We start from the raw sequence: 144,179 nt of genomic DNA on the forward strand, positions 1-144,179 counted from the left end.
TATAAAATAAATAAGTCATGGGGATCTAATGTACAGCACGGTGACTATAGTTAATAACACTGTATTGTACATTTGAAAGTTGTTAAGACAGTAGATCTTAAAAGTTCTCATCACAAGAAAATAAATTTTGTAACTATGCAGGTTGATGATGAATGCTAACTAGACTTACTATGGTGATCATAACTGAAACATACAAATATTGAATCATGATCTGGACACCTGAAACTAATACCATGCTATATATCAATTATACCTCAATTTTTAAAAAGGGGAAAAAAGAAATGGCAAAGGTAGTCCTTCAGGCTGAAATGAAAGGACACTAGAGAGTAACTCAAATCCACACAAAGAAATAAAGAGCACCAGTAAATGTAATATTCACCTATAAATATTAGCAATATGACTGTATTTTTGTAACTCCATTTTTGCCATCTGATTGAAAAGACAACTGCAGGAATTAAGAAGCATGACTCTATGTGGATGGGTACAACATGTGTAAGGATGTAATTATGACATGCATTTTACAGATGAAGAACTGAGGCACGGGGAGGTAGTGTGCCTTGCCAAGGTCACGACACAGTCGAGAGGCAGAGGCAAGAAGTGAACATGTGCCTGCCCGATTGCAGATCTCATGACTTAAAACCCCTTGACATGCTGTGGAAGGAAGAGCCCTGGGCCTCTCCTCCTAGCTGCCAGATGGGACTCTCTGGAGGAAGCTCAAAACGTCCCACCAAAGAAGATCCTGGAGACTAGCTCCTCCTTTGTAGATTTCTATTGTATTCCTCACCACATCCCCTGCACGGGGCTGGGTGCACAGCCCACACTCAATAATTCTAGTTGAATTGAGTGCCCCCAAAGTCACCTACATAGTTCAGGGACCTAAGGAAAAGCCAGCTTTAGTGAGGAAATGTCCAGGTTAGACATCATTAAGTGCCTCCCACTGTGCCAGGTTCCACGCTAAGTGTTTATATCCAGTCAAGTTATCTAGTTGCACCCATAGAAGAACCCTGTGAATTAGATTCTCTAACTATCTTATTTTATAGGATGAGGAAACTGAGGCACCAAGCATTTCAGGAACTAATGCAGTCCCACAGCTGGTAAGTGGCAGAGCTGGAATGTGACTTCAGACAGTCTGGCTCCAGAGCCCATGCCCTTTCCGCTCAACCATGTCAGGAGTGTCAAAGATTTTTCCAACTATAGATATTAGTTCCCATCTAAGTAGCTGACATTCAGAGCTACTAGTGTGACTTCAGAAGTACCAGAAAGGTGCTTTCTCTCAATAGCCCTTCATTAACCCTCTCACTTGCTGGCTGATAATTGAAATTTCACATTTAGAGATTTATTCCTTTGGCTTAAATTCCTACCCCCCTGAAACAAAGATCTAGGAAAAAGTATATAAGCCATGATAATATTCTTTCCAGAGAGATGTCTTTATTGTGTGCATGGAGATGAGTCAAGATTAGCTGCAGTCATATTTGGAGAAGGGACAGCATGAAGGCCTGAGGGCTTCATGGAAGAAGAAGTAACAAGGTAGAGAGCATCAAGAGACAAATGCCACCGTTTTGAAGAGGACCAGCCTTGGTCAAGTGACAGTCATTGCTCTGGAAACATCCTCACAGACAGCACTGAGTTCCCAAGAAGGAGAGTCTTCCATGTGGGAGCCCTGGAGCACGATTCTTCAGAGGAAGTGGTCCTGAAAACCCTGGAGTTGTCTGTTTACCCCGGAATTCCCTCCGTTAGCTCTGAAATATTACTCAGCACAAATTCCTCTGATTGTCAATACTGTTATTGCCATCTGGGAAACAACTCCTGTCAGGAAAGTGAGAGGAAGGGGGCTGAGGAACAAGATGGTAGCGGGGGCGGCCTCTTGGTGTGCTTTCCACCCCACAGAAGGGAGCAGTGATGGGGGAAGTGCTCTTGTCTGGACTGGGCTCTGCCCTTGGAGGCTGTGTGACCTTGAGCAAGTCATTCTGGCTGGTGCCGCCCTCTCTATCAGCCGTCACTCGCCTGCTCTATGCTGATGGCTCCTGTGCCTGTATCCTTATACTGAACTTCCCCGCTGAGCTAGAGCTGTCATCCTAGGAGGGCCAACGGGCCGTCCAGAGAACACTTAGAAGAAGAAACATCACTTAGTTTTACACATCAGTTTATAAGACAAAGAATGTTCCCCACAGCCTGACTTTAGAACCTGTGCTCTATGCTAAACTGTGTTTTAATTCCAGTGCCACCACTTCAGAGCTGTGACCTCAATTAATGTGTCTGAGCCTCAGTTTCCTGGTCTATAAAATGGGGACGTCATCATACCTGCCTGTCACACATTAAGCCTTGGGCCTGGATCATATTAAATGTTCGACATGTGCTTTTAAAAGTGAAGAAATGAGTTGGATTTGATTCCCAAATTCATGTTTTGTATCAAGAGAAGATTGAGTCCTTTCTCGGTTTTGAGACATTTAAATCAAATGAAAGCCAATTTAAGTTTTAGAAACACTCAGTAAAGCCTTCAGCTGTCTTGTTGAGACTATAAGCTGCCGTAGGGGCCTGGCCCTAAACTTGCAAAGGCACTGGTGGGCTGCCTGGTACCTCCTAAACGCTCTCTACGTGCAGCCCAGCTGGGGCAGAGGGATGGGTGCCGTCCCACCGGAGATTCTGTGGCCTATTTGGTGGGATTTCTGGGGCACTGGGCAGCAACTCCTTCCACCCCATTTTCCCAGTCATTCCCTTCCAATGCCTGAAACACCCACAGTGTCCTCTAAGGAGGCTCAGTTCAGAAATATCTACTCTAGCAGCTCTCATCCCAGCCCCATGACCTCTATCCATGGAGACTTTTAGCCTCCTTGAGACTCCTGTTACTATGCAAGTATGCCTGTACGCTCCGGGCTCTTACCAACTAACCCCCAGCAGTTAACTCCTTTGCAGAGCCTGACAGAGTCGGGTGCCCAGTGAGGCCATAGACTGGAGGGCTGAGTTGCAGCAGGAAGCCAAGTGGTGCCGAAGGAGGTGGAGGGCTGGGGGCCCTGGAGCCTCTGACCGGACCTCACTGCACAAAGCCCTGTGTCCCTCCCAACCTCCAGTCTACCTAAAATTCTGGACAGAAATTAAATCCAGCATCTGAGCAGCCCAAGACTGGACCATCAAGTCATACCAATTTGGACTAATGGGTGCAGAGGAGGCTGGTCTACATTATGGACCATTTTTCAAAGAGATACAGTTTTATGACTGCCCAGCCGGTACAGTAGCGTGGAACTAATAGCTAACCAAGGGCTGCCAAGTCCCGGGCCTGCCAGATTCGCATTAATGACAAGATAAGAACCATTTATAATTAGCACGTTTGCTCTGTAAATGCGCCCCGCTCCACTCCTAGCCAACAGTTTTTTCCCAGGGTTGTGATGAGCGTGTACCCACAACACTCACTCCATTTTTACCAGAATCTCAAAGAAAACCCAAGTTTTATGAAGCCCAGCCTCCAGCAGATGCTCTCAAATGCTGAGGTCGGGCCATCCAAAGCAGTGACTGAAGTCAGGCTGTTGATAAGAATATGTACTCTCTCCAAACGTTCACTGAACGCGCTTTTTGGGTGGGCATCAAGTGGGGAGTGGGACGTTGTCAGAAGCCAGAGATACAACTTTTTGGCTATATCTAACCAAACGGTTAGTCAAAGGCATCCGTAGCAAGCTGGAAGGAGAGATGGCGAGGGGCCCCCACCACTGTGCCCTAATACTGCTGGGAATAGACACCCACTTCTGTTTCCTCCCAAGAAAAGTAACTGGACAACAAGGATCCTGTGTGCATCCTCCGGCCATGGTACACACTCACACGCACACTCCAGACACAAGTCCTTTGTTGGGCTCTGAAGCAGGAAATGGGAAATTCAGATAGAAGAGTCTGAGAAGCCATTTCATTTCATTTTCAGGGGGCTTCTCACCCTCCTGCAAAGGAGGCAGCCCCGAGTGACACAGACCAGAACCCCTCTCACGAAGTCTAATTTCTCCTCCTCCTCGATAGAAAGCAGAGAACTCCCAGGGCTCAGGGCAGGAGAGGCTTCGCCTGATGGGGGAAGTCGCTGTAGGCGCTGACATTTCGTCATCCAGGGTTTGCCCCATGGGCGGGTTGGACGTGTGTTTCGGTGAAGTGACCACGTAAAAGAGGTGAAGGTATGCAAAAAAAAAAAAGAGTCACAGGAAAAGCTCCAGAAACCCACTTGAGCTGGGTCTGAAGGGGCAGACGAAGAGAGAGAGGCTCACTTTTCTCCTTTAGGTTTCTCTGTCCTCCAGGCCAGTGGGCAAATCGGGAGTTCGTGAGAATGTCCACACGGGCGGTATGTGCCCCAAAGCCCTGGGCCAGGCGATAATGGGGGGACTAGGGGTGCCCGGGGCTGTTTCCTCAGAGAACTGGAGATGGGGAAGGATAAAGAGGCTTTGCGTCATCAAAGGGCAAGAGGAGTCCAGATGGAGCGGAAGCTTAAAGGCAAAACTGAGCACAGTGGGGCGGCGGGGGCGCTGGAGACCCGGAGGAGGCTGAGTTTGAACAGAGGGCCCCAGGCCAGAAGCGTTGAGAGGTGAGGAAATGAAAAAAAAAAAAAACAGATTGTACTTGTCAGATACTACAGCTTATTGGCATAAGAGTGCTCACTGCCCTTCCCTCGGGAAAAAATGTTTGCAGGCCGGTGTGAGTTTACGTGCTGCGCGCTCCAGCCCAGTGTTCGCCTAGTGGCCTCACCTTTAGGGAATAAATCTCTTGTCTTCCAAGATCTATATGGGTCCTAGGAAACCTGGTTGAGGTTCTTTCTGGGATGAAATACAGTAAGCCAGGACAGCTGTGCCTGCCACTTCATGAGTAAAACAAGGAGGGCTGTGCCTGGCTCTGCCTTGTCTGGGAGGGAAAACATTCCGGAGGGAGCCCCCACCCCCAGCCCCTGCTCGGCCTCGCTGCTCTCACTCTGCTCCCTCGGCCCCAGAGTTGGGAGCCCTCTCAAATGTGTTGAGTTGAAGGTTGAGGATAAATCCTGGATATGGTTTCTTTCCAAACTCCATCCAGGGCGGCCTTCCCACACTTGGCCTCTTGTCCCCAGCCCACTGGCAATGACCTAGGCCTGACCCCAAAGGCAAAGCCTGGCTGGGTTCTGGAGAAGTGTTAGCACTGGGAAACCACAGGAGTCAGGGGGCCTCTCCAGACCCCAGCAGGTCCCGCGCTCTCCTCCCCTGCCCGTGAGCCCTGCAGGAGTTAAAACGCAGGCTTGGTCCCCTTCTGCACACCTGCGGAGGGACAGCAGGCTTGCTCTGCCCCCAGTGGCTGGCATACAGGGGCCTCATTCACAATTCACTGCGTTTCAAGGGGCATTGCCCATCACAGGCCGCTCTTCCCCCGGCCTCCTTCTAAGGAGTTGCTGCTGCTCACAGTCAGGCCACTCTAATCTTGCAGACAGGCCTGAACCTCCCTCCCTCAGCACATTTTTTAGGAAGGGTGTTTTTTTTCCCCCTCTCTTTCTCTCTTTTTATCATCATCAAAATATATTCACAAAACACCCACATCTCTGTCCACACTATAAATCAGGGTGGGGAGCCTCTGGCCCACAGCCCAGATCTGGCCCTCGGCTTGATTCATCTGGCATGTGGGGGATACTGTACTGGCTGCCACAGCTGCAGCCCAGAGAATAATGCCTGCTCCCTCCCCGCCTCCCGCCCCCTGGGCTGCTGGGGCCAGCCCACTGCAAAGGGAGCCTCGAAAATAGCCAGACTCAGATCGGGGGTGGCTCCCGTGACTCCTGCCATTGCTATTGAACAGGAAACAGGACTCCAGAGCCAAGGAGGTGATTTTCATAATGAGAACAGTCACTGTTTAGTGGCCACTTTGCTGATTTCCAGGGCTGACCTAACATAGTACATCATCTATATTTTCTCAGTTCACCTTCCCAACCCTTCTCCTTAAGAACTCCCTTTTTCATCTGGAGTGTAGACAGCAGGGGCTCAGGAACTTGTCTAGCCCCGTGGCTAGGAAGCTGCCCAGCCAGGAGCATCCTGCACGGCTGTCTGCTGCATCACTGCGCCTGCGCTCACCATTCTCGAGTCTTGTCTTCCCCTTGTCTCTGCAGCGTGGGCAGTAACCGTGTGGTAGTTCTGGGGTGACTGTAAATTCGACTCCAGTTACTTAAGTGTGACAACTGCTGCTCTAAAGATTTATACAACAAACAAAACTGAAAGGTTGAGATTGCATTGAGCAGGCTACTGCGATTTTTAAATGACAGTGAAACCCTTCTCAATTCTAGAGCCCAAAGAAATAGAAGAATGCTAGGGGAGTTTATCATAAAGATTCCCCTTTCCGGTGGGGTGGGGTGTGGTCTAACTCAGTGGTAGAGTATGTGCTCAGCATGCATGAGGTCCTGGGGTCAGTGCCCAGTACCTCCATTATAAATAAATAAGTAGGTAGATAAGTAAATAAATAAAGCTAATTCTCACCACCCCCCTACCCCTGCCAAAAAAGATTCCCCTTTCCTGTTTGCCTAGATAGGTCATGACTCATCAGGGGAGAGGGAAAAAGAGACAGAGGCAGAGGTCTGAGCAAGGTTTTACTCTCCAGGAGACCTCTTTTTAAATTTTGTTTATTTATTATTGTATTATTTGGGGGGCAGGAGGAAGGTAATTAGGTTTTATTTATTTTTAGAGGAGGTACTGTGGATCGAGCCCAGGATCTCGTGCATGCTAAGCATGTGCTCTATGACTTGAGCTATACCCTCCCTGCTTCTAAGAGACCTCTTCAAACCCTTCCATAGCATCAGTGCCCCAATGCACAAGTCTTTAGCTCCTAAAAGGCTGCATTGGGATGGCAGGTGAGCTAGAACCCAGAATTTATACCCCAACAAAATATAGTATGTCTCTGATCACCAAGGAAGATGTCATGAATCCAGAAATACCCAGCAGTCGAATGGTTAAAAACAAAAAGGGAGCAGGGGGTAAGTTCAGAGCCCCCAATGTCTGACCATCTGTCCACCTTAAAAAAAAAAGAAATATAAGCTTTTGCCTGATGTGAAATCTGTAAATACCAATGGACCCACAAATACCCTCTGCTGACACTGCCAGGCAGCAGACAACTGCTAGGGTTTCAGAAAAATCGGGGGAACTCTAGACTGATCCAGGAAAGGGGAGGCAGCTGCTTGGTGACAGAGCCCCAGAGCCCCCCTGACTCCTGCTTCTTAAGGCCCAAGTGACCAGAGGTATAGAATGAAAGAAAGGGTTGGCTGGGCCCCTCACCCCACCAACAGGGTGGTCCCAGAATCCAACAGCTGGTACCAACAGCTCTGGCAGTGCACTTCCCCACTTGAGTACAGCTCGTCCTCCCAAGGTCCTTGGAAATGGAAGCTTTGCTATGCTTATTACTGAGAAGGCTCTGGCGCCCTCCAACCCATTTGTATCTCTTCGTCCTCTCGCTAAACATGTGTTGTCTGGCAGGCACAGCTGCAGGCTCCTAAAAGCCATGGCCTCATGGGAGACCTCCGGGAGACCTCACCGACAGGGGTCAAGGTGACGACTGTCAACCTCAAGAGCATCGAATCTGAGTCCTTAGAAGCAAGTGGACCGCAGAAAACCCATGCCTCTGTTTTCAGAAGCTGCCTGCATCTTCCCCTGCGTGGCACTCCAGCAAATCACCCGGAGGAGTTTGATTCTACCCCGAGAGAAGTGTATAAAAACTGCAAGAGTCTAAGGAAGTAAATCAAAATAACAGTGCAACTAGCATCCCGGTGACCTATTTCCTGAATTGGATGTTGGAATCGCCTTCCCACAGAACAGCCAATTGTGATATGTTAGTATTTTCATGCAGCGCAGCCCTCTGGCATGGAGGCGCTGCCCCATTCCTTCCCAAGGAAATTCCACTGCAGGCAATGTTATGATTAGTGGACTAATAACACTTGTCGTTGGAACACTCCAGACAAAGCTGCAGTGTGGACTGGCCTCCAAGTCCTTTAATCACCTATTTCATCATCTCGACACTGGAGCCCTGGCAGTAGGGATGGGCTTGGGGATCCCAATAATTAAGCAAAGGGACAGCTGCTTGCTTGCACGGGGATCTCCCTTCCCTCCATTCATAATCCCAAGCCGATCTGGGGTGTTAACTGGTGTGGTTACCATGTCCGATACTGGATGGCAGCTAGAAAAAGAGATGCTGCAGGCTAATTCTGAAGCAAGCCACCTGCCCGTTCCCTTCTGACGTTCATGTGCACGCATTTTCCTTGTGATTAGCTTGGAGGCTCTAGGCAGGGGCCAGGGGAGAGTCCGGGAAGTGTGTGTGTGCTAACGTGCCAGTCACCAGACTGGGAGCACTGCCAATTCCCAGTGCTCTGGTGGCGAGCTCTTTTACCCTCCCTCCGACATGGCGTGGGGCCGTGGGTTGGGGTGCGGAGGAGATGTGGCATCTCTAATCACACCAAGGCCTCTGAAGGAACCACCCGGGTCTATAGGAAATGAGGCGGAGTTCCCGAAGGACCTTCTACTCTCCTTACTCCTTCATTTTTGTCCCTTTCGATTGGGCTTTGAACCAAATCAGAGTTAATTAGCTGAAGGCAGATGCTTACAGTCTTCGAATGAACTGCTTTGTTTAGAAGTGAGCATTTATACAAAGAGAATACGACAACCTAGACTGTAGGGGAGAGCGAGGCTGATGCAATCATGGAGGTAGGAAAAGACTCTCCTGGGACTTACTGGTCTCTCAGAAGCACTGGCTACCCTCAGACCGGTGAATCTGACCTCCCTTCTAACCCTGAGAGCCAGCGGGGCTTCTTGGCCACATCTTTGACACAAGAAATAAACATATAAAGAGGAAACTAAGTTGGAGGTAGGGGCGAGCAGTGAGAGCAAGACAGAGAGGGTGAGAAAAAACCAGAAAGGAGAAAGGTCAATTGTTGTTGGAAAGGAGAGTGCTAAGAGCAACGTCTGCAAACCCGTAGCAGAAGCACTGGAGCCCTGGGGTGCCTGGAACTGGCTTCAGGGAGAAGCGCTTTCCCAGCGCACGGTATTTGATTATTTGAAACACATCAGCGGTTCTCTAGATAACGAGACACAAGGCAGACAGTCCTTGGCAATTTTCTTCCCACAGATGCTATGCTCATTCTCCAAGCTTCCTGACGTAGCTACACCGTTCAGGGGGTTCCCAGGGCGAGATGGCTCCCCGAAGCAAAGTAGGCAAGTCCCCAGTGTCCAGCCCCCCTGGCCCCAGGTACCAAATGAGGACAGCTTCCATCCTCTCCTCTATCCTCCCTGAGAAGTACAAACTGTCCGGGTGACCAGACAGCTCGCAGAGCAAAGGCTCGAACATTCTCTGGGAAAGTCCCACCCCAATCCCTTTCCCACTGACCTTTCCAAAATTCATTTGGCTTTGTTTGGGGCTCCACGAGTTATGAGAGTTAGCTTCCAGGAGAGCTAGATGAAGCGTTCCCAGTGTGGGATTTAGAACACTGTTAACTTCCACCGAAGTGCCAGAGTAGAGTTTAGGGGCCGTTTCTCCCTCATATTTAGACAATGACGTAAAACCTGTTGATTTGTTTAGACACAATTGTCCCTCAGCAGGACAGATGGTATTCAACAGAATGGAATAATTAGGAGATGGAAAAGAAATAATTATGTGGGAAAATACAGTTGGAGTCAAACTTGCCTGGTAATCTATATGATGAATTCGTGTTTAAAATGTGCATAAAAATTGCCACTCTAGATCTTGCTGCCTTGTTCTCCTGAGGTAAAACAACTCTATCGACAAGAGATGTTTCATATCATGCTGTTAAAGACAAACATGATTTTTTAAGAATCGTGGGAACAGTGACATGAAACATTCAGTTTATTTTCATCTCTTCCTGGGGAAACTGAAGTTCCTGGTGAACCAACTTTATGAGGCAATGGCTTAATTACACTAAATGGCTTAAAAAAATAACACAGCAGGGTGGGAGTGGGGGTGGGGGTAGTAGCTATCTTGTTAAATTGTTTGTTTGACTTTGAGCTGCCTTTGGCTTTCCATAGCTCAGGGTCCCAAAGTGGGACTTTTTTCTGAAACAGACACTTCTTTCAATGGAAGTGTCATGGGTAATGCTCTTTCCTAGGCACACCTCACTCTTGCACCTGTACGAGTGAGGAGACACTTAATCCTGAGCCGGTTGAGTCCCGGAGCGAACAGGAGGTCTACATGCAGGGAGGAAGCCAATTAACTCCAGCTCCCACTCTTGGCCACGTAATTTGCCTCCTGCCTCCCCCATGGTGAGCACCACGAAACTCCCTTTCACTGGTGTCGTCTGACAAAGACAATGCAGGGTGATGTTGGCCCCGCACCTCGATGGGGTGCTCAGCCAGGATGACCACGTGCAATAAAATTTGCCCAATTTGAAAGGTCTTGGGGCAGGGGAAAGAGTGGGCTTTGAGTTAAGTGGATTTGGGATTATTTGAGTTTTATTTAAGTGAAGCATCTGGTCTTGATCTCCAAAATTCATTCTAACTTTAATGTTCTATCATTCTTCAACATTGTCTACCAAAGCTGAACACACAAACAACCTCAGACGTAGGAGGTCTACTCCTAGGGATACTCAGCAGAAATGCACGCAAGTGTGCTCTAAGACACGTGTACAGAAGTACTCATAACAGAATTATTTTTAATAGCCAACACTGATAATAACTCAAAGGTCCATCAAGAGTAGAATAGGTAAATTGTGATACAGTTACTCGGTAGAATACTATATAGCAATGAGAATGAATGGTCTACAGCTATAAGAAAACATGTACGTAAATCTCACAGGTGTGATGTTGAGCAAAAGAAGCCAGATCCTCAAAAGCGCATCCTGTGTCATTCCATTCATAGGACGTTCAAATGCAGGCAAAGCTGATCTGTGCCGTTAGAGGCCAGGACAGTGGTTGGCTTTGACAGGGGAGTGGCTGGAAGAGAAGATGAAGGGTGTGGCAGGTTGAATGGTGGCCCCCTCCAAAAGATATATCCACGCTCCAGAACCTGTGAATGTGACCTTATTTGGCAGAAGGATCTTTACAGGTGTAATTAAGTCAAGGATCTCAAAATGAGATTATCTGGATTATCTGGGTGGGTCCTAAATCCAATGACAATTGTCCTTATGAGGATGGGAGAGGAGAAGGCAGAAAAGAGGGAGGAGAAAGAGAAGGACCCTGTGAAGAAGGGGGCAGAGTTAGAGTGATGCAGCCACAAGCCAGGGGATACCTAGAGCCTCCAGAGCTGGGAGAGGTGAGGAAGGACCCTGGCCTCCAGCCCCTGGAGGGAGCAAGGGCCTACTGACACCTTGATTTCAGACTTCTGGCCTGCAGGACTGTGAGAGAGTACATATCTGTTGTTGTAAGTCACTAAATTTGCGGTAATTTGTTACAGCAATCCTAGAAAACTAATGCAGGGAAAGTGCTCTGTTTCTTGACCTGGGTCCTGGGTACATGAGTATGTTCATTTTGTAAAAATTAACCAAGTTGCCCATTAATAATCTGTGTATGTTTTACCTGCATATTATACTTCAATCAAAACGTATTTTAAAAATCTATGACTCAATTTACAAATGTTAGCCACTACATATAAAAGTAGATTTTAAAGTTTCTTCTGTATAGCACAGGGAACTATGTTCAATATCTTATAATAACTTTTAATGAAAAAAGTTTAAAAAATTTTAAAAAAATCTATGATTCTGTATTCTAGTTTCCAATTGCCCACCATTTTGAGTAAACAGAGATCGGCTTTATGAGGTTTGATTGTTTATGTTTAAGCTGTGCTTTACAACGAGGAAAGCCTTTCACCAAGTCTAAAAAGCATACCCTGAACAAATGGATGCTCACAGTCTTCCCCTCCACTGCAGAATGGTGAGGGGGACCTTGGAAGACAAAACATCAGAAGGAAGGAGCGGACACCCATTTTTCATAGAATTCTTTTTGTTGAAGTAGGTAGCAGGGTGGTTAAGGGGTAACAAATCTCCAAGATAGAAACTGTCTGGAAGTTTTGGGTAATGAGACAATGGCCAACACCTCGTTTTTACTCAAAGGGGATCAGTTGGGAACCGTTTGCCATCAACAAGAAGAAGTCAAACCCTAACTCCACCTTATCTGGCAACTCTGCAGTGGGTGGAAGAAGCATTACATATAGTTTGTGTATTATTAAGAATGAAGTTCAAAGATGGTTTCCTCTGTCTTGGAAAAGCAGGACACATTTGGCAGACTACAAACAATACACCAGTGGAGGTTTCAGATTTTTTTCCAGGAGAATGACATGACTCCAAAAAGAGCATGTTTTCCATTTTCCACTCCCTCCAATCCCAGGCAGATGATTTTGAACGTGCTCTCTCCTCACACTGGCTTTGAAGAAGTCAGCACTTGCCAGAACTGTGGACTCAAGACAAAAGCCAAGCACAGATGGAAGTGGCCGTGGAGTGCAAGCCCAAATTCCCTCAGCAGGGATTACGGAGGAACAAAGCTGGCAGGCTGGGGATTTCAAACAGTCACAGGTGCAGAGAGGCGCAGGGCAAGGGAAGGGGTGCAGGGGAAGGGCCTTCCTCCACCTTCACGTACATCAGTTCTCATGTGTATCTGCTCACAGCGGGGCGCTGCTGTCTAAACCCAGTTAGTGAATGTGTCAGTTCAAGGAGGCTTCATCACGGAAGGTGGGCAGACAGGACTACTGTTTCCTCCGCCATGGAGCAGACCGTCCCCCGTGAGCCCCGCCCCAGGCACCGGGAACACAGGACTGTGGCCACACCGTCTAGGGCGTGGAGTACAAAGTCAAGAAGACAACAGTGGTGTTTCGACTCTGAGAGGGGTTTTGAAGTGCTCAGTAGGAATAAACAAAGTTTTGGCGATGATTTGTTGTGCTGACTTCCCGAAGGGGCCAAATGAGGCTAAAATTGATGATTGCTCTAAGTTCCCTCCTGCACTGGGATCCTCAAACACGTGCCCTTTGTTCTGTGTGGGTGCTCGGGCTTTCCCCTCGCAGAGCACAAGCTCCAAGGAGAGCAAGGGCTGGGCCTTCCGTTTCTGTTCTCACCTTCGAGCTGTTGTCAGCTACATGTAGCTGTTCATGTAAAAAAGGAAATAGAAAAACAAAAAAAGAAAAGTGAAGACAGAAGGGAAATGACACATAGTTCAAATTAAGCCACCAGGGGATGGTCACAACAGTGACTTCTTCAGCAAGAAGAAAAACCTCACTCAAGGATTGTTCGGGAGGGAAAAATGTGAAATTCAAGGGCAAAGAGATGCAAATTCCATCCTAGGAGATATGAAAAGAAAGGCCACGTTTGTAAGACCAGATAATAGCTAACTGATTTGAAAAGAAGTTAAAACATTAGGTAATGTGAAATTCTGAGCCCTGACTGTAACATATATTGCATGTTTTTTTCCTAATTCAGTTTTGTCTGTATGGCATTCCAGCCAAATGTTCTAACCAAAAGCCCATGAGGGAAGACTGAACATGAGACAATAGTTCATAATTCAATTCCATCAGCATTCACTGAATGCTTACTATGTGCTCAACTGTTTGGTGCTGTGGGGAATGCGTAGGAAACAGAAAACACGGTCAGTGCCTGCAAGAAGTTTGCCATTTTGTTGGGGAGAGAAGATTTCCAAACACAGAACAATTAAAACGATTAAATTAGAAAATAAAGACATAGTAAAGAACCACAAAAATGCTGAAGATAGTAAGGAGAGGTCTCCAGGATACAAATCATGTGGACTCCTGGGCTGTAGGAAGAAGGTCAGCCCGCGACACATTCTGAAACTGCCATTAACAAGAAAAACTCTAACCGATGATGCTATTAAGATTAGGGCACTTGCTGCACACCAGAAACTGACACGACACTGTAATCTGACTATTCTTCAGTTAAAAAAAGACTAGGGTACTGTCTCAAAATCAACAAGGGACTGTGAGAATGGCTTTTAAAATTTCAACTGCAAGGTATCAGTTGATAATGTTAACTGATACTAAATCAGTTATGTCAACGTGTTTGTGACAAAAGGTCTTGGAGTGTGAATATAGGCATACGTCAGAGATATTGCCACTTCAGTTCCAGAACACCACAGTAAAGCGAATATTGCATGCAATAAAGCAATCACACAATTTTTGGGGGGTTCCCAATGCATGTAAAAGTTGTGCTTACACTATACTGTAGTCTATTAAGTGTACAATAGCACACTTATGTCCAAAAAAACCGACGTGCATACCTTAATTGAAAATACTGCTGAAAAAATGTTAACCATCATCTGAGCCTTCAGTGAGTCGTAACCTTTTCGCAATGGTAACATCAAAAGATTACTGATCACATGACAAATATAATAATAATGAGAAAGTTTAAAATACCGTGAGAATTACCAAAATGTGACACAGAGACACGAAGTAAACAGATGCTGGTGGAAAAACGGCACCAAGAGACTTTCTTGATACACACAAACCTTCAGCTTGTAAAAAAAAAAAACGGAGTATCTGCAAAGCACAGTAAAGCGAAGGACAATAAAACAAGGTCTGCCTGTACTGAATAAGGAGACCTGGATAGTAAGGAGTTGTCAGATAGTGCATAGCACTGTTTATGGAAGTGCACCTACATTCCTTGGGCCATCAGGAGGGTATATGTTGGATCAGAACAGGAGACAACCCAGGTGCCACCCTTCTCTCCCTTTCTTCATTATGATTCCCTAAAAAGCAGCGGTTCTTTTAGCGTCACACTGGGTGAGTCCCCTACTTATTACCCATGTGGCCTTGAGGACTGACTTCATTTCTCCAAGCCTCAGTTTCCTAAAATGGGAATAATAATAATAATACCTACCCTCGCTGGATTATGATGATCCGATTAGCTGATACACGTGGAGTGTTTAGCACAGGACCCGCCAGATGTCAGGAGCTCAGTAAAAGTTTGCTGTTGCTTCTGTTCATCATAATAACCTCCTGACTGCCACTAAAGGCTAGATAAATCCGTAGTTCAGAGTTCCAGCTTTGGCCTCAGATAGAGTCTAAAAATTCTGTGCTCTGTTGACTAGCTATGAAACCTTGGGCAAATTAGGCTCTTTGTTGTTGTTGTTATTATTATTTGCTGTTATGGCTACTGTTAACTACCAACTTGGTTTCCCAGGTACTGGGAAAGGGAATTAGAGGACACAAGTCTTCCAGGCACTGGAAAGGCATACTTTCCATTGTTAATGAATAAACCGGTCTTCTGAATTACAATCTCCTGTGAGTCTAGCTAGTGTGTATCAGCCCCCTGCCCCCCCCCCCCCGCCAAAGTCCCCGCTGAATGATCTGGGAGTTCCTGTCTCAGTGACCAGCCAGCCTCTCTTGTCACCATCTCCCCCCAAAACAAAAAAGTTTTTGGCTCACAAAACTGCAAGTCTAGAGGCAAGTGGCTTCAGGGCTGACACAATACTGTAACCCCAGCTCCTTTTCCCTGGTCTTCTGTTTGTCCTGATCTCCTCTCTGGGCTGACTTTATCCTCAAGCTCGAGTGTGATGTCTGCAGCAGTTTCAGACCTCACATCTATATGTGACAACATATTAGAGGGAGAGAGACCTCTTTTCTTCACCATGAGGAAGCTTCCCTTCATCTCTCATTAAGATGAACTGGGTCATGTGCTCCCGTCCATTCCCTGTAGCTGGGTAGATCTGAAATATCCAGGGGCGCAGCATTACCAAGATTGGCTTAGACTAATTAGGCTCCACCCACTGAAGCTGGAAGCAATCCTCCGAGCGATACTTGTATTAAACAATGGGAGAGAGGTAGAGTAGACGGTGGGCTATCAAACTGCTATGGCCACCACCTCAAGCATAGGATATCCGTGCTCCTTAATGCTGGAGATAATGAAAAATAACCTCAGCACAAGTCATTGGCCACTCCCTAAAAGGCAGCTGAAGTTAAGGTCTACCCCAGTGACCTCTTTGGAACTATAGTCATATCCGGAGTAACAGGAATGTCACTGCCTGGAAAAACAGGGTCCTTTTCTAAAATGGGCTTTCCCTTCTGGCCAGACTCCTTGGTCCAAAACTGCAGTTGATAGGATCTTTGGGAGAGGTTTCCTTGCCCTTTTGTTTGAATGTTGTGCCCCCTTTATGATTCTATACGTGAAGAGGAAACCAGCCCTTTCCAGCTCTGTCAGGGCCCTGATTAATGCCTCAGTAGCAAGCACGACCCAAACCCCAGTGAGCCTGGTTCCTTCCTTTCCCAGAAGGAAGCTAACATGGCTCTCCCTTTGTTTGACTGTGCTGGGTTAAAAAACACTAGCTGCAGTTTCAGAGGGAGGTAAGGAGGCCGGAAAGTCTGTCCCCCTCCTCACCGCGCTCTAGTGTGTGTAGAATTGTAAATGAATCAACCTGAGAAACTAAGATTGATCCAAGCTGAAGTTGAGGATCCCATACATCGACCCAGGAGAGGCTGAACTTGCCAAGCTCAGGGTGACACTGGTTGTGGGCGGCGTACAGCTACAGGCCTGCGCCTGAGGGTTCAGCTCCCACCACTGGCTTCCTCCTTGACCTGTTTTTCCTTTTCCCAAATCCCCACCCTTCTTGCATACGGTCTCGGTTCTTTGCCTGACCTCCGCCTGGTCTCCCTGAGCAGCTTGCCTCATTCTCCCTCAGCTGGCCAGGCTGGCCGGCTGCTTGCTTGTCCCAAGAGACAGAAAGTCACCCTTTACATCTCTCCAGTTTGGGTCCATTTTTACTGCCTCTCTGGAGTTAACATCAAGGACTTTAAAAACATCTTGGTAAATGCAGATGTAGAGGCTAGATAGGATTGTGGTCACCTTGGCCCTCATTTTTCTTGCTGCTCACAGAGTAGGAAAATTCAGTGCTGTTTTTGGACTTGACCCAACACCTTTTCTGTCCAGAAAGCCAATAACTCACTCTCAGAGTGACTTGTTTGGCTCTGCTGGCTATATCACGTATCATATATTATAGATGATATATCACAGTCACTGGCAGAGCTAACTAATGCCCAAACTCCACTCCCCGATCCCAGCACCGACTGCCAGGGGTAACCAGACATTAACATCAGCGAGACATGGTGGGCTGTTAAACCAATCAGCATTATTTGAGGTGAAAGGGTGGAAGCGAACAGACTTCCAAGTTTCTTGGATTAGTATCAGTATAATTTCTTTTGGACTGTAAATACTTTGAGAGATTTTATTTTCTACATTACTTGGAATTTGTTTTTCAAATCAAGTGAATACTGTGTACAGAACAGCGTGCTCAAGGTTCAGGGGTTTTAGGAAGGGATACATGCCATATGCTTTGGAAAAATAATGCACAATCCAAGGTAGTATATGCTAAGGGAAAAGGAATGGTATAGAGCAGGCTGTAAGGACGGAAGCACAGAGGACTTTGTCCTTAGTTGATGTATAACAGCTTAAACTCATTTCTAAGCATTGCCCTTGGGCCTTTTCATTCAGGGCAATGACATACTCTGGGAGAGGTGGGGTGGAACGCCGCTGACCATCGAGAGTTAAATGAAACCCCTCATTAACCCATTGCCAATCTGCATCAAGAGCTCCCTGTTTAGCTGCTTGCTTCCTGTGGCTAAATTCAGCCCATCCAGGAGGCCAAAAGAGCGACCGCCCTGTGGTTCATATGGCAGCTTGCATTGTGATGGGGAAGGGAAGATAAATGCGGAAGGACGTGGGGATAGTGGTGACCTGACCTCCTGGGAAACACCCTGCTATATTTCACGTTGCCTGGTCACTTAGCTTAATGATTTTAAAAGAAGACATTATTTTGTGCAGTGGCCTGTAGTGAAGTTTGCACTCTGCCAGGGAAGAGAAAATAAATGTCTGTGGGAGTGGGGAAGTAGTAGGGACCTCCTTGGGAAATTCTCTGCTGGTCCGTCAGCATATTAATTTTTAAAAGACTTTAAGGGGTCAGAGAGAGAACCTGGACTCAAAGTCAGGAAGTGTGCGGTGGGGTGGGCCCGTGAGCAGTTGGAGGGAGACCTTCAGCCACTGGGAGCCCACAAGGAGCATTTATAATGTTGATAATGACACAAATGGTACATTTTATACCTCTTTACCATTTTTAAAGCACTTTCCCATTTACTACCACAAAATCATAAACTCTCAAGAGTGGGAAAGGACTTTAGGAATGATCCAGCCTGGCCTCCCACCCCAGGCAAGACTCTCACCTACAACATTCCTCTCATTTAATGTTCCGAGAAGCCCTCTGCAGAAGCCAGCTTAGCAGGTAGCACCGTCTTCATTGTATAGGAAAACCAGCTAATGACTTAAGAGACTTTTAGGCCAAGCTGATGCAGCCAGTTCATGACAAAACTGGCCTTAGTCACTCTAGTCCTGGGTTCTTTCTGTGCTTTCACAGATTATCTTTTACCTCTAAGAGGATAGGTTGTAGTCACCCTTCTGGTCCTTACTATGTTCTCAAATTGCTTTAGAAGCTTCAGATCTGTTACGTCAACTAGAGTACAAGATCTTTGAGGGCCAGAGTCAGACCTCAGACTGCCATCCTCCCTCCACCTCACCACCAGTGTTAGTGGTTTGTTGGAAGATATTTAACAAATGCCTAAATGAACAGATTGAAATTCGAGCATTTCTGAGTTACTCTTTATACCTTAGAGGCATGCCAGCTTCCACTTTCCATGATTTTCTCCTCATCTTTGGAAACTTCATTTGATTGTAGTTTCCAGGGTTATTTGGGCAGGTGGAAATACTCTGATATGTGGGCTTAAATAGGGGGAATGCTGTGACGTCTTATAGCAGATCCCCTTTCTCAATGGGTAAAACAACTGGCAAGTGCAGGATCCAATCTGTATTTTATTTCTCTTTTGGAACTCTGTACAATGGAGAAGTCATGTTGCCCCTTTCTGGTCATTGGAATATATTAAATGAGACACACTGTGCTCATTTTAAATCTTAATGTTAGAGAAATTGTTCTGATCAGGATTATTCATCGTGGGCTTTTGACATAAACTAATCTCTTCCAAGAGTGTTAGGCTGCAATGAAAACAAGCATCAAAGACTTACATGGACATATCTGCAGGACTGACTAGTCAGCCAAAGTGTGTACTTCTTTCTGAAGTTAAAATTTTGAGCTTGGTGATTTCCATTTAAAAATTAATATTTCGAACTGCTATCTATACTTGATCTTAAAAAAAAGTTTGTTGGTTCAGAATTCTTCTGATGCTGTTGACATACAGAAAAACTCTAGCTGATCAGTTTCCATTCCTATCCACTCATTCCTTTAATTTTTATCCTTTGCAACTAGGATAGGATAGGATCTCTATTGCAATAAGCATATCCTACTCCTGCCCCCCGCCCCAAGGACATCTGGAAAGTGTGTTAGTTAAATAGCAACGGGTTTGCACAGCACTATAAGTTCTGTAACTGTAAGGAAGCTTCCTGCACCGCCATCCCTACACCAGAGGTGGGTGAGCTGCCCCCGGAACTCTTTCAGGAGAACAAGCAATGGAATCCAGCCCCTCACTCTAACTAGACCCCACCCAGGCAGAAGGGGCCCAACCTGTGTAGTGAAACTCTTTCAAATACATTTTATACTATCAAAGCTTAAATTCACCAGAAAAAAAAACCAACGAAATTTACCAGGAAACATTTAAGGTAGACTAACAGAGTTGCTGAGATGCACTGCAACATAATTTTCTTAGTTTAAGCTGCATAATAATCTTTTCCAGATCCTTGTAGTTCATTTCTTAATCCAAAAAAGAACCTATATGGAATTGCACACACTTGGCCCAGTGCAAATTGGACCCCTCAGACTTCGGCCACCACAAATTCATAGTGTCAACTCTAGCTTGGCCCCCACCACCACCCAATTGTTCCTTATACAACTTATACTGTGAATATTCCTGTATTTCTCTTCAGATCCCCAAGTCCTCTTTATCCCAATACCCACATTCTTAGTAGATGAGCTTGACAAAGGTGACTGGAAAAATGGAAGCAGGGGTGTAACCCCCTTAGCTACTGAACATATGAGAGTATCTCTCACGTCAGATGATTTTTTTTTCTGAATACTCTCTAAGTTATCCCCTTCCGCTCTGCTCTAGGATTCATCCTTCCTACTTTTCTACTCCCACATTTATCTTCCCTCTCCCTACTTGCACTCTCCTACTTCGTAGCCACTAGCCACATGGGGCTATTTAAATGTAAATGAATTAAAATCAAATAAAATTAAAACTTCAGTTCCCCGATGGCACTGGCTGCATTTCAAGTGCTCTGTAGCCACAGGTGGCTAGTGATTACCATGTGGGGCTGGCTGATATAGGACATTTCCATCATTGTGGGAAGTTCTACTGGAGAGCCGTGCTCAGTAGCGCCCTCTGATTTCTTACCTGTCCCATGGGCACTCTCATCAACAACAACAATGACAACTACCCTGCAAGTGACCCTCCTAGCCTTAGTGCTACCCGTATCTAAATGCTGCCAAACTTTTAGAATAAAAATTTGCTTGCATGCCTGCATTCCCTTCTCGGTCCTCTGCAATCTGACTTCTGTACCTTCTTTATAGGTATGAAGCCACCAAAGACTTTCAGGGCATGCTCTACCATTTTTTCCCCAAGTTTCCTCCTGAAGTTTCTCCTCTCTAACCTGTTCTTCCCACCTCTTGCCCTTGGCACATCACCATTGCTGAAGTGTTGCTTAGATGAGATAATGAGCTTTCCTCCTTGATCAGTCATTCCACGACCCTCCCCACATCTCCCTCCCATCCTGAAAGGCCAGTCCTCTGCTCTCCTTCTCTGATGAGCTCGTCTTCCCTTGTTTGCTTTTCACTATTTGCTCTATGAAAATGGGTCTCAATCTCACGGCTCAAGATGCTAATTTCTCACCTACATGCCTGGCATTACTGGGAGAGCACCAAGAATAAATGTTTATATTATTAACGAATGACTCAGTTATCAATGAATGAAGAGAAATCTCTCTTCTCATCCCAGTTAATTCCCGTGTCCCTCACAACACTGTGGGCATGTGAAGAGTCAGGAAGTGAAGGGGGCAAAAACAAAGACTGCAAAAGGAAGATATGGGAAGGCTCTGGCCGAAGGAACTTGGTCTATATAATTCTGCTGTAGTCTTTTCTTATGGCCAATGTCAAAATCTCAGGATAAGTTCTTCTACCTTTTGGGGTCCTTCTTCTTCTTCTTCTTCTTTTTTTTTTTTTTGGAGGGAGGAGTAGGCTAGTAACTTTCACATCGCCTCTTCATAGCAAACGCCACAACAGTTGTAGATCAAAACAGAAGACCTGTCACTTGCACAAAGGTACTAGCATGCAATAAACCTACAGCAAATTACACTCTGGTGTTTTGTGAAGAAAGTTGACAGGACAACAGCTCCTGCCCTTCTCAAAAATGAATGCATAAAGTCCACTCTAACCTTTAGCAGCATATGATGTCTATAACTAACATGAAGGGAAGTCAGAACTTTTTTTCTCCCTTTGACTTTTTCTTTTCTTTCAGCAGACACATTGCTCTGCTGATGAGAAAGCTAAGAAAGTGAGTAGGTAGAAATATATAGCTTATTCAGCTAAAGGAAAATTGAATTAATGCAGAAAACACAGTGCATAGTGCTTGGTTTGGTTACACTTCATTTAAAGACTGCCAGGTCCTAACTAATGTGTTTTACCTCCGGCTTTATTGAGGTATAGTTGACAAATAAAATGGTAATTTATTCAAAGTGTACAACATAATGATTTGATAGATGTATGCACAGTGAAATGATTACCACCACCAAGTTAATGAACAATGAACACATCCATCACCTCACATAGTTCCTTTTCTTTTTTTTTTGTGAGAATGCTTAAGATCTACTCTCTTGACAGATTTTAAGTACACAACACAGTATTATTAACTAGAGTCACCTTGCTGTACATTAGATCCTCAGAACCTATTTATTCTTTAACTGGAAGTTTGTACCCTTTGACCAACAAGTCCCCATTTCCCTGACCCTCAGTCCTTGGCAATCACTATTCTACTCTCTGTTAGATTCCACATATAAGTGATGCCATACAGTGTTTATCTTTCTGTCTCCTGACCAATGTTCTTGAAATGTAAATTCAACATCCAAAACTCACAAGTAAAACTAAAACACTGGCTAACAGGAGAAATTTATACTGGACAGATGTGGGTAGCCCCCAAACTCAGTGATCTTTGACAGCTACAAGGTCAAGACAGTTTGATTTCAAAGTGATCTGTATGAAGCTTGTTTATAAAAGAAAAAAAATTTAAGAGGGCATTCAGTTATATTCAAGGTCATCAAAGTAGCAAAAAGAACCTCCAGGGTGGGCATTTACTAGGCTTTAATGTGGGTTAAAATGATATAAAAGGTAGATTGTCTGGGCCAGTACATCTGCCTTTCTTGCACTTGAAGAAAATTTGTAGATGAAGAAACTTCAAAAAAAAGCCTCCTTTCCCACAGCCTTCTGCCAAACAGATTCTGTTGCTAGGTAAACAGAAGCTACCAACAATTTATGTACCAATATATATAGCAAATTATAGCTGAAAGGAAGTTTGCTAGCTCATGAAACAGATGGTAGATTTGTTGTGGCTCAAGAAAGAACAGGGTTTTGGCCATGAGGAGCCACTGCAAGTCTGTCTGACAATTTCTCAGCCTAATAAACACTTTAACTTTTATGTTGTGAAGCTGGATGAGAGTGGAATCATGCAGAAAAGAACGGAAGAGTTGGAAGGAATGGCAAGGATGATGCTCTTTGAGAGTAGGAATTATGGATTTTAAACTTTGTATTTAAAGATGCAATAACGGTAGAAAGTAAACCAACACAGCTTGTAATCTATCCCTCAGACTTGCCGTCTGGGCTGAAGTCAAATTTAAGAAGCCCAAGTACATCAGCTCTGCTTCTCTAGCACTAGAACAAATTTAAGAAAGTCTGGTCAAACAATCAGGAGCAGGAACAAGAGGGTAAAATCTTCTGCAAACCTCTGCAATTAGAATATAGCCATGCTTATTAAAATTTTGTCAAAAGAAATTTCGGCAAGTTCAAGCCCTTGCAGCTCCTATTTCTCATCCAAACTAAACTAGTGTTTGTTTAATAAGCAACTGGTTTGCAACTGGACTGCAACGGTCCCACCACATCCTGGAACAAACTGTTGAACCACACTCAGATCCACACTGACATCTGCAGGTAATCAAAACAGGGCGTCTGTGAATTGATTTCTAGACGCTGATTCTCAAGCCATTCATCCCAGTAGTGTGCGAATCTGTAAAACCTCAATATCCTGGATGACTATTTCTTTAAAAAAAAAATTGTGCTGAACACTGGAATTTGACACAACATTGTAAAATGATTATAAATCAATAAAAAATGGTAAAAAAATAAAATAAAGTCACTTAATGTTCAGCTGCAAAAAAAAATACTCTCAATGTTTAAGTGCTTTCATAGACTAAAATATTATACAGAGAGTATGAATTCAATGATCTAGAAAAAACCCACGAACATATGGCTATTTCCACCTGATATAATTATGCTGATTTTTATTTTCACTTTAAACTTTTTCTTCTATTTTCCATTACTTTTCATGTATTCTCCAATGTGTGGATAGTACTTTTGCAATAAGTTATTCAAAGGTTGCTACCTAAATTTTAACTTCAAACTCTTAGTTATCTCGGTTCAATTTGTAGTCATTAAAATCTTAAAAAAAAAAAACCCTGCAAAATGTTTTACTGTGGTAAACTGCTGCTAAATAAGCATGCTTATTTATATAGGCTATCAAAACTCCTGAAGACGCACAATGGGAAGGAGAAAGCAGGTTTGTAGCAGACTCAAGCTGCTCAGCCTAACACACGTAATTTTTCTATAGTACATTTCAACTGAGTGAAATTTCAAAGTAACGCTTATTGGGTCAACCTATAAGTACAGGATTAAGAGAAAACACAATCTATTACCAAGAGGCTCCTTTTACAATAACGAGGTGGGGGCTGTTTCTCGGGGCTTGTGAAATCAAGTGACTGATTAGAGTTCTGAGGTTAAAAAAAAATCAACATTTGAAGAAAGTTTTATTATACACGTTGAAAATTAAGTGTAATAGAAAAATCTATCCAGGTTTCTAGTGGCAGGAAAAAAGGACAACTGCTTAAGGGCTTATTAACAAATTCAATCAATTGGCACTCATAAACACGCAGACCCTCAACTTACAAGTGTGTTACATTTCAAACGTTTATTGATATATTTATTTTTTGGTGCCTGCAATGCATTTTCTTAAAGAAACAAAGTTATGGTGGTTAGAGTCCTAAGTTAATTCACGAAAGTAAAGCGAAAACACTGTAGGTTTGCAACGAAATGGCAGGAAGCAGTTTTAGTAATAAGATCAAACAAATGTTGGGATGATTTAAATGATAAGTTATTTTTCAGTTTTCTTGTTTGGGTACATGAGAGAATAATTATAGAAAGATAAGAAAGCAGAACATTTTCAAGCACTTTAGGTGTTAACATTTAACTTCCCTTTAAAACTTGCAACTTTTCCTATTTGTAATTTTCTGCTTACTGGCCATACTTACAGTTCTACTTTAGTTAACAAATGGACACATGATGTAAATTAGGGAGAAAAATTAGGAGAGAGCTTTGGAAATGGAAACTGAGCAAGAATTGAAACAGAAGTGGGGAGAGGGTACTAAAGAAAACGTGGGTGCTGCCTCCACTTCATTCACTCATCCTTTCATCTATTAAGTGGCAGACCTCATTGTTAAGTATAAGGGCCCAGTAGTTCATTCGTTCATTATTATTCCCTCATTCATTCCACCATTCATCCTCCTTCTCAGGTGATCCAGATAGTCGACTGTGCATTTTAAAATACATGTTTGTGTGTGTAAAGTTAAGTATCTTTTAAGATATTTAAGGGTCATTTGTATATTTTCTTCTGTAAACTGTGCTTTCATATTTTTGCCCATTTCCCTCTTGGGACTTTGAGCCTCCCCCCTCCACTGAAATTGGAGAGTGCGCGCGCAAGTGAGAGAGAGACAGAGAGATTTCTCCCAGTTTTGTTGTCATTCTTTTGATTTATGTGGGACTTTTTTTCCACGCAAGAGGTTTTTATTTTTATGGAGCTTTCATTTTTATGTAGTTGAATACATAAAAATGTATTCAACGTTTTCACATTGTATGTGGATTTGGAGTCATACTTACAGAGGTTTTCCCCACACCCAGGTTATAAAGTAATTCATCCTTTTTTTTTATAGTACATGCATGGTTTCATTTTTTTACGTTTACATCCATTTGGAGTTTCTTCTAGTGTACAGTGTGAGGTATGGAGCCAAATTATCTATTTTTACTGCTATCCAGTTGCCCCAACATCATTTACTTAAAAGTTCATCTTTGCCCCCAGTGACTTGGGTATACCACCTTTATTTACTATCGATTACATTTTCACACATACTTGGGTCTATTGCTGGACTTTCTGCTTTGTTTCATTGATCTGTCTGTCATGCACCAGTATAGGTAACAGGTTATACCATATTGATATGCAAAAGGGGAGCAGCTTTCTTTACAGAAGAATGCGAGCTAGTAAATGTGCCAAGAATGACAGAATTAGGAAAACATCCATTTGCAGCTGCCATCTTAGAAACTGACTCAGGTAGGCATCACCAATGGATGCTAAAACTATTTGGTGGAAGTTGTTGGGGAACCAGACATTTACAAGGTCACATCTACTTTTTAAATACTAATTTAATATTAATTACAAGGGGAAAAGTACTTTTACAGTGGAGAAGTCTGAAGAACACTACCTTGATTGAGTGATGGAACTTGGCATCTCCCATGGGACAACTGACATTAGGCACCCCCTGATGTGGTGCAATGGGAATTACTTATGTGGTATTCTTGCCAAAAAAGTTTAACTAATCTAATGTTTAACTGAATCTAATCATGAGGAAACAATCTGACAAGTCCAAATTACAGGACATTATACAAGACAACTGGCCCAGGCTCTTCAAAATGAATATTTCATGAAAGATGAAAAAAAGTGGGAAACTGTTCTATATTAAAGAAAATTAAAGAGACATGACAACTAAATTGCATGACCTTTGATCCTGAATTTTGAATCCTCGATTGAAAAAAATTGATAAAATAATATTATTTAATTCATAGTCCATATACAAATTTCCCAAATTATCCCAATAATCCCTTTTAATTCAGCTAAGCTTGGCCCTGAATGGCAGAGTCACCCAGTTTACCCATAGACTCATGAGAAAAAATGAACTATTATTGTTTTAAGTCACTAAGGTTTTGGAGGGGGTGGAGATTACACAGTAATAGCTCATACAAATACGCTATCATTTGTGTAAATTTGGGGGGAAAAGAATATATTAATGTGTTTGTTTGCATATGAAAACTTTCTCTGTAAGGATACACAAGAAAATGAAAAGACAACTGCTGTGAGGAGGAGGTGCTCTGGTGGCTGGGGGATGAAGGTAAGAGAGAGACATTTCACTGTCTGCCCTTTTGTAGCTGTAGAATTTTGAAACATGTGAAGTATGTTCAGTGAATGAATGAATGAAATCTGTTTCTTTTACTCAAATTTTTCCAGAACCCTTGAATCATCTCTAGTGGGTAATGGGAACTCTCATACCCTATTGGTATAAATTGGTACAATCTTGGTGCAGTGGAAGTGTGGCTTTAAGCAGTGCCTATAAAATATGCAAATACATATGCAATGCATAGACTATCTCTTGAAGAACCCACCAGAAGCTGATAACACTGGCTGCGTCTGAGGAAGGATCTTACGGCACTGAGGGTCAAGGGTAGAAGGAAGACTGGCGTTTCCCTTTATACCCTTTTTTCTGTTTGAATTTTTTTATGTTCAACTTGTATTACCTTTTCAAAAGGAAAATAATAAACGAAATACACATACCCTTTCACTCAGCAATTTAACACTTTTAAAACTCTCTCCTGCAGAAATACTCACAGAAGCAGACAAAGATAAATGTGCAGTATTACTTGTGTATACTAATAAATTATAAAGAACCTTAATGATCATCAATTAAGGATTAAATTATGTAATGTTCATACATGGAATATTATACAATTGCTAAAAATAAACCCATAAATTATCACCCATGTTGACATAGAATATTCCAGAAATCCTGAAGCACTCCCTAATGTCTGCATCCAGCCATTCACCCTCCATAAGTTATTGCAAATTAACCATCACCCAGGCCACACAGAACGTTCCAGAACACTTGAAGCACCCCTAATGCCCATTTCTAGCCATTCATTCCTTATGAATGATCACAAACTGAATAAACCCATGTAACCATCACCCAGGTCACACATAACATTTCAGAACACTTGAAGCGCCCCCTAATGCTCACTTCTAGCCATTCACCCCCCCTAGTGAATGATCACAAATTGAATAAACCCATATAACCATCACCCAGGTCACACAGAATATTCCAGAACATTCCACAGAACATTCAGTTTGTGATAATTCATCAAGTTGTACACTTATTTGTACGTATGTTATACTTTAATAAAAAGTTTTAACATATGCATGTGTGTCTATTAAAATATGTTCATATATACATACAAAAAGGTAATTAGGCATATAAATGAAATGAAAAGACTATGTGGGGAGGCGTTTATCTACTGTGTTTCTCTGCTGTACAGTTAGTGTTTTCCCTCTGAAATTCATAAAATATTTTATGTGGAGATACTTTGAGATGTTTTCTCATCAAACTTCCCCCCACTAGTTTTAGTATCCATTGATCTTTCTTGCCTGCTAGTGTTATGATATCTACCCAGCTGTGACTTTCCAATTTGATTACTTTGTCTACATGTATTAGTTAGAGAACTGTCCCTTCTCCACCATTTATATGATCATTGTGGCCTCATGGTCCACTATTTTAGTCAGTGGACTTTAATTCATAACCATGATTATTTTGATATTCACATCTCAGATTTGAACAATGAGAGTCCCTCCAAGTTGGCTTCTGTGTCCTTTCAGCAAATCCGTATCATTTTTTGAGCAGTGTTTTACTTTCTGGCTTAAGATGTCCCAGATTCATACTTTCCTTGCCCCAACCCTGGGAAGGAGCCTTGATTCCTTCTAAAAGAGAATGGTATTTGATAGAGTTACCAAAGTATAGGCACCTGGTATTATTGCTGCTACTGGGGCAATAAGGTGTAAAGGCCTTCTCAATACAAATACATGTAAAGGTATATTTACATATATGCACATGTGTATATCTGATCATCAATTAAAGATCATGAGTTCAAACTGGTATCTCTGATTTCAACCCTACAGAGTTCATGTCAGCGTCCACCCTATCCATATTTGTAACTCTGTTCTCTGATAGTGACAATCCTGTTTCCCTTTATCCTCAATAGAATTGTTCATTTCTCCTGTATGTAACCAATTTCTGACCCTGCCATCCTGGCCCTCTCCTCAGTCCCAGGCTTCTTCTTGGCTCCGACCCTTATGCCCCCTTGACCCCGCCAGCCCTGGCTGCCTCTAGGGAAGGAAGGAAAAGGGACTAGGATTCTAAATACTGATTTTAAATATCCCTTTCTGACACCCACCCTAACCATCACACCAAAGTGTGAAGGATCACCAGTAATAGGACAAAGTGGCACCGTGAGCCTCCTGCAATGCTGTACTGAGAACACAACACCACTTCTGTGGTATTTCTGCCTCACATGTATAACTTGAATTTAATAACAAGGAAATATCAGTCAATAAACTGAAGGGCATTTTTCAAAATAACTGGCCAGTACTTTTTAAAACTATGACCATCACAAAAGACAAGGAAAGACTGGGGGACTTCCAGATGAGGGAAACCAAAGACACGTAAGGACTAAGTAACACATAATCCTGATTGAATCCTGGGCCAGATTATTTTTCCTTTTGCTAAAGGAGCATTATTGGGACCACAGGCAAAATATGAATGGGGCCCATACACTAGATGGGATAGTTTTGTATCAAGGTTAATTTCCGGATTTTGATAGCTGCAATGTGGTTATGACATAGAATGCCCTTGTCTTTAGGAAATTTATACTGAAGCATTTTAGAGTAATGGGGTATCATGTCTAACTTGTTCTCGGATGGCTCAGAAAAAATGTGTGTGACACACACATACACACACACACACACGCATACAAGAGAGTGGGAGGGATGATAAAGCTAATGTGGTTAAGTATTAATAATTAGGGAATGTGGGTGAAAAACATGGGAGTTCTTTGGGTTATTCATGTAACTTTTCTGAAGTATAAAATAAAATAGTTCATATATTTTTTAAATACTGAAAAGAATAGTGAGTGTTTTTACCCAGAGTCATGCATGAAAGGCTTTTATTTTTTGCCTGTCTCCACCCCTCATCTTGTTCCAAAAACAATTTAGAGTCATGAATATGTAAAAAAAAAAGCATAATAAGATAAAATAAATCCAAAACAAGTAAGAAATATGTGTGGCCTTGGCAAGAACCTTCCAAATTGTCAAATCCTACAAAATGCTCTTGAAAATTTGACAGATTATGTTGGAAAGGTTTCTCTTTGTTTTGGGAAACAGCCCAAACTTCAAAACAGCTATTAGTCCCTTTGTGTTCCTGATATCCTTTTATTTAGAACTTGAGTGCAATTAGACACGGAGAATGCAATACGGGGATACGGAGGCAGAAAATAATTAATAAGAATAAAAGAGAGAGGCTTCCAAAATTTTATAGAATTTTATGCATGTGTACACATTTTATTAAATTTGCATTCTAAGATATACACAAGGCCAGCATTTCGCAAAACTTCCTATTATTCCAAAAGCAGTTACATGAAACACAGTGATTATATAAGTCAGTCAAGCAAAAAGAGCATCTATTAAATTTTCTTATCATATCTTCTCTTATACATGTTTTCAAATAGAAGCCTGGAAAATGATATATTATTAGAATAGGAAGAGAGAATTTTACTTTATAACAATGATCACTTTTCAAATATTAGACTTTATATAAAAATAAAGGAGTACTGTCAACAAAGCTCATCTGAAGGTTAGCATCTCTATCTTTTATTTATTCCAAAACAATCCCTGCACAAACTTAACTTTGTAGTCACTTTAACCAATAAAAATGAACCTTGGTTTAAACAGTAAAGTGAATCATCTTGCCTCCTAGTTCTCATACTATTGGAACAATTTCATTTTCCTAACCCAATTCTACCCCACCAGTGAATTTGAAAAATAAATTTAAACATCATCACATTCCAAAGGTTATTTCTTAAGAGCTGTAAATTACAGCCAAAAAATGATGGCCAAAAGTGTCCCTTTAAGGCAAAGAAGACAGTAGAGAGCAGGTGGATAAATATCCTATAAGAGAAGACCATTTCTCAGTTTTATACAGGCAGACACTCTTAACATGGTTCTTTCACAACCAGAATAAATACACTGAATACCATCAAAGTGATTCTTCTTTAAAATGGCATACTAGAGAACAATCTTCATATTTATTCATGTTAGGTTGGAAGGATTGTGGACATTGCACAGGTGAAAGTCAATATGAGAAATAAAGTCATTAATGGCTATGGTGGACGTTATCATGATTTAAAATAAACAACACAGCTGATGCTGTAACAGAACTACTTCCTGCAAGCTAAGTGAAGCTCTCTTATAATTCAAAGAGAATAGGGTTCCCTTCAAGCCCTACAGGACTGCCAGTCTGTGAGTACCCTCAAAGCGCATCATCTTCCCTCAAAACTCAAGGATCTTTGCCTTCAAAAGACACAAATGCAGTAGTTTTCATTTCTTACATTCACTTTAAAATGGAATATTATGGGCCTAGCAGGCAAATTTGCATATTAAATACAGTCAATTCAACCACGATGTCCGAACATTAAAAGCAATCTATCACAACAGACATGTTTACACAGTTTTAAATAATAAATAACACAGCAGTAAATTACACTCAGGGTTTTGAAACAGCTCTACCAGGATTTTCCTCTTTTAAACGTTAAATAACGTAGGGTGCTGCAGACTTACTATCATGGACACTGCTGACAGCTCAAACAGCTTCTTAAAAGCAGGATGCACAATGACATTGACTCTTGCAGCTCCTAAAAGCTTCCTCGTAGAGATTAAACTGCCTTTACCATAAGGCAGCAGGTGCAAGAACTGGATTTGGATTCTGGTAGCAACACAATAACCAAAACAAGATCGGCCACACCACTCATCACACGACAAAACAAACGACCCCGATGACAAAAAAAGGAATCAGGAAAAAGCAGCAATTGAAACAGTATGTGGCAGTAAGATACATAAAGCCCCTTGTCTACCCTACCTTGAGATCTATCTGTCTTTACAGCCCAACACTGTACCCCAAGGCACCTCAGGCCTCATTACAACCACCCAAGACAAGCTGTCAAGCTCCATGTACACTTTTCTACACAGTGGTTTGTGTGTAAATAACATTATTCATTCATTTGTAGATGCTCCACACATCTGGTCAAGGCGGGAATTTCTTCTCCTTGGTAACACCACCTGGAAACATTAACAATATTTTATATATTCCTTAGGGCAACAGGCTTGAGGAGAGAAAAATATCAACTGTGGTAGCTAAGTCAGAAGAAGCTGTGGTGACTAATTCAGGCATCTTGTAAGTCCATTTACAGTCTCAGCACTAACATCGATCCTCGCGTCACACACTCCAACAGCAAAGAAGCGGTATGGACAGTAATGAAAGCAACGACATGTCTTTTCCCCTCGGTGAGAAATGGCAAGGAAGCAGCTCAAACAGGAAAGGGAAACAAAATAATGTACTTTAAGCTGATGCAGGGAAATGAAAATTTAATCTAGTCAAAAGCAATCCATCTATTATCGTGAAATAAAGAGAGATGAAACTATGTAGTTAAGAGAACAAAAAAAAATCTCTCAAGCAAGAGAATTTCTGATCAACTCGAGCTGTCATGTGACTGCTGGGAAATCACATATCATTATTGAAAATACATATATCAGTGCTTTCCTTAAATGTATAGACTCTAAAATAGGTGCTCTTTCAGGCACTGAGAAAAAATATTTTTATATATATACTCTAAGCAATCAAAATGAGTATTTGAGATTTAGTCACTTGTTTCAAAATGAGATCAGCAAAAGGAGACATAAGTAAGGTCACTACAGTCGTAAAATCGAACTTTAGAGAAGGGAGGTGCCAAAAAAGAACGGCATCAAACTGATTTAGATCGGTTAACACTTTAATCCTCATTATGGATCAAAGTTCTCTGCGTTCCTCACTGAATGTTTTATGTAGGAAACAGCAGTTAGAATCAGAAATGGGTAAGTCACTTGGGTGAGAGATCATCCATCAAGATGAACGGAGAGCATGAATTGGAGCATGCTACTGGAGGCTCGGCGGTTGTGCTGCCTTTAGCCAGTGAGTCTGAGGATAAGCCACTGCTGCTACTACTGCCATCCAAAATATCTGAACTGAGGACAAAGCAAAAAGAATTATAAGCAGATGCATCTATCAGGGTCAAGGTAAACATAACATGCAACAACACAGTTTCAAGAACTCGCACATCAGTACAGCATGTGTAAACAATAAGAAGCATAAAAGCAACAGCAAAACTACATGATGTACTCTATTCGGATACCCACGAAAGGACAAAGTCACAAAAATCCAACGTAAGACATTTGAGGTTTTGTGTCATTTGAGTGCTCTCCTAGGGGCACCAGAGCGTCCAACACATAGTAAGTGCTCCTTGTCATATGTCATGGTTCCTTCCCGTGAGGGAGATCCCCTACCTCCAACTCAAGAGATTTTTACTTATATTTATCTTCTTACCTTCCCATCAGCCTTAGAGTAAGAGGAACATTTACTTTTCGAGGTACCTGGACTGTTGGCAGTAATTCTACCAAGTATACTGTGTCATGGCTCTTCCATTCCGGAACAGTCTTTCAATCCTAGATTTTATCACTTCCCCACTCCCAAGAAATCTCCAATTCAAAATAGGTGTTTTTATTTTGGAATATGCATATTTTTCTAGTTCCCTCCATTATTTGCCTTTTATAATCTTCTCATTTTATGAATTTCTTAGACTATTTCCTTTCCTCTTTGAAAACGCAAAGGTTTCCTTCCTATTTCTAAGACTCCTTTCTTTGGTCCCTTCAGTTACTATCCAGTTCAGCTTCTAAGAGGAATGTTCTCTATCCACGGGCCCAATATCCTCATGGTCCACTTGCCTCTTTAATCCTGACACTTGGCTTCTGCTCCTAGCCTTCCACCAAAACTCCTCACCTGGGCATCAGCAGCCTCTATAACCTAGCTCAGCCATACCCATCAATCCAATATATAAGCTCTATGTTCTATATTTGGCCCAAATTCATTCATTCACTTGTGAATTCATTTATGCTAATATTTCTCGAGTATCTGCCAAGTGCAAGATGTATGCTAGATATTAGACGTACAATGGTATATAAGACAGACATATCCCTGCCCTCATCTAACTTAAGAGTATCGTGCAGGAGACAGATATTTAAATAATCATGCTAGTAACTGTATCATAACTTGTGATCAAAGCAGCAAAGATAAAAGGGGCTCTGAGAGTGTATAACATGGGTGACTTGAACTAATTTGGAGGAATATGCAGGAACAAGGCTCCCCAAAAGTGAGACCTGACCAGTCATCTGAAAGATGAGTAGGTGTGAACTGGGTAAGGTTTGGGAGGAAGCAAGGGGATTTCTAGAAGCCAAAAGCAGGCTAGTCTGGCTATAGTACAGAGTGCCAGGAGAACACAGTGGAGAAAGCTAAAGAAGGAATCAGGCAGTTTTAAGATCTACACAGACATATTTTTTATTTCTGAAAAGGAAACAAAGCCTAGAATTAGAGAAGGAATTATGAATCAGCAAATACAGGTACTGGTTTAAGTTTGCTCACTAGCCCCTTTGCAAAAGTTCATCCTGGTCTAAACTGCACTAAGACTAAACATTATGTCTTTAATAGTATCATTTTTATAAATTTCCAAGTTAATGTATTTCCAGTGTTAAGCGACCAATGGTACGTTGCTGGGCTCTATACCACCCTCGGTGAAATGTAACTTTCCCCGCCCCAGCTTCTCTACTCTTATTTTTCTTCAAAATGTCATTTCTTTCTACTGCCCGTGGATTGTTTTTAGGTGGAAACAGAATACAAATAGGCTTTGGAAAAGTAAAAATAAAAATGGAAACAGTATATTCCACAGGACTCCTACTCTATGCTTACTTCTGTCAAATGCATCATTAATAATCCCACTTTCAAGTAAGAAGTTTGGAAACTTTAGCTGGCTCCGGTATGTCTTCAACCAAATGGCAAAATGGGTCTAAAACATGAATTATTCAAAGTACTGAAAGAAAGTTGCACAGATAATCTAAGGCATCGGAAAATCAAAAGACCTTTATATTTGCCTCTGGAACATATGTGATTTTTCCTCCTGAAGCATTCTGCCTAGACTAATATTAAAATGAATTTACTTTCCTAAAGCACATATTGGCTGGGAAGCCGATGGACACGCTCTATGCTACTTGGCAGGAAGAAACAGGCTTAGATTAAAATTTGGCCACCAAGCAGATAATCTGAATATAAATACTTTCTTATTCCAACCAGACTTATGGTGAGCCCTGGGTTAAAAGATTCCATTTGCAATAAAACCTGCTTGCTTAGGTGAATCTTGTATTCATTCAAAAACACAGAACAGGACGCACACTGTGAAATCTGTCTTCTAACACTGTTGATTACCTTAAAGAAGTAAGCTAATGGGGAAGTTACCAAGGAAAAAAATATACAAATCTGAACATTTCACTTCATGTATTTTTCAAGAATTTTTTAAAGAATTTCCTCTCTATTATTAGGTATAAACAAATATAATTTTGTTCATTAACTGAAAAATAGCATACTTACATTTAGTCCCCACTGCAATTTAGATTCAGAGCCTGGCAAACCTTTAACCAGATATTTTCGCTAAACTAAAATCTAGTTTCTGTTCTAATTAATCATGGAAGCAGCGACTACAGGTCATAAATTCCCCCTGTTAATATATCCACAAGCAAGACATGTGATTTTTTAATCCAGGGAGGGATCACCGGACAAAAGTGATTTTCAGTGTCTGCTATTAAACCTTCTACCACGGCTTCTAAAAGCAACAAAGTATAGTCCAATTTGAGTTTCTCTCTTTTTTTTTCTTTCCTAGTTGAAGCTCTGATGGAGGTGCTAATGAGCTTTAGACTAATGGCCCAAAGCCAGACAATGGCAGGAAAGCAAAGGACGTAGACAATTCAAATTGGACACAGGCGTACACGAAACAAAAGTGAACTAATTCACTCCAGGTGCTGACTATACATACTGACGCAATATATGAGCCACCCTACCAAAAATACTTCTGACTCAAGTGGTGCCCTCTGTCTAAAAAACTAAGGGTGAAAGTATAAGGGAATCATTAAAACATTAAATGATAAAGTAACAACACAACTAGGTTGTCCAGTGTGACTCACGCTATCTGTCACCCAGCTGGTTGAGCCACCCTGTGCCTCATCCGGTCAATACACTGGGTTTGATCAGATTAACGGCAGGCAGGGAAATGCACTAAGAATTACCCCCAGCCCTATCAACTCCAGCACAGATTTTCATGTAAGGTAAGACTATGGGGCATCCCTCGACCCCTTGGTGTGGATTAAACTGGTCCACAGGGTATGTTCTCTGGTCTCTACTATCTTACCTTATGAACACCCAGCATCATTTTGCTGTATCACTGCTAACCTTTTTAAGAAATTTTTTTAATGGCAGTACTGGGGATTGAACCCAGGACCTTGTGCCTGCTAAGCGCGTGCTCTACCACTGAGCTATACCCTCCCCATCTCTAACTTTTTAAAATCACACTTCCAAGTATACTTCTGAGTTATGGTCAAATTCCTGATGTTCGTAAGGACTAAATGCAGAATGACAGAATTCCTGCCTTGTGATTAGCAACATCCCCCAGATTTGGTTGGCAAAGATTTTAGAATTTTTAGTAAAAAATGTTACAAAAAAGTAGGCCCACTATTTGTTTGGATAGCAGCTGGAGCACCAGACACAAACTCCAAATGGGTCCACACTCAAATTTCACATTTAATTTATACTTCAAAGATGGAAGATTTTAAAGATCATTATCTAGTATATAAACTAAAGTTTTAAAGTTTGTCTTTTCTGGGGGTGGGGGGTACAGCTCAGTGGTAGAGGGCATGCTTAGCATGCATGAGGTCCTGGGTTCACTCCCCAGTACCTCCATTAAAAAAATATTTTCTTTGTAGGGTGGGGCAGGAAACAAACTATAACGATTTAAATGATGAGATAATGCCTACTAATGATCGGCCTTTTCTCTCCCATGTATAAAGATGGTTTCCTTAGTTATCAAATAGATTGTTATCCTTGGCAATAGAAACCAGAACACAGCTAGTTCCCATCTTTGTCCCCATTTCTAAGAATATGGATGTCTGGTCAATGAAACTGCTTTAAAGACACAGGGGGAAAAGTTTCTGCAAAAGCAGAATCCAATTTTTACATCATGAATAACTCATATTTAAATTATCTTAACTGTAGATGTAAATGTCAGCAATATTAGTATGCACGGTGTTCCAAAAGTCTTAGTGCAATTTTCAGCTTTAATATCCTCAGAAGTCCAGATGCTACAAACTTACTATAAACATCACTTGAAAGTTTAATCACCTAAATATCTTTGACACTTAGTTTTCTGAATTCTAAGTAATAAATTTCTTTTTTAACATATTACTCGAGCCATATGTTGGCTTGTTAGCACTCTATGAGCAGCCAGGAATAAAGCAAATCTCTCTAGTGTGAGGCAACACTTCTTGCATTTACAGACCAAACCTACCCTTCATCACCAACGTGGATGTTCCCGGGGCTCCCACAGCCACTCACAGGTCTATGGAGAATGGGAGCAGCGGCAACAGAACTAGAAGTGTCACAACAATCACCACCATAGACAGCTTAGGTTGTGCTGCTCAGAGGAATAAACGTCTGGACGAGGGGAGAGGACCCTTGGCAGATACCATACGTTCTCTTTCCTGTCTTACTTATTTGTGTGAACCTGTTTCACGGCATCATGCACAGCCTACAACAATATTAAAAAAAAATCACCTCACCCCATATGTTTTTAGTGTGGCAAAAAGCTTCCATATCTTTTAATACGAACTTGGGTACTTGGCTAGTAACTGGGTAAGCAAATCTATTTATAATGTCATGTGCCTATATTAAAATACACTTTACCATAGAAGTGATATGCAGTTTCCACTAAGTATAGAGTTTCATCCACTAGTCCTCATGACAAGCTTTAGAAGTTTTCTCTTTGCAATCATCTACATACCCGGAAAGGCACTCTACCAAAATTAGCACACTGAGCTACCAAGGACAGACAGAGATGAGAGAGAAGGGAGATGGTGGGGCTGAAAATAGCTGGAACAAACTAAAAGGCATCTGTTCCAAGGGTGGACAGTACTGATCAATGAGTCTAATAAGCTAGAATAATCTATGACTTCTTGGTCAACCAGAAGTAGAGGTTATTCTGGACAAAACAATGGTAAGTGATTTGGAAAGAAGGGATTGTCAATGCGTGTAACTTATAAGTGGCATACATGATTCTTCCATTTAGAGGGCACCATCTTTTTAAAGTGAATGCCCTCTGGGGCTCTTAGAAAAAAATCCTTAGCCATAAAACTCAGGGAACAAGAAGTTCTGAAAGGCACTACACAATTGCCTCTAGAACATGGGTGCTCAGTAGGTTGATTAAAACGTACTGAAAGATTTCATAATAGCACCTGGCCACTCCTACTAGCCTTTCCCCTTCCTTCCAATGTGTATGTTGACATTCAAGTACTCAACTTCAGGTGCAGGAAAAGAAGTTAACTTTCTCTCAGAAACACTGAAGGTCCTTAAGTTACACACCTCAACTTGGATGAGCAAGACTGAAAAAAAATAAATGTATGTGAACAGACCATAGGCACCTGGAAGTGTTACTATTAAAACGAAACCTTAGTTGACACTGTGATGGACTACACCAAAAATTTCAAAAAGATTTTACAACAGATAATGCTATTTAGAAAATGCCATGCTTCAGAGAAAGCTGGGGTTCTCCACTAAGTCAAAAGGATGTAATACAAGATGCAGGCAGGGCAGCCACGATTAATGCATGTTACCTAGGAAACCCAGAGACTCTCACGCCCTCCAGCTGATGCTCTCCTAGACCATCAGCACCTATTGAGAGAGGCTGACCTGACAGGAGCTAGGCATGAAGGTGGAGGTGCCAAAAAGACACATGCAATTACCCAAGGAAGTACTGAGGACTTTCAAACAATCTGGTTTCTCACACTTGTCTATACCTCCACAGAGATGTCACCTCTAGGGACCATGAATAACAAGCTGAATGTATTTTAAATGATCCCAATATATTTTTGATGTGGTTCTTTTTAATGCATCATACCCTAATATTCTTTTGATTTTATTTCATTTTTTACCATGAACTGAGGTCAGATAATTGTGTAGCCTCCGGAGACAGCATATTGGTAGTGCCCTGGAAGAGCCTCTTGGGCTGGCTTTCAGTCTCCATTTCACCTAAAACAGAAAGAGATGATGTATTTTACGGATACAGGCTTACTGCTAAAATGGGGTGATTTCTGTTCAACCAAAGATCAGAATACATCAAGCTGCTACTTGAAAGCTGTTTTTCTATGTGTTAAAGCACGTAGAAGAACTATACTTCCATATAACCTCGACCAAAAAGTCAGCAGGCCTAAAAATACCTTCTCATTTATTGTATGTAGCACGTCACCCATTAGTCATGTTCTTTAATAGAAGGGTAGAACACTGATGGCATTAGGCAAAATGAATCAAGACTAACCAGAGCAGAAATCAAGTGTTCCCCCGATAGCCGAAGCTCACAGTGAATAGTAATTTATGCCGGATAATTAGTAAAGACTATTGATTTTATACATTTTAATATTGGAACATTTCCTGAGTTGAAGTCAAATGGATTAAAAAGTATGCAGCCTGATAAAGAGCTTTCTATCCTTATATTTAAAAATATAAGTGTGAAAGCACAACTGTAATTGAAAGCAATTTATTCATCAATTCACAAAATTGATGTTGCACTGGCTGCTTCAATCCTATAGATTTTCTCAGAACTGGGAATAGAAAGCTTTGCATCAATAGGAATAATGCTTAACATTTTGCCACTGAAAAGGCTAACAACTATGAATTAGAGAGAAAAAGCCCCTTTCCAAATAAGCAATGATTTAAAACATGTGCACACTTTGGTTTTGAAGCTCTTTATCTCAGCTTTAAAATTGAACATAAAGACAATTTAATTCTTGGGCCTATCTATACTCCAGTAGGAAATTAGTCATCATGAACTTAAACCTGTACAAGATTCTTATGATGGAAAAAGCTCAAGCAAGAACAAATGCAACATTCACTTTTTCCATATTATTAATCGATTCATATTATCTTTCCTCTAGAGCTATTCTGAAAATTACTGTAATTCAAGAAAGGTTACATTTTTATTTGTTGCCAGGCTTTCAATACCTCATTAGCAAAAGACTTTAGCCCTTTTTAGCAAAGAACCTCTCCATCTGCTGGTATATTTTGGAATAGCTTTGAAACGCAACAACCACATTAAATTCCACCAACTTCCTACAACATTTTAAAATTAATAATAATAACAATACTAGCTTTAATTTCCAAGTTTTATTTTCACATAATAGCTCCTGAGAAGATTCTTAAGATTGTAAGTAATTCCTTGCAGCATGAAGGAAAAAGACTACTGGTTTATAAACTAAAATTTATTCACTAAATACAAATACTGTCATTGTATCAGCACCTATTTCCAGAGCACACCATCTTTAATTTTAAGTTTTCTGAAATATAGCACTTTTCAAATCTGTGTGTGATTCAATCACTGGAATGTTTTTGCCAAAGCCACTGGTATCCGTTTACCTAACATTAGAATTGTTGATTTGTTTACTGGCCCCAGAGGGGATCTGCACAAAAAAAAAAAACACTTACCGAATTGGTTTTTTTTTCAGATTATTAAAACTCTCATTTAAAATGGCATCCAATACTGGCAATTGTGCAGTCACATCCCCAGGAATAATGAGTAAACCTGTGTTAAATTTCTTTGCTTTTTTTTTCTTAAAAAAAAGACTCATTGGGTGCCCTCTGTAAGCATCTAAAGCTAGCATTGAGTGAGATCATTTTAGTTTAGAACTTTGGGGTTTAAAATAAGGTAATTAACAGAGCACCTATAGAGATTCAAATACAAGGCGGTTCTCTGTTTGCCAAAGTATCATTTGGTGGTGGCAGAGATGAGAGCATACAGCATGTTTATGGACTTATATGCTATGACATTAGCAGATACTTCTGCAATGTATCAACTTGCATCTCTTTTATATTCAAATCACCAAGAGGCAAAATTTTTGGAATACATATTAATAATATGAATATATGAATAAGATATGAATATGAAGGATAAAAAATATAGACAGTATCAAATAACTAATTCACAGAATTTCAAATCAGTAAAGCATACATTGGAAGGAGTATTTCACTATTTCTTGAGAAAAAAGGAGCCATGCCTTGAACTAATTTCAGACAGAAATTCTAATTTGTAATTCACACTTGAAGAGGTTTAATAGCAGAACGGGGGTGCGTACCTTTTCTTTTAAGAGGACCAAGAACACTGGGCCTAATGCACTTGACTGGACTCTGACTTCTCCTGCTTTAAAGAATAAACAAACAGGATGACATGAAGTACTTCAAAGATGCAAGATAAAACATTGAGGCCCACCAAATAAATCAATAAAACTGATAGCCATGTAGGGAGAAATGGACAATGTCTGTGCTGTTGGTTGAGTAACTGAAATGCCAGTACATGATCTGACATGGCATATGACAATCTGGAATAAAATGGCATTTTAAGCAATTTAAAAAAATTGTGTTATAAATCAAAATACAGTTTAAAAAAGATAAACCTTATAATAAGTTATTTGGGATTCCGACTGGTCTACAATCTTAAAAATTTTTCCCTTATCCTAATAAAGGATATATCATCATGTGTGTGTGTGTGTGTGTGTGTCCCCTCTAAACATGAACTGGCACTGAGTCTCAAAAAAATAAATATGGTAAAATATTAATGATAGAATATTGGTGGTAGGTATATGGATATTCACTGTGAAATTCCTTCAGTTTTGCTGTTTGAAAATTGCCATAATAAAATGTTGGGGGAAACGTTCACCAGAGAGATAAATTTAAACCGCGTTTAAAAAGCAGGTTTACTTACCTGGAAAAGCGTCTTGGACTAGGAATGGGACTTGGTGGCAGCCCACTGCTGCTCACAAACATTTGTAAGGATGGTGAAAAACATTGCTAGAAAAAAACATATTAATATAGTTCTAGTGCCCCAGTTATCAAAAGGTTCTTCTCAAAATGACAAAAACAACATCCTTAGAATTGCTTAGCTGTCTGTCTCTCATATATATTTATGAGAGAATATAGATAAATAGCTAGATTTTTTTTCAAATTACTATCATAGACTTTCATTAATTTTCCTTCCAGTTATTCAATTCTTTAAAAATAAAGTGATTTGTGTGTGTATTTTAGAGAGCAAACAGCTCAGTGTGTGAGAGGTAGTATCCTATTCAATGAACCTACCTTTCCAAATCCTCTGGTGGGTGATGGTGCAGGAGAAACCGGAGTGAAGTCAATCCTTTTTGGAGAATATAATTTCTCCGCCTTTTCAAAATCACTATCACTCTGTAAACATAAAGTGTTATTTCCTTGTAATTCACACCTCAACACATCACAGCTCTTCTATACTACTCAAACATGTCTATATTTTTAGAGTAGAAATGTACAGACTCTAAAGTTGCAACCTCATATTCTGGTGGAAAAGCAGAAATCAAACACTGCATTCAAATTTGGGAATGGAAGGGCCAGAGGTGTATGAAAAAATGAACGAAGCCAGGGGACAATGTAACAGGTTCGAGAAAATAGAACCAAGCAAACATGTGAAAACTTTACCAGGCTCAAGCTCTCATCCCACGATTGGCTTATCTGCATTGCGGTTTGCACTTCTCTAAAACCAACAAAAATGAACAGCCATCAGTGCTTATAAACCAGATACACCTTAGGCTCCGCCCTGCTCTGGTGAAGCACTAACCTTTCATGTGCGGTTTCTCTGTTCATTATATCCATGCCTTCCTCCTGCAAAGGCAAACGTGTTGAAAACATAGTATTTATCCACACAGTTCTCTATTTCAAAGGAAAAAAAAAGGACTTCTCTACCTCATTTGACATCAGCACAGTACAGCAGAACTAACAGGCTAAGACTGTCACCCATGCCACCTCTGTATTTTATCTGCCCACTCAGAAGAACTTTAATCTGTCCACAACTACCCAGAGTGGCAGCCTGATTCATGTGTGATATCTAAATCTGCACAATGAAAATCAAATCAAAATGTAAAATTCAGAAAGTTATCGACTTCAGCCAGTAAGTAAAATTTACCCTTCTGATTTGATGCAGTCTGCTGCTAGGAACACGATTAGGTGAGGATGACAGCAACTGGAAAGAAAAAGTAAACATTTACTATTTTCTGAATCACAGAGCAGCAGGTTGCTGTCAGTGCCAGTCTCCAACCTCTTCTTAGATTATTTTTCATATTCTTCTTAGAAATCTAGCTCTTTAAATCACCAAACGTTAATGCACTAGAGAGGCAGTACATTCAGTCTTTAGAAAGTACACCAGGTGTCCAACCTCAAGGCACCATCTGTCGCTAGACAGGCACTGACTTTAACATTTTTCCTAAATGAATGCAGAGCTGTGTACATTTATATATATATAAAAAAAAGACTCCAGGTCTTAGAAATAGCCATTACCCCACTTATCTAAAATAAGGAACTCTATATGAGGGGAAAGCAAAAACACTGATTTCTATTCATTTTTATTACCAGTGCACCAGTGGAGGAAGATGGGCAAATAAGCCCAATATCATTTGTCTACGATTAATGTTTATCGAGAACATTTCAAAACTGCAATAAGGAAATTGTATTCGCATGGTCTAAGTCAATCCTAAAATTTGATCACTAACGCTATCACTACAGAGCTCACTAGTTCAGAAAAATCAATGTAGAAGGCAAGGTGCATTTTTAAGATAACTGTTGCTTCCCCTTAGATCGTTTTTTAATAACGCAAAGATGAAATGATTTGGAGACCAAATTATGTTCCTTCAAAGTCATCATAAATTGATCGCAAAATGTAAGGTACAATTCACATCGCCATTTTACGGGGTTCTAATAGCCATAATGTAAACAACTATTACTTATTCCCTGTTGCAATGCAAATGAATTTGTAATACTATAAAACCAAATACGACAATTATCCTGCTACAGGAGGCCTTATCCTATTAAAACTTTAAAAAATACTCATGTAGTGAGCAGTATAAAATAGTGATAAACTGCTCTAAGTTTTTTAGGCCAAAGCTAATTCAGGTGAAATTTTTGAAAGTTATCCACTGAAATAAGATTTTTACCTCAAAAGAGATCACCCCGTTCCCCACCCCTTTCTTTTACTTTTTCCTCTCCTGGGCTTTAAAAAGAGAAAAATTTTTAACAAGTAATTTTTTCCATTATGAAAGTAATACAAGTTTGCTGGTGAACTCTTAATAAGGTCAATTGAAAAAACACTAAGCTCCAAGGAAAATAAATAAGGCAGGAAAGACTCCATCAGGATACTGTGGCAGAGAGAACCAGTGTGTCCATCAGGGAACAAAAGAAACCCCACAGGCAGTGAAATAATCAGGAAAGCCAAAGTATGGACTGCCAGAAGCTGACTGCGGAGAAAGTCCCAAGTTTAGATGGTACATCTTCATCACGCACAACTTGTCAGTTTGAGACAGAAGTGGGAAGTAGGCAGAGTGGTGTCTAGTACCAGCAACCAGAGTACAACGTGGGCTGAGCAAAACGGCTTGAGAGCCTGAAGGAGGCACTGGTTCGTGGTGTGAAGTAAAGCAGAGAACTCATGTGGGACCAGAAAAGGGGCCCCTGACCCTCGTGGCAAGTGGGCACTGGTGACTTTTGCAGGATGGTTTTTTCGCTTTTAATTGAAGTATGGTCAGTTTACAATGTTCTGTGATGCAGGATGGGTTTTTAATGAAGTTGTGGTAGATGTCATGAGATCATCAACCGGCTGAATGGTTGGCAAGGAATTCGAGGCAGCTGAGTGTAGATTAAGCTTTGAAAAAGCTCGGGGAGGGGAAGGGGAAAAGGGATAGACAGACCTATGAAAAAATAAATGTTTGCTTTCCAGATGCTAGATGTGTGAGACAGGAGAACAGGGGAGCAGGAGAGGCAGCAAGGAAGGGACTGAAGACACAAGATAGAGAGGAGACGACAGACCAAGCAAAGGGACAGGGGAGTCAACAACTTCTGAAACATCGGGAGAAAGCACCACGTGTGAAGGTAAACGCATCTGCAAGAGAAGAAAGCTGAGAAAGCTGACGTTTATATGAGAGAGGTGTCTGCCTTCTCTAGAAAGTGCGAAGGGCTGAAAGTGAAAGGTGATGTGATCAGGAGACTGTCATTTTGGAAAAGATTTAGAATATTGCTTTGGAGAACAGCAGTGGCCACTGGCACCCCAGAAAGATGGATCTGTTTTCCCTCCAATGAATGATTCCTCTCAATTCCCTCCCCAGAATTAAGGCAACACTTTTCCCCTGTCCCAGCAAGACATACAATTTCAGTCACTCCGGAAAGCCAGAAAGGAGATGGGGACGGGGCAAGGACCAACAAAGAACAGTGGATCATCGCGGCTCCTTGAGCAAACTCGTGCATTCTAGCACAGCCAGAGCGAAGGGTATTCGTGAGAGATGGGCCCCATCAGAGCTGATACGGATCTTCACATCTTAGAAAAGAGCCAAGTGCAGAGAGGCAAAGCCATTGTCCCTTCTCCACTATGCTATTGATATAAGGAACATGGCTTTATAATACATAGAGACATTTTCCACATATACAGGAAAAATGAGTAATTGTAGTTTCTAGGATTGTCAGGGAAGAAGGCGAAGTAATTAGTTTAGCCTCCAGATAGCTACCATTTCCCCCTTTCAGTATTTTTAACCACTTTAGCTCAAAATCTTTCTTCAAAGTGTTATATTCCCCACTCCCAACCTTTGGCTCCTTTCTTAAACAGATTTCACCAAATAGAATGGCAGTGGAAGATCTCCATTCTAATCCCAGCTTTGCCACTTACTAATTGTGTGATTCTGAGCAAGTCATTTAGATCGGCTGAGTCTTAGCTGTTGCCTCTTTCAATTGGGAAAAACATCATTTGCCCTGCCAACTTCACAGGGGTTGCTAAGAGAATGAAATGTGTGTGAAAGCACTCTGTAACATGTGAAACAGCCTCTGAGTGTAGGTAGTACCATAACTTAAGAAAAGGTTAATCATCCAGGTGTCCATAAGAACGTCAATTATTTTACAGTTCGATGCCAGTGACACCCTCAGGGTCTATTAACAGGCTCTTAGCCCTAATCCCGAGCCACAGACTAATTTTTTCAAAACCACTGTCCGCTTTTCAGTTTCTCCCTCTCTTCCCTCGCCAGCAGCTTCTAGAATACCTTTAACCCAAATGTCCCTCTTCTGATTTGCTGCTTCTCACACACTACTGAGTTGGAAGATTATAATTGTGCATAAATTTTAGATGATTCAGAGGTCAGAGAGCCTCTCCTGTAAACAAACTGATGAACATTTGTGCGCAGACTATGGAAATCTGGTTCAGCCATTTAGAGATCTATTTGCTTACATCTCAGGTCCCCTTCCAGAGCAGTGCAGCTGCTGGACAAGCGGGCCCTGCACGTGAAGTGCTACTGTATCAAAACTTCCTGCACACGACCAACGAGAAGAGGTGACCCTCGGGAGCTCTGGCTCTATAGACCAGTCGCCATCGGCACCTCTACTGAGAATATAAATACGGGCACTTTCAAGGAGACTTGACTTTGGATAGCTAGCCCTGTCCAACAGGAATAAGCTACCGTTTGTGTGATTTTGGCGTCCTCAGACAAATAAAGACCACTGGGCTCAGCTGTAATTAGAAGTTAATCCTGACTTACCTCACCACGATGCCAGTAGTGACAAAAAACAATGAACAATGTTTAAAAATACCAAGTCCCACAGCCAGGAAAAAATGTTAACCAATTTCCTTTTTGCACCGAAAGCTGAAAACAGCACAAGCAGTACACAAGATAGATAAAAAGCACTTTTTTTCCTTTTGTAAACAACTGGGTATAGCATGTCATCTTCAGAAAGAACTACATTGGAAAGTGTTTCCCCCAGTCCCAACCACCAAGGATACTTACCCCTCTACTTACCAAGCTGTGACGGCTCATGATCGTTGTACTGTTCCTCCGAGCTCTAAATGTGTAAGGTTGAAAAACCTGTGAAAGGTCACTGAAAAATAAAAATAAAATGATTAGTGTCTTTTCGTTTAAAATGTCCTTCAACTCTATGAATGCCAGTTCTCCAGTAAACAATGAAATCTTTGATGGCTCCTCATTTCGGACAACGAACTCCTCACCGTCCTCTTCAGAGCATCCCCGAGTGGTGCCGAGCGGTGCGCTGTGGATTATAGGTTGGCCGAGATAGTGATCTCCTCCGGGTTGGGGGACAGTCAGGAAAGGTATGGGGCGGAGCTCCAGACTGGTTGCCTCCAGCTGCTTCTGGTCAGAACTCATGCCCCCAAAACCGGTTACCACCAGACACCAGCAGCCTCATCTGTTTGCCCCAGAGGACCTACATGCAACCTTACTGCTCTCTACGTGTGCGGTGACGTGAGTGGGGCCGCGGAGCCCTGTGCTCCAGTATGAGTCCTATCAGCTCATCTCCCATATCGCCCTAAACATGTGCTCTACCTTGGAACCCCGCTCATCAACTAAACCAACATACCTGGAGTTTTGCTCATGCTGCCTCAAATTCCCTCCCTCCCCCAACCATCTGGCAGAACCCTTCTTCTCCTTCGACGCCCATCTCAAATGCCATGCCCTCCCCAAAGCCTCTCTTCATCCCACAAACCCCTCCTTGGCACCCTGGGAAATCAGATGCTTCCTGAGACACTGACTCGACCTTTTATTAAAGAAAAGTGTGCATGTATGTTAAAGTCCTTGGGAGAGGTGTTTGGGTCACCCCTGCAGTCCCCAGCAGAGTGCCGTGCCCAAGGCAAGAGGTCAAGGAGGATTTTCAGGACTGAACTGGATTGGGCATCATGGGACACTGGAGATCACCTAATCCAGCTCTCTGAAATTTTAAATGAAAAACAGAGACCCCGAAAGGCTAAGTGACTCATCCTGATCACAGCCAATTAGGGAGAAAATTGGGACTAGGCCTGGTCACCTCACTCTTGTCGCATCATGCTACCTTTCAAGTAATTACTCAAATCATGATTCAAAAAAACAGCATGTAATTTCTACCACTGTCTGAATGCAGGTCAACAGGGATCACCCCAGTCCTCAGCAATTGCTTGCTTACGTGATTCATAACAACCAAAAAAGCCCAGTTTTATTCCTATAGTATCAAAAATAACTGTAGCGCCGAGGACAGCATTAGGAAAGCAAAGAGTCACTCCACCATGCCCTCAGTTTTGAAATATAATAAAAGAAAAAAAGAGTAAATCTGTTTTTTCCTCAAGATAAGTATACTATAATCAGTGTGATGGACAAGGATTACCTCTTTCTTTGCCTTCGCTGCGCTTGATTAATGTTTTTGGCTAATTCTATTCCCATCCCCCTTTTTGGAGTCACTCCATTTCTACAGGGTCTCTACAAATTGGCTCTCTACCTAACATGAATTGTCTACCTACAAAAGTGAAATGTAATAGGCTCAGGAGGTCTGCCAATCTAACCTCCACTATCACAAGATTTGACCTTAAAATAGACCCTCTGGTGACTTACACACATGAAAACACAAGCCCCTACCACTATAATGCAAGGGTCAATTTTGTCCCTTGTTTTTCGAAAACCTGTGTTTTCACTGACCTAAGCTACATGCCACCCTTCTTTTTTTACTCACTGGAATGCATTTCAGGCAGCTTTAGGATCTGAAAATATTATGACAAATCCAAAATCACTTAATAGGACATGAACACGCCATTTAATTACAAGTTATTAGATAAATTGTGATTTATTGAAGTAAACCTCTGTTAATGCCAGGGTTCCTAAACTAAGCTTAGAAATAGCAGCTCTTACAGACAGGTGTCAAGTTGCAACCCTAGTTCCAGGGGCTTCAGTCTGATATTCAGTAGTGTAAATTAGGCAGGGCAAGCAACGTGTTAGAAGAGCTGTAAGCTTCCTGTGATTCCCTTTAGAGTGGGCCAACAGAGCCCCAGGTAGAGAGGGCCCCATTTTCCCCATGCAGCCCAGAGTTTGGGGTCAAACTTTCACTCCACCTTGAGACCCAAGTCACTGTCAGGCAAAGAAGTCCCCAACCCCTCAGTTTGGAGAACCCAAATGAGCTCCAACTCTCACCTGAGGGAAGGAGACTAATGGCAGGGGGTCAAGGAGCCCCTGAACCCAGCACTCCATCATCCCCAACCCTGCTCACCTGAGCCCATGGATCAGGGGAGCGCTGTTGGATCTCCTCAGGGTGCCCCCATCAGATGTGTCAGGCTCAAAGTCCAGCTCCATTTTCTCCTGAGCCATGTCGGCGACTTGCAGGCAGGCACAACGGACAGTGCTCAGCTCGTTGTGCTTAGCTATGGACTCCCAAGACTCTCTCTCGCTGCAGGACTGAGCTTCTGGGGACTGGGAGCTGGAGGCGGGGGCTTAAGGGGCGGAGGCTTGGGGGCGGGGGCTAGGGCGGAGAAAAGCAGGAGAGGAGGAGGAGGAAAGGAGGGTGAGGATGAGGAAGGGAGGATGACAGTGAGGGAGGGGAAGGGGATGGAGAGGTTGTGGAGGGTGACAGAAGGAAGAGGAAGGAGGAGAGAGATGGATGGAAGGAGGTAACAGAGCAAGAGGCAGGGAAAAGGGATAGATGGAAAAGCAGGACGACAAAGGGGGAAATGAAGAGGGGGAAAGGAAGAAAAAGACAGGATGAAAGCAGGAGGGCAGGGTGGAGGGAAAGAAGAAGGACGAGGTACGGGGAAGAGGAGAAAGGAAGGAGAGGAAGGAGGAGGACAGAGGGGGAAGAGAAGAACGGGGAGGAAACTAGGCAGCGGCGGAACTCATGCTGCTATCTTTCGGCCGACGACCTCAAGCGGGGCCGGGCTACAGACACCCCGGCTGCCGGGGCAGCACTAGCACCGAGGAGCTGACAGTCGGGCAGGGCCCGGCCGGGCGGCCTCGGTGGCTCCAGCTCCCCATGCTCGGGGAACTGGTCCAGCCCCCCATGCTCAGGGACCCGGTCCCGGAGGCTCCTCAGCCCGGTAATCGGTGCTTCTCCCCTCCTTGCCCCCCCTCCCTGCCTAGAGGACAGGTGGGGGGTTCGGCCAGCCGCCGACTCGGTGCCTCCTCTTTCTCTCTTGGATTCCAGTGGCCCGGGGGAACCCCTTGGGGCCAAGACCAAAATCTACAACCTGCCGCCTCTTACGCCTCCCACGCTTCAGAAGCGAGAACCTCCGCGCGGCCAAGTCTTCCGCGTCCGGGCACCCATCGGGTCTTGCGCACGCGCCCGGCGGCCGCGCCAATGGGCCGGCGGACACGGAGCATGCGTGGGAGCCCCGCCCCGCAAACCTCCTCCAAAGGGGAGGAGCGTTTCCAGGGAGCCCGGCGCCTTGCTCCACGGCATTGGCTCGGGGGTCCTGGCGCCCGATTTTGAAAAGAACCAATCGTTTGGAGACAGTGGAGCATCATCTTCCAGGAGGAGTTTGGGCCAGTATTCAAGGGACTAAGAAACACGTGTTTTCCACGTTTATTCGTTCCCAATTTGTATGCTCTGACTTCTGTGATTCCTGCTCATTTCTTAAATCCCTCGACTTTGTTGGTCTCTGGGAGGGGCAGATTTCTTTTTCAGATGATCCATTTGGATGCACTAGACCAAAGGGAAATGAAAAAAGCAATGGTGTAAAAATAAAGAGAATCTAATGAGAGTTCATATAGATAGTGAGAAGCATTCATCTCCATTAAACCAGCACTGTTAGCTTCAGTGATATTACGAGAAGTCCTGAAGAACAAGTAGTAGAACCAGATTTTTTTTCTTCCTAGGATTTGCAGAGACACTAACAATTACGATTCAGTGCATGTGAGACCTGGAATTACTTACTTTATTAAACAAACACCTACATAGCAGTTACTGTGTGCTAGGCAGTATTCTTAAGAGCTTTAAAAATATTAATTCATTTAATCCTCACCACTTGAATGACCCTGGGAGAGAGATGGCCACTGTACTGGGTTAATCATACATACATAGAAAGCACAGGAAACTTCTGAATAATTAGAAAATTGGTTTCAAACTTTTGCAAAAATAGTTTTACCTGCCTCTTCAATTAGTTGTAGCGTATTAAACTTGCCAAGTCCAATCTTCATTTTATTCCTCAATGTTTATGTGTTCTACTTGTAACATGAGAGTTTTTAAACCACTTTTCGTTTCTTTTAAATTGCCTATATTTTCCCACCATCTGGATTAGAAACCCAAGTTCCGTTTTTGATTAATTTATGTATCTCTTTTTATCCCAAGTTCTCAGCAACACCCCACTCACCCCCAATCTTTTCAAAAAATATAGCACATTCTGTTGTTCACAACAGCTACCGAACAATCAGTTTTTACCACCTGCACCATCCCTAACTCTGAAAAATCAAACAATTTAGTAGAATCCCTAACTTTCAAGGGCTTAACAACTAGGAGAAACTTAAGGACATATGAAAAGACAGATGCTACTTTGCCATCATTTCCAGGTTTTATTAATATCATTCTTGCCTACCTAGTTTCTTTTACCCTTCATGTAGATCTTTTGGGAGGTTTGGGGTTTTTGTGCTTTGTGGGCTTAGGATCAACTTGATTTATCTTGTTCTTCTGATAACTAAGAGCTAACATGCTGCTTTGAAGTTGCCATGACAACCGGTAAAATAAAGAGCTGATTATGATATGTTTCTGGGATGCCTTTTATAGGTAAGAGGTCTGGGGCAGATGGCAGCACACTGGGATGTTCAAAGTGAAGAGCAGCATAAGGGTCAAAGTGTAGATAGAAGCAAACCAGCGATCCAAGATAATGGCATATACCCGCGGAACACCAAGACCTATTCATGAAACACAGCCAGGTTCGTATAATAATAAGTGGGTAGAACTGGGAAGTAAAAATAATTTCTTACATGTTGTGTTTGCCACTAGAGTATACAGAATTTTTGTTTTGGGAGTACTTGTTCCTTTTGATATTTCAACTTGTGTGTGTATTATGAGTCTTGTCTCTACTTTTACAGGTTTTAGGTTCCTGACATGTACCTACACTTAAAGAGAATTTCTCCTCTTTGGTAATAGCTGGAAACTTAGTGCCATCTCATGTATTTAGTCATTTCATATTATTACCACTTTTCTAGAAACAATGTCTAAGTTGCTCTTTCCTTGTCATTTTATTATGCCTATTTTTAGTGTTATGTAATTAGATTTTTTAAAATTAGATATCTGTAATGTTTAGGCATGATGAGATTTGATTTGTCTAGCCATTCAGAAGATATACATTAAACCTTATTATCTGCCAAGAATATCAACAAACTCTTTGAAAAGTAAAATGAGCAGTAGAGTGGAAGTAAGAGCTACTTGTTCTCTGATGCACTCCATATTTTTCTGCTATTCAAACAGTTTGGTTTTGACCCTCTGTTTAGTATTTTACCACTCCTTCTACATTCACTCTGAATTTACTCAGTTTCAGCTGCCATCTTTCATAAACTTTCCAGGTTACCTTGAGAACCTTAACAGTGGCTTTCAGGAATCTTGGTACTAGCCCAGATTCTACTGCTACCTAATTATGTGCCATTAATCTCTCTGGAATTTTATCAACTGTAAAATAGAAATGATTTGCCTACTTTACAAGACAGTTGTGAAGGAAAGGCGATTTAAACCTGCATTTATTCATAAAATAATTTAATAATTATTTATCAAGTGCTTATAAGCACAAAAATTATGCCCAGAGATATATCCAGAGGCTCCTCATCTGTCTTTTCACTTAAATAGAAGAGCAGAGGAATCTTGGCTTTGCCATTTAGTAGTTGTAATTTGAGTAACCCCTCTGGGCTTCGGTTTCCTCCTTTGAATAACGGGCATTGTGATGGTGCCTACCTCACAGAGTTATTGTAAGCATTCAATGTGATCATATATTTAAAGTGCTCAGGACAATACTTGCACATAGGAAGTGCCTCCCAAATGGTAGCTATTGTTAACCTGTCTTAGGTCAGGAATGGAGACTCCAAATTATCCTCATGTCTGGGATTTAGGTAACCTAATTCTGCTTAATATAATTAAGCTTTTCTTACTCTATTCTCAGAATGAATGAAGAATGATTTTCTTTCATGTCATAACTTGTCATGAACTGTTTCAAGATAATCCCATTGTTTTAAGTTCATCACTGATTAGCTGAGTAGTGTTAACAATTGAACCAACTGAGATAAGTATGTGAAAATATTTTTAAACTGTAAAGTGTTGTACCATATTGACTGTTTTAATTAATAGTTTCCATTTCAGCTGTTTCACTTGCCTTCTCTGACAGTTCTCTACATGGTTCCTAAAATGTGTGGTTTTACAAAATTATTAGTGTGGAAGTTAAGATTCTAGTACTCAATGTGGCTCATTAACTGGTGGTGAAAAATTCTAAAAGAGCAGTTCTTAAAATGTTTTGAGCCGTGACAGCACCGTTAAATGGAAACACTGATTTGGACGGATACTAAATTATGAGATATTTATTTTAAGAAAATAAGCTTCCCTGCTTTAACCCAAATCTTTTTTCTTAGATGAATAGCTTTGAGGAGCTAGATTTTATTCAGTGTAAAAAATATACACTGTATGATTATGGTTAAAAAATATATGGAAAACAACGATTTGTTTGCACAATTGGTTCAATTGTGTTAACGCCTTACTGGCACCCTTTGGGAGCAGGTGGCCTCTAAGCACTTAAAAGTGTATTATCCCCCCTCCCCCCGCTTTAGCGTTTTTAAAATCACAAAGGTGTAGGGTGTCTGCTGTAATAGGACGGAAAAATTCGTCATGGGAGGTAACAAGCTTGTTGGCCTCAGTCACAAGGGGATAATGGGCTTAAACAAAACTGAGAAAACAGAGTATTAGAACAGAAAGGATGGCGCTCCCATACACCTTATTCCATCCTTTTTATTCCTAAATAATGGTTAGCGAAACCATTCGAGGGTTAACACAGGAGGAGAGAACAACCACGGTGAATCCTCATCAGAAAGAAAGGAGGACCAGGCTTGGGGGGTGGGGGAGCGGCTCCTTCACTGCGCATGCGCCCCCAGCCAGGCTGCCACTGGCGCCTGCGATTACGCTTATTGCTTACGTAGTAAACACGAGTCAGCGGGCGGGACACCCGGAGTACGCGCAGGGCGGCGATGCCAGAGTGATTCGCGAAAGCGGCAGCTTGTAGTTTTTATTTTGGTCGGAAAGCCTTACCCAGGCTTGCATTGTCTGGGAGAGAGAAAGGAGAAAGGGAGAAAGGTTCACGGATTAAGATACATTCCTCATTTTTGTTACAGGCTTGGCAGTGAAGGATCCCAGCGTTAGGGGCCCCGAGCTTGGAAGTTAGGAGATTTGGAGCCAGTCCTGCCCGCTTTGTGCCCACTGGAGTTAGAGATGGTAGGGCTGCAAAAGTGAGCACCCACTCGTTTAAAAGCTTCCTCCTCACTCCTCTTTTCCCCCTTCCCTCTCTCGCTACATCATCTCCTCATTTAGTCGACTTGTTCTCACGTGAGCGGGAGCCAGAAAACCTTGAGAGTCCCGAACTAAGCTTCAGCGAGGACATGGCACAGGAGAAAATGGACCTAGACTTGGATCCGCTGCCGAGTTCAACCACCATAGAGGACAACACCCTAAGGCGATCCAGCAGCGCCCCTTTGATCAATGAGCTTAGGTGAGCAGGACTGAGATACTGAGGAGGCAAGTGTGGGGGGGGGGGCGGGGTGGTGTCAAGAGGTGCAGAAAGTGACATCCAGTAGCATTCCCATCCCTTTATTCATCGAGATTCTATGCAGGTATCTCCCTTGTCCCTGGTGTCCAGAGATGCCACCCTCAGCTTGGGGGGGCGGGGGGACAGGCTGGCCGGAGATCAAGTGCACACCCACCCTGAGGTTAACACACGTGAACCTGAACGTCCTCTTGTGACAGTTCACCGGGACCTGAAAGCAGCAACCAGTTGGTGTGGAGCACGACATTTTCTAACTTCACCCCATCTCTTACCTGCTCCTTTGAAGAAACTGCACACCACCCCACACCCTCGCCTCCAGATCTTCTGTGATGACTGTAATTTTTGTCATTCTCTCAGTTGCTTTGTCACCTCTGATCTTCACCCTCAACACACTCAGAATGAAAATGGTTGTCAAGCAAATAAGCTTGGGCCTTTTCCACACTAGTTTTTATTTGAACAAAGAGTTTAGGTATCACTGAAAATTGATATCCTAAATTTTGCATTCTCAGTGGCCAGTATTGCCCCTACTTAGTTCTTTGGGGTGGATGAAAAAAATTTTCTCATGTAAAAGCACAGATACACATACAGCACAATGACAGATATGCAGTTTATTTGTTCTATTAAAATTTCATTGAGATTTTTGAGGTGGACCTAATTAAGGGGGAGGAAATGTCTAAAAAGGCTCTTTAAAGGGCTGATGATGAAAAAAGATTTAAAAGATTTAACTGATAGTTGACTGTATTTCCTGCGCATATCCAAAGGTCTGGCATGACTCAAGCTTGTTATTTCTTAAAATAGAATTTTAAAGTGAGATCTTGGATCTCACATCCCAGTATCATAAGATCTTCTCAATATTGTAGAAAATGTCTGAAAAATGCATTCACTACATATGTTATTAACTTTGCTTCTCACCTTTTGTTGGTATCATACTCATTGAGAGTTGTAATTGACAACTGTTAGAGGAGAACTCAAGACACCAGATCTACACTCCTTGTTTAATGTGTGAGGAAACATACCCATGAATCTCCAAAGTGACATAGTTAGTAGTAGAGCCAGTACTAGGAACCTGTGTCTCCAGACTCCTAAGCTAGTGCTTTGTCCACTACTGATAAACATCTAAGCTGATTAACTCTAAACAAATGCAACTTTCTGGTCATTTGAGTTAAAGGAAAATATGTTGTAACAAAATGAAAAGCAAACTAAGATTGCCCAAGAAAGGCCACATTACTTTTTTAAACAGGCAGGTAGAAAAATAAGGGGTGGGGGGCGGCTCTGCCTGTGGTACTGAGAACAAGAACATTCTATAAATTCATGATTCTACTCTCATCCCATTGTGTGAATAAATGAATTGTGATGGACCCACTCTGCTAGTAGAAGAAAACACTTGGGGAGAATCTTGATTTTCTTGAAAGGCTTTGTGAAACAAACAAGTTGAAAATATGTCGATGATGGAGGATATATATTTGAAGAAACATGTGGAGCCTGTTTAATGTATTAAGTGCTGAGGCAGGGGAGACCAGGCCTCTTTTCCCAATCCTCAAAAGTCCTGGAAACAAAGATAGTGATCACAGTTATCCCTTCACACTTTGTTCTGCAAAGGATTCGAAATTTTTATTTTTATCATATTGGAGCATAGTTACAGTGTTGAATTCCGTAGCTTAAGATCCTGATGCAGGAAGTGAATTTTGAACAGCAAGGTGAGGGGCAATTGCGTATTTATCTAGCAGGAGTTAACCCGAAAAGTGGACCAAGTCCAGGGATTCTCATCTATCAAAAACAAGTAACATAGGCATGATATATAACATTCCTGAGGTCAGAGAACTTGTCCAAGTGATCTCCTGAGGGCATATTTTGTGCTGTTGTGGCAAGTTTAGGGTGTAGTCAGAGAAGTTACACTGAAGCAAGAAAAATTTAGAGTAGAGTTAAACTGAGCCTTAGTCGAATTCATTTTCACCCCAGTTCTTTTCAGTTGCATATGTATACCATTCACTTTTCCCACTTTCCCTTAGATGTTGCCTTGCCTCTTTCATAGCCCACTAAATATTGTTGCATTTCTTGCAAGCAATTTCCAATTTTGCTTGGAATATAGATCCTGTATATAGATCCTCAGTCTCTTGCACCAGCATTTGCAGAATTTGTTCTTTAAATGTCTTAACTCTTTAGTACGTATTACTAGTTTTTAAAAAGTTCCTGCATGGTTTTGTATACACATCAAACGTTTTAAACCTCTTGGTTCTTTGTGCTCTGCTCTTTAGCCCCTTTAATTGGTGACTTCACTACTGGTGTCAGTGACTTTATTTAAAGGTATTTTTTTTTCTTCTACTTCTCTGGCCCTTATAAGAATTAGAGATTAAGTTCTTGGAGTTCTGCCAGTGCCTTTGCCCTTTAAATACTCTGCGTTTAAACTGTTACTGCCTGAATTCTGTTTGAAAGGCAAACTACTGCTGAGTGGCCAAATTGAGTCTGCTGATAGATTTTGTAAATAAAATTTTATTGGAACATAGCCACACCCATTTGTTGACTTGTTGTCCTTGGGCCACTTTCCCACTACAATGGCAGGGTTCAGTAGTTACAACAGAGGTTACATGGTCCACAAAGCCCAAAATATTTACTATCTGGCCCTTTGCAGAAAAAGTTTGCCAACCATCTGATTTATTAAATGCTTACAAACCAGGAAGAAAAATTGTGTCCATGAAGAATGGTTGTTCTGGTACTATAGCTGACATAAATAAATTGTGGTTTAGATGGAACTGCTGCTTACTGATCATTTGATGTGGAGCATTGATCATTATCTGTTACATTACCTTCACTTTTTCCAAGTTGTAAGTAGCACTTAGTTCTAGGTATCACCTAGGAGTTGATAAATTCATGTTGAGTGACTCATATCAATTGAAATATATGCTGCCTCAATGATTTTTTTCAATTTTTGTCTTATTACATAAAATTGACAGACAAAAATTTAGGGGAGAATATAGTAGCCAGCCTTAAGAATTACCCAACACACAAAAGATGGTGGAAATATGTAACCCATTAGTGTCCCTCCAAGTTCTAGTAGTGACCACTAAAATAGATCCCCATTCTCATAAGGGAAAATGACTGGGAAAGGAAGTGAAAGTTAGACCCGTACATATATCCTCTTATAAAATATTGAGTTACTGCTTGTTATATGCAAATTACTATGTTCCAAAGATGTATCTCAAGGTTCAATAAGGTTTTAATAGGGAAAATAAATACTCGAAGAACTTAACTGTTTGGTAGAGTGAGATCTGTGCTTAGGAGGGAAGGAAAGTGCTAGGTAATTAGAAGAAGGGTGTGAGAAATGACAGCAAGATTGATGAGGGATACAGGAAAGGTTTTTGGACAGGTGGCATTTGAGATGGGTCCTAACAGATAGATTGATAGGATGCAGACTGGAAGAAAGGGGGCCAGATGCCTGGGACAGCATGCAACAATATGGAACAGGCTTGAAAGTAGGAAAGTATAGGTATATTCCAGAATGCTGGTCAACTCTGCCTGGATCACTGGCTCCCAAAGTTTCATCTGCTGACCAGTGCTGATCCCAGGTGACATTTTACCCAATGCACGGTTTTTAAAAAGTTAAGTATATCATTCTTTTCTGGGCAGGACTGTATTTTACTCAGATTTTTAGTCCTGCTTTTTTTTAAATACCAAAATATACGTTCATAAATGAAATGATGGGTTGGTAGTTGGTGTGGTTTTTTTTTTTCAAATGACCTTATTTGGCAAGAGAAAATGGTAGCAACTGTACGTTTGTGCCAAGATTTTGTTTTGAAATTTTCCTAGTCTATAAAATCCAAATGTTGGTGGAACTAAATTGTGGAGGGCTTTGAATGTCATAGTAAAGAATGTAATTGAATTCAGCAGGTGATGAAGAGCATCACTGAAAGTTGTGAGCAGGAGAGCAAGCTATTCTTTAGGAGGGTGATCTGGTAGTTGGTAGACAGATTGTAGTAGGGAAAGAACAGAGGTGAGGCGACCAATTAGACTATTGCAGAGTCTAAGGAAAAGTTAAAAAAAAAAGCTTTGAATAGGTTTTTGGCAAGGAGCCTGGGAAGAATAAGATGAATATAAGAGGTCATAGAGGTAAAACCTGAAAGACTTGACACCTGATTGGCTATACATAGCAAAAAAGAAAATGTTAAAGATTATTTCTTATTATCGTTGGGGAACCTGGGATGAAAGGTACACAAGAACCCTCCATTTTCTTTTTGAAGTTTCTTGTGAGTCTTAAACAATTTCAGAATAAAAAGTTATAACAAAAAGAAAACAAAAAGGAAAAGATGACTCCTTCAGGGTCCCAAGCTCTAAAAGGCTGAGGCTGGCTAGGTGGGCACCATCAGAGCTAACGAAATGACCACCTCCAGCGGGCAGCGACTGAGACTGAATCTCAGCTCGGTACGTTGTCGCCAGGTAGAAATGTGGCCCAGTGTGGCAACATCCTGCAATAGAAGCCAGAAATCTGGGTTCTTTAATGTGAAATCTCCATAATTGTTCCAAGTGTGTGCAACCAATTCAAAAACATTTTTATCACCGAGTAGACCAAATGAAACATATCATTTGAAAATCTCAGCTCCATTGACCCCTGCTACCGCTACCCCTCCTGTTCATGTGAAAGTTAGAGAGTTGAGAGGAAATTGGTTCTAGCACATAATAGCTTTAATCAAAATTTAAGTCAGTTGCAGATTTACACAGAAAATGATGTCTCTCCAAGGCCACAATAAATTATATTTCTTGGTTTCATGATTATAGAGGTAAAGTGGCATGCTTGAGAATTCCTTCCTTTGCATGGACACTTGTTTAGGCTCTGTCCTAGCTTTAATCATAAATTTAAGTCAGTTGCAGATTTACACAGAAAATGATGTCTCTCCAAGGCCACAAAAATTATATTTCTTGGTTTCATGATTATAGAGGTAAAGTGGCATGCTTGAGAATTCCTTCCTTTGCATGGACACTTGTTTAGGCTCTGTGTGTGTGTGTGTGTCTGGGTGTGTGTCTGGGTGTATGCATGTTTTATTTTCTACATCTGCACAGCCATCTCCATGAAGAAGCCATTTACATTAATGACATTTAAGGATGTGAAATCTTATTTCTTTTAAAAATTTTGGTAATGGATTTTAAATGACAAATGTTTTCTTTTTCTTCTTAGGAATGATTCACAGGTGTTCCAACCTGACACATTAAGAGCTAGAAGAAACAGTACAACATTTGTGGGACAACCCTGTCTGGTAAGGAAAGGCTTATAGACTTGTGCTGTTGGTCTTAACCAGTGGTTCCCCAACTCGGATGTACACCTGGAAGGCTTGTTAGAACAGACTGCTGGCCCTCAACCCCAGAGTTTCTGATTCAGGAGGGCTGAAGCAGGGCCTGAGAATTAGCATTTCAAACAAGTTCCCACTTTGAGAAGCATTGCTCTGAACATTACTGAAGGAGAAATAAACACTTTGAGTACACTTATGATTGCTGCAGCTGCAGCAGAATTAACTTTTAAATCCCATATGGATTTAATATCGAGATGCATTTTTACATCAAACCATCTGGCTTCCAATTTTTAAAAGAATATTCTAATTTTGAGAGGAAAATTTGCAGGCTCTTCTAAGGGTAGTTTTCAGGCTTTTAGTTCGACTTTTATCTCACATTTCTCTTGAATTGAAAATGCAGTTTGTTTTTCGTGGTGTTATAATGCAATCTCTAAATTACAACTTTTATCTACTGATTATCCTGTGAACATAGGAAATATGCTTGTAGATCAGTAAGCCAAAGTTAATAAATGATTCACTCTATGAATCATTTTACTGAAGTGAAATCCACATAACATACAGTTAACTATTTTAACGTATACACTTCAGGGACATTTAGTGCATTCACAGTGTTCAACCACCACCTCTCTCATTTCAAAAAGCACACATCTTTGTCTTGTTCCTGATCACAGGTGGAAAGCTTTGTCTTTCATCATCGAGTATGATATTAGCTGTAGGTTTTGGTAAATACCCTTTATCATGTTAGGGAATTTCCTTTCTACTCCTACTTGCTGAGTATTTTTTATCATAAAAGGGTGTTGAATTGTTTCAAGTGCTTTTTCTGCATCTATTGAGATGATACCCTTTATCATGTTAGGGAATTTCCTTTCTACTCCTACTTGCTGAGTATTTTTTATCATAAAAGGGTGTTGAATTGTTTCAAGTGCTTTTTCTGCATCTATTGAGATGATCCTATTTTTTTTCTCCTCCATTCATTTAATATGATTTATTGCTTTGATTTTCTTATGTTGAACCACCTTTGCATTCCTCGGATAGATCCCACTTGGTGCTAGTGTATAATCCTTTAATATACTATTGGATTTGGTTTGCTGTTATTTTGTTGAGGATTTTTCCACTCTTATTCATAAAGGATATCGGTCTATAGTTTTTTTCTTTCTTGTAGTATCTTTGCTGGCTTTGGTACCAGGGTAATGCTGATCTCATAGAACATGTTAGAAAATGTTCCTCCTCTTCTGTTGTTGGCAGAGTTTGATTAGGACTGGTGTTGATTCTTTAAATGTTTGGTAAAATTCACCAGTGAAGCCATCTGGGCCTGGACTTTTCTTTTTTGGGAGATTTTGGAAACAGATTCTATCTCTTTACTTGTTTACAGGTCTGTTGAGATGTTATATTTCCTCTTGAGTGAGTTTGGTAATTTGTATGTTTTTTAAGGAATTTGTCTATTTCATCTAGATGATCTGATTTGTTGATATACAATTATTCATAGATTTCTCTTACATGATTTGTTTAATAAGATGGAAACTATAGAACATATTTTAATGAAATGTTATAACTTGGAACCCATTTTAAAATATTGCCTTCTAATCTTAAAACTGGGCATTTTTCTCTTTATAGATTGATGTTCAATATTATTCCCACATATGCATTAGTAGTATATTGGGGGAAAATTAGAATTGTTCATAAAACAAATCTTTCTTCTTTACACTCACTCATTTACTTGAATGGATATTCAACAATATTTACTGAACACTTGTTTGTCTATCAAAGCCCTGCTTACCTACCCAGTCCTCTTTTCTACTCAGCCAAGTCAACAAATATTTTTAGGAACCTGCTATATATTAAGCCCTTATCTAGTTGCCGGGGAAATCTAACCTAATTTGAGGGAGTTAGAGAGGAAATGACATCTTAGTTGAGATCTAACTGATGTGTGGGAGTAGCTACTTTGGGATACTGGTAGCAGGAACAGACAATATTCCAGGTAAAAGGTGGCATGTTAGAAGGCCTGGAGTGTGGTGTGGAGAGAATAGAGTGTGTAGAAAATGTGAAAGAAGTACATTCTAGCCAGAGTGGAGATAAAGATGAAGTAGTGAGAAGTGAGATTGGAGACGTAAATAATTGCAAAATCTTCTAGGGCCTTCCAAGTCATGCTAAAGGTTTGGCACTTTATGCTAAGGTCAATGGAAAGCTACTAAAGAATTCTAAGTCTGTGATTGACCTGATCAAATTTGCATTTGAAAAAAATTACCCTGGCTACAGAGTGGAAAGCAGATTGGAAGAGGGCAAAAGTAGATGCAAGTGTCTTGTCTTATATTTAAGTCTTTAAGCCATTTTGAGTTTATTTTTGTGTATAGTGTGAGAGAGTATTCTACTATCCAGAGGGAACCTTAATTCAAAAAGATACATGCACCCCAATGTTCATAGAAGCACTATTTACAATAGCCAAGACATGGAAACAACCTAAATGTCCATCTACAGACGACTGGATAAAGATGTTGTGGTATATTTATACAATGGAATACTACTCAGCCATAAAAAAGAATTAAATGCCATTTGCAGCAACATGTGTGGACCTGGAGATTGCCATTCTAGGTGAAGTAAGCCAGAAAGAGAAAAAAAATACCATACAGTATCACTTATATGTGGAATCTAAAAAAAAAACAAACAAACTTATTTACAAAACAGAAACAGACTCACAGACATGGAAAACAAACTTATGATTACTAGAGGGGGAAGGAGGTGGGAATGGATAAATTCGGAGTTTGAGATTTGCAGAATCTAACTTATATATATATATAAAAGATGAACAAATTCATACTGTATAGCACAAGGAACTATATTCAATATCTGGTCATAACTTATAGTGAAAAAGAATATGAAAACAAATATATGTATGTTCATGTATGACTGAAGTATTATGCTGTACACCAGAAATTGACACATTGTAAACAGACTATACATATACACACACACACACACACACACACAAACACACACACACAAAGTAGATACTAGATTAAATAGGCAACTGCAGTAACCCTGGCATACAGCTGATGGTAACTTAGACTAATGTGATAGCAGTGGACATGGAAAAAAGTGGCAGACCCATGAGCTATTTGAAAGGTAGAATCAATTGGTGATAGATTCGATGGAGCGTGGGAAACAGCAGGGGCAAAGATGACTACTAGCTCTCTGGCTTGGGCAACTGATAGGATAGGGGTACCACAGAAGAGAACATTGGAAGAATAGTAGATTTAGAAGGGAAGATGAGTTTAGTTTTTGGTAATGTTAAGTTTGAGGGTCTCTGCAATCTCTAAGTGGAGATGTTAGATATACTCGGTTGAAGCTCAGGGTAGAAATTTGTACTAGACACACACATTTAAGAATCATCAATAGATCATTATTTAAAGCTATGGGATTGAATGTTGTGACCTATGGAGAGAGCATAAAAGGAGAAGAGAAGAGGCTAAAGGAGAAAACTTTAAAAATCACCAGCATCAGTCAGAAGAAACTCCACCAAAGAAGACTAAGATAGAATGGTCAGAGAAGTTGGAGGAGACTCAGAACAGAGCAGTACCATGAAAAACCAAGGAAAACCATTAAGTCATATGCTGTCAAGTGGTCAAACATGAAAAAGATTGAAAGGTGTCCTTTGAGTTACCAAAATGGAGCTTATTCATGAATTTTTTATGTTTGAAAGGAAGTTCAGTGGAGAAAAGGGTAGGGTGAGAAGTCAGATTGGATTAGGGTAAAGAATGACTTGAGAGGTGAGGACCTAGAAATGGCATCATACATATGAGTTTGGTTATTTGAGGGCAGGGGGCAGATTACCCTTTCTATGCCTTAATCTCCTCATCTGGAAAATGGAAATGTAATAATAAACAAGATGATACTGTATAGCACAGGGAAATATACACAAGATCTTATGGTAGCTCACAGAGAAAAAGATGTGACAATGAATATATATATGTTCATGTATCACTGAAAAATTGTGCTCTACACTGGAATTTGACACATTGTAAAATGATTAGAAATCAATAAAAAATTAAAAAAAAATCTGCCTCATAAGTTTGTTGTGATTATATCAGTGTAAAGCACTCAGCACAGCACTGGTACATACTAAATGCTCAATAAATATGTTTTTATTAGTAATAGTACATATTGAAGAGCAACTGGGTACCGGGTATTTTTTTAATGCATAATTTTCCTTAAGATTTCTAGGCTTTTAATTCCCATAAGGTCCAGCTTAATATCATGCATACTTAAAATTAGCCATCTTATATAATGGATTGGGCTTGGCAGAACCAAAGTCATTTTAACTTATTTGATGATGGGAATTTCAAGGCTTATTGGTTTAGCTTGCTGTAACAGCATTATGCGTCTGCTTTTATTTTGTTCCAAATATCTCCTCATTATAATTATAAGACTTATGGAGGTATATACTTGCCTTCAGTATAGATAGGCTGAGTTATCTAGGAGAACAACATGATAATTAGAATGTTTTTGGCCAAAGTAACAAAATTCAATTAGAAGTGACTTAAACAATAAGGGCCATTTATTATTTCAAATAACAAGAATTCTTGTGAAAGGAGGTTCCAAGGTTGGTTAATTCTGTGGCTCAGTGATGTCATCAGAGACCCAGGTTCTTTCCATCTTTCCACTCTAACATCCTGAGCAGCCTCACTAACCTTTGTACCTGGTAATTAGACCCAGGGTTCAGAATCATACATATAGCATGATCTTCTATATATTTACAGATGTCAAGAAGAATGTGTATCAGTCTATTATTAGTAGTTATCTGGAGCATGGAATGTATAGGAAGAATGTTACTTCCACTTTATGCATTTCTATACCATTTGAATGTTTTTCACAAAGCATCAACAATAGAGGTGTTTTCATTTCTAGCTGATATATCACATTGCAAAAGAGAAACATCATTCTTGAAAAATATTGTTTTGAAAATACAGTTGTCCATTAGTATCCACAGGAGATTGAGGGCTGGTTCCAGGACCCACAGATGGTATCAAAATCCAAATATGCTCCTGTCCCAGAGTCCGCCCTCTGTATCTGTGGGTTTGAATCTTTGGATTCAACCAACCACAGATCGTTTATTAAGTTTGCAATCTGTGCTTTGAATCCATGGATGGGAACCTTCGGATACAGAGAGCTGACTGTGTATTTACTGGAAAAAAAAATCCACATATACGTAGACTCGTCAGTTCAAACCCATGTTGTTCAAGAGTCAACTGTACTTGAAAAGTGCTGTTGAATGAGATCATGAACCCTAAGCTTAAGGATTCTATCCCATACTAGACTGTCCTTAAAACTGATGCTGCAGGAACCTAGAGTATTCAAATTCACAGAGATGGAAAGTGGAATGGTGATTGCCGGAGGCTGAGGGAGTTGTTGTTTAATGGGTATAGAGTTTCAGTTTTGCAAGATGAAAAGAGTTCTGGAGACTGGTTACGTGACAGTGTGAATGTATAATGCTACTGAACTGTACATTTAAAAATGGTTAAGATGGTAAATTTTATGTTACGTATATTTTACCACAATTTAAACATTTTTAAAATTGGTGATGCTTTTACTGTATTACAATGTGGGCGAAACAGGATTTTAGAAAAAATGACAGTGATAGAGGGCATTGAAGAACTATGGGTGCCCTTTAACACACAAATAGAGATGCATGTTTCCAAACCTTATAAAAATCTGCTATCTCACAATTATTTTCTTAATTAACCTCAAATGTTTTCTTCACCACTGTCAGGAAATCACTCCACCTGACTTCTGATGAGCGGAAACCCTAGGGCCCTTTTCTGGGTGTGGAAATGATGCCTTTCCCCCCAAATTACCCCTTTGCCATATCCCCTAAGAACCCCGAGGGTGGCATGCCTGTTCCCTACCCTTCCACTAGGAATTCTCTTCCCAGAACCTCTGTTGAACTTGATGCAGCCTGTCTTTTCTCCATCTCCACCCCCTCCTACTTCCCCAGAAGCAGGAAAAGTGTCTCATCTTCGTATAAGAAACAATTGTGCTTTCCTTGAGCAATTTGTCCATTTTAATTTTATGGCAACCAATATATGCCTGGTTAGGTTTTGCTTTACACATTGGCAACTATGAACTCTAAACCCAATTTCTGGCCCACCAGTAGTGAGCGTGTAATATGCTCCCTGCTTCATGCTCTGACCTAGCTTGCATTCAATTCATGTTCAGTATCTTCATAAGTCACCTTAAATCATTTTGGAAACTAGGCAGAGACATTCATAAACACAGTATAAACATACAACCCTTGTTCAGGATTTTCTAGATATTAATCTCAATTCCAATAGGAAATGGGTTAAAAATAGCAAACCTAGGAAAGTTAAAAATTATTTTTAAAAAATGTAATATCTTTACACTATTAGTTTTCTGTGTTCTCTTTTAAATGGACCTCAGCTTGATCTTTCCTTCTATCTTAATTCCTTCACTAGAGATAACACTTGGGAATCAGCTTCACCCAGCACCCTCTCCACCTCCCCGGCTCCTGCCCGCCCCCAACCCTGTGGCATCATTTCTTGGTGCTGGTACTCTTGCTTCCTCCCAAGGACTTTTTTTCCCTAAAGTGTGAGAGAATGGCGCAATGGGAAATTTACACCAAAGAGACCAGTGAGGTTTACTGACTTCTCAGGAAACTATTTCTATTTTAATACTTTGTTTCATGTAGAAAAATTATCTGAGGCAATTCCCTTGCATACACCACCTATAGTACTTAGTCTTTGGGAGAATTCTCTTCCAGAAGCCTTCTTTTTTACAATTAATATCCACATTCTTACTAAAAGAACCAATCAAGTCCAATATTTGATCCACATTTTGGCCAATATAAAAACTTTACTGTGGCTTATGATTCTATAGCTCAAGTTCACATCCTACCTTCCCCAGACATTTCACACTATATCCCTGTTGATGTCATCAATTTCAGTCAGGCAATCTCAGGATTTCCTGGATAAAGTTTTCCAATAGGAAATTCTGAGCCTTTGCCTGAAACTAAACTGGTTTATTCCCATCCCTTAGATATCAATTAAAAATAATCTCTTCCAGGAAATCTTTCATAATTAATTTAGAACACTTTGCCACACCATACATTTCTCTTCTTTTGGCATTTTAAAATAGCTGTCCTTTATAATCCAGCTAAAGTACCATAATTTCTGTATATTGGGTGTATGTATATTCTTCAGTTCAGGTTGGCATGTCTTTTCAATTAGGTTATAAACCTTATAAACCTTAGTGTTGCATATTCTATATTGTGAACTTTCCAGGCATTTCAGTGATGATGATATGAGCATCAGTATATATATATATATATATATATATATATATATATATATATATATGAATTTTTTAACAGAAAACCTGAACTTTTCAAATTTGTTGCATGTCACCACACAACAGCTTCTCAGTGATCAGTGCTAATAGAGGAGCCCATTGGGGGAGAAAATCCAAACTACTTGCTTTGGAAAATAGAATATTTTCACAGTATGCCTTAAGAACAGGCATACAAGTTTTTAAAATTAGTAATAATATCTAATGTTGGAGAAGTACCAGGAAATTGATATTTTCATACACTGCTGGAAAGTAAATTTGTATAAGCTTTCTGGAGGGCAGTTCGGCAGTGAGTATCAACAGCCTTGTGACCCAGAAATTCCAACTCTATGAATTTATCCAAAAGAATTCCTTGAGGATGTGTGCAAAGATTAGCTTAGAGGTTGTTATAATAGCATTATTTATAAAGGCAAGCAAAAACTGTGGCAAAAGTATGAATGTTCAGTAACAGGGAATAGGTTAAATGAATGAGCCTTCATTATCTGAGTCCCAGTTCTAGCAATTATTAACTGTATGACTGTAGCACCTTGCTTAATTTCTCTACCCCTCAATTTTCTAATCTTTAAAATAGGAACGGTAATAATATCTATGTCATGAGGTTGTTGAGAATTGAGTGAGCTAAGACATGTCTGGCATGTAATAGATCCTTCTTATTATTATGGTACTTCTATATGGTGTAACATTCAGCCTTTAAAAATGGTATTGCCGGTGAATTTTAACATGGAAAGTTACTTGGAGTGTATTTTGGTTTTGTTTTGTTTCTGAAGTAAAAATTCATCTGTTTACCACACAGTACACAAAAGGCAAAGTGTTTCACATCACAGATCACTTCCAACTCCTTGGCATGTTCATTTCTTTGGCTAAAAGGAAGGATTTGCTGGGAACTCCAGGCAATGCTTAGGCAACTAAAATAAGGTGGGAGGGGAGGCAACGCAAACGTCATCTGCACAGGGATGGGCAAAGGGGGCTGTTAATCACAAGCTGATTTTCTAGAACTGTCAGCTGGAAGCACAGAAGCACCACTTCTGGACACTTGTACCATCTCAGGCTTCACCGCCGCCACACAGGTACAGTGGCACTTACAGGTAGCCGCCCTTGCTGTCCTCCTGGATCTGGTAGTACAGGGACCTGCCATACTTTCTCTTGAATTCAGACCTAATTTTCAACGTGTCCCCTTCCTTCACTGCAGGAGACCATGATTCTAATCAGGATCTTATTTTGAGTCCCCTTGCCCTTTATAGAGTCATGTAGTCAGTCAGTAAAATACAGGGGCTTGTTCTCAGTACACTGGACCAGATTCAGGAAAGCATATTCCATGTCTCCTTTGACCTTCTTTTTGATCATAAGGGCTATAACTCTTGTACCTTTTAAATACTGTCAAGGTGAGCCACACTGCTTGGCCATGATGCTGATCCACTTAGAAACATTCGTTCCTTTCCTCTGTGTTCCAGCATTAAGGAGATCCCAGGTATCTTGGGTCAGTCAGTTCATAGTCAATGACAGAGTTATCCTCTGCTCTTCTACCCTTTGCAAGGGCAACTATCAGCTTGCAGAAGTCACCAGATGGGTCAGAAACAATGTCCTTCTCCAGACCACTCTTGTACATTTCCTTATAGATTGTTTATTTCCTGCAAGTCTGGCTTGGTCCTTGAGCAGGTAAGTTCAATAAGAGAGTCCTCATCAATCCCCAGAGCCCCTTCATGGAGCAGGCTTTCAGCTTGGACTCCTCCCACTGAGCAGGTGCTTTCAGAACGTACCAAATCACCTTCTTGGGGTGGCCAGACAAGGCTGACTTCAGTGCTGAAGCAAATTCCTTATTGGTCCTTCCTTGAAAGGCGAAAGTAATATTCTGTCTCTGCTCATTACTGCAGTTGGTCAGAATATTAGCGATGGTAACCTCATCTACACCTTTAATCTTGATGGCCATTTCAATGTTCAAAGCATCTGGCTCAGCATCAAAGCTGGAGTACACTTTGACTGACCTGTATGCATTTGGGGGTTCACAGTGGTCACCTTCTAAACTGCGCCTGCACAGACTTTCGTAAACAGTAGACAGTTTGATAGAAGCTGGCCCAGGAGCAGAGGCTTGTGAGTATCCCCAGATGCGGACCCAGGATGTTTTAAGTAATTTTTTTAAAAAGCTGCAAAATAGTATCTGGAAAAATAAACAGAGATATTTACTGTGGTCATCTCTCGATGGTGGACAGTGCTTTTTTCCCATATTAATTATGTTTTATACTGAGCAGGTATTGTTTATAATGAGAAAAATAAGTCAATTTCTGTTGACAAAATAAAAGATTAGGATGAACAGGTGGGGCACAGAGGATTTCAAGAGCAGGGAAACTACCTGGTATGATGCTGTAACAGTGCATGTATGTCCTATACATTTGTCCAAATCCATAGAATATATAACACCAAGAGTAGATGCTGATGTAAGCTATGAACTTTGTTGATGATGTGTCAATGTCATTGAATCTTGACTATTTCCTCCACCTTCTAGCAAATGATTAGAAAAAACTGATTTCAACATTTTCTTAAGCAAAATATAATTAGTGAGATAACAACTCCTTAAAAAGTCATATGATACATTTTAAAACCTAATAAAAATTCATACTATCTGCTTCATAAAAATATTCATTTGTCCGACACACATTTTTTGAACACACATCTTCTTCCCACCCACCAACTCGCTCCTCTTACTGCCTTTCTTGGCCACCATCCATCTATAGCTTCAGCTAGGAACATCAGGCCAATCTTTAGTTCTTTTTACTCTCTGATCATGTCTCCAATCTGCCTCCTTCTCTTCATTCCTCCCTTTTTCATTCAAACTCTCATCATTTTTTACCTGGCCTATGACCCTGCTTCTAATCCCTCTTCCCTCTGCCCTCAATTTGTCCTGCATATGCTGCTAGGGTTGCCTTTCTAAAACAGATATGATCTTGCTTAAAATACCTTTGAGATTTAAGAACTGAGAGGGACCGATGCTTTAGGTTTCCTATGGGGCTCAAAGGCTAAAGTCCCCAAACCACAGCCTGGTTTCAGCCAAATTTCCCCAATTTTCTTCCTGCCATGCCCTATCCTGTGCCGAGTTTCAGCCACCCTGAACCTCTCTGTTCCCCAAACACGCTCCTCTGCCTGAGTGTCTCTTCCTACTCCGTGAAATGGCCCCCGCTCCCATCTTCTCTATCTCACGAATTCCTGCCCTCCTCTGTAAAGCCGACTCCACGACCCCAGGCAGAGTTATATTCTTTGTCCTTTGTACTCCTACAAATCATAACTTGTTCTGGCATTTACCTGTGGCTTAGTTTTCTCTACCCAGACTTTAAATTTCTCAAGGACAGGAAAATGTCTTATTTATCTTTAGATCCTCAGGGCCTTGCACCTCACTTTAATGTATGGTAGGTGTTCATTAAATATCTTTGAACACACAGCTCAGTGTAATCTTAAGATATGATGTGAAAGTAAGATATGGTAAATTCATTACCAAGCATTTGAAGAATTAACCAGGCTGCAGATAGAGTGGATAAATGAATTCTAAAGATAATTCTCAAGCCTTATTTTTACACAGCTTTCAATCTCTCCATCCTTTCATTTCCCTTTTGTATGGGGTCTTCAGAAGCTTTGAGAAAAAACCAAAAAGGAGAAAGTAGTCCTGTGAAAGAGATAGGAACAAGATAAACAAGATTACACTGTATAGCACAGGGAAATATACACAAAATGTTATGATAACTCACAGAGAAAAAAATGTGACAATGAGTGTGTATATGTCCATGAATGACTGAAACATTGTGCTGAACACTGGAATTTGACACAACATTGTAAAATGATTATAAATCAATAAAAAATGTTAAAAAATAAAATAAAATAAAATAGTTTAAAAATTAAAAGAAAGAAAGAAACAAAGAAAGAGATAGGGCCTAGTCAACAAGTAGCAGGAGTGAAATGTGCCGAACTACTTGAAAGTGATTACCTTTAGTCATCCCTGATTATGAAAGTTTAATTTCCTGCCTAGATTCCACAATATTTGCAGTTATTTTGTTTATCTTTCTTTTATATGCTTGTTGAAGTTTGCTGCTGATTTAATGACTGTTTCAGCTTTTTCTGGGTAATGCCTACCACTAAGCTTTAATAATGGGCTAAAATTGGCAAGAAAAAATGAGGTGATTTTAAGATCTTAGTGCCTTGGGAAAGGAAAGGTAGAGATAAACAAAATGTTCTATGAATGTTCTGCCCCGTATTTCATATGTTAACAGTTATTTTGTTCTGTTCTGATGTATATAGACTTTCAATTAGTATGATTTTTTCAGTCAAGATTCAATTGGATTTTTGATTTTTTAAAAGCTTTAAACTTAATTAATATGGTTGCTAGCATGCATTAGGCACTCAAATATTTTTTGGTCATTCAACATTGACTTAATTAATGTTTAGAAGTAATCAGAAACATTAGAGACTACTTGATTTTAATACTTTAAATTTCAGTCTGTGCCATCTTTTCCCATTCATGCTTCTGTCAATCTCCTTCATCAAATCAAACAGGTAAGAAGCTATTCATTAAAAAAAAGGAAATTTTTTTTTAAAAAATGGCTGTGGTTCAGTAATCCTAAGTGAGGTCACGTGTGCTTAAGTTTTTAATTCCAGGAATGGTTTCTTTAAAAAACAAGAACCAAACCCAAAACACCCAAGGAGTCCTCTATTTATTTGGGTTATCAACTATTTTAATAAATGGATAGTTTCCCGAAATACTGCATACTCTTTTACCTTGAATCTGGCTTCTTCCAGGGATCTCAAAGAAGATGATGAAGGCTATATATACAAACTAGTTTTCAGGTTCATAATAGCCATAGTTACCATGGTTTTCTTGAACCTTCAGATGAAGAATTTTTTTTGATATAAAATGGTCCTTATGCTGTCATTTTGTGTTCACATGTATATGTACAGTCTTCTTTTTCTATTACCTGGTTTGAATAAATGAAACTGGTTTAGACACAAATTTAAGAGAAGTTTATGAGATGAAGCCATTTAAAACAGATTATACTAGCTGGAGTACAGGGCCTGATTGTGATAGGAACAGTTGATCATTTGTTGCATAAGGTGTGCCTGTGAGCTTTTCCTTCTGCTGGCCAAGTTTCACAGTTCATCTGTCTTACGGACTTTGCTACCATTTTTGTAATCTAGTGAAGCAATGACATTAGATTTCTTTGATTTGTTGTTGTTGTTTTTTTTAGTATTACTTTGGTGCCATTTTTTGCATTGAAGTATAGTCAATTTACAATGTTGTTTCAATTTCTGGTGTACAGCACAATGTTTCAGTCATATATGTACATATATATTCCTTTTCATATTCTTTTTCATGATAGGTTACTACAAGATATTGAACATAGTTCCCTGTGCTGTACAGTAGAAACTTGTTGTTTATCTGTTTTATATTTGGTAATTAGTATCTCTAAATCTCAAACTTCCAGTTTATCCCTTCCCCCTCCGGTAACCATAATTTTGTTTTCTATGTCTGTGAGTCTGTTTCTGTTTTATAAATAAGTTCGTTTGTCTTTTTTTTAGATTCCACATATAGGCAATATCATATGGTATTTTTCTTTCTCTTTCTGGCTTACTTCACTTAGAATTTTGAGTTTTCCTTAGAACCTACAAAGTACTTAGTCTCCCTTATGAGGAGACCTTCTTTAAGGGAATAGCCTAGATTGTTTTAAAAGAAGTTAAATTTGATCTTAGTTTACAAATTGTTTCGTTCTTTCAACAAGCATTTATTGAGCAATGTGCCAGTGGGCAACTTAAATCTTTCAGGCATACCTTCAGAGAGCAAGAGTGGGTGACTTACTATTTCCATTTTTACCTTCGAGACCAAAAGATTGAAAGCTAAGTTTAGTGCTCAAGTGCAGCAACTCTATTTAACCTAGGTTTCTAGCATACAGTACTCTTTGCCCTTGACAGTTACATTTCTCTTGACCTTTCATCGTTATTTTAACAATCTTATTTTATTATAAACCATCTCACATCCATTTTGGAAATAGGCAAGATATAAATAATAAGAGTCAACCCACTTTTACTAACTACCCTAAAATAGCTGATGTTGGCAAATGCTCCAACTTTCAGTGGGAGAAACAATAGGAAAAATTCTGTCCTACTTCTGGGAAAATTTGCTCTCTACTTGTGGATTGAGTGAATTACAAAATAATTTTGAACTCATTAGAGGAAAACATATACATAAATTTTAAATGGAAAAACTATACTAACAATTACATTTTGCTTAAGATTTACTGAAAAGCAGTGACTTCCATTGGTTTAAAAGACATTAACTTCTTAAACTACCTTTCCCAATTTCCCTTATTTTCTGTAATGGGGTCAAAATAGTCACAGTCACACAGTTTTAAGACTCAAAGCTCTAGGTTCATCTTCAGTTCTTCCGTATTTTTCTACCGTATCCAATTAGGCATCTAATCCTATTAATTCTTCCTTGACAACATCTTCTTTGTTCCCACTACTACTTCCTCCTGTCCCTTGGGTCCAGATTACTGTAATAATATTCTAACAGATTTCCTATCTCTGCCAGTCTAATCCGACTTCCAAAACCAACACTAGGATAGCTTGATTAAAACATTATTTTCACCTTTTCTTCTCCTGCGCAAAAAGTTACAATGGCTTCCCATTACCTATTGAATAACAAGAAGAAGAAAAGCTAGATTGTATTGAGCACTTACTATGTGCCAGGCACTGTGATAGGAACTGTACAACCACCTCATTAACCTCACTATTATCATCATCATAGGATGAGGAAATGAGGCTCAGGTTAAGTTGCTTGCCCAAGGTCACACAGGTAGTAAGTTACAGAGCCAAGATTTGACTCAGTTCTGTTTGGCTGCAAAGCCTGTGGTCCTCACAACTATGCTATTCTACCCAAACCCTTTAAATTCAATCTCTTCGATTGCTTAAGATCCTATGAATCTGGCACTTCTTACCTCTCCAGTTTTTTCTCATCACTTTGTAGTGCAAATTCTCCTTCAGTCAGGCTAGTCTTACTACCCTCCAACCTGCCATGTTCTTTCTCTCTTCTAAATTTTTGTTCATATGGCTCCTTCTGCTCTCTCACCCTCCCCTCTACCCTCTGCTTGTCCAGATTTTAAACATCTTTTAAAACCTACGTCAAATTTTAACTCACACAAGTCACACCACTTTTTTATTACAGACTATTTATAGTATTTATTGTTTATACTATAGGAATAATATATAAACACTTGATCACACACTGCATCAATAAAAACTGAGCACATGCTTCCAATATATGTATACTGTATTTACATTATGTACATATACTACTGTGTGAATCATAGAATGTATGCAATATAGAATATAGTGTGAATCATAGAATATATGCAAATAGAAATATAAAAAGGATGAGATGAAGCTGAAATGATGTTTTTAGAAATTTTTAAATTTTACTTCATTACAGGTCATTATAAAGAGTGAATATGATTCATAATTCCAGTTATCTTGATGATTACAATTATTTCAGCTAACTCCTTGACAGAGCAGATGAGCTCAGCACTGTGTTTTCAGTCGTGCGTCAGACGTGGAGCCATGCTGTGAGAGGCACAAGTTTCCTGGTTATGTACATGGACTTGCATTACTAATATCTGTCCAAGGTTTCTTGTGGGAATCTCGTTAAGGTGCATGTCCATTTTGTGGAATTTGGTTTAGTTCAAACTAGATAATATGTCCATATGCCCACCTAACTTGGCACAGGTGAACTGCAGTTCATTGTAATTAGCTAAAAGCCAAAAAAAACTCTTCTCTCATAAGATCTTTTGACCCTCTGGGCTGAGTGAGGGCACCTGTGTCAATGTGTGTCTCTAGTATCAGCAAGCTTCCATTTCTTACTGTCTTAGATTTTTTTCTTTGAGGGGGAGGTAATAAAGTTTATTTATTTATTTGATTTTTCAATGGAGGTTCTGGGCATTGAACTCTTGCATATATGGTCAATTGATTTTTGACAAGGATGTCAAGATCATTCAATGGGGAAAGGATAGTCTTTTCAGCAAATAGTGCTTGGAAAACTGAACATGCACTTGCAAAGAATGAAGTTGAACTCTTTCCTTACACCATGTATAAAAATTAACTCAAAATGGATCAAAGGCCTAAACATAAGACCTAAAACTACAAAACTCTGAGAAGAAAACATGGGGCAAAAGCTTCATGATATTGGATTTGGCAATGATTTTTTGGATATGATGCCAAAAGCACAGGTACTACAAAAGAAAAAATAGATAAATTGAACTTCATAAAAATTTTAAACTTTTGTGCATCAAAAGAGAGTGAAAATGCAGGAGGTATAGCTCAGTGATAGAGCATGTACTCAGTGTGCATAAGGTCCTGGGTTCAATCCCCAGCACCTCAACTGAAAAAAAAGAGAAAGAGTGAAAGGACAATCACAGAATTGGAGATGCTTGCAAATCATGTATCTGATAAAGGCTTAATATCCAGAATTTATAAAGAACTCCTACAATTCAACAACAATAATAAAACAAAAAACTCAATTAAAATACACATGGTCCCTGATTTACAATGGTTCTGCTTATAACTTTTTTAACTTTACAATGGTGCAAAAACCATATGCATTCAGTAGAAACCCTACTTTGAATTCTGAATTTTGATATTATCCTGGGCTAGTGATATGCAGTCCAAACTCTCATGATGTTGGGCAATGGCGGTCACTGCAGCAACCAGTCAGCCACACGATCACAAGGGGAAACAACCAATACCCTTACATCCATTATGTCCCCATACAACCAGTCTGTTTTCACTTTCAGGATGGTATGCAATAAAATACATGAGATATTCCATACTTTACTATAAAATAGGCTTTGTATTAGATGATTTTGCCCATCTGTAGGCTAATTTAAGGGTTTATTTCTAGGCTGTCTATTCTGTTCCATTGATCTGTATGTCTGTCCTTATGCCAGTACCACACTGTTTTGATTACTGTAGCTTTGTATAGTGAGTTTTGAAATCAGGTAGTGTGAATCTTCCAAGTTTATTCTTCTTTCTCAAGATTGTCTTTCTATTTCTGAAAAAAAATGCCATTGAGAGTTTGATAGGAGTTGCTTTGCATCTGTAGATCACTTTGGGTAATACTGCCTTCTTAACAATATTAAGTCTTCCAATCCACAAACATAGGATGCCTTTCCATATGTGGCCTATTTTTTTAAGTAACTATTTATGTAAAAAACACTTGCATACTATAAAAAGTTCAAACAGTATAGCAAAGTACAGAGAAAGAACAAATTGCCACAAATCTCACTACTTACGGATAAGTACTGTTAAATTTTAAGTGAACATCCTTTGAGCACCTCTCATTTACAATTTTACATAAATAACATTTGTGGGTTTTTTCCTATTTAATATGTAATACGTGTTTTTCAGTGTCAATGACTAGATTTAAATCATGCTTATACTATCACTTACTTAAGCAAACCCATGCTATAGACATTTAGTTTGTTGGACTGTAAGTAATAATTATTAATATCATAGTATTATTGGTAGGAAAAACAGTATAATATTGACTGAATGTTTGAAGTTTTCTCTTTTGAATGAATAAAGGTACAGAGTTTTTCATCTAATCAGTTCCTGCATATCCAACATACTGTAATGTGTAAGTCACAGATCTTTGCTGTGGTAGGTGCAACAATGAAAAAAATAAAGAACCAGACACTTGTTTAGAGATTTGTTTATACTCTAGGTCTACTATAGCCCAGTGAATAATAAGCAAGATACAGCCAAGTAAAATAAAACTTTGTCAAATCATAGGAACTGGGTATTCAGTTTATTCTCATGTTCTTGCCTTTCAGGAAGAAGGCATGGATTTAGGGAATAGAGAAACAATGTATGAATGGTGAGTAGCGTTTGTTGAATTGCTTATTCTGATCATATTCACTTATATTTTTTCTGAGATGGGCAAACTTCAGTGTTGATGTCTTTTCTTTTGTAGGGAGGTACAAACTGCAATACAGCTAACTCAATCTTGGAAAGAAAGTTTGAACGTGGTATGGTATTAGCACTTCAATTTTGTAGAAAATTTGAAATTTTTACTGATTTTCAATGTTGGTGCTACTTAATTTTGCTGTAATTTCTAGAAATTTAAGCTCTCATTTGGAACTAAAATTATATTTGCTGCATAATTTTTTATTGCTTTTACGAAACAGTTTAAGATTTACCCATAACAAATAACTAATAGTTTGAGGGTGGGGTTGAAAATAAATAGTTGTATGATACAAAACCATCATTCCTATGGACCAATTTCCTCTCTGTCTTGGTGGGGCCAAAAAATGTTCATTTGTGCTGGTTAAATTGCTTCGATGAAAAAACAATAAATGATTTCACTTTCTTCTACATAATTTATGAACTATATATTAGAGTTTTAAACCACAGACAATAGATTTACTGGAAAAATACTGCTTGTAACACATATACTCCATGAACATTTTAACATACAACACTTCATTTAAACATGTTTAGAATTCAGTTACATTCCTTGCTAACATTTTTTTTATGTCCCTGTACATATTATGATTACTTAGTTGTAGTTGAATGATGTTTAGGGTTCTTGTCCATGGACATCTCAGATAATGGCAGAATAAGAATTGAGCTGAAATTTGAGAAGAGATTGTGGTTAGATGTCAATTTCTAGATTTGGGATTTACTAGATATGGAAAGGGGTCATCAGCAGAAGCAATGACATCTTACTTTCTTTTGTACCCTGAGTGCCTTAGATGGGCATCTAGCCTTGATTGAGGAGTAAGTCCTGTAGAATGAGTAGATGACCTCTGAAGCCTGTCACTTTTCGTGTTTTGGTGCTGATACAATTTATAGAGACCATTGGATTCCCTTAACTGACCCAATTCTAATTACTTTAGGTGTTGACAAGGGTGAATGAGTGAATCTGCAAGTGTGTTAAAAGGAGGAAAGAAGCATGTAATATAACTTTACTTGAGTCTTGGAGAAGAAAAGAGCACATTTTAAAATACTGAATTGTGTGGTACTGACTTTGTCGACATAAAATCCATAAATATTTTTCACAGTTGTAGTTACTTTTGCTGTACCATTGTGTCTTACTTCTAACTAAATCTTTTGTGATCCTTTCCTGGGCATAGTATTGTAGTTTTTCTAGAATAAAGCCCAGATCAAAGCCAAAGAGAAAAACTTTAATTTAGGATTTGTGTATATAGCAGGTATTGCTCCATATTGAGTACTCATTCTAGGTATTTGGGGGACACTAGGGAAGCCCCTCATCTAGCGTGTAGCTCTCTTTCCCAAAAGGCAAAAGGTGCCTTTGCTTATTGAAGTGAATACCTGCTTGCCTTAGGATGCTGAGAGCTCCTCACCATGGTACAAGCACTGACTCAGTAAGGATTGCCTTCCCCATGCAGCAGCTACCTCCCCAAGTATTTGATACATGGGTAATGGGTGCTACAATTGTGCACTGCTTTCTACTTATACAGGGTAACAACAATTTAGAGAAAGCACCTTCTCCAGAGTGCTCTAACTTAACTCCAGCATCCTCAGCAACTTCCCTGACTGGGCGAACAGGGAAGGTAAGAAAAGAGTGCCTAAAAGTCTGTGTCCCTTGAAATATTTGTCAAACATTAATATTTCACCACCCGAATCTTTTGTAGGATATATTTTGCTAAAGTGTATCTGATTCTAAATGACAATTTTCTCTTTTTTTTTTCATTCCTTAAACTATTACTTACATATTACAAAAGTCACCAACTTTTAAGTATACAATTTGGTCAGTTTTGATCATTGTGTACAATCCCATAACAGTAACCATAATCAAGATATAGAACAGTTCCCACACTCTGAACAATTTCCTCATGATTTTTTGCCCTTGATCCCCCACCTCCACCTACCATAGAAAACCACTGATCTGCTTTCTGAGAAAAGTGGCAGTTTTAAAATCTCTGTTCCAATTTGGTTTTAGCAATGTTTTTCTCCATCATTACAAGCTTGTGTGAGTTGCACCGGCTTTCTTCCAAGTCCTATTCCCAGTCCTGTGCGACGATTTGCAATGTAAGTTTATGTTGTCTGAAAATACCAAATTGCTTTTACAATATGAATTTTAGAAACTTAAAAGAAATTATAGCTCCAGGTTCTGTAACAACCAAAGAAGTGACGTCTTTTTAGCTAAATTAAAATGTCATTGTTTTGGTTTATCATTTTGCATATTGAAAACAATCAAGTGACTAAGAACATGTGAGAACATATGAACATATGAAGAATCAGTAATTCACTAACCCTGTTTGAACATAGTCTTCCTTTGACCAAGCTTGTTGATAAGGATCAGAGTCAACTCTCCAACGAACTTTTAACAACCATACCTTCTCATTCATTTATGGTTCAAGGCAAGTCACTGCCAAGACTGCAGGTCCTTCTAGCTTCTTTTCCTCACAACCTGGGAAAATCCTGAATCCTTATAAATTACAAGACAGTCTGCTGTCCTAAGGCATTTTTGTTTCTAACCTAGATTTAGATAAAAGCAATGAAATGATGTGATGTGAGATACTACATAGAGTCCTCTTTTAGTGTATATCCTTTAATCTATTTTAATGAAATAGTTACAGGTGATCTTGTTTTCTTGTCATGATTGTGATAATTTTATTTTAGAAGTCAAAGTCCCATCAACATTCTTAGATCAAGCATCCTTGGACCATTAAAAAGAAAAGGTATTTTTATCTACTTACAGAAGTAAATCTAACTTTGAATTATTTTTGTAAAATAGCATATAAAATCAAGGGTTATACAAAAATTCATTTTAAAGGATTTACTTATTTAAAATATATTTGATAAGTTACTAGAGACGTTTCATTTTAAATGAAACTGTATGTAAAGACATTTTGAAAGCTATAAAGTACCTTATATAAATTTGAATTGAGACATTTAATTCCAGTTTAGTCAACTATTATGATTTTCATTGTGTAAGTATAATTCACCAAGCTGGCTGCCTTAAATACTTTCTGAAACAAGGTAGGGAATGAACAAATAAATAGAATGAGTCAGTCATCAAGTAGTCTGCTGAATCTCAACCCCTGCCCTGCCCCCCCACCACATGTACACGTTGATATCCTATGAATCAGTTGACACAAATTAGGCCCACTTTCAACCCTAAAAATATCTGCTAAGGTGTATGTTCTTTGATGTTTCACCTGTTTGTGGGGCTTACTTTTGGTTCAATATATGGAAAATGTCCCACCCACTCAGTAATAAAAGGGCAGTGAAAAGAATAGAGGTGTTTTCTTTTATTCAACTCCCAGAGTCCTGGATCCCATTTCTCAACCCTGCCTCACTAAGCTACGCGCTTCTTCCTTTTTTGTTAATACCACTACTGAAGTATAGGCTTAGTACAAAGTTTAACTATAATAGGGAGGGAAAATGGATAAATAGCAAAGGAGATTAGACTTTAAAAATGTAAAAATTTGTAAAAAAAAAACCATTAGAATGGGAATGAAGAAGAAGAAATGGGAGGGGAAGGGGGCGAGGTAGAAGAAGGAAAGCAAAACTGTAGGGAAAGACATTGAAATTTACCACAGTGTTCCACGCATCTGGCATTCATTAACAGCAGTCTTCCTAATAACACGCCTGACTCAGCATGTACTTATACTCCAAGGCTAAGACTAGATCAGTTTAGAAAACACCCTTTTGCAAATTAAGCACATTGTTTTATGATGATGGATCAGTGACCTAGTTTAGAGGTCTTCTTCCTGTGCTGTAGAGTTTGGGCTAATGTTGAAAAAACATTCAAATATATTCACTGTTTGAGAGCCATTAGGAAGTTGGAAGTCATTTGAGTATTTAATATAAAATATGCTTAAATTGAAGAGCATGTTTTACTAAATTAAGATATTTCATCTTTTAAGACATTGACACAGAATGTTTTATGACATTGAAAATACCTGGAATTTTCTTAGAATTTATCATTTTAAAAATTATTTTTGTATTTCAATTTTGACATAATAGACTCAGTTTCTGTCCAGTGTTTTGGTTGATGTGGCATGTCCCACACAAGCTCTTGGACCTGGTGTTCAGCTGCTCTAGAGGTTGACTGCCTCATTTCTTTGAGGTGTCCCTAAAAACTCGGAAGCAAATTTTGTGTATACCACATGATCTATATATTTTAAGTCAGACCCTTCCAAACATAGACTATACAAATTTGGTCAAAATTCACCTGACTTTTCAGATGCAGTAGCAGATTAAACAGAAATTTAATTTTATTTATATATTTTGGAATACGAATATTTATTTGGGATACAACAAACTACGTTCTATTTGGAGCCCATTAATACAAGTGAAAGGTGGGGACAGACAGTATTAAAAAATCAAAAAGAGATCCTGAGGAGGAAAAACAAAAATGAACGCGGACTCTGTAAAGTAGAGAGAGTGTGAGATAAGGGTTAGAGTCTCCAAGCATTTGAAGGCATAGCTTACAGTGCTAAGTAGCAGTTACTTCCGTTAGGAATAAGCAAGAACAAGTAAAGCTTCAAGTGGGAATTCTGAGAAATCTATAGAAATTGGGCAGCTATAAATATTGTTTTATAAGTAATCATGATTTTAGCAAAGAAAGTTAATTTTCTTCACTGAGGAATTTGTTTTGATTTGTCTTGTTTTTAATTCAAATCAAAGAGGAGAGAGGAGTACTTTTGCCATAATGGTGTAAGTGTCTCTGTCATGTGGCAGAATACTCAGACCTCTTTTGAGCTTTATGAGCCACGGTTATACTCCTAAGGAAGGTCTGTGAAATCTCCATTCCTAGTGATATTTTTAATGAGTAGGTAGCCTTAGCATGTTATCACTCAAATATATTCCACCCTAGAAGTTATGGGCTTGAACGGAAGTTTTTCTCACATTCAGACTTGGTTATCACATGAATGTGTAACATTTACTTCAAACAAATGCCATTTTTTGAGATTAAATGCTTTTCCCTAATCTTTAAAATATTTTGTTAATTATATACTATAAAGGACTCTATCTATTTAGTTCATTGTGTGTATTTAGCAAAGTAAGGATAGCAATAACTTAAAGTTTTAAAATAAGGAATGAGGGGAGAGGGTGTAGCTCAGTGATACAGTCTGTGCTTAGCATGCAGGAGGTCCTGGGTTCAATCCCCAGTACCTCCACTTAAAAAATAAATAAACGTAATTACCTCTTCCCCGCCCCCCAATTTTTTTAAATCAAACAAAAATAATGTAAGAAATGAGATTAAATTCTGGTACATCCTTGCTGCATAGCTATCTATATAAACTCATGATGTAGAATTTAGTTAATAATATGAGAAAAAGATCATTCAAAACAAAAAGTAGACGACATACTGTTATTAGATACAGTACAAACCCAATTTTGTATAAAAACCAATCACATATACACATACATATTCAGGAATTACTGAAAGTGGTTATCTCTGGGTCATGGTGATGTAAAATTTTTTCCTTTTTGTTTTTCTGTATTTTATAAATTATTTGCAATGAACAAGTTTTACTTTTGCAATTAAAAGTGTAATAAGCACATTAGATAAAATATATCTACCTTGATCTGCATTTTTGTCATAGGTGAAATGGTACTTGAACATCAGCCAAAGAGATTCTTCCAAGACACAACCAACGTGTTTTCTTCTGGTACTACTCACATGTCTGATAGTAATATGTGGTGAGTATTAACATGAGATTTTAAGCATTCATTGGCCACTTTTTACTTGGTTTTTAAGTCTACTTTGGCTATTGTATATATTCAGAAAGATGGTATATTATTAAATATTTTTAGAAGTTATAAAACTAACATCCCAAATGGATACTATTAACTTTAGTTCTTCTCCCTAACATTTATGTGTGACATTAATATACGGTAGACACATTTTTTAAAACAGTTTTTATTGAGTTATAGTCATTTTACAATGTTGTGTCAAATTCCAGTGTAGAGCACAATTTTTCAGTTATACATGAACATACATACATTCATTGTCACATTCTCTTTCGCTGTGAGCCACCAAACACATTTTTAAAAGTGGGGTTTTGGCATTAGATTAAGAGATATTAGAGAAATACATAAAAATGCAAACTTGGGGGAAAAAAGTCATTTTCTGCTCATCTTTTCTACCTTGGATTTTTGTGTGCTTTGTTAGGCTAAGCACATTATGGAAAAGTGCTAAGAAAGCATGTTTTAATAATCAAAATGGGAGATACAGTAAATGGATTTTTATTTATTGTTACTGTTGGGTTTGTTTTACTGCTCTTATGAAACTGCTCTTATAACCAGTGCCAGATCTTTGCTTCACTATTTTGCATTCATTTGTAGACAAAGCAGAGTGCACAGAGATCTCTTGAATTCTGTTATCAATGAGTGTCATTTTCTTTTCCTACTCTATCTGCAGACACTCTTGATGGAAACAACAGAAGTGCAGGATCTTCTCATAATTCACCAGCTAAAATCAGCACTGTCGCAAACTCTCATGTGCTGCCATCTGATTCTAGTTCTCTCTTTACTCTAGCAGATGAATTTCCACCTAAGTGATTCACTCCCATCCCAAGAATTTCTCACCAGTGGAGAAACACACATGTACTTGCTTGCTTGATCACACACACACACACACACACATTAGAGCATTAACGGAATTGTATGTGGTATAATGTAGACTATTTCTTATTTATCTTTTTTATCAATTTCCTAAAATTCTATTTATCTATAGAAATTGAATGTCTAATTCCTACATATGCTCTTAAAAGCAATGTAGTAATACTTTTCAAAGATGTTTTCCAAATAAGAACTATGTTGAAAGTACAACCATACATCTTCAAGATGCTAATGTATAGAGTCATGCTGTACCTTGACTTTTTAAAAAAAATACTTGAGAGCTCTATTAATGTGAATAAAAATTAATAAATAAAGTTATACCTTCTAATGAAATATAATTGTTCCATTAATCAATAGGTAAAATAATTTTTTAAATTATATACTAAAAATCTATGCTAGTTTTTAATATTTTCAGTAATTACTAGTTTCCGTTTGGTAAGGAAAAATCACCTATCAAAAGCAGATTTTAAAACTAAGCTAGTTATACCATACTGATCCAAGGATTGCCAATTTTTCACATGAATCCTTGGATTGTTTAATTTGTTGGGAAGGAATAGATAGGGGAAGCAAGATGAATGAAAGCTAATTGAATAGCAAGAAAATAATATGTAATTGGGGCTTCATTCAATTTGTACTTAACCTGATTATCCCTGATCAATTTTGCATTCTAATTAAGTGTGGAAAAAAGACAATGTGGATAAATTGTGGTCTTTTACATTTCTATGAATTACCTTTTGTTCATCATCATGACTACTGATTTGATTAAATACAGGCTTAATATGTTAGGGCTTTTCTGCAAGAATCATGTGCTTCCAGTTGTTCCCTAAAGGCTATAAATGTTTGTTTAAAACCCAATTTTCTATTCAAAAGTCTTAAGGATTTTTTAAATAGGAAATATCATCTGTTAAAAATTTTAAATCGAAAGTAAGTGCTTTATGTAAGTGGGAGAAGTATTAGCGTTTTGAAAAATAGAAATGTATCCTCATGAAATGGAGAGATGGTTTAAATTTCCTCAGCTAATGAAGGTAGGAATGGTAATCTAAAATGCTGATTAAAAGTTTTTCCTTGGCATTGGAAAGAATCAGAATGATGGAAATCTGATGTAGGTATACCCCACATGGGAAAAAGCCTGGCACCAAGAATTTTTTGACAATGGCCCTAATGGAATTGATTAGAATGGAGATATGTGTGTGTGTGTGTGTGTGTGTGTGTGTGTGTGTGAAGACTCTATTGACCTATGAATAAATGAAACTTAATATTTATGAGAGGACTGGGTTCATGATGGTCTCCTGAAACTTGGATAGGATTCCTATAGACTGGCTTACGATAAGTGAACTATCAGTATTGCCCTTGTTACTTAGCTTCTTTATTTGCGAGACTTTAGTGGACCAGTTTTGAACTTATAAAGGGGCCCTCATGGAATGGGGTGGGATTGCAGTGATGTCTGTCACTGGAGAGAGGAGAGAGGAGGCTTTACTGAAATTATAGATCATTGACAGACAAAAAGGTCCTCATGCACTATTGACCCTTCAGGAAAAAAAAAAGTTCAGAATGACCAAGTGCAAAGACTAAGGATGGAGAAAGTGAATAATGGGAGTGAGACTACTACTCAGTTGTGTGAGGAACTTTCATCAGTAAATCTTGGTAATCTCTACTATCTCATCTCAATATACTTCTCAACTCAGGAAATTTCTTTCACTGTATTTGGTTAGTTTCTTATTGTTTTAGTTGAATTCTAGGATGCTACAATTCAGAAAATTTCTTTCACTCCACTTGGTTAGTTTTTATTGTTTTAGTTGACTCCTAGGATGCTACAACTCACTATAATATGCTCAGAATGGAGCATTTTGTGGTTGGTTTTCCATACTGTTACCTTTTGAGCTTTTGTATTCAGAGGATCCATTTCTTAAGTGATTTTACATTTAATTTTCAGGCCAAAGCAGTTCTAACTTTTACATGAGATATTTTGTGGTTGATTTTTTAACATTATGGTAAGACTATGTTTTGTCATCCTAAACGTGCCAAGGAATTGTCATGTCAGTTTTCCATAGGGAAGGACATGTATTCATTTCCTAGGACTGCCATAACAGAGTGCCACAAACTGGGTAGTCCAAAACGATAGAAATGGATTATCTCATAGATCTGGAGACCACAAGTCTGAGAACAAGGTATCAGCAGAGTTGGTTCCTTCTGGAGGCTTTAAGGGAGAATCTGTTAATATCTTTCTGCTAGCTTCTGGTAGTTGCCAGAAATCCTTGCCTTGCAGACATATCACTCCAGTCTCTGTCTCCGTCATCACCTGGGGTTCTCCCTGTGACCCTGTGTCTTCCTATGGCCTTAAAAGCTACCAGTCATTGTAGTTAGGGCTCACCCTAATCCAGTTGTGACCTCAACTTGATTGCATCTGTAAATATCCTACTTATCTTATCCTATTCGAATAAGGTCACTTTCACAGGTGCTAGAGGTAAGAACTTCCACATGGTCTTTTGGGGGACTCTATTTCAACTCACAACAGGATAATTTTGCAATTTTTGATTGTTTCATTTTCCTTAAATTAGTTTTTAAAATCATTTATTTTCTAACTCATCTTTTAAAAATATGAGAACAAGAGGTGACCATATTGTACATAAGCATTTTTTTAACATTTTTTATTGAGTTATAGTCATTTTACAATGTTGTGTCAAATTCCAGTGTAGAGCACAATTTTTCAGTTATACATGAACATACATATATTCATTGTCACATTTTTTTTTGCTGTGAGCTATCACAAGATCTTGTATATATTTCCCTGTGCTATACAGTATAACCTTGTTTGTCTATTCTGCATATGCCTGTCAATATCTGCAAATTTTGAATTCCCAGTCTTTCCCTTCCCACCCCCCTCCCCCTTGGCAACCACAAGTTTGTATTCTATGTCTATGAGTCTTTTTCTGTTTTGTATTTATGTTTTCTTTTTTTTAGATTCCACATATGAGCGATCTCATATGGTATTTTTCTTTCTCTTTTTAGCTTACTTCACTTAGCATGACATCCTCCAGGGACATCCATGTAGCTGCAAATGGCATTATGTTGTCATTTTTATGGCTGAATAGTATTCCATTGTATAAATATACCACTTCTTTATCTAGTCATCTGTTGATGGCCATTTAGGCTCTTTCCATGTCTTGGCTATTGTAAATAGGGCTGCTATGAACATTGGGGGTCTTTTTGAAGTAGGGTTCCTTCTGGATATATGCCCAGGAGCATGATGACTGGATCATATGGTAAGTCTATTCCTAGTATTTTGAGGAATCTCTATACTGTTTTCCACAGTGGCTGTACCAAACTGCATTCCCACCAGCAGTGTAGGAGCGTTCCCTTTTCTCCACAGCCTATCCAGCATTTGTCATTTGTGTATTTTTGAATGATGGCCATTCTGACAAGAATAAACAAGTGGGACCTAATTAAACTTACAAGCTTCTGCACAGCAAATGAAACCATAAGTAAAACAAAACGACAACCTATGGAATGGGAGAAAATTTTTGCAAACGATGAAACCGACAAAGGCTTGATCTCCAGAATATATAAGCAGCTCATATGACTTAATAAGAAAAAAACAAACAACCCAATCCAAAAATGGGCAAAAGACCTAAACAAGCAATTCTCCAAGGAAGAAATACAAATGATCAATAGGCACATGAAAAAATGCTTAATATCACTAATTATCAGAGAAATGCAAATCAAAACGACAATGTACTTGCATGTCTTCTTCTTATACGTTATAAACATATAAATATATATTATAAATGTATATATGTGTACATATATGCTAGTTTTCACATTGTCAATGAGAGGATACACGAGAGTGGAAATATGTTTTTCAAATATTTTGAAAGCATCATTTTTGTCTTAAATATGCGTTCATGTTCAATCGAGTATTTCTATTTTACTTACAACCTTATAAAAGAACAGCACTCCAAATTCATCCTAACATGAAAACTCAGTGCAGTAATAGGTTAGATTCGGCAAAAAAAAAAAAATAATAATAGGTTAGATTCTCGGATCATGAAAAAAATCTTACAATTTATAATGACTAAATCAACTAATCAAGCTTGTAATTTTGTAGTATATTCAATAAGTAGCTAATGAATGCTTTCTGTGTACATAAACTGTACTTAAAACTGTAAGTTGTATAAATATGAGTGAGATACCATTGCTATCTTCAAGCAGGATAAGTGCAAGAATCATAATAGTACATGACAGTCTAAGTTAATATGACTATAGTTACACATATGAAAGGACCTCTGCACTATAAAAGTAGGAGAGAAAGACAATACTGGAATCACGGAATGTTACAACTTTAAAGATTTTAGAAGTCTTTTAATATACCCCTCAGTGTAGTAATCCTTTTAAGAATTCAAGACAGATTATCTTTTAGCCTTAGTTTGAAATTTTGTGATTTCAAAATGACTGACTGAACTCCCTCATATGACAGCTCATTCTCTTGTTGGACAACTCTCACTGTTAGAAAGTTCTGACATTAAAAAGGGGATGGGGTTAGAATGTATATCTAGGTGGCCTGTTTCACTGGCTCTTTAGAATTGAGGCAAATCAAATGTGCTATTAAAAGCACATGAGTTAAGATTCTTATTCTGCATTAATCTTTGTCCTTGCTCCCTGAATTATTAGTACTCCCACTACAGGATATTTAATCTTATCTCCTAAATGAATTTTTAAAATTTACCTGGAAGCAACTATATATAAATATCCATGATGAAAATGCATGTATGGTACTTGGGATATCTATGGAGAAAACTAATTACAATTTGCCTGAAGTGTTTTTAAATATTTTAGATCTTAAAAGTTGAGCTTGAAAAATCTATCATGTAGGTAGACTTCACTCTCAGATAGTTGAAACTGTGCATTTAAAAAGGCCAGAGACCAATAAGTTGCTGTGGCATAAAGATAGCTTTGTTTCCCTTAAATTCCATGATATCTCACAAATTTCTTAAAATGTGGTTCTTAACCCAAGAGTAAGTAAGATTGATTTTTACAAATGTCCATAATGTATACGTAGAGAGTCATACATCAGATAGGAATCTTGGAAACTTGCTCAACTTTCTTAATGGTGGGATACTTACTGACCCTGGGCTCTCAGAAGAAGTGTGTTAAATTAACTGAATCCTAAAAATTTGCCAATAAGATGACATCAGAGATCTCTGTGGCATTACTGACAGCAAAGGAAATGGTAACATTGGTTCATGTCAACTTTTTACGTGAGTGACCCCACTACACTGTTAGTGAGTTCAGGAGTCAGGAAGCCAGACTTGTTGCTCCAGCTCTGACACTAGCTCTGTACAACTTTGGGCAGGGCACTTCACCTCTCTTGGCTTCAGATGTCCAATCTGTAGAGTAGAGTTGAATTATATACTTATAGATACTTATAAGGTCCCTTCTGCCTCTTAAAATTTGTACTGATTCAGTAAAAACATTGCCTTAATCTTTGCTAGCATGACAGTGAAAGTCATGATGACATTAAGCTTCCAAAGGCTTTAAGAAAATATTTAGGAAATCAGAGAGCTTTATACCTAATATTTTTATTCTTTCTGGCAACAAGAAACTCATTTTGTTCAGCCTCATCAATAGTTTCCTCTCTTCTATGAATTATAATGCTTTATGATGAAATGTGGAAAGCTAATTTCCCTCTGTTTTCTTGTTTTGTGTGGATAAATGATCCTCTCAGGATTTCCATATTAATAACAAGTTCCCACTGACAAAGCACTCATCATAAAATTTTCTTTCTACTATGACTATAGTTAGAGACAAAACAAAATAAAGATATACTTGGTATATTTGTTTCAGAGAAGCAAAGAAGGCAGGGCCAAAAGCTACATCACCTATAAAAACCCTGACCCAATATACACTTGGAAGTGCTCAACTAGTGCTAAAGAGCAGACTACCAGCAGAATAGTTTTTTCTTTTTCCTCGATAATTATTAAATGGCTATAAGAAAACCCTTCTAACTTAAGTTAAGTTGATTTCTCGGCATGGCTCTTGTGCTTGGTAACTCTCCATTGAACACAAATGAAAAAGGACACTTGAAAGTCACAAACAGCTGGTCTGTGACTTTGTGCTGAGGAAAGAAATATTTTGAAACTGCATTATCCAGCAGAGGAACTAACTATACTTTCCATTTCTAGCCCCGCCCTTCTAAAAGGAAGGGTTTAGTTTGCTTCCTTAACTAGGCTTATATTAAACTCTGCAGTGGTTTACATCATCTTGTTCTTAGATAATCTTTTCATAAGTGTGTGGTCTTTGGAGAGGAAGGTGCTGAGGCTAGCATGTTGGGGCTGTCAAGGGAAGTTCAGCTAAAACTCACTTAAACTTGATTCAGAATGCATTCCGATTAGCAGAGATTTTTAAAAAATTTTTATAATATACAAGTCTGCTGAGAGTGTGGGAAAATGGTGGATTCCTAATGTGGTTTCTGGAGGAAGTTTGGTAGTATGTATCAAAAGCCTTCAAAACATTTATGTCTTTTGATATAGCAACATTTCTAGGAATTTTTCTTAGGGAAAGATCTGGGACAGGTTGCAATGAATGTTTACTATAATGTTATTTGTCACTGTGAAAAAACGTAATGTTTTTAACAAACAGTGCTGGGGCAACTGAATATCCACGTGCAGAAGAATGAAGTTGGACTCCTTACCTTATACCATATTAAAATTAATTCAAAACAGATCAGTGACCTAAATATTAAGAGCTAAAACCATTAAACTCTTAGGAAAAAACAGGGGTAAATCTTTATGACCTTGGATTTGGCAATGAATTCTTAGGTATGAGCAACAAAAGAAAAAAATAGGTAAATTGAACTTCATAAACATTAAAAACTTCTGTGCCTCAAAAGTCATTCATAAGACAGTGAAAAGACAACCTATAGAATAAGAAAATTATTTGTAAATCATATCTGATAAGGGTTTAATCCAGAATATATAAAGAATTCTTATAACTCAGCAACAAAAAGACAACACAATTAAAATATGGGCAAAGGACTTCATGGATAGACATTTCTCCAGAGAAGATATACAAATGGCCAGTAAGTATATGAAAAGATGTTTGGTATCATTAGTCATTAGGGAAATGCACATCAAAACCACAAAGAGATACCACCTCTTACACGAGGATGGCTATAATAAAAAAGATAACAGCTGGTATTGGTGAGAAATAGGACCTTCACACATTGCTGGTTGGAATATAAAATGATATAGCGACTGTGGAAAACAGTTTAACAGTTTCTCAAAATATTAAACATGGAATTATCATATGATCCAATAATTCCATTCCTTGGAAACAAGGACTGAAACAGGTGCTTGTATGCCAGTGTTCTTTGTAGCATTGTTCACAATAGCTAAAGGAAACAACTCAAGTGTTCATCACCAGATGAGTAGATAAAATGTGATATAGCCATATAATGGAATATTATTCAGCTATGAAAAGGAATGACGTTCTGACACAGGCTGCAACATGGATGAACCTTGAAAACATTATGCTAAGTGAAATAAGCCAGACACAAAAGGACAAAAAATTGCATGACTCCACTTATATGAGATATTTAGAATAGATAAATTCATAGAGGCAGAAGTAGATTACAGGTTACCAGGGATTGGTGGGAGGATGAATGGGGTTTTATTCTTAATGGATGCGGAGTATCTGTTTGGGATGATGAAAAACTTTTGGAAATGGATAATTGGAATGGTTGTACAACATTGTGAATATAATTAATGCCACTGAATTGTATACTTCAAAATGGTTAAAATGGCAAGTTTTGTGTAAAAAACAACAACAAAAAAAACCTAGTATCTAAAGGGTCAGTTAAGCCAGCATTTCTCAGGGTGTTTTATAAAATTTTAATAAGTAAATGTCCTGAACAATTAAAGAAGGGGGAGGACACAGGGAGTCTATGGTCAAGTAAGTTTGGGAAACTCATTTAACTCGTTTCTTTAACATTATGAAAGCCCAAGAAAGGGAATATGGTATGGAGAATTTTTAAACTATTTAACCTAAGTTCTCTTTTTTGAGGGTCATCTTGTAGAATTGATGTTATATAGAATACCTTTTGGAAAACATTGGGTTCAACAAATTACAGTACATTCATTCTATAGAAATCTCTGCACCCATTAAGAGTGATGACATGGTCATATATCACTTGACATGGAAAGATGTTTATACTATATTGTAAAGTGAAAAAGCAATATGATTAATGGGATCTCATTTTGTTTTTAAAAAGTACATGTATATATTTTATAGGGATATATAACAGAAAAAGGTCTGTAAGGCTATGTGCCAAAATGTTTACATCTCTGGGATGTGAGAAGATGCATGATTTTGTTTTCATTTGCTTTTCTTTTTGTTTGTCTGTATTTTCAATTGTTTGCACGTGGAATATCTGTTACTTGTGAAATCAAGAAGTAATAGAAGTTAAAATAAATATGTTTTAGAAACTCATATACAGTTATTAATTATGTGAGGAGGGGATGAAAGGATCAGGACTCCCTTGCTGCTATTGGATTCTTCACTTCTATTTGAATTTTCATTGATGGAGAGTCAAAAAGCCTTTCAACTATTGCAAAGTTCTACTTATTCAAAAATTCCCCCAGATATTGAATTAAAATCTATCTTCCAACCTTTGATCCTAATTTGTCATAGGGAATGCCACAAAATAAGCAAAGTCCATCTCCTCTGCCATAGGTATAGACTTTCAGCTATTGGCAACAGCGATCATATTCAGACAAATCTTTTCTCCTCGAGGTTTCCATTCTAGTCTTTTTTTCTCTGAAATGGTTTACAGGCCTTGTTACCATCCTGGCCATTGGATTCTAGTTTATCAATATCCTTCAGGTTTGTCAGTTTGTCAATATCCCCCATAAATGACCACAACACTCCACATTTTTTTTTCACATTTCATTATCAGTAACTTAAAAATTGTGATATTATTAGATCCCTCTGATTAAAAAAGTAATTTCAGAATACTTCCCAGTTTGATGTGACTGTGCTCTGAATCCTATCCTAAGATTATATATGACAGATACTCAATTATCTATTTCCCCCATCTTTTAATTTCTGAAGCTGTATAGATGAATAAAATATTCCAGATCAACTCCTCATCCAATCTTCTGCATTTACTAAAACATTAGTAGAATTTTTTACCAAACACTGAAAGGAGAATGAGAGAGCTTCCACGCTGATAGGGAGGGCAAGGGATTCCTTGTAGTCTGGCCAAGGAATCTGAAGAACCTCTTGTTGCATACCATTTTCTATTCTTTATCTCAGTCATTGGTACCAATTTTTAGATAAGGTCAAGCTGCATCCAGATTGATTGGCCTCTCTACTAAGAAACACCTCAGAAGATGACAGTGACAATCCAGGGTTCAGGGAGATGCAGAGTATCATTTCTTGTCCTTGATCTGATCCTAGATCTCCCAGCCAACCTAGTATATACATTGGTATCCTTTCCAGCCTAATGAATCCTTTGCCTTTTATCTCTTTTGTCATTCCTCCCACATGGTAGGCACTATTTAAAAGAACCTGGTAAACTGTATATACCAGCTCCAAACAGCATTGGGCCCAGTGCCTTCCACCATACATATGTTTCTGTGTGCTTAGTTTTTTGGAAGGGAGTAGTTTCCTAATTGTAGAAATTGTATCTTGTATACAATTTGCATGGGATATTCACATTTATACTTGCTAAGCAGAAATAACTTTAGATCTTCAACTTTTGAAGAGTTTTTATTTATACTGTTTTAAAAATCAACTCTGTTGAGATATAATTTACACACTTACTACACTTACTACAAATTGCATGCAGTTTTAAGCTTGCAGTAGAGATATAGTCCTTGGGATCACTTCATGTTTTGTTGTCTCCTTAGCTACATTGTGAAATCAGGGCTAGTGTGCTTGCCTTTGGAGATGTCTGTCCCATGATGGATGGTTTGCACCAAACAGATCCAATACTGTTTTCCTTTGTGACATAGGACCCACATAATATCACACTTGAGGGCTGTTTGGAATCATTGGGCAAGATCTAATGGCTTCTGCTCCTAGCTTTTTGTTTCCATGAGACGCTTTTTTTTAGTCTCTAATTTTCCCTAAGCCATTTAAAAACATTATTTATTCCACTCAAAGGTTCATCTTCCTTTTATAAATCAAATATTGAAGGACTGCATTACTGTATTATGTTGAACTTTTCTTGGTTATAAGCCTTTCAGGGAACATGGGTTCATCTGTGTGACTTTATGGGAATCTCATTATTCAAAGGTAACTGAAACCAGGGAAAGATGTATCTCTGGTTCACATTCTTAGGTGGAGTGGTACAACATCCCATGTTATCTCCTATGAATGAAAATAGCTTGTTTTAAAAAAAGAAACAAAGCTCACTTCTCAGGAAGTTGAATAGCAGTAGTATGTTTTGAGAGACTAAGCAGGTTAACAGAACCTAGGCATTGAGACTCTGCTGATGTATTGGTTTTTGTATTTATATTCTGTTTCTTTCCCAAAAGGACTTGAATTTGAGACAACTGAAGTTGATACAGATTGTCTTTAGTTTTCTCCCTCCTTGCTTTCTATTGCCTCTTTCCCTCCAGCTGCCCTAGTGCCAGCCTCCCCTCCCTCTGCTGGTATCTTCCAGGTCTGCCCTCTTCCAAAAGGGGCCGGGGCCAATGCTCCAGAGGTTCATCTTCTTCCCCTTTTCTAATCAGTACTCCCATCCTAGCAAGTCTGAAATCAATTTGGACATTCTGATTAAAGTTCTCCATAGGAAAATTAAAATGACCAATAAATTTAACTCTAGGGGGAAGTGTTTGTATGTTAAAGCAGTAATTTAGTTCTGATCTCAGTCATTGGATTTTGGGGGTTTAGTGGTCAGGGAATGATGTAGCTGGGAGCTTCTGTTCCCCTCCTGTCCCCTCTCCAAATCTCCCCCAAGCACAACACTGAGTAGGCAGAAGCCATCGGCGTCTTTTATCCCCTTTTTTATTTTTTAAAAATGTTTATTTTTGAATAATAATTACTCATGGAAAAACTGGAAAATCCAAAGAACTTGAAGATTTAAAATTTACTCATAGTCTCAACTTCCAAAGATCATCAATAATAACATTTTGATGTACTTTCATCCAGTCTTTTTTTCTCTGCATATTTTTGAACTATTTTTTGTGATCATGCTATATATATAATTTTATATATTTTGTTTTATTTATTTAATATTTTAACAGTTTTTATGTTATTATAAACTCTGACCAGAGGCTATAACTATATGTGTATGTTTGCTTACTATTTTATGCTGACCATAATTTCTTCAATTAAATCCTCATTTGAGGGGCATTTAGGTTGTTTTCCTTTTTTCTTAATTGAAGTGTAATTGACCTACAACACCATGTTAGTTACACATGCACAATGTAGTGATTTGATATTTCTATGCATTTAAAAATTAACACCATGATAAGTCTAGTTAGCATTTGCCCCCATACAAAGTTATTATAATAATATTCACTACATTCTCCATGACTCATTCATTTTGTAACTGGAAGTTTGTACCTCTTAATCTCCCTCATCTATTTCATTCATCCTCCCAACGCACTTTCCCTTCTAGCAACCACGTGGTTGTCCTCTGTACCTAGGACTCTGTTTCTGTTTTGTTTGTCCATTTGTTTTTGATTTTGGGGGGGGAGGGTAATTAAGTTTATTTATTTATTAAATGGTGATACTGGAGATTGAACCCAGGACCTTGTGCATGCTAAGCACACACTCTACTACTGAGCTATACTCTCCCCACCATTCATTTGTTTTTCAGATTCCATATCTAAGTGAAATCATGTGATATTTGTCTTTATCTGACTTATTTCACATAGCATAATATGCTCTAGATCTATCTGTGTTGTCATAAATGTAAAGGTTTCATATTTTCTTTAACAGTTGAGTATTATTCCATTGTGTATATATGCACCACATCTTCTTTATCCATTCATTTATCAATGGACACAGGTTGCTCCCATATCTTGGCTATGTGAATAATGTTAAAATGAACATAGAGACGCATAATTTTTTGAATTAGTGTTTTTGTTTTCTTTGGAAAAAATACTCAAAACTGGAATTGCTGAATTGTATGGTAGTTCTATTTTTAATTTTTTGAGGAACCTCCATTATGTTTTTTTTTTCAGAAAAGCATTTCTTTTTTTTTTACATTTTTTACTGATTCATAATCATTTTACAGTGTTGTGTCAAATTCCAGTGTTCAGCACAATTTTTCAGTCATTCATGGACATATACACACTCATTGTCACATTTTTTTCTCTGTGATTTATCATAACATTTTGTGTATATTTCCCTGTGCTATACAGTGTAATCTTGTTTATCTATTCTACAATTTTGAAATCCCAGTCTATCCCTTCCCACCTTCTACCCCCCCCCCCCCGGTAACCACAAGTCTGTATTCTCTGTCCATGAGTCTATTTCTGTCCTGTGTTTATGCTTTGTTTTTGTTTGTTTGTTTGTTTTTGTTTTTTAGATTCCACATATGAGCGATCTCATATGGTATTTTTCTTTCTCTTTCTGGCTTACTTCACTTAGAATGACATTCTCTAGGAGCATCCATGTTGCTGCAAATGGCATTATGTTGTCGGTTTTTATGGCTGAGTAGTATTCCATTGTATAAATATACCACATTATGTTTAACATAGTGGCTGTACCAATTTGTATTCCCACCATCAGTGCAGGAGGGTTCTGTTTTCTGCACATCTATTTTTTTCTCCACCTCTTCACCAAAACTTGTTATTTGTTGTCATTTTTAATAATAGTTATTCTAACAGGTGTGAGGTAATATCTCGTGGTTTTGACTTGCATTTCCCTGATGATTGGTGATGTTGAGCATGTTTTCATGTGCCTGTTGGCCATATGTATGTCTTTTTTGGAAAATTCAGATTCTCTTCCCACTTTTTAATTTTTTAATTTGGATGAGGAGACATATCCAAAAAAATTGCTAAGGCTGATGTCAGGAGCATACTACCTATGTTTTTCTCTAAGAGTTTTCGGGTCTTACATTTAAGTCTTTAACCAATTTTGAGTTTATTTTTCTATATGGAGTAAGAAAGTAGTTAGTCTAGTCTAAATTTTTTGCATGAAGCTATCCAGTTTTTCCAGCACCACTTGTTGAAGAGGCTGTCTTTTCCCCATCGTATAGTCTTTTCTCTGTTGTCAGATTAATTGACCATATAGGTGTGGGTTTATTTCTAGGCTCTCTATTCTGCTCCATTGAATTGTGTGTCTGTTTTTGTTAAAAAAAATCAGCATACTGGTTTTATTATTGTAGCTTTGTAGTGTAGTTTGAAAGCAGGGAGTGTGATACGTCTAGCTTTGTTCTTTTTTCTCAAGATTGTTTTGGCTTTTTGGAGTCTTTTGTGTTTCCATACAAATTTTAGAATTATTGGTTCTAGTGAAAAATGTCATTAGTATTTTGATAGGGATTGCATTGAATCTATGGATTGCCTTGTAGAGTGTGATCATTTTAACAATATTAATTTTTTCAATCCATGAACATGGTATGTCTTTCCATCAGTTTGTGTCATCTTCAAATTCCTTTATAAATGTGTTATAGTTTTTTGAGTATAAGTCTTTCACTTCCTTGGTTAGATTTATTCCTAGGTATTTTATTCTTTTTGATGCAATTGAAAATGGGATTGTTTTCTTAATTTCTCATTCTGATAATTCATTGTTAGTGTATAGCAATGCAACACATTTCTGTATGTTAATTTTTATCATGAAATTTTACTGAATTCATTTATTAGTTCTAATAGTTTTTGGTGGTGTCTTTAGGATTTTCTATGGGATCATGTCATCTGCAAACAGTGGCAGTTTTACTTCTTCCTCTCCAAATTGGATTCCTTTTATTTCTTGTCTGATTGCTGTAGCTGGGACTTCCAATACTATGTTGAATAAAAGTGGTGAAGGTGGGCTTCCTTGTCTTATTCCTGATCTTAGAGGAACTGCCTTCAGCTTTTCACCGTTGAGTATGATGTTAGCTATGGGCTTGTTGTATATGGTTTTTATTATGTTGAGGTATGATCCGTCTATACCCACTTTGTTGAGAATTTTTATCACATATGGATGTTGAATTTTGTCAAAAGTTTTTCTACATCTACTGAGATGATCATAGGATTTCTGTTCTTCAGTTTGTTAATGTGGTGTATCACATTGATTTGTGGATATCAAATCATCTTTGCACCCCTGGAATAAACCCCACTTGATCATGGTATATGATCATTTTAATGTGCTGTTGTATTTGGTTTGCTAATATTTTGTTGAGGATTCTTACATCTATGTTCATCAGTGATATTGGCCTGTAATTTTCTTTTTCTGTAGTGTTGCTGTCTGACTTTGGTATCAAGGTAACTCTGGCCTCATAGAATGAGTTCAGAAATGTTTCTTCCTTTTCAATTTTTGGAATAGTCTAAGAAGGGTAGGTGTTAAATCTATATCCCCATTATTGTGTCCCCATTTAATTAGGAAGAAACTGAGGCTTGGGAGGGTTAATAACTTGCCCAGATTTTCTCCTAAACAAATGGGGACAATAATGGTACCTATAGTGTAGAATTACTGTGAAGATAGAATTATCTGCTTCATGTAAAACTCTAAGCTGCCTGGAAAATAATAAGCATACAATTTTAGAAGTGCTAGTTGTTATTGTTCTTACTTATTAGCTGGTCTTTATAAGGAAGGGAAGAGGCCAGTCCTAGGTATCATCCAGTGCCCCCTCTAGACCTTAATGGCATGTAATACTGGGTTTCCATTTATACTGGTATTATAAAGCTTCCTTTAAAATAAATTTAAGTAGGGAAAGGTGAGTTGATTTAAAGAAATCATTGGGTATCAGGTATTAGGTGGTATGTGGGTATGGTAGAGATGATGATGAATGTATATGAATGCCTCCTCAGTGATTTCTCATAACAGGGATAAGTTGAAACTCTGTAATGGAGCAGCCACTCTATTTAATATTGCACTGTGCAATATTAATATTAGTTATTAATAGTTAATATATTATTATAATATATTAACTCCCAGGACTCCCAGCACTCCTGATTCCCTTTAGGCTGCTCTACCTTTTCTTTTTTCTTATCACCTTCTAACATTCTGAATAGTTTACTTATTTTTATTGTTTGTCTCTCTTTGCTAGAATATCAGCTACCCCAGGGCAGGAATCTTTTTCTGTTTTGGTTCACTAAGTGAATAAAGTGCCTAAAACAGTACATGGCCTGTCATAGATAGTCACTAAATATTTGGTGACTGACTAATTGTATGCATGTGGCATTCACAGTCCTTCATAATCTGTTCCCAACCTATTTACAGCCTCACCTCTTGTCATTCTCCCCTCTGTCACCAACACTAGCAGTTTCCCATGCATACCATTTGCTCCCCCATCTCTGTGCATTTACTCATGTGCTTTCCTTTGCCCTGAATAAATAACCATGGATCTGTGCAAACATTTAGTTATAAGGATGTTCTTCACAGTCTGGGTTTGGATCTATGAAAACTTTGAAGATAGCGTCAATATTCATCAATAAGGGATAAGTTAGAGAAATCATGGTAACTCCCACTTGATGGAGGGCAATTTGGCAATATCCATCAAAATTACGAACATGCAGAGCCTTTGGACCTGCAGTTGTGCTTTTAGGAGTTCATCCCCCACATATACTTGTTCGTGTACCAAATAAATACATGTTGATGAGTCAGTATAGTGCTTTAGTCACTCCTATTAGACACAGCACTGACAGAACTCATTAAATTATCATGTAGAGCTCTATTTATTGACGTGGGAAGATCATAATAGCTAACATCACTCCAACTTGCTATGTGTCAGACACTCTGACAAGTGTTTTTATATATTTTTATCTCATTTAATCCTCATAACACCTCTGCGAGGTAGTTACTATAATAGTCCTTATTTTATCCAGGAGGAAATGGACTCAGGGATGTTAATTTACTTAACGAGAATCAGACAACTAATAAATAGCAAAGCTGAGATGTATGAAATATATTATGACAACACATTGTGAACTATGATACACTTTTGTTAAGAAAAAAATACATACAGATATGTAAATGTATCTGTGTGCATATAAAACGATAGGAAAGAAATACATCAAAGTGTTAACAGTTACATCGCGGGATTGTGGGTGGTTTTTATTTTCTTCTTTTTCCTTATAATCATTTTCTGAGTTTTCTGTTAAATTTTGGGGCTGACTTGGAAGGAAGTAGTGAAGCCAGGAGGCATGAATTACTTGTGTAATTTTAAAGATGACTAAATTTTAGAAGTGTGTTGGTAGTGTGGGACAGTGATACCGCTGAGAAGGAAAAACTAGCAGGAAGGGAGAGCTTGCCCAAAGGGAAAGGGGATGGCCCCTGGGGCCAAGTGCAGGAGATGGCAAGAAACCTAGCATCCAGGGCACAGGTGGAAGAGGCAACCTTGAGGAGGAACTCCCTCATTCCCTTGAGGCCATAGGGTGGGGGATGAGCAGGCCTAGGGGAAAATGCAGAGAACGGGGAAGGGCAAGGTAAAGAGGGGAGAATTGAAGGAGTTCTTGCTGGATGACTTGTGGACTGTCATTGAAACCCAAAGCTAGGCCCTCAACTGAGGGGTCAGGAGGAGGATGGGTAAGGAATCTGAGGAGAGGGAGAGGATGTGGAACAATCACTGAGAGAAATTTGATACGGATATATAAAAGGACTGCCTCGCAGCCCTTGGGGCCCTGCTGAGGCTGGCTGGCTGGGCTTTGTAGCAGAGCCAGTCTCATGACCTTCTCCAGCAATAGTTGGTAGGCTGGGAGTGGGGGTGGGGAGAATGGATGGTAGGGTTTTCACAGGGCTGGAGACCGGCAGAGCAGGTGCTACAGAAGGTCGCGGGAGAGTGAGGCCAGGGATCAATACAAACACGGCTAAAATGGCGGATGATGGGGCCAGTTTGGAAGGATGAAAGGAAGCCAAGAGGCCACTGATGACCTCTGGGAAGGGAGAGGGGAGGAAGGACAGGCTGGTGGCCATGGGGGCAGTGTGGTAGAAGGAGACCCATAGGAGGCTGAGGTCAGAGGGATGTTTCTGAGTTTGACACATTGAAATGGTCCCCTATAGGACCCTTGGGGTAAATGGAAAGGAGCAGCAAGACAACTGTGCATGATAAAAGGGCGAAGGCAGCATTAAAATAACTCCTACCTGATGGAGGGCAACTTGGCAATATCTATCAAAATTGCAAGTGCATGTTCCTTTTCACCCAGCAATTGGGCTTTGAGGCGTTTCTCTTATAAATATACCTACTTGCTTTGGTGCCAGAAGGATATGTAAGGTGAATCGTCGCAACACAGTAACAGAAACAGATTGGAAACAGCCTAGAAGTTCATCAGTAGTGATTTGATTAGTTAAATTATGATCCTTAAATGGAATGCTAGGTAGCTGAAAAAAGGAGGAAGCTCTTTACGTGCTCATGTGGAATGATCTCCAAAATATTTTGTTAATTGAAAGAAGCAAGGTAAAGATCAGTGGGAGTTGTTTGCAGTCTTTTTGCCAACAGGTGCATAAAACATCTCTGGAAGGATACATAAAAAGTCTGGTACTGTTGGTTACCTGTGAGAAGGGAGATTTGTTGGATAGTTAACAGGGTTTGGAAGGCAACTTTTCAATTGCCCTTTTGTTTTATACCATTTTTTTTGCTTTATGGAAGTATAGTTACAAAATAAAAATTGTGTATATTAAAGGTATACAACAATGATGTACGTTTTGAATTTTGAGCCACGTGAATATATTACGTACTGAGAAAATTAAATAATTAACTAAAACATTATAATATGTGTGTATATATATATAAGTACACCAAAAACTCCCACCAAAGATTTGTTTCAAATCAGTTGGTTTGCCAGGGTAATGGGTGGGGATTTGAATGAAATGAACTATGTGTCAATAGTTGCTGAAGCTGGGTGAGGGATATAGGGGGTTCATTTTCACTTGAAACATGAAATTGCCATTTTTGTAGGTCAAAAATTGTCACATTTTGGCAATTTTGTGTGGCTTAAGCCAATGCTGTTCTAATTATTTTTTTTAATAAACTTTCCATAATGTAAAAGTTTTCAAACAAAGGTAAAAAATGAGCCCCTACCAGGCCCTTGCTAGGAACATTCATGTACTTTCTCATCCTGGCTCTTATATCTCATAATTGAGTGGAAATTCCCATTCCCCCATAGACTTCTGCAACAGCAGTGCTGCCTTGCTAATTTCCCTTTATTATGGAACCCGGTACTGTTCTCAGGATTTGTCCTATTAACGACGGTCTCTCCCCATCCTGTTGTGTGTTAATTGGGTACTACCTTATCCTTATTGCTGGTAAAGCTCATCCTGTTCTCGAAAAATCACTTCTTTAGTTTCCTATGATCACTTGACGTCCTCTTCCTGCCTCACACAGTCTATTATTAGCAATCCTAACTAATTCCAGGCCATGCCCTTAGCCAGGCTCCTTATATTTATCAGTCTAGGGGCTGATGTCTGTAGGACGTTCAGCATACAGCACCGCACAGCTCACCCGAAGCCATCAGTTAGCACACTTGTGTTCAGCCTTTCAGCTTCACGTGGTTTTGCTTCTGGCTGCACTTCTTATGTTACCTCAGAGGCTATGGTGATTTGGGCCTGGGCCCTGACACCTGCTAATTCAGGCCTTATTGTCTGTCCTCAGGAGGCAGGTGGCTTCCTCTTGCTGCCTACAGGCCCAGGCACCTTCTCTGTAACTCACAGCCTGTTGGTCAGCTCTGCTGGCCTGTCCCATTGGACCCCAAACTTCATGAGTTCCCCCAGCTCTAAGCTTCTCCTTTACCTTATCTGTAAACAGCCTCCTCTGACCCCTTCTCCCTGGGAAGTCTGGGTTTAGCATACCTCTTCTGTGCTGTCACAGCTGAATTTATCACACTGAATTGTGCTGGCCTCTTTTTCTGTCCTGCCCACCCCAGACTGTGAGCTTTTGGGTTAAGGATAGAGACCGTGGCTTATTCTCCCTTGAATATCTCACACCTAACACAGTATTGGGCACATGGTTAAATGCTCAAAATAATAAATTTTTAAAATTTTAATTTGAAATACTTTCAACTTACAGAAAAATTGTATGCAAAAATAATAAGAAATTCCACATGCCCTTGATGAAGATTCATATGTTTAGCATCTTGTTACATTTACCATTCTCTCTTCCTGCACACACATACACACACACACACACACGCATGCATGCGCGTGTACATTTTTTTTCTGAAACACTTGAAAGTAAGTTGCAGACATCATGTCCCATTGCCCCTTAACACTTCAGTGTGTGTTTCCTAAGAACATTCTGTTATATTGACACAGTAAAGTTAGCAAAGTCAACAAACATAACATTGATACAGTATACTATTATATGATCTAAATATCACATACAAATTCTGTTAGTTGTCCCAATTGCATCCTTCATAGCTGTTTTTTTTTCCATAGTCCTTGTTCCAGTCTATAGGATCACACATTTTATTTAGTCATCGTGTCTGTTAATTCTCTTAAATCACCTTAAATCTGAAACAGCCCTTGACCTATCTTTGTCTTTCAGGACATCAGCATTTGGGAAGAGTATGGGCCAGTTATTTTGTAGAATGTCCCTCAGTTTGGGTTTGTCTCATGCGTTCTCCTGATAAGAAGCTGTACCTTTTTGGCGGGAGTAAAACATTAAAAGGCCCACGACGATTGTTGGTGATGTTAACTTTGATTACTTGGTTGAGGTGACGTCTGCTGGGTTTTCCACTGTACAGATACTATTTTCCTTTTCATACTTAATAACTAATGTATGGTGAGGTGCTTTGAGACTCCATGAATCCCATTTTTCTCATACAACTTTCATTCGCCAGTTTTAGGATTCATTGGTGACTCTCCCCTAAATCAGTTATTACTATGGTGGTTGCCAAATTGTTGTTTTTTTAAATTTCTTTTGATGATTGTTTTATTTTGTTACTTTTTATTGTGGTAAAATATACATAAAATTTGCCATGTTAACCATTTTTCAGTGCACTCCCTCAGACTCTGGCAACCACTGTTCTCCCTCTTGCTTCTAGAATTTTTGACTATTCTAGGTACTTCATATAAGTGAAATCATATAGTATTTGTCCTATTTTGTTTGGCCTTTTTTTTTTACAAGGAGGAGTGCATCTGTTTGGCTGTATGGTCTACAGCCACCCTTTGACAGGTGGTTGCTGAATAGTAGTTTTCAAATAATACATATGTATTGAATAAATGAATCACTCATTTGTCCCCCAGAAGGGATGCCTCCTTTGCCAAGACAGCAGCCTCTGGTTGGCAGCGTGGCTGTAAAGCACAGTGATGCTTTGCAGTGATTGGAAACTTTAGGTGAGGTCGGTTCTCCTGCAAGTCCCACTTGACCTTCATCAGGGCCCAAAATGGACTCCCAGTGGCTTTCCCAAGATAGTCTGCACACCGAGGGCTAGCAGCAGCAGCTATTTGACGCCCTGGGTCTTGTGGGTCCCATGCCTGCTGCTCTTAACTACCTCCCATCACACTTGAGAGCAGAGAAGGTAACGGGGGTACTTTTGCCTTCTATTTTGACTTGATTGAAAAACAGGCTCTTCTGTCATTCTGCCCACATTTGTAGGTGCTGGGATCAAAGCACCATTTTTCTATGGATTCATGTAGAGAAAAAGAAAGGACACCATGACGGCATGGAGGACAGGGGGAAGGACGTGTTGGAGCTCTTTCTGTTTGGGGACTGTATTAGTTTCCTGTGGGCTGCCATAACAAATTACTACAAATTGGGTGGATTAAAACAGCAGAAATTTATTCTCTCACAGTCCCAGAAGCTAGAAGTTTAAAATCAAAGCACGGCACAGCCACACTCCCTCCAAACCCTCTAGGAGAGGATCCTTCCTTGCCAGTTCCAGCTTCGGGTAGCCCCAGGCCTGCCTGGGCTCGTGGCTGCATCAGTCAGATCTTTGCTGCCATCTTCACACGGCCTTCTTCCCTCTGTGTTGCTGTCCTCACGTAACATTCTCTCTTTGCACGTATCTATGTCCAAATTTCCCTCTTCTTATAAGGACACCAGTCATAGTGGATTAGGACCCACCTTAATGGCCTCAACTTGGTTACATCTGCCAAGACCATTATTTCCAAAGAAAGTCACATTCACAGCTACTCAGGGCTAGGACTTCAACATATCTTTTGGCAGGTGGTGGGGGGCAGTTCAGTCCAGAACAGGAACCATGTCTGAACTCCAATCCTTTTGAGAACAGAGTAGAGTGCTAGTCCCAAGAATGCCTCAGCCCAGCATGACAGCTCTCTGTCCTGCCTACTCGCTCTGGTCTTGGTTGGCTTGCTGACATGTAAGGAAGAAAATGAGACAGGCAGAACATGCTCAGCCCCCTGGAAATAGACTTCAGACATCATTTTCAAGTGATCACAAGCTATTCATGTCACCATGACATAGAGGACAATAATAGAGAACTGTCCCAGTCTGCAAGGCTTTCTGGCCCCTGCATTCCCTCATACAATTCTCATAATTAGCATATAAATAGATTTGTCACCATCTGTCAGGTGACAAGCATGAGACCCAGAGAGGTGAAGTAACTTCCCACAGGTCACACAGCTACTGCTAGTAAATGCCATGCAAGCCAGGATCGTGTCTATGGAGCACAGAGCCAGCCCCATGGTAGGCACTCAGTTAGTATTTGTGGGCTGGATGAGTGAATGAATGACTGAATCTGGGCCTATAGCTCTGGTCCTCATTTCCTGATCCATGACTTTTCCCTGCTGTGCCTCAAAAAACACTGGAGACTGAGGTGTGGTCCCAAGGCAGTGACTGGACTGTAGATGTGAGTGGTCCATTTCAGAGTCTTGCTGTATTGCATAATCTGATTCTGTGGTGGTTAAGCATGTCAGTCTGTAATTGATTTTTTTTCCTGCTTCACACCTGACAAACTGATCAAAAAGCTATTTTGTCAAGATACTTAAGCCACTGACTTTAATTGCGCTACATAATATTTGTCTAAAACTATAATTTGCACTGAGGTGGGCCTTGTCACATGGACAGTTTTACTATAACAGCATGTCAAGGATGTAAAGAATTCAGCATGTTACTTTCATATCTTTAAAATGAAATGTTGAGACACCTGAAACATTAATATTGTAAATGAACTATGTACCTCAATTTAAAAAAGAAATTTTAAAAAGAAAGTGAAAGAAAAACAAAACAAAACAGAAATAGAATGTTGGTGTGTCCTTGTGCCCATTTCTGGGTCTCCATCAGTATCACTGAAGCAGCCAGGAAAGCACCATTTAGCCTAGCCAATACGGATTCATTAACAGCATGCCCAGCTCTATGCCAGGTACTGGGGGAGAAAGAACAGAAAGAAGCTCTCTCAGGGAGCTTCCAGTCTAGTAAGTAATGGGGCATCCACACAGGAAACAATGAGCAAAGAGAAGGCTAGCATTTGCCAAGCATCTGTTAGGTGCCAGACACTTCACAAGCCCCGTAAGGCACCATTACAAAACCCCATTTACCAGATGGGCACGCTGAGGGGCAGAGAGATTAAGACAACTTGCCCAAGATCACACAATTAGTAGGCAGTAGAACTCTGATTGGAACCCAGGACCCAATTACTCAAGAGAATAAAATGTGTCAACTTAGAGGCATGTCCTCTGGGCCAGAATGAGATGTACTGAAGATGTTTCAGTGAGATGCATGGAATCTATGAAGGCCAAGATGGGGGGAGCCTCTGGGAGACAGAGTGTGTCAGGAGACTGACAACCTGCAGCAGGTGCTCCCATCCCAGACCCCTTTATAACCTGCCCGTCACAACCACCTGTTCCCACTGAAGGGCTCAGGCTCTGTCCATCTCCTCTTCTGGTGGACTTGGGGCAGTGGGGAGAGGAAGCTGGTTCACATTTCTACATTCAACTCCAAGGGCCCCCTCTCTGAGGCTAGCTGAACAGTTAATCTTTCAAGTGCCTGACCTCCTGGGGCAATGTCTCCATGCTTCTCAACGCCAAAAGCACAGCTCCCTCTGAGCTGACAGGAGCCTCTCTGCTTTACCACAAGACCCCACACCCTCTTGACCTGTCCTCTCCCTCCCGCCTACCCTTCTGCTTCTATTCACATGGAAGGCATGACAGGAATTTAACGTGTTTCTGCTTTTTTTCCGTGACAGGGAGAAGAGCTGGCCTAGTCAGATGTAGAACTTCCCAGTCTGCTCAAGCATTACCAATCGAATAGCTCCATCTTAAACATCAACTCTTCAGATTAAAATTAAAAAAGGACACATGCATTCTCTGACATTTTTTCCCTAGTGAAGAAATCAAGATGGAAAAGTTTGTTCCTAAATCTGTAGTTCTAATCCTCAGAGGCAAGGAGTTTATGGTGTGTGGGGGTGGGGTCCTCTTAAAAGAAAAATTGGATAAATGAAGGGTTTTGGAGGGCACTTAAAAGAAATGCAGGATTGCCCTTGATGGTTTTTAACTTTTTATTTTGAAATTATTATAGACTTATAGGTAGTTGCCCTTCACCGTCTCCCCCAATGATTACACTGCACATAATTATAGTACCCTATAAAGGCCAGAAAACTGACATAGGTACCGTGTGTGTGTAGTTCTAAGCTGTTTTGTTACATGTATAGATTCATGGAACCACTACCGCAATCAGGACACAAAACTGTTCCGTCACCACAGAGATCTCCCTGGTGTGATGTGGTGTGACCCCTTTAGTCACACCCACCCCATCCCCTTCCACCATCCCTAACTGCTGGTAACCATTCATTTGTTCTCTAGCTCTATAATTTTGTACTTTAGAAAGTACAGTTTCCTTAAGAAAATGGATTGGTACCTCTGGTTTTCACAGAATGTCAGACTTGAAGGAGTGCCTTCTCCAGCCGAGTCTCCCATCCCAGGCCCAAATTGCCTCTACAACATCTCTTCCAAGTGTCCAGCAAACTAGAAATTTCCCCAGGATTTTAGGTGTGGTAAGGCATTTGACACAAATATTTAGAACAAAGACATTGTTTCTTTCCATAAGTTTATGCAAAAATTAGCAAAAGTCTTACCTTTAGATTAAATATTACAGAATGCCCTCTCACCTGCTGATTTTCCCATCACACACTGCCCTGTCCCAAACAAACATCTCCTTTTTCCATTCTTCTTACGTAATGGGAGGAATGAGATGCGGGAAGCCTGGAAGGCTCACAGAAAATTCCAGAAATCTCTTCCTTAACTACAGATTAGTCTTGCTCCCAGCAGTCGGGGCCTTTCAAATGTATGCAGTTCATGTGTGGAATTTATTTTTGGGGCTGATTATGTGTTATCTACATGATATCTACAAGGATCATTCCGTGAGATAATCTGAACTGGAGTCCAACTCCCCTGGAGCCCAACTTCCCAGGACTCCCTTGTAGGTAAGAGAGCTTTTACAGGGCACCCTACAGCCTGTTGTAAGAACATCAGAAAATAATGACTCAAAGTCATGCTAAGCCCCGGAAGGGGCTAGCAGAAATGAAGCCATGGGGGTTCCAGAGCTAGGATTAATTTGGATCCCCCACCTCCTCTACCCTGGACTGTTTTGAAATCTTTTCATGAACTTAACTTGCTCTTCACTTCACAAAGAGCTCCATGCTCTCCTCAGCTGGACAGCAGCATGTAGACAGATCCAGACTCAGACCCCATTAGGACATGCCCTTTAGAAGAAATGAGTTCAAACTAATGGTTCCCTCCATAGCCAGCCCCAGAGGTAGTCTAGTGAATGCCCTCTTCCTGAAGTTGAGGCAAAAGTGCCCCAGCTCCCTGAAGGGGCTCCTGCCTTCCAGAACACTCCTTACTTCTCTTCAGGTGGGGAGAGTATGAGCAGTGGAGAAGGGAAGGAGAGAATGCACCCAGCTGTGTGCCCCACCCCACATGCCATTCCTCTGGGTCCACATCACAGCTTACAACCCAAAGGCCTTCAATATTCGTCTCAATGTTTTCCCCCCTCAGCAAATAACTCATGGGTATACTTTGTAATTTCCAAAGTGAAAAGGTATTTCCAACTAACTGAATAATCCTGACATGTTCTCAGCTACCTTGTTTGTTTTTTCTTTTTTTAGGGGGTAATTTTGTGCCTACTCTTGTGCGGTCTTTTTCTTCAACCTGTGGTGCGTGGAAAGAAGACAGGGCCGGCCCGCTCACCATCAGGCTGCTGATCTTGGCCCTGCACCTTCCTGGCTAGGAGGCTTCTCATGGAGGGCAGTTAACTTCAAATGTCATAGCCTCAGTTTCGTCACCTACAAAAGAAGGATAAATAATAACTGCCCTCCCAACCTTACAAAGGTGCTCATTTAGATACACAGATCTTAGAAATGTCTTTGTGAAAGTTTCAGTGGGAAAATATAGTGATCAAAGCCTTCAAATACAGTATTAAAAATACTATTTTAAAATGTTCTCCAATGTTTAGAAAAGCATTCTTAAAAAAACTTTTACAAGACTTACGTATTTTACCTTCAGTGGCTTTTTTTTTTTTGCCCTACTTTGACTCAATTCTTAGTATGGTTCATTATTTTTTTTAGCATGAGGGCAAGGTTGGCCGTAAAATGTTATGAAATCCATCAGAATGTGGGATTTTAAAAAAGAATGTGAGATAAAGTGAACCAAACAGGTATTTACAAGGCAGAGAAGCTACCCTAGGAATTTGACTTCATGCATGAAGGCAGCTAGCTTTGTTGAACCATTGGGTTTACTGTTTTTCAGGAGGAATACTGTTTCACAACAGCAACTTGCGTCCAGGTCATTGGGTTGTAAAGTAGAAAGTCAGTCATAACCCCTGTGGCACCCTCTCACCAGGCAAGTTTGTGTGCCTCTTCACCTAGTCTTTTTTTTTTTATGAGGACAGATTGCTCTGAACTGGATCCCTGGGGCTTTGAACTGAGCACTTCATCAGGTTCCTGCTAGAGGCTAATTAATCATCAGATCAGCTCACTGCAAAAGCAAGTAGCCATGCTGATCCCTTGAGTCATTAAGGCAGCAGAAAGAGAAGGAAATGGCCTGTTCTCCTCCCAGGATTAGAGGCGAGAAGTTCCTAAGATCTAATGAGTTTCTGCTAAACTGGGGGTGTGCTCCAGGAATTTGCTTTTTTTTTTTTCTACCTTTTCCTGTAGTATTTCTTTCAAAAGGCTACCCAGAAAACAAAGGGGCCTATTGCATTGCCCAGCAGCGCTCAGCCACCTAAGGCTCCCTTCTCAGTGCCAGCAGAGCTATAGGCTAAAACCACCCACCGGGTTAGAAAGTGAAATAACAGGCAGTCAACTACCTGCCTTTCCTGCCTATATGATGTCAAACTGGTCTGACGGATTTTTAAAAATGCGTTTACCAGTTATTTGGACTTATAGCAAATCTTCTCTCAGTTCTGGGAGAGCTTGTGGTTTGCAGTTTGGTTTGTACTTGGGTCAACAGGTACTGCCAAGGGGGTGTAACTTTGATAATTGCTCCAGTTGTTTTTTTGACCAAATATTTCACTGTCTACATGATACCATAATAACTGGTTGAAAAGTGAAAAGGTCTTTCAGTAGAGCAAGTGATTGCTTGTATGATAGCGTACCATTTGGTTTTCTGTTGTTGTTGTTGTTGTAGTTGTTGTCGTTGTCCATCATCTGCCAAGGTGACTGATTGTTCCTGTGTTGTGTAAACACATACTGTCTCCTTTTTCTTTTTCACTGACTTGACCCAAAATTAAACCCCCAAGCTGGGGGGCAGCACGCTCTAAGTGGTAAAATCATAAACTCTGAAGCCAGACAGATCTCAGCTCAGCTGTGGAGACCTTGAAAAGGCCAAATAATCTCTCTGAGCTTCAGTTATCTAATCTGTAAATTGGGCGTGATAATATCTGCCTTGAGGTGTTCTTGCAGGATTGTTAGGAGGCCATTTTAAGTGTCTACCCTGGACCAGAGAGTCGGTGCTTCTTAACTTCTAAATCACATATAGATCACCTTGCTAAACTGCTGACCCTGACTCAGGAGGTCTGAGGTGGGGCTGGAGAGTCTTCATTGCCAGTAGGCTTCAGGTGATGTCCACTGGTCCACGGACCACACTTGGAGTAGCAAGGGCATCACTTGCCAAGTGCCTAGCACAGTTACTGCTTCCTAGATGGTCTCTCTGAAAGAATTCAAATACTCACTTAAAAATTACTGCAAAGAAACCTTTTTTCCACAAAAATAATACCAGTCTGCCTATAGCTATGTTCTCACAGCCTTTTCAGAATGCCTCATTTAGATTGGCCATCATTGGAAGTTTCTGAAGGCAGGTGATGGGTATATGGGAGGAGGTCATTATAGTATTCTCTCTGCTTCTGTACATGTCTAACATTTTCCATAATAAGATTTTTAAGTCAAAAAGGGAAACTCTAACAGAGGATTTTTAGGGCAGTGAAACTATTCTATATGATACAGTAACGGTGGATACATGGCATGATACATTTGTCCAAACTCATAGACTATACAACACCAAGAGTGCATCCCATTGTAAACTTTGGTTGATAATGTGTCAATGTAGGTTCATTCATTATAACAAATGCACCTCTTTGGGATGTGGATGGTGGGGCAGGCTATGCATGTGTTGGGGGTGAGGACAGGGGTGTATGAGAACTCTCTGTACTTTCTGCTCAATTTTGCTGTGAACCCAAAACTGTTCTAAATGATAAGTCTATTAAGGAAACCCCACATACAAACAGAGAACACCTGTTTCCTAACAGCCTGCGAACAGAAGATACAGGTTACCTAGTACAGTGACTAACAACAAAAACATGTTCGTAGGAGAGACAGAGCTTTTATATCAATTCCCCCAAATAAATCCATTCCTAACCTTGCCTCCCGTGACTTATGATTGTGCAAAAGTAATTTACCCAGCCATCCTAGGGCTTAACACATTTTTTCCCTTAACATTAGCACAGTTCACACTTCATTTTGTCAAAATGGGTTTTGCATTGTTTTTCTCTACCTTGGTGGACTAAAATCTGTCTACATCCTCATGCAATCATTTCATTTATTCTTTTCATTTGATTAAGTTAGGGCTTTCCCTCACCTACCTGGATCACATCCTGGACTGCCCGGCTTATGTGTCCATTAAGTCAGTGATTCACAAAGCAATCACCCAGCTAATTGGAAAAATGCATTTAGTGAGCTGGACGTTCCCCATCCTCATCTTCCTCGAACTGGGCCCAATTTGTATTAGGTAATGAGCTGACATAGCCCAGGGTAAGTGTCACTTTAATTTTTTTGGACAGATTTTGATTAACCAAATGACAGGGACAAATTAGAAACTAAATGAACAAAATAAAGGGAACAGCCAGCTTGGGTTTAGTCTGTCTGCCTCTCCTTGTTCTCTTGGTCATATAAAGCCTCTCCAACCCGTGTCCTGACTGATCATGCCTTTTTCTGCCTGTAGCTTACTCACAGGGTGTTTGACATGCTAACTGGACAATGTCTCATCCCAATGGCTGTAGCTGGGTCAACTCTGTGTTATTTTGTTTGGTATTTAATCCTGGAGAGTAATGTTCTGCTCTGGTATGTTGTTTATCACTTCAAGATTATAGGTGTAGCAAATATTTTCCTAATGAAATAATCACTAACTTCACATTCTGCTGCCGGGGTATGACAGCGAGGCTCTGCAGGGCCCTCTGTTTGGATCTTCTAGTGGAACTATGTGGTCCCAGGCCACCCCCACCTCCAGTGTCCTTTCGGTCTATTTTAAGTTGTTCCTTTCGAGCATGTTCTCTCAAAATGTCAGGGCTTGAGGTGCTCCTTGAAATCTTCACTCTCTTTCCCAATAGCAAAGTGTTGAAACCTCAGAGCTCGGTTTCCATGTTCCTGTTGAAAACCATTGGGTGTCTCCTGGGCAGCTGCTCTATAGTATTTCCAATTAATTGTTCTGTGAATGAAAATATCAAGGAGACACTGGGTTCCAGAATCCCTACTAGCAACCTGAAGCTTAACATGCTGACTTTGTAGAACTCCTTCTGAAGTGAGCTGGGGTGGGGGGTGGGGAGCAGAATGGTGCAGGCCTAATGATTTCGAGGTGGCAGAGACACCTACAGGGACGGATAATTACAGCTACTGCCGTGCCTCTTGCTGTGCCTTTCCCGTTTGCTAGCTGCCTTCAGGGTGAATCATATTCATTTGCAGGATGACAACCACTTCTTCACCCCGTCCCTGATTAAACTGCATAATGCCCGTGGCCCCTTGGCAAGCTTGGTTCTTTCCTCACTAGCCTGTGTTCAGCCCCCTTAATCATGGCAGAAAAGAAGTTGTCTTGGTGGCAGACAGGAAATAATGGCACGCACATCACCATGTCAGACAGCTCCCTAGAAATTGTTTCAAAACAACTCTCCTCGTCTCGTGGCGCACTCACCTGCCTTCTCTCTTGTGAACCCAACTCCTTTCTCTGTATGAATCAAGCCCACCAGTTTAAGACCAGCTCAGGCCTCTCCAACCCTGGCAGCGTTTTGGGGTGTGCCATGCACTTCAGCACCAAGTTGGATCAAAGGCTATTTGACGTGGATGCTCTTTGTGCCCCCACACCACTGCACACTCAAGTACAGACGGTGAATCCAGACCGTGCAGACGCACAGTGTGTGATCACCTGCCGGTCACCCAGTCAGTATGCGGTAGGTCTGAATTCAAGGGGAGGACTTCAGGGAGTTGAGTCAAGTAATCCCTAATAGGGAGAAATCCAACTGTTTTATGATTCTGGGGACTCTACTTTGAAAACTCATTTAGGGGAGTCCTTTTACAAAACAGGGAAATTACACTGAAGAAGGGAGGACAACCAGGCCAAGACGAGACATGGGTTACAGACTGAGTCTTTGCTCTGAAATACTGTTTCTGAGTCATCAAGCATTAACCCCTTCTATGATTATAAAGGAGTTAATTCTCCCGTTTTGTTGTCTAGCACCTTTATGGTTTCATCCTTGTACATTTTTGATCCATTTTGGAGTTTATCCTGGTGGAAGGCATCAATCCAACTTCTTTTTTTTTTTTTTAGATTGCGATCCAGTTTTCGTGCCATTTATCGACCGGGATATTTTTCTCCATTGGAGATGACACCTTTATCTAAATTCCTGGATGTATTTGGGTCAATTTCTGTACTTCCATTTCCTTTCCATTGGTCTATTCATGGACCAGTGCCACACTGTTGGAGTTCTTGGGGTTATGTCAAAGTTTTAATTTCTGGAAAAACTTCTCCCTTTACTCTTCAATTTTTTTTTTTAGCTATGCCTATTTCTTCATTTGAACTCTGGAAATCAACTTGTCTAGGTAAAAAAAAATACCAAAACCTTGTCATATTCTTTTTGGGATCATGTTAAATTTACATAACTTAGAAAGATAGGAAATCTTTCTGATGTTAAGAGTACCAACCCAAGAACATCCCAGATGTCTTCACATTTGTTCTAGTCTAGTTTTGTGTTTCCCAGGAGTGTTTTAGTTTCCCTTATAAAGGTTTTTGGACTTTAAGTTTAAAGCTAGTGGGTTTTTTGGTAATTTAATTGTTTGCTATTGGAAATGGACTAGTCTCTGTATTATATCTTCTAACTGGTGTTTGTATGTAGATATGAATCTATAATTTGTTACCTTGCAGTGGGGTAGGGTTTTCTAACTGTGATTCAAAAGCCAGAAGCTAGAAAAGATTCATAAATTCAACTACTCCAGAATAAGTTTTCCATGGTAAAGACACCATAAGCAAAGTCAAAGAAAAATGATAAACCGAAAGGAAATATTTGCAACTCACATCACCAAGAGCTCCTATAAGCCAATAAAGAAAAAACCACCCACTCACCAGAAAGCAGGGGATGGGGGACAAAAGATGTGAATAAATAGCGCTATGAAAAGATGGTCAACTTCATTTTTAGGTTAACAAAAATCAGAACTACACTGACACACCATTTCTCATCTATCAGGTTGGCAAAACACATGGCAATGAGATTGTGAAATGCACTCTCATGCGTTATTGGTTGAACTAGTCAGGAAGGAACTGGTAAAATGAAGTATGCTATAAGCCATATAAAACAGTGTGCAGCTGTAATAAGGAAAATAAGGATACTCTTTAAATTACTGAGATGGAAAGTTCTTCCTGGATATAGCGTTAAGGAGAAAAAAAAGCTACGTGCAGAATAGTATAGAGAACATGTTACCATTTATATATAAAAGCATAAAAATAAGTACGTATGTTTGGATAAAGAAACAAAGTATATTTAAACTAATAAGGGGTCACTGGTAAGGGGCTGAGTGGACAGGGAATGGGGGGACAGGGATGGTGAGGAGTGATTTTTTTTTACTGTATACCTTTTAATAGTTTTTGATTTTTGAAGCATGTAACTTATCTGTCAAAAATTTAAAAACCAAATGAACTCCCTTGGTAAATTAAGAAACGTAGAACATTTTACCTCACATATTTCACATCTTAGTTTTGCTCTTTAACTCACAGGAATAGGAGACAGCTTTAGGAAACAGGGGACTAAAACTTAGAGTTCCTCAGAGGTATACCCAAAGGAAATATGTAAATCAATGTGAAACGTAGGTCTCCATTTTCTTTTTATTTTTTAAAGTAATTTCTGTTCTTTACAATGTGTTATTTCACACACACACACACACACACATGCACGCACACACACACACACAGAGGACTTGAGGACAGAGAAACAAAAAGGATAGCCTCCAAACACAAGGTTTTTTTTTTTTTACAAAGTTCAAAATAGATTACATTTATGTGCTTTTCAGTCATTACACAATGATCCATTTAATGATTTATGCTCCCCAAATGGTTAAACAATAAGGATTTTCTATGAAAGAGTATACGTAAAACCTTTTACTTTAGAAGCAAAGTACTATTTCCTACAAAAACCAACCTCAGACATACATCTTGTGTTTACGTATATTCCTGGAGAATACTACAGTAGCAGTGCATAAGTTCATTCTGTAAAAAGATCTGAAAGATGATTTTCAAGAGACTCTTAATGCATTGTGCTCTCAGATAAAAATCCTAAGTCAAAAGATCAGTTACTATAACAATAATAGTTAAAACTGCATATATACGTTAGAGATCAGAAGAGGCTATAAAGAAATGTAAATAGTTGTGCTTTGGGGACTTTTTTTGGTAAAGTTATTTTAGTAATAAATACAAACTTAAAAAATGTCTTAGTGGCTGATATAAAATCGACATAGATATTGAGGAGTTTTTATACTTGGCTTAGAGTTTAAAGGTGAAAAATCATCTTCACATAAACCACCTGGCATTGGTAGTCCCAATCTGGGCTCGTCACAGTCAGGTAAAGGACTGATGAGAAAAGGTAAAGTGATTCTTTCCTCCTATTAACATAAAGCGTTATCCAGAGATAAAGCCAGGGTGTGCCAACCAACTAAACAAACGCCTACCTTCCTTTAGAATTCTTAGAGCAAATTGAATGGTCACCCTACTTCTTGGTGGTTGGACTACAACCTATTCCGTAATTCACCAGATAAATTAAACATGTCTTGTCTTTTGTGAGACCCTCAGATAAGCATGAGCTGTCAGTACTTTAGGCTTTTTTTTTTTTACCTTCTACACGTTAACTGTAAAACTCTTATTTTAAAAACACCATGGCAACTGTTTATAATGATAGAGGACAAGATGTAATTTACATCGTAACATTGATGTTCATAGCTAGGAAATGTAATTTTATTTTTAAGCTGGTCAGTTTGCTCTTTTAGGCCTTTAACTTTGAGGGACACATGACCTCAACAATCAAAGTGAATTAGAAAAGAGAATATAACAAATGTCTTAATTAAAGTCCTTTGCACAGTGGACTTAGATATAAAAAGAATTTCTTCAAATAATTTCCTAAGTGTCACTCAGAAGCATCCTTGCTGTCTGTACCATAATGTGTTGGAGTCCTTGGAATAAAATTATAGAGTAATTTAAAATATATATTATACATTTACAATTATTGTAAATCATTCAATAGTTTGTACCACGTTAATGGAGTGAAATAGAGATAAAAGGCAGTCTACATTCATATTTTCAAGATAAATTTACTTCAGAAGCCAACTGAATTCCTTGCTCATGTTCTAAGTATAGCCATTGTGATAAGACCTGAAAGTAAAAAAAAGGGAGAATGATTAAAAACATGCATTTTACAAAATCCTCCATTCAGTAAATAATTGTTTAGACCTCAATGAGCAAATAAAATACAGCACATAGGCAGGCACTCAACCAAGAACTCAGAGTCAATTTGAATTTAGTTGATACGATACAGAAGAAATCCAATTTACAGCAATAGGCAGTCACTGGATAGATTTAATGAAATCACTAATGTCTGGCCATAGCTAATTTTTTAACCATTAAATATACCTCCCACTTTATCCAGTTGCATCAGCTATAATAATAACAGACATGTCATTTTAAAGTGTCAGGAAAACCAGCCAGTGTTAGGAAACTTCATCAACAAAAACGATGTGAGCCTACTCATATCCCAGGGACAGAAACATAGTATTCTTGCTTGGCTGGTGTCTTCTGAAGAGACTCCATACACACCATAAAAAATTTATAATATAAGAATGTACTCAGTCCTAAATGAGTGGTAAAAAAAAAAGTGAGTGAAATAAAGTAGAGAAGGAAAATAATCACATAGGACTGGGGCAGTCAGAGAAGATGCCCCAAATGGTAAAGCTAGAATAAGCCTAAAAGATGGACAGGAGAGATATAGAACGAGATTGGCAGGCATTTCAGGTGAGGGAATGGCAAGAGCCAGGGCATGAAGTTAGGACCAGGGCTCCAGGTGAGCTTTTTGGGGCTCAATAAATAATGGGCTCTAATCAAGGATTTCTCCAGGGAAGCAGCTAGACAAGATGAGCTCAGGGAGGACTCAGAGTACGGAAAGTCTTAAATGCCAAACTATGGAGTTATACTTCATTCTGTGGATTATGGGGAATTACTGAAGGTTTTTAAGTAGGGAGTACTGGTGGTGAAACTGACACAGGATGGAAATCAACCTGTCGGCACTGTGATGGATGGTTTGGGGGAGGAATAATGAGGGGTGGTAAAAGGGGAGAATAGGAAGAGAAGGGACACAAACAGAAGTCAGGGAGACAATTTAGAAGACAATTTTGTAATTTAAAAAAGAGAGCATACCAAGGAATTCTGAGAGAATATAAAAAAGAGCTGGCATCTCAGAAGAGGTGAGAGACGACGAGGAAAGAACCCTCCTCCTTGACATGTGATAGATACTGAATACATGTTTGCTCAGTTGAACTAATTAACTGTAAGATGCCAAGCCAGGATGACTGAAAGAATGATTAAACAGGAAACGAGGGAACTGATTTAAAGAGAAAGGGTCACAATATTAAACAAGGCTGCACTGTCCATGTTTATCACTGTATGCACTTTGTCTGTTTCCCTAGGATCAGTTCCTAGAAGAAGTGCTGTACCATGGAATATATGGATTTTACATGTTATACATGTAAACATGTTATGCCATTGTAAATCAGCAAAAGGAAAATAATTGAATAAATATAGTATTAGGTACTAGATAAATAAGCTGAAAAGAACTAAATGTGAGCCAAAAATTAAATCTTAAAATGCACTTTACATCAACATGCTTTTGAAGCAATCTTTTAGATAAAAAAAAAAAATCAAGCCACCACCATCACCCCATACCCACGTAAGACCACCACTACCACCTCCAGACCATAAAAACTGCCCACACAGGGAGGGGCAGCATAGGGGCAGGGGAGGGGAGGTACACACTATTGGGTATATAAGGCAGGCTACAAGGATGTATTGTACAACACGGGGAATAGAGCCAGTATTTTGTAATAACTCTAAGTGGAAAGTAACCTTTAAAGATTGTATTAAATTTTTTTTTAATTTTAAAAAGAAGGTTAATTGTAATCAATAGTCTTTGGGCAAGCCATTTAAAGATTCTGGGCCTTGACTCATGTTAGGAATCCTTGCCTTACTGAGTTTAATGTTGCTGTTTCCACAACTTCCATGTTTTTACAGATGTATATTGCAAGTATTTAGGACACAATTTAGTCCAGACGAGATTTTTTGAAGAAATCATGAAATAAAGGAACAATGTATTGTTCTTTTCAAGAAAAAGAACCTGCCTACACGTATGCCCCAGATGCACCTTTTAAACACTTACCTAAGATATAAGCAGCTACTAATTTTTGATTCACACTTAAGTGGAGGTAGAGAGGCACCAGCGATTCCACATCCCCCAGCGTGGGAAGCATCAGAGCCGCAATGCACACCACTCCCAGGAAGACAGTCAGTAAACTAGGTCCTGAGGAGGCAGTTCTGTTTTCTGTCAAAAGACAAAAATCCCTGAGCCTGTTCCTAAAAACAACTTCAGACAAAAGTTCCTTCACAGTCTGGCCACCACTCGCCAGGGTCTTGGTTTTGTCTAACTTCTCTGCCCCTTTCCCCCTCATTTCCATTCTTTGGGGCCTTATCTGCTGGACTTATCTGGAAGCCCATCACTTCTGAGTCGTTACAAGATGGAGTGTTGAAGCGGCACTGTGAGGTCGTGAGTCCCCACAGAGGAGAAAGCGGCCGTCATCCTTTCCCCCTTCCCCACCGGAACCTGTGGGGTGTTCCAGCGTGACTCATCTGGGTATGTTTATCAGTTACAAACCTAAGAATGGTACGATTAGGTTTAGTATAGAACAGACAAATAGAATTTTAAGAGACTGAGCTAAAAATAGCTAGAAATGGAACTTCTGGCATTTTCTGCCCATACCCCAGTTCACTGCTTGTGTGTGGTCCATTCTGGAGCCCACTTGCAGTAAAGCCCCACTACCTTCTGGGAGTATCCTATGTAGGTGTTGAGACAGGTTTGGTCCTAATAGGTGCACCATGATGCTACCATTTTTGAAACTAAGGCACCAAAAAGGGACTACTTTAATATTACTACAGGTGCCTCAGAAAATTCTTGCCCTCTGCTCTACCCCTAGTTCCAGCATAAAAGTAAAAAAGCAGCAGAAACAATATCTGGCAAATATTATGCTAAATGAAATAAATCAGCTACAGAAGGACAAACACTACATGATGCCACTTCTATGGGGAACCTAAAATCGTCAAACTCATAGAATCAGAAAGCAGAATCGTGGTTGCCAGGGGCTGCGTTGCTGACGGGCATAAAATCTCTATTATGCAAGATGCATACATTCTAGAGCTCAGCCATCCAACAGTGTGCAACTCAATGATACTCTACTGTACATTAAAAAAATTTGTTAAAAGAGTAGAACTCATGTTGTGTTCTTACCACAATAAAATACAATTTACAAAACATTTATTACCAGGCCTGCTCTTCTACAGTTCTGGCTGTAAGTGTACAATACTCATACCCATATTTTTAAGAAACCCAACAGCATTTTCTGTCATCTGGTGGGCTTTTTCCACTACCCTTCCTTTCATTAAAAGGAACAGCCAACAGCAACACAATTTTGGTGTTTTATTGATGAAATAACGCTGTTCATTTTATTATTAAATGCAGCTTTTCTCAACTATTAATAACTTAGCTGTTGTGTGAAATTTAATTGAGCCTCACCAAAGCCAGATAGGTGAAAACAAATCCAAATTCTATAGTGATTATTACTTGAGATGAAACAATGGCATAAACACCTAAAAAGAAGTCTTACTTTTGTTAATGAATGTAGTACTTTTATATTTGGTGCAAAGGTAAGTTTTGAAGGCAAATATTTAGGACAACTACACTCTTCGATGCAAACCCACAGTAAAGATAATTTTAAGGAATTTTTACTATTTTTTTTTTACTATTTACAGAAATCCCCAAAACATTCACATAAATGCTTGACATTTTTCAAAGTGGAAAGTTTTTCTGATACTACAGGGTTGTAAAAATTTTAGAGATGTAGAAAACATAAAGGTTCCTATGTAATCTCATCCTTCTAGAGATAACACTGTTTACAGCTTGGTATAAACCTTTGGCATAGATCCTTGGTCTAGATTTTACAAATACCCACATAAACATGTCAAATATTTTTTTACATAAATGAGACCATATTATACATACTGTTCTGTAACCTTTTTCTTCTCACTTGGAAATATATTTGAACCTCTTTCTATGTCAATTTATAACTATCTACCATTCTATCAAATCCTTGTAAATGTCTGCCTGACATTCCATCTGATGAATATTCATAATTTAATCAATCCCCATTGATGGGCTTTCAGATCATTTTCAATTCTTTATTATTATAAACAATAATAAAGAGCATAATTTTCTTCAGCCAGAGGGCAGTGGCTCAAACCTGGCACAGCCAGCCATTCATTAGTAATGTAATTAACACAAACCCACTAAGATTCAGCTGCATCTTTTTAAAACACCTTTTTCATAACCTGGGCTTCGGTATTTTGTGCAAGGATGCTTTGTGGCTGTCTCTTAAAATGTATATATAAAATTGCATTTATGTGCATAGACAAGGTCTAGAGAGAAACATCGAACACTTATAGAAGCAGATTTGTTAAGTGTGGGGGAATATAGGTGCTGTTACTGCTACATGTCTTTTATACAATACATAAACTTGAGAAGAAATTTCTCATTTCTACTGCCTTTCACCACATTTTAAAATCCAAATCTCTCACGATACAGCTCCAACCATTTTCCAGCTAAACTCACAAAGGGAGCCTCACAATGCTGTGTCTGTAACATATCTAAAAAACATTTTCTAAAGCTGAAGGCGTGCAAAAATAATGACATTTCTTTTCTTTTTTTTAATAATGACATTTCAAAACCTCCCTGAGAACACTCTCGATTTGCTTCAACGTTTTATTTCAGAGAAACTTAATGAAAAGCCTTAGACTCCTACATACTGGGGACTACACATGAGTTACTGCTAATTTACTAAACATATCACTTTGTCAGCATAGACTGTTAGACCTTATTCCTTTACTCAATTTCCTGCCATATTGTCAGAAGCAGTGGGGTAACTACCCACAAATGGGACTTACTGGCAGAGACTGTGGTATCGCCCTCGCTCTAGAGAGCAGAAGTAGCCGTGGAAACCCTGTAAGGCACAACCGATCCAACAGCCCCTACCAGGTGAGAAGCCCGGCCTTCCTAGGGAGGCCGGGGCACATGTTTCCTGGGTAACTGCTCCGGGCCAGGCACAGTGCTGGGTGCCGAGGACGTAATGATGAACAAGACAAATCAGGTGCCTGCCTCCACTGAGCTTCCTGAAGAGGATGGCTTAGAGAGGTGGGTTTTCTTTTCAAAACAGAGACCACCATGGGCTATCCCCACATCACCTATCCTTATTCATCTACCTACTCCAATTTTACAATTAGAAGAATTCCCTAATGTACTTCAGATACAAGGGTTCATTATAAAAAGAAAATAAGAATAAAATGCTCAATTAATATACTTTTGTAATTATTTAGCCTTTTAGGATGATTTTCACTTGAATGCTAAACAATTTAAAAATAAAAGAAAATATATAATATAAAACACTAAACTTTTAACCCTTATTATTCTTGGCCATTAAACCAGTCCGTTAAAAACAAACACGGTCTCCAATGACCACTTTGCTTTAAATTACAAAGTTAACACCAAAAACCAAATACTCAAATGGCCTTTCTTGTTTGACAGGAGTCATTTTAAAACAGGAATCTGGCATTTCACAGCTATTTATAAGTCAACTTCACAATATTGATTGGACATCAAAGTGACATTTGACAGAGATTCTCTTTCAGCTTGAAAACATGAAAAACTGGTCCTGTCAGTTAATAATAGTTGCCGAGAAGAAAACAATCTACTAGCTACTACCTAGTTCCTAGTCTTGGTATCGCCAGAAAATCTGGGCACTCCCTCCCCTACATGAACTGAGGAGCCACTCGGCTATAGTAAATCAAAGAGGCATCACTCCCTGTCTTGTCGAAACAAACATTCTAAGTTGAACAAACTGATACGGATCTATTGAATTAATGTAATGACAAGTAGGTGGTTTTTAATCCCTCACATATAATGTTGCAATTTCAAGGACAGCTGCTATCGCATTCATATATCACTATCAAAAAGTTTCCATGCTTTTCTCTGGAAAATTTTATCTTCCTCCCCTTATAATAGGGTTGGAGGGAGATAATGAGAAGTGAAGAGGGAGGGGAATGACATCCAAAGAGTTGAATATGAGGATAGTGTCAATGTTGAAAGAATATATCATAACACTCCTGAATATCTAAGCTGGAAGGAAATGAGGAATGGAGAGGGATTCAATTAATAGCCCACAGGGGATATTATAATCTACTTAGTTTAATTAACTTCAACTTTAATGAGATTTTTTTTTCAAAATAATATGAACAGTGCACCAAGCTTGGCCTATTGCCAAACACAATCTCTCTCCTTCTTTGAATTAATTAAATGAGAAAGGATATAGGAAAGTCACAGAAACAAAAGTATAGAATTGCCAGGTTGCGCTAGCATTGTAAAGTACAGTGCCTGCTTTCTCAGGTTTTATAGACTTAAAAGGCGATGGTAACAGTCGCCCTCTCCTTACAGCCTCATCTGGGGAGAGGCATTCTTTTCTCTGAAAGGCCAGTTCTAGGCTTCTTGTTCGAGTTTAGGTGCCCGATCTCTAGGTCCACTTTTGAAGGAGTTGACTAGGTTTAAAGTGGCAGATGATTGTTCAAGTAATTCTTTGCTCCCTGTTTACTTTAAAGTTAAAAAATGTGTAAGACCTCAAAAGAGCTTTAAAAACAATCCAAACTACCTGGTTGAAATGACTGCTCAAAAAATAAACTTTCAGTTAAGTGTTCCTTTATTCTTTTTTCCTCTTCTTCCTTTTGTTGTTCTTTTGCCGATGGGAGAAGAGTAGCCACAACCTCTTTCCTTCCTAAAGCCTTCCTCTGGCTTTGCTCGGAAACTTGGAGGCGGAATTTGTCTATTACACCATAGTGACAGGATCGAACATCTCTATGGCGAATCACACTGAAAACATTAAAAAATAACAAATGCTGTTTAGGTTTCTGGAGGCCTGTCAAACAGAATTCAGCAAGAGATTTTAAACAGTAAAAGATTTCGTATGTATGAACTGACTGTAAGCAAATACTCAAATACAGAAATTCGCTGATGATGCTTTTTAAAAACTCACAGTATAACCCGAAAAGAAATGGGGTAATTCTGAAATATCTGATGAATAAAAGTCTTAATTAAAAGACTGATAGGTAAGGAAAATTCCTTTTAGCAATGACATTTTTTCCTGGATATCTGTGTGCAGTAATATTCACTAAATAGGATATATGACATTGTTTCTTCCCCACAAAAGTCTTATACATTTCTATTGCCACTTCTTTATTGTTTAAGTAACAAACCTCACCCTAGACTTAAAATTGAAATCTATGCACACAGGTAAAAATAAACAATTGAGTAAGTAGTTGACCCAGTAAGAGTAACGCAACAGAAAGCTAAGAATACATTTCTGTATCTCTCTGAAGAGTATAAAGCACTTTAATTTTTATGAAAGTTATCTGCAATGCCATTTATTTTACTTCGTTCTTAACAGAGAACACAAAACAGGTCAAAGGTAACACACTTATTTGGCAAGAGACTGTATTTCTTTGGCATAGTCCTCGCTTATTGTGTACTGAATGAAAGTCAAAAGAAATGTGCAAAACCACGTCCTCAAAGATACATTGTTTTATAGCTTTGAGATGATGAAAACGTACGCAAAAGAAAAGACTTCTGCTTCTCATCCTCATGGAAGATTTAAACAAATACAGCTCACTTGGTAGCTTAAATTAAGGGCTAGTCAGTGGATCCATCTGGTCACCACTAGTTCTAAAGTGAAAATTAAATATGAACAGCTTGAACAAACATTTATCTGACACTCTAAGACGAAATTATCTGGAAGAGCTCAGATAACCTTTTACAGATGAGTAGTTACACACTTGCTTCCTGTTTGTACAGGTTAACTTCCGGGCTTATTAGCTGAATCATTTTAGATGAATTTATATTACCAATGTTCTGAGAGCATAGTATTAGCTTCCCAAATGTCACTCTAACACCAGGATGTTCCAAAGAAGGCTAATTCCCTATTACATATAGCTAGAGAAATTTAAAGGAATGTTAGAACTTTACCTCCATAAATGTCCCTGCTATGACTAAAAGCACAACAATGAGGAGATGTTCGTGGAAATTATATCACACACATCAGCTCCAAATTATTATTTGGCCAACCTGTTTAGAATTTCTTAGAAACTTCTTAAAAAGAATGTTGATAGACTTAAACTTCCAGCCAAAATGCACAATATAATTAATGCCTACGTGGGAGCAGGTTCCAGAAAAGATGTTTTTTCAAGTTAAACACATAAATATTAACACACTTAAAACATGTTACCAGGAAGTGATTTTGACTTACATATCCACACAACACTGAGGCTTTACTGCACCTGCAGCATCAACGACAACATACTTATTTGGAGTAGTACACAAAACTGAAAGAAAAAGTCACAATGGCCATTAGTGGGTTTTTTTTTTTAAATTAGTTTCTACAAGTAAAAAATTAGTAGGGAGTGGTTAAAATCCATAAAAGAGACCTAGGAGACTCACCTTTGAACTTTAAGGCAAACTCATAGGGATTATACAGAGTCAACACTTGCTTATGTGTTGACTGGTCATCTGCATAAAATATTAGCTCCGTGGGAAATACAAACACCGGAAGATTTCCTTCCACTAACTCTGGCTGTCTTTTTTGTTGATGCATTGGCACTGAATCCCCCTTGCTGCAGCTTCTGTTTTGACAGTTTCAAATCTATTTCGGACTTTTCTTAAAGTCAGTTAAAAACTCCAAAGCATTTTGGCAACTAGAAAGAGAAGAGAGAAAGAAAGCTGAGTGATACCTGTTTTTATGACATGAGCGAGCTATCATCCCTCCATGAAAGGCATGATCAGCATGCATCAAAATAGTCCCCAAATCATTTAAACATGCCTTTTGACTCTTCCTCTTGGCTTCCTTACACAGCTTTTACCAAACTCTGCAAAGAAATCTGCACCTGTTCCTTTCACATTAAGGATATCAACCTATGATAAATTACATAAATACCTGAATACAGGAATAAAGTTTTTCTACTCAAAAGTAATCACCCTCAAAGAGCTGAGATCAAAGGGATTATCATTCTTTTAAAACCGCAGGTTAAAAAAAAATAGACTTGTGTAGCATGGCCTGGCCAGGCATTGCGGGGGGGACACAGTGGGTGCCAAAGGGGCCTTTGCCCTCCAGGAGTGGACAGCTAGTGGGGGAGGCAGGATAGTCCCAGAGATGGGAGCCCACCCGCCCCACAACTCACAGCACAGGGGCTCCGGGACAAAAGTGAAGATCGGTGGTTGTCTGAGCGATGATTTCTCTACAGGCCCCGTGCTGCATCTGAACATTCTGCTCCAGGAAACCCATTCCAGACCATTAAAATATCAAGGTTGATTGGTAGCAGGCAAATAGAATGTGAACGTATGTATTTACAAAAAAATTAAAAAATAAATTAAGTATGGCCACAATGGATTTGATATGAGTCAATCAGAATTCTTAAAGATGAAAAAATATAAAACAAAGTAAGCTTCCGTGATTTCCAAGGAAAAACCTGAGATTCACTTTTACACTCATTTCAACAATGCTTTAGTTAGTGCCTTTTGGCAGCACGGGTGGGAGAATTCTTTTAATCTTTTTTGTACTGAAACCTAAAGACAAGCAAAAATGTCTTGAAAAGAAGCTGAATATCCAAACTTGCTAAGCAGTCCTTAGAGTTTTCTGTGAAAATTCAAAGCCAGTAAGCAGGCCTTGGCATGTGAGTGCCACCGTGACTCCCCTCCTACGTCAAGTACACAGACTTTGTGAGAGCTATTTTCTTCCAGTTTCAGAGGCCTTTTTGGATTCCTTCTAGGTTCTTGAATATGTTCCAGAAAGTTGTAGCTGGCAGAAGTCTGACTGTCTGATAAGTAATGTTTCTGGATTTATTTCCTAATCTAATTTTGATCAACAACATTCTTATTTAACTAGCACCCCAAGTGTGGCTTTTTAAAATAAAATGTGAAAGCTAAAATATACAGTCACAGAAAATGTTTTATTTTCACCGTGTAGATCACACCTTTCAAATCAGCCATACACCACTTGCACTCAGGTTCTCATATCAGCAAAGAAAAATAGAACAAATGATTAAATTGTTTGGGTTTACCAGCTATTGGGGCTCGGATTCTGATGGAGGCCTTTTCAACTTTTATCAAATAGGATAATGTATAATCATGTGTGCAAATTTTTATTCTTTTCCCTCAGCTGAACACCTCTTCACAGACCAGGAACTAGGCCAGGAGCTATACGAAGATACAAAAATGAATAATGCACAGGCCCTGTTCTCAAGAAACTCTGCCCTCAAGAAATTCAAGTCTAATTGAGGAGACAAAATAAATATTTATTATAATGCATACCATTGTGTATAAAGTGCCAGGGAATTAGATGACTGCATGAATAATTCCACCCGGAAGAGAGGCCCGGAGATAACACTTGGGTGGTCCCTAAAGAAAAGAAGGGCACACGCTTCTGTGTTGGGGGGAGAAGGGGGGGCATTCAGCCCTAGGGATCAGCATTAGTGAGGACACAGAAATGTGAAGGTTAAGGTCGTGGTCCCCGGGCTGTCCCAGATGGCACTTTCTATTCATATACCTTAGAGCAAGTTGGTTGGTTGGGTTTTGTTTTGTTTTGTTTTGTTTTGTTTTTGACTAAGCTGAAAGAGCCAATCAACATTTTTATTAGTAATAATATTTTACATTCTTAAATTCATAACCGACTATGAACTTTTTGATTACATATACTGAATGATTGACATATGGAAAGCCTTTAGCACTTATTATAGGCTAGGCAATGTTCTACGTGTTTGTTGTTATCATTAAATTAGGAAGAGAACAGACGGAGAGGAATTGCCAGCAGCCTCTCCTAATCCAGTATTCTTTCTACCCTACCTAACTGTCTATTTCAATAAAATAAAACTAAGATTATCCTGAAAAGCATCTGATTAAATAACACTGAACACATCTTACTCTGGAACTCTGTTAGGGTGAGAACTTAGCTTATGATAAAAGGTGGCATCTCTCATTTGTGGAAGATAGTTTAGTCAATAAATATTGGTAAAACTAGATATCCATCTAGAAAAAAAAAGTTGAATTTATCCCTCACTCTGTATAAAATTCCAAAACTTTATTATAGTAAATTCCAAATGGATCAAAGCTTTAAATGTAAAAAAAAACATAAAACCATTAGAAACCACAGGAAATTTTTTTAAAAATAATCTTAGGCTTCCTAACAACTAGAAACTAAAAAATATTAATAAATTCAGCTATGTAAAAACATTTAAAATTCTGCATGGAAAAAAAAACTTTAAAGTTTAAAGTAAAGCCAAAAGAACATTTTCAGTTCATATCACAGGCAATGTCTAATCATCCTACTATATATAGAGAGGACCTGCAAATCATTTTAAAAAGACAGCTCAATATGCAAATGAGCAAACACTACAATATTTTATAGAAAAGGACACACAAACTGTTTTCAAACTTACAAAAGGATCTGTAACTCACTCACAAGAGATACAAACTAAAGCTATACTGAAATACATGTTTCTACCTGTCAGGTTGGCAAAAATCAAAAAGTTTGATAGCACACGGTGGGAGCCATCAGGCATGTTCTTACATTGCTGGCGGGCGTGTAAATGTAAATCCACTCTACCTGCCAAAATTAAATGCACGTAACCCTCAGATCAAGAGATTCTACTTCTAAGAATTTGTCAGGCATAAATATTCCCCTTGTGTGAAATCATGTATGTGAAAGGGTTGTTGTTGTTTTGTTTTTTTGCAGCACTGGGGATTAAATAAAATAATTTATGTGAAGCACACAGAATGAAGCTTGGCACGCAGTGTGAGCTAGTTGTTGTCGTTGTCAATTGCAAAAGATTGGAAACAGCCCAACTGGCCGTTAATAGGGGATTCAGTACATAAAGTATGAGACAGCCATTCATTGGGATACCTGCTGTCTATCAAGAAGAAAGAGGACGCTCTCTGTATGGGGTGGATATGGACTGACCTTCAAATGCAGTGATAGGTGAGAAAAGCGAGGTGCAATTCAGAGTGTAGTGAATGCTCCTATTTGCATGGAAAAGGGAGATCAAAGAATATGTAAACCTACTTTCCTGGGTATGACTAAAATATCTTTGGAAGGACAGCCTGGGCTGCCCCTGAAGAGACAAACTGAATGGTTGGGGACAGGGGTGGGAGGGAAGTTTCCTCTGGATACCCTTTTATCTCTTTTGAATTCTGAACCCCATGAATACCTAATTCAAAAGTAAAAAACAAAAAAAGTTGAATCAAACAACATCTCAACTAGAGACTAATTTGAAAAAGGTGCCTATTTTGAAACATAAGAAGGAATTTAGAAACAATGTGTGGAAAATCTGTTAATTGCATTTTCCAATTTATAATCTTTTAATAACATTGAAAACTTTAAACTATGTGTTAAATAAAATGATTTTAATTATTTAAAATAACTTTACATGCCACAGAAACTCATTACAAGGAGAAAAACCAAGATTTACTTAAGATGACTTGCAGACTCGGGAAAATGTAAAATTTTGTTATAAAGGAATATGAAATGGTTTGTAAATCTGGCTGGGGAGTCAAAATCAAACATACAGAACAAATGCTAAACTCTTGGTTCTAACCTCAAGAAGTTAGTTGGCACAGGTCAGAGTAGAATTTTTACTAGCTTTAAATAATGGCTTAGTAGAAATTCTTTTAATTTTGAAGCTTTCTCTTTACGAGCTGAATATTTTCCCATGATTTGTGAATAGGCTATCTATCCCTGGTCACAGTTAAAAAAAATATTTAATCATTTTTGAGCAGTTTATTATTTCTTTTCAGATCTCTGTTCCCATTTCTCACTTACCTTGACTGAGATATAAATGGCCTCCTAAACTCCAACCAGTGGAAACTGGGGAGGAATTAGCACCAAGACACCAGTGCAATATTAGAGACTCTGCCAGCAAACGTAATGAAGCGTGACACCTGCCTTTAATTGATAGTTTTCAGAGACTAACACTTTCTCTTTGCTCTGGTCAATATTGCAAAATGATAAAGTGCAGAAATTCTGGGGAGAGACTATGTACTAAGCTGGTAAAACCTTACTGCAAATCAGTTAATGAGGTCACTTTCCAAAAGTCAAAGCACACACAGAGGAAGTCAGCTCCTAACCCTCATCCTTTTACCAACGAGGAAAGCAGCCCAGGGTGGGTAAGGGTCTTACCCAAGGCTGCACAGGGTACTGGAGACAGCATGCTGGTCTCCAGACTCATTTCCCTAGATAGTAATCATCTCCCCTGTGTCTAGTTCAGAAGTCCTGCCTCCCTGATGGTGGTGGCCACATGTGGCCTCGTCTCTAGAAAAGTCCCCCGCTTTTCCAGAAGAGAAGAGTTCTCAAAGGGTTATCCAAAATTCAAGTCTTGAAGCCTGTGTTTCCTTTTCAGTTTCATCAAGGAAAAAAATGAGAGATGATTTCAGTGGCTGAGTTGCACACACTTTCTATTCCTGATTATGAAAGAACAGCAATGGCTGCCAGTAACTATTCATTAGGGCAACAATAACCAAGCTTTATTGTGTTCTTCCTCGCTGCATGCCCAAATTTTACTCATCCTTCAAAGCCTAGTTCAAATGTCCCCTCTTTGTGGCCTTCTATTACTCTGATCTACGTAGATTTTACAAATTTTATTACATTATTTTTTAATGTACTTACTGGATAGAGTGAATATTCTGATGTTCGTTTCATAGGGATTTCATAGGGACTCCCCAGATTTCAGGCATAATGCCATATTGTTTTTCTGTGGGGTTTTTTTTTTGCATCTGAATAGACTCAAGCTTGGTGTTAGGCACTTAGAAAAGATGCTGAACTTAAGCAGTTACCCTACAGGTGTCCACTACTAACTGTCTCCTCCACTGAGGGACAGCGCCTTCCCCAGAGCTGAACACCCTTCATCCACAAGACAGGCAAGCAATGATTTATCACTTAGGGAACAGTAAATCTATGGTGGCTGCTTGCCGTGGGTGGGGTGAGAGGAGAACGGAGGGAATCAGCACCCCCAGCTGCTTCTCCCCTCCTCTCGCCCACCCCCCACTCCCCTCTCATCATCTTCCTGCCCCCTCAGTGCCCAACTGGGCCAGCGGTGTTTAGAAATCTGACAGTAGAGCTGGGAGCCGGTGGACAGAGGAAAAGGAAACCGCCTCATCCTTTTCCTCTGTCCCCCGAGCCCAGCAATGCAACGAGTGCAATCTGAAAGAAAACCTTATGTGTGCACACCACCTTGTGACCAGTTTGCAAACTTCTCTCCCACCAGAAAAAAAACCTCAACATACTGAAACCCTCACCCACACTTTCCACCCTCAGTCTAGGGAGACCAGTACCCCAAAGTGGGATCATTTTCTCTGTCTCCCTCACTTTGAATGGACCAAGGGAAGGGGAAGAGAAGAGTCTGAGATAAACGGGGGAGTTTCAATACCTTTTACCCTCATAAATTCAAACCTTGGAGACAAAGAGCACAGAAACCACTTTCAAAGCCTACAGTCACTTGCCCTCCCCACTGCCTTTTTTGGGGAAGAGGAGGCTGCAAGAAAAATCAAATGAAATAAGTGATCCTTGTGGATTCCTGTACCGAAGTGGCTCAAAATTTGAAATAGTTAAGGATGATTCAAAGTACAGACTTCCCCGGAAACTAGTGACCCATCTGCTTGGCCACAGTGCACCAGCTACTAACCCTCTGTTCCTGGCTCTTGTATTCACTGATTAGGGTTCCCAGCTCCACTAGCAGGCCAGCTCCCTTTTATCTGGGCACAGGGGCTATCTCTTTCCTCCATACTTGGTGCAGCCCTTGCCAATGGCCTAACAGTTGAATACTAAACAGTTAAGAGCAATTATGTTCTTTTGCTTTACTCTCACTAGTATTAAAACTTCTCTTTCCTTCCCATTTCATAAACTCAGCTCTCTTCAACTCTGAGTTTCCAGTTTCATCTATTAGGATTTTTAACGGCTCGTATGTCCCTAATGTCAACTCTTTTACAAGTGATGTTGTAATCTTCACTTTATATTTTTAAGTAGTTCACTGCTCAGTATTAGGCAATTTTGTTTTTATATGGTTTCTAAGATTTTTTTGTATAATTTGATGTCTTAATAATGGGACTGGCTGCTATACATGATATGTAGTGACAGGCTATTAAAAGTTGAGTAGTGTATGTTTTAAGATTTAAAAGAAATAAGGATGCCCTCCAGTCATGTCTTTTTAAAAATCTCTTTCAAACTAGTTATTTCTAACCTTTGTTTTACAATATCCCAATATGTCTCCAGTTATTTCAGGATGTATGTGCAATTCTCAAAGCCAAGTCCATATTAATTCGTTATATGAAATATATATTTTGCTATATACAGCACTCTCAGAAGTGTTAGAATCACAAATTATTTCAACATTTACTGGGCACTTATTATATACCAGCCACTGTGCTAAGGAATATGGAGAAAAGATAACACCATGGCTTCAGCCCTCCAAAAACTCAGTCTGGCAGGAAAAACGGATATAGACAGTAATTAGGATGTGACGTGACATGTGTTAAAATGCTGGTAGCTGCAAAACAGCTCTGGGAGCATAAAGAAAGTGACAATCTGCCTTAAATGGGGGTTTGCAGTAGGAGTGGAGGGAGAGGGGCTGAATTCCAAGGAAGAGGATGAGTGGAGACACGAAAGACTCTTAAAATGAGCTTTGGCACTGCATATGGTTTAAAAACAGCAGTATGGGAGGCGGTGGCAAGAGATAAGGCTGGAAAGGTAAGCTAGAGGCAGATGGTGAAAAGTCCTGTAAGGCAAGTTTGCGGGGTTTAGACTTGATTCTGGATGCCACTGTTTCTCAAGATGTGGTACCAGACCACCAGCAGCAGCTTCACCTGGGAACTTGCTAGAAATGCAAATTCTTGGGTCCCACCCTGGACCTACTGAATCAGAAATTATGGGGTTGGGGCCTAGCCATCCGTGTTGTAATAAGCCCTCCAGGTGATTCTGATGCACATGCTGCTTTGCCGCTGCCGCAGGCAACAGGAAACATCCACATGGCTGGAAGCAGGGTTCTGACAGGTTATGACCTGAAGGAGGAAACTGGTTGCCACTGACCATTCAAGCACAGCACCCAACTCCAAAGCACTTGCAGTAAAAAGTAATTAAATATTGGATGAACATGGCATGGAGAGATGAGGGCCAACACTAAGGAAGTGGGAATGGAGAAGGAAACAGATTGCAGAGATGTTTTGCAGGTGGCCCAAGTTCAATCAGGTGACTAAGATACAGCCACACAAAGGTATGACCCAAATGGCTCTTCTATAAAAGCAAGCTGTAATTCTGTCAAATGTATCAACCACTAAGTGTTTTAAGGAGAAGTGGTCCACACAGACCCTCGAAAATGGGGAGGTCGAGAGCAATCTCTGTGTGTTCCCAGTGTCAAGACCAAAGAGTGCCCTGGCGTGCACCTGAATCTTCTGGTCTGCCTGGCACGTCTACCTCTCACTTCCAGTGAGTGAACCAGCTTTCATTTTAACAGAAATCTTTTGAGTTTGGTTAGGATGATTCAATCCCTGAGACTGACTGATCATTTCTGGATGTGCTGGCAAAATGTAATTTTGAACCCTGAAAAGCTGAAAACCAGACATTGGTTCTGGTCATCTAGCCAAGGGACTGCCAGGGTGAGAGCCTGCTAGGGCCTTCTTTTTATTCTAACTTCATCACTGGTCACAAAGCCCATTTAATTCAGGAAGAAGCTGGAATGAGTGAAAGAATCAGACTTTGTACTTTGCCCTGAAGGTCAAGAAAGTCAGGTGGAATTGTTATTTCTAATTTTGGAGGCAGGATTGAGTGGAGGCAGTCTTCAATTTCCTGATACAGAGGACAGAGAGAGAGGAACAGGTCACTCTATACGGTTAATTTACCTAATGAGGATTTTGCAGAGCGCAATTCTTATTTCTATTAGGACTCTGGGTACTTCTTGTTACTTGCTGCATGTTCTTTTAGTTGATATCAATATCTTGGCTTATTTGACCAATTTATTTTGTTCAATAATTGTTCCCAATCAAAAACTGCACTATTTTATGGAATCTGAGAGCTTTAAGGGACTCTAGAGATTAAAACAAAATTTTCTTATACAGATGAGGAAATGGAGGGCCTCAGAGAGTCAATCACTTAATCTATTTATCATAGGGCAGGATTCTCCAGAATGCTACAAGGTGGTAAAACAAGATTCAGAACACTAATACTCTAAGTTTTAGACAAGATTTAAAATTCCTCTATTTTCCATCTTCAACTTTTTAAAAACAATAAAAGAAGAGTGGCAAATTTTTTTATTGGGCTATTAGAGGCTTGGGAAGATTTTCTTGCAGTTTCTTGATTGTTTCCTATTTTTCAGAAATTTTAGTTAAATGTAAAAGGTCCATGAGAAAAAAATTTAATAAAAAATTGGGGAAGAAAATGTGCATGGACAATTTAAGAGGAGAAACAGGCATTATTTTATAAGCTATTTGTTCTATTTTCTATCATTGCCTATAACATGACTTTGTACTGAACACTGTCCATTCCGTTTAATTTTATATATATATATAGATAGATAGATAGATCTATCTATCTATCTATATATATATATATAGGAGGGTAATTAGTTTTATTATTCATTTTTTTGGAGGAGGTACTGGGGATTGAACCCAGGACCTTGTGCATGCCAAGCCATGTGCTCTACCACTTGAGCTATACCCTCCCTCTCATTTAATTATATTTTATATGTAAAGGGACTCTATCATAACAGGTTTGAAATTTTTCGATTTTCAAATATCCCGGTATTTGAGTAAACATCTTATCTTGAGGGTTCCAGAAATGCTTCAGAAACGCATTTAATCTTGAATCCGGTTTGGATATGTAGAGGTGAACAATCTGAAAGGCACATGTGGCCTGGTTTCCTGTTTTCCAAACGTCCCACTACTTTATACCAAATATATGTGTAACGTGAAAGTTGGTGTCCAGTCCCTATACAATATCCTGTATATGATATTTTGCAGGCAGAGATTTCCCGGTACTTAGAGAAAACAAGTGGACAAGATTTTCATCGTCAAGAATATATTAAATCCCATGGTGCCCTGCCTGGAAAAGTAGACTTTTCCCCTTCTGTCTTGGAATTCAAATTAGGAACACAATGCATTCCGAAAGTACAGCACTGCGTTTTAGGCAAGATCCAAAGGACTTAATTTTTCAGATTTCCGTCCTCTTCTTATCTCCCTCAAAGGTTAAAAAAAAATCCAGGACCTTTGTCACTTAACACTTGCCCTCTCGCTCCCCAAAGTGAGCTCTCTTCGATTCTACTGGGGCAGAAATGCTACTTCAGTCCGGAGAGGACAGATGTCAGGTACTGGACCCAGAGGGGAAACCACAGAACACGGATGAAGGGCTGGAGGGCTGAGGAGGGAGTATCAGACGGTCCACACTAGGACTTCAGCTCCACCTGACTGGAGCCTTTCCAGCCCCCGTCTCCACACCGGCCGGCTCCATGTGAAACCGGTCATGTGAGCCTGTTTACAGCCGAGCAGCTGGTGCAACCGTCAGGATCCGTGAGGAGGTCCAGGAAAGGGAAGGATACAGGCCACGTACCCCTTACCCCTCACCCAATTATTTCAAGAAGGCTTTTGCTCTCACTCCCTGCCTCTCCACCCCACTTTCCTGGCCCTCCAGCCATCCCGGGACGCCTCGCTCCAGCCCCACCGATTTCCTTCCAGTTGCGCCGCGGGGACCGGCTGGGCTGGAGGAAGGAGGAGGAAGGGCGAGGACGGTGTCACCCCGAACAGGGAGTCGAGCTCCCTCCCCCAGCCCTCCTCGAAACATCCGCCAAAGAGTTGTCCCTGGAGTCGCATCCCCGGGCAACCGAACTCTGCCGGGCAGGCACCGGGAGGATCTCCAGCCGGCTGCCTCCGCCCGGGCAAAAGCGAAACACACCCGGGCCGGCCAGACCCCGGGGCGGGGATCCGCGGGCGGCGGGGCAACTGACAGTCAGAGAAGGGGCAGAAAGGACTCCACCTGCCTTCCCCCCACCTCCCACCCGCATCCTGGCGCCACGGAGCCCTGCTGTCAGTCACAGAGCCAAGCTCGGGGTTTAGGTATGGCTCATTCTTTCCGCGGGGTCTCTCGGCAACGTAACTTCTACGTCTTCCCGAAGTCGGAGGAAGTGGGTGACGGGAAGGTGGGGGACTCTCACCTCGGCAACACCAGCTCCTGGAAAGCAGCTGCGACTGCTCCTCCGGTCCTTTGTCAGCATCTCTAGGCTGCACTGCCTGCTGGGATACCGGAGGACTCAAATGCCACCTGTCTCCGCCCTCGAGGATGAGCCGCGGTTGGGGGGTGGGTGGGAAGAGAGAGAAGAGGTGGAGTCGGGGGCGGGGCAGAAGCTGGGGGCGGGGCTTCCTTTCTGCCACCTGGCCTCTCGGTTTCTCCCTTCTCAGTCCCTGACCTGACCCTCCCCTCCCTTCCTGCCGTCCTTTGAGAAGACTAGATTCTTATAGAGGTCCATCTCTCATTGCACTTGTTAGGCAGTCACCCTTGACTCCTCCCGTCTTATTCCTCTACACACACACACATACACACACACACGCACACACCCCCCCCCCCAGTGAGTACAGAGGCTAGTTGATTCAACCCATCAATCACCTCTTTCTCCATGCCAACCTCATCACTACACATTCTCTTTAGGCCCCATGACTTTTTGCTTGGACGACTGCAGTAGCCTCCTGATTGAACTCTCTCCTTCCATTCTTGTCTTTGTCTAAAGCATCTCCCAGTCAGCAACCAGACAGCAATGAGAGAGACTGAAGATGTATATGTGACAAATTACTTTTCTGCTTAAAACCTTTCAATGTCTCAGCAGTACCATCTCCTTAGCATTTATATAAGGTCTTCTGCCATCCGTTTCTGATAACCCAATATTCGAGCCCATGAACTGACCATCGGTGGAAGACAGTGAGGCCTGGGACAACTCAACCAGTGCTGGCTGCCCTAAATACTCCCCCTTGAAAGAAGGCTACTACACTGTCAGTAATGCTCATAGGTCCCATGGAGTATCATTAAAGACAGGACTTTCAAAATTAAATTTTAATGTTGTCCATAAAGGAAGAGTAGGGTACAGCCACCCCAGGTCCCTTCCCCACAAGTGTAAGGCCCAAAGAATCTCCCCCAGTTGCCCCAGACAAGCAGTGGGCTTCCAGTAGATCTCCCCTGGTCTTGGGGTTCAGATGCCTTGGCTCATAGATTCCCTCAGTTTATAATGCCCTTCTGTCTTTGGAATACCTACCTATCTTTCAAGGCCCAGGGGAAATGTCACTTCCTTCAGTAAACCTCCAGGATCTTTCATGAGAACTATTAACTCCTGCTGCATCACCATAGAATGGTACTTATTCTGCTTTGCAATTCTTCCTGACTTAGGTAATCGCTAGTCCTGTGTATGTCTTCCTTTCTCTCTTGCCTAGACTAAGAATTCCTCAAAGCGCATCCGTGGCTGGCAGCAGAATGCCTGATCTAAAAGAAACATCACACGATTGGATGAAAGGAATGAAATCCTTTGGCTTCACCTCCTGAAGCCCTCAGGAGGCCAGGAAAGGATCCTAGGCCAGGCCTCATATAACCACCACCCTCCCTTCACGAGGACTTCTCCATCTTGATCCAGCCATATGTCATTCTGCAGACACAAACTGGTTAGGCAGCAGAACATTGCAAAAGGACCAAAGCTTGTACTTCCCTTGCAGGTCAGACTGGTTTGTGGTACAATATGTGGTTGTGGAAAATGCAACTGGTATAGTCGACATGACAGTCAAGTATAGAAAGGCTTCATGGTGCCATGGAAAATAACTAAGTTTCCAAATGTAGCCGTATCTCCTACCTTTGGGAGGCTGCAGACTCCTATTTGCTTCAGGCTCCCCTTGGGCTTCACATCCCTTCAGACCTTGTAAACTGTGTTATAAGGTATTCTTTTACAAAAGTAGGCATCTTTCTTTGTGTTGCTCTTGCATCATTTACACTCTGGCACAGTTTCCTCATCTCTAAAATGGGGACAAGTTTACGAGGTTGTTAGGTGGTTCCCATGTGGTAATATTTATAGTTCTATGTGATAGTGTAGCTACAGGATGCTCTTCAAGTGTAAGGTCTGTCTTATTATTACCTGTTTGAAAACCTTTACGCTCTACTACTTAGGTATGTGTGTTTGAGATTCCACATTAGGAATCAAAGCCTGTATTGAGAATTCCTGGGGATAATGCTTTAATTCATGGTTTCCCAAATTTGCCTGAAGAATCACCTGAAGCCGTTGACTTAAAGAAAGATACACAACATAAGAGTTGTGGGTTTCAGTTTTCTTCAGGGTCTTGCTGAGGACTAGAGCCCAGGAGATGGCCACTCAGTTAGCTCTGAGGACACTGCTCCAAAGAGGCAGAGGAGAAATCAGGTTATCTATGACTTTTGGCCAGGAAATATCTGTAGTTGAGCATACATCTTGGTAAAAGATTACTGCTCATCACAAAGACCAGATCTCTCAAGTTAATGATTTTAGTGCTTTCCTATGTATGTGGTCATTGAAATTCCTCTTTAGGTATGTACCTAACTATCTAAGGGGCCTGTTTATCCAAAGCACAGATTGCCTCATCTTGTTTTTCATCCTGAATTCCTCTCAGGGTGCACTGTCAGTGGATAACGATAGTGGGTTATGGCTTAACCCTTGTAGAGCTGGGTGGTGAGCAATGTTTTGTTCTTCTTTGTTCATAGACCCCTTGTTAAAAACAGATTTCCAGAAGCTACCCAGACTTATTGAATAAAAATTTCCAAGTAAGATTCTACTAAAACAGTTCTAAAGTGTGGGCTTTTCCACACCACTGACCAATTCTCTGACACCAGCTGGGTGTCCTATAATTCAACTCCACTCTGATGCTATCCACCAGAGATAGCGTCAGATCCCACAGGCTAAGGGCTCAGTCCCACAAGACTGCTCTCCATTTCAGATATCAAGCACAAGTCCAGGTTATCTCTACTTCTGATCAACTGGCTATAAATCAGAGATTCCCACGATCTCCTCCTCTGGGTTCAATTAATTTGTGAGAGTGGTTCACAGAACTCAGGAAACGAGTTTACTCACTAGCTTAGTGATTTATTACAAAGGATATTAAAGAATCTGAATCAATAGCCAGAGGAAGAGATACATAGGGCAAAGTCCTGAACAAAGGAGCTTCTGTCCTCCTGGAGTTTGGGACCCAGCATGGTGGCACGTGGGAGCAGTCTGGTTCACCAACCCGAAAGCCCTCTGAACCCTGTCCTTTGGGGTCTTTTTGGAGGCTTCATGACATAGACCTGATTGACCAAATTATTGGCCACTGGTGATTGATTCAACCTCCAGCCTCTCTCCCCTCTGGATCTCTGCATCCTTAGGGGCTTTCCAAAAGTCACCACATTAACACAAACTCAGGTATGGTTGAAAAGGGTCTGTTATGGACATCTAGACACTTTAATCACTCTCATCATCTAGAATATTTCAAGAGTTTTAGGAGCTCTGTGCCAGAAATGGGGAGGAAGACAAGATATATTTCTTATTATAAAATCACACTATCACATCAGGGGAGAAACAAGGTCGACAGTACAATTAGGAATGCCACCAGGGGATCCTTATCCTCAAACAAGCCTGGGAAACACTGCTCTTACCAGTCATGCACCTATCAGGATGAATTAGCTTAGAATTCTTTCTGGGAAAGGCCTTTCAGATAAGGAGAAATCAAAGTGGAACAGAACCTGGGAGGAGGCTCCAGACGGGCAGACAAACTTCGGTTTGTGTCACATGTGTGCCTGCAAAACCTTCCCCTGGGTTTCCTCCTCCTTCCTCCAAATGCTCAGAAACTGGCCAGGTTATGTGGCTGACAGCTAGCCCGCTTTCCCAGTGGCAGCCAAAAACAGGGGCCTTTATGGCCTCCATTCAATTGGTGGTTTCCCAGATACTTCTTGGTGCTTTGTGACCCACACTCCCTCTAGACCCCTCTCTTCAGAGCTCCCCCAACTTCCCAAACAGACCTCCTTTGTAGCAGTTAAACACTGTATTGGCCATGTTTTCCTGTCTGTTTCTGAGGTGGTGAGAGTTGAACTGGGTCTTACCCATCTTCGCACCCCCAGGGTGTGGCACGGTGCGTGACGTATTGTAGGTGCCTCTGGTGAGCTGACCTATGAAGTTGTCTGTTTACCGTCTGCTTCACCTACTTGACTGAGAGCGCACTGAGGGCAGCCTCAGTTCAACTCTCTATCCTCATGGCCTCGCTTGGTGCCACGCACAGTCATCAGTCAGCAAATGTCTGTTGAAGAGTGACTGATCTTCCTTTTGGCAGAGCCCACGTTAGCTACTGTGGGAGAGGTGCCGCCGGCTAGGCACTGGCACTGGTGCTCTTGGGGTTAGGATTCAGGGAGTCTGTTGTCACAGCCCTTATATACGTGTGCTCCTTTTGACCTGAGCCGAGTTTGAGAAGGGCCTTTGGAGAGGAGTGGGAATATTGCCTCGTTCTCCCAATCCCTGGAGGCAAGCACTGGGACTGAAAGGTGTGGCTAAAACAGGGTTTCAGCTGCATTCTCATCTGCTGACAGTCCAGACACCTGGCAGATCCAAAGATTTTAAAGGCCACACTGTTAATCCTAGATTGCGCAGACATATTCAGATAGATCGCACTGCTGTTCCATTTTGGAAGCCTTTGCCCAAAGCTCCTCCCCTATTCATCCTTGCCACAGCTCATTTTGGAAAAAATGAAGTAATAAGGATCATAATTGCAGGCATTTGGTGGCAGAGCACAGTTTTAATTGCCTAGAGTGCTCCTTGCAAAAGTAGGAACTGACTTCCATTGTCCCACTAACTAGCTAAATGACCTCAGGCAAATCCTTTCTCCAGCCTGGGCCTCAAAACTCGCCCATTGGTACAATGAGGTTGCTGGACTACAACGAGTCTGTGGCAGGCCTGGCCAGAAATTTCTGCTCAAGGTCCAGGAAATTGACCTTCTCCAGCCCTAATTCCTCAGCCAAACTTATAGAATCAACCACAGAAAAACTGTCCTGTATTTCTCTTCCTCCACCCCACGACCCACATTATAAAAATAAAAATTACTAAAAGACCAATTAGTCAAGACCATTTACTGAATTACCTGCTAGACATCAACACTATGTATGAATGATTTTGTTTCAGTCTTTAAATAGTAGGAGCATTTTCCATGCTTCAGGAGCTTGAGGTGGCTTCAGTGACACCACGAGGAACCTATGACTTAGTGAGCCTGTGGGCAGAGCTAACGATGGTTTTGACCTTCTGTTGTGGCAACCAGGGGACCTGTTCTCTTTGCACCGTCAGGTTACAACACTGTTACACAAGACTCCCTATTCACAATGCTAGAAAACAAATTGACCAAGATAAGGAGATAGTCTTAGGCATGATATTAAGGGCAAAGAAACAAAAGTCAGGAATTCCTTTTGAAAAGAGAAGACAACTGTGGAGTGAGATGTGGGAGGCAGAGTGCTTTACTAGAAGAAGCGTGGAGTCATGAGCTGTGGAAACTGGGGTAAGTTACTTAACTTCTCTGAGCTCAGATCCTGCAGCTATAAAACTTTCTTTCAGATGATGGCCTGAATAGAGGAAATAATGCATGTTTGTAAAGCAACTAGAACATAGGAGGGAGGCACTCAGTACATGTTAGTTGGGATTACAAAGGATCTGAGACCCGAAAAAGAAAGAAAGGCCATGAGCCACTGAGACTAGTCAACTTTGTTATAAAATTCAATGAGAGTCCATGCCATCTAATGATGGCATAGCCCAGAGGGTGGTTTGGGTCCCTCCCCCCCAATTCCAGCCCATGTCTCTGCACTCTCCAGATTTCCTTGCTTTTTCAGTCCTCATACTTCAATGCCTCCATGCTCTCAGATACTTGTGCACGCCATTTTGCTCATCTTCCATCCAACCCAGAGAAGTTTTGCCATTTCCCACAAGAAATCCAGATACTTAGCATTTTCTAACTTTGGTAACTTGACTGAAAATGTTCAAGGTTGTTGAGGAGGTCCTACATCGTGCCCTGAGCAGGTGTCTACTATCTGGTCTCCAACCGTTCATTCTCGTCCTTTCCAAAGCCTGTACTCCCCGTGACCCAACCATTCATGCTTAGCTTCTGGGCTTCTCTTATAAATAGCAGAGCAATCTTGGATTTTCTTTCTGGTAATCTGGTAGGTGCTCAATACAAATGTTATTGATATTGAAAGCTTAAGATTGCACTAAGACTTTTGGGACACCCTGTTGAGGGAACATGCCAAAGTGCAGCACTAAAATTTCATTAAGCATCCAACATGTATAATTTGTCACACTCACCTACTTATTTACTCACTTCATGGGCAAACTTATAAGGCAGACTGAGCTATTAGACCTGAAAACAATGTTAAGGTGAGCACGCACGCCACAGCGCATCTGAGAACGCGTCATCATGGAAGCACAGATGGTTTCAATGACTGGATGAGTCAGCCATGGCAGGGAGAGCCTGCAATAACACATACTTAAGATGCCGCTTGTATATAATTATACTTCACTTCAGCCTATGTGATTTTGTACTTCAAAAGTGACCAGCTCTATAATCCAGTTTTAAGTATTTTCTAAAAGTTCACGGCGGAAGACAGGTATACTGTACTGCAGGGCTGTGGTTTAAGAACATGGAGAAGAAGCATTCAGATCAAGTTAAAACCTCATCTTTGACCCTTACCAGCTGTGTGTGACCTCAAGCAAGTTTGTCTCTTGTAGTTCCAGTTTTCTATTCTGTAAAATGGGAGTGATTATATAAACGTTGAGATTCTCGACAGAACTATACAAAATGCATTTTTAATTTTGACATTTGGAGTAAAATTAGAGTCCAGATATACACTTAGAATCAGTAACTTGACTCAATAAGTGCAATTCAACACTTAAAACACCCAGGCTCCATGTTTAAGAAGCCAATTCTAGTTTAGTTACATACACCCAAACAAGCAGCCAGTCTTTGAAGCAACATCTCCCCCAAATAAAACCATATTTAACCAATAAAAACTAAGTTACAAATGATTATGTCATCAAAATACACTGTGATTGGCCAGTGGTACTTTTAAGCTGGTATACTAGAGCTTGCATAACTGTAAATTCTCAGCAGGGATGGAGAGCCCATTACTGCTAAGAACCAAGGAGTTTTGTGTCCAGTGGTACTCCTCTGTGGCCACATTAGCCAGCCTCTGAAAATAGGCAAGAAAAACCTGCTCTGGCAATTTTCCCATCAGCAACTCAAACCACTTCCTTGCCTTTAGCCATCTACCAGTGCTGCAGACTTTTAGGTAAAATTGACCACAGTGGAAGTGACTAGTTACAGTCACATTGCCTTAATACACCACGACAAACCAAGAGACTTTATTCAGATTAAAACTGTAGAGATTATGTAGCTATAGGTAGCAAGTCCCTTTATTTTGTTTGGAGCAGTATCTGTAAATATCTACACCAAGAACAATGCTCGCTCTCTCTGGTCCCACTGATAATAATAATCCCATAGTCTTTTTTTTTTTACTAAATTACTTTATTTTTTTTTACTGCTCCATTTTTTTATTGAGTAATAGTCATTTTACAATGTTGTGTCAAATTCTAGTGTAGAGCACAATTTTTCAGTTATACATGTCATATATACAGTCATTGTCACATTTTTTTTCGCTATGAGCTACCACAAGAACTTGTATATATTTCCCTGCGCTATACAGTATAATCTTGTTTATCTATTCTGCATTTTAAAATCCCAGTCTGTCCCTTCCCACCCCCTATAGTCTTTTTTAAATGAAATTTGTGTTCTGTTTATAGCACTTGATACTGACTGTAACTGAATGGGTGCTCTGGTAGAAGCCCCTCCAATTTTAAATAGAAATTGGAAAAGTTTATTTCAAAGTTACACGCATTTTCTATCCCTTAAGAGGAATGCATTTGCAGACTTCTTTGAGGCAGATGTCAATTTGTTCTGAGAAAACTCCCTAAAGTGCCTTTAATCTAACAAAATCCAAGACCATCAGGTCCTACCCATCCCATCCTCAGGACTTGATAACCTCCATGGCCTTTTTTCCCCTCACAAACCTTAAGTGAATTCTGGAAGTCTAAGTCTGGTCCTCCTAGAGGCCAGCAGGACAAAATCTAGGGTAGCTTCCAGGTTTGTGTTCAGAGGTGTTTTCCCAGCTCTAAGCCCCTCTGGTCAGATCTCCCCCCACCCCCCATCTCCTAAGTGTACTTCTCACCAGAACACTCTGTTTCTTCTCTTCTTACCCCAAGTTCCACTCTTCTGTCAACAACCAAACACTTCTATCATGCCTTTTCTGGAATAGCTGTTACATTACTATCATACTCTTTTATAGCCTCAACACCTTTTCTGAGCATTTTTTCCCCACCTCCTTATCTTAATGGAAATCTGATTTTCCTCTCAGGACACCATTTCCTTTGCAGCCCCCTTAAATGGTGCTACTTCATCTCTCAACACCCCACACTCTGCAGTCTAGGAGGCAGGGTTGGTGGCCTCCACATTATGGAATGCCACTTTTCAGTCCTCATTCCCTCCTTTGAGGCACATACTGTTCGGCTGTGCCACCATGTCCCCATCTTGGTCCCTGTTATCACCTGAACTTCTGGCCACTCTTCTGTAGCCACTGGAGACTTTAGCAACTGG

At 39.8% G+C, this 144,179-nt stretch overlaps 3 protein-coding genes and 1 pseudogene across 8 annotated transcripts; 1 reads left to right on the plus strand and 3 right to left on the minus strand.

Moving 5' to 3' along the window:
- Nucleotides 1–29,616: 29,616 nt before the first annotated feature.
- Nucleotides 29,617–49,334, minus strand: PABIR2 (PABIR family member 2). Of its 4 annotated transcripts, none has more exons than XM_006215977.4 (10): nt 48,530–49,334; nt 46,306–46,384; nt 42,450–42,506; nt 42,105–42,148; nt 41,966–42,020; nt 41,597–41,698; nt 41,226–41,311; nt 40,600–40,661; nt 38,407–38,503; nt 29,617–31,410 (listed from the first exon to the last, which is right to left on the minus strand). In XM_006215977.4, exons 1-10 carry the CDS (start codon nt 48,625–48,627, stop codon nt 31,341–31,343), a joined length of 750 nt encoding a protein of 249 aa, XP_006216039.1. In that variant the 5' UTR covers nt 48,628–49,334; the 3' UTR covers nt 29,617–31,340. The 4 variants fall into 4 exon arrangements, with proteins under 4 accessions (XP_006216039.1, XP_006216038.1, XP_006216042.2 ...); XM_006215976.4 differs by having other exon boundaries at nt 29,617–32,352; XM_006215980.4 differs by having other exon boundaries at nt 40,600–40,664.
- Nucleotides 49,335–51,052: 1,718 nt separating this feature from the next.
- LOC102531020 (P2R1A-PPP2R2A-interacting phosphatase regulator 1-like) lies at nt 51,053–106,645 on the plus strand. Of its 3 annotated transcripts, XM_072956200.1 has the most exons (11): nt 51,093–51,180; nt 53,617–53,716; nt 53,813–53,990; nt 59,212–59,290; nt 76,537–76,580; nt 76,677–76,731; nt 78,187–78,279; nt 78,669–78,757; nt 79,352–79,410; nt 82,288–82,384; nt 106,537–106,645. In XM_072956200.1, the coding sequence occupies exons 3-11, from the start codon at nt 53,881–53,883 to the stop codon at nt 106,562–106,564; spliced, it is 654 nt and encodes a 217-aa protein (XP_072812301.1). In that variant the 5' UTR covers nt 51,093–51,180; nt 53,617–53,716; nt 53,813–53,880; the 3' UTR covers nt 106,565–106,645. The 3 variants fall into 3 exon arrangements, with proteins under 3 accessions (XP_072812300.1, XP_072812302.1, XP_072812301.1); XM_072956199.1 differs by lacking the exon at nt 53,617–53,716 and having other exon boundaries at nt 51,053–51,180; XM_072956201.1 differs by lacking the exons at nt 53,617–53,716; nt 79,352–79,410; nt 106,537–106,645 and having other exon boundaries at nt 51,053–51,180; nt 82,288–82,374.
- Nucleotides 67,723–69,398, minus strand: LOC107034698 (annexin A2 pseudogene; annotated as a pseudogene).
- An 8,373-nt stretch (nt 106,646–115,018) lies between the features above and the next one.
- Nucleotides 115,019–135,814, minus strand: MOSPD1 (motile sperm domain containing 1). The gene is made up of 6 exons (XM_015249292.3): nt 135,680–135,814; nt 124,941–125,194; nt 124,750–124,825; nt 123,103–123,320; nt 118,518–118,679; nt 115,019–116,464 (listed from the first exon to the last, which is right to left on the minus strand). Exons 2-6 carry the CDS (start codon nt 125,092–125,094, stop codon nt 116,433–116,435), a joined length of 642 nt encoding a protein of 213 aa, XP_015104778.1. The 5' UTR covers nt 125,095–125,194; nt 135,680–135,814; the 3' UTR covers nt 115,019–116,432.
- Between the last annotated feature and the right edge of the window lie 8,365 nt (nt 135,815–144,179).

The sequence above is a fragment of the Vicugna pacos genome, chromosome X, assembly GCF_048564905.1.
Source record: "Vicugna pacos chromosome X, VicPac4, whole genome shotgun sequence".
Classification (NCBI taxonomy): domain Eukaryota; kingdom Metazoa; phylum Chordata; class Mammalia; order Artiodactyla; family Camelidae; genus Vicugna; species Vicugna pacos.

Coding starts and splice junctions, on each gene's coding strand:
- MOSPD1 (XM_015249292.3), bottom strand. CDS start 125,094: ATGCATCAACAAAAAAGACAGCCAGAGTTAGTGGAAGGAAATCTTCCG. Junction 124,826..124,940: donor GTTTGCCTTAAAGTTCAAAG/GTGAGTCTCCTA, acceptor TTTTTCTTTCAG/TTTTGTGTACTACTCCAAAT. Junction 123,321..124,749: donor CCTCAGTGTTGTGTGGATAT/GTAAGTCAAAAT, acceptor TAATGTTTTCAG/TGTGATTCGCCATAGAGATG.
- LOC102531020 (XM_072956199.1), top strand. CDS start 51,132: ATGGCATATACCCGCGGAACACCAAGACCTATTCATGAAACACAGCCA. Junction 59,291..76,536: donor TTGTGGGACAACCCTGTCTG/GTAAGGAAAGGC, acceptor CTTGCCTTTCAG/GAAGAAGGCATGGATTTAGG. Junction 76,732..78,186: donor GGAAAGAAAGTTTGAACGTG/GTATGGTATTAG, acceptor CTACTTATACAG/GGTAACAACAATTTAGAGAA.
- PABIR2 (XM_006215979.4), bottom strand. CDS start 48,627: ATGGCTCAGGAGAAAATGGAGCTGGACTTTGAGCCTGACACATCTGAT. Junction 46,385..48,529: donor CCCCTGATCCATGGGCTCAG/GTGAGCAGGGTT, acceptor TTTATTTTTCAG/TGACCTTTCACAGGTTTTTC. Junction 42,149..42,449: donor GACTGCATCAAATCAGAAGG/GTAAATTTTACT, acceptor TTGCCTTTGCAG/GAGGAAGGCATGGATATAAT.